At 42.4% G+C, this 144,179-nt stretch overlaps 2 protein-coding genes and 1 long non-coding RNA gene across 4 annotated transcripts; all 3 read left to right on the plus strand.

Moving 5' to 3' along the window:
• Nucleotides 1-1,858: 1,858 nt before the first annotated feature.
• Nucleotides 1,859-56,046, plus strand: LOC124860663 (pancreatic secretory trypsin inhibitor-like). Its single transcript, XM_047354154.1, has 4 exons — nucleotides 1,859-1,994; nucleotides 2,649-2,746; nucleotides 4,059-4,168; nucleotides 55,903-56,046. Exons 1-4 carry the CDS (start codon nucleotides 1,940-1,942, stop codon nucleotides 55,952-55,954), a joined length of 315 nt encoding a protein of 104 aa, XP_047210110.1. The 5' UTR covers nucleotides 1,859-1,939; the 3' UTR covers nucleotides 55,955-56,046.
• Nucleotides 56,047-60,294: 4,248 nt separating this feature from the next.
• LOC124860533 (storkhead-box protein 2-like) lies at nucleotides 60,295-87,736 on the plus strand. Of its 2 annotated transcripts, XM_047353918.1 has the most exons (5): nucleotides 61,042-61,179; nucleotides 78,312-78,366; nucleotides 81,251-81,403; nucleotides 81,680-84,056; nucleotides 86,252-87,736. In XM_047353918.1, the coding sequence occupies exons 3-5, from the start codon at nucleotides 81,271-81,273 to the stop codon at nucleotides 86,454-86,456; spliced, it is 2,715 nt and encodes a 904-aa protein (XP_047209874.1). In that variant the 5' UTR covers nucleotides 61,042-61,179; nucleotides 78,312-78,366; nucleotides 81,251-81,270; the 3' UTR covers nucleotides 86,457-87,736. The 2 variants fall into 2 exon arrangements, with proteins under 2 accessions (XP_047209873.1, XP_047209874.1); XM_047353917.1 differs by lacking the exon at nucleotides 78,312-78,366 and having other exon boundaries at nucleotides 60,295-61,179.
• On the plus strand, nucleotides 78,373-79,848 carry LOC124860534. The gene is made up of 2 exons (XR_007036381.1): nucleotides 78,373-79,313; nucleotides 79,494-79,848. It is a non-coding gene; the product is annotated as an uncharacterized LOC124860534 (long non-coding RNA).
• Nucleotides 87,737-144,179: the final 56,443 nt, after the last annotated feature.

Below are 144,179 nucleotides of genomic sequence, written 5' to 3' on the forward strand. Positions count from 1 at the left end.
AATTTGCAAAGAATTCTAGAAAAATAACCGATGTACACAGGTATGCCATGAAAAATAGTACAGTCTTTAAAATACTAAAAACATTTTACCTGGTTAAATTAGGATTAAATAAAATAATATAAGGGCTGCACGGTGGCGCAGTTGGTAGCACTGTTGCCTTGCAGCAAGAAGGTCCTGGGTTCAATTCCCGGCCGGGGGTCTTTCTGCATGGAGTTTGCATGTTCTCCCTGTGCATGCGTGGGTTCTCACCGGGTACTCTGGCTTCCTCCCACAGTCCAAAGACATGCCTGTTAGGTTAATTGGTAACTCTAAATTGCCCTTAGGTGTATGAATGAGTGTGTGCATGGTTGTTTGTGTGTTGCCCTGCGATGGACTGGCAACCTGTCCAGGGTGTACCCTGCCTCTCGCCCATAGACTGCTGGAGATAGGCACCAGCTCCCCTGTGACCCACTATGGAATAAGCAGTAGAAAATGACTGACTGACTAAAATAATATAATACAAGGATTTCAATATTCATATACAGTAACTAATTAGTGGAGTTTATGAAGAGTACAATCTGAATTCATGGCAATTTTAGAATTAAACAAATATTTTTTCCAGATTCTGTTTGTTCACCATATTCTAAAACTTGCAATTTCCTTCGTAAAAACGTAACATTTGTTTTTTTACATTGTTTCTGCTCCCTTAGGTTGCTCAAAGTGGAACTAACCTCCTCATTAAGCTACTTCTGCTGGATGGGCTATGCTAGCGTTTTCACTTTTCACCACTAGTGTTTATGTCTAACCAGCTCCCTTATGAACAAATATTAATTTACAGCATTTAGCTGCATCAGGGGCCAGTGCTTTCTTATTTTGTATCCTCTCCTGCTGTACTCTACTCTTTTCTCTGGCTGTCTCTGTGTGTCTCTGCACAGCTGTGACAGAAAGTCTCAGAAAAAGAAAGGAGGGGGTGAGGGGGTGTCTGTCTTCAGTCTGGAAGCTTCAGTAAGGCAGATACCCAAGTGAACTACACAAACAGCATGGATGGTTTATTTTTTTTTAAATCAAGCATGATCAGAACTTAGCCTTTGGACCTGCTCCAGGAATTGCAGAGCGATCCAGGCCAGTGGTCAGACTACCACTCCTGACCCTAGGTGACAGGAGTCACATGAACCCTCTTTTAATACATCAGTTCATAAATTCCAGAATCAAGGCCAGAAACCAACAAACTGTGACGCAATAATAACATCTATGCTGCTTGAGGTGTTAAAAACAAATGGACAGCATGGCGATCTTTATGGCACAGTAGGCATACCTGTCATCACTAAAATGCACAGTTCCAACATGGCTTACAGATTTCTGTTTAAGGTGCGTATGTATTGCTATGTGTCATAACATTGGCAATTTTCTCAGCTTTAATTTGAGCCATATTCTACAAAAATCAGGCAAGAAATAGGGCGCTACAATGGTTTTGTGACAGATGCATGCTCATCCAACATTGGAACAGTATGGATTTGTTGACATGACTCAATGCATAGCAATGGTGCCTGCGTGCGCATGTTAGTTAACTATAGTGGTCAATAGGCGATGTCCAATACAGTAATATATATCAATGCCAAACACCAAAGACCATTGTTCATTTTCTCCTGTCATCGTTGTTGTCAGTTTTGTAGAAATGTTTTAGTGTGGATTTTTCCTGCTGTTTATGTTGACTGCATGTATGTAATGACTTTAACTTTAAACAGTTATATTTTGTCTATAGCGTTCCTGAATATTTGTTTTTTCTTCTTGTCATTGGTTGTTCTATTGGCTCCAATGATCTGGTGAGTGAGTTTGCCTTATCTTTACTGAGAAGCCAATCGACAGATGGCTAGAGAGTTTCAACAGCTACGTGTATAAAAGGAGAGTATGAGGAGTGTGTGAAACACACACCTGTTGCGTGTGAAAATAGAAGTACAATATGGAAGTCATGAAGCATACTATGCTGTGTTTTTTTATGCTTCTTCTTGATTTTGGTGAGTTCATTATAAGATTTAAACTTTTAACTTAGAAAGGAAAATTGTTTCTGGCTCAGTCTTAAATATTTTTTCCTTTTAGATCCGACGGATTAAAGCTGCGAATTATTGGTGTGGTTTCTTTGTCATAATTTGTATAATATATAAGAATGAGAAGAAGTAAAAGAAGCAAGTGATCATCTTAAACTGAATCTGTCATTTGGCAGAACCAAATTACATTAAAACAGGCTTTTATGACTACATTTTTAAAATTGAAATGATTACCTTTTATGTAACAATGACACCTTTCAAACGGGGAAGCATGGTGGTGTTAATTTAATAGATTTAAAGTGAAAGGGTGTCTGTTTGAAGTTTCTTTAAGTATGTGTGTTGAGCCCCTAATGAAACTTGTGGATATAGTTCTGTTTTTTTTCATGATTTGTCACTGTGTCAAATATTTGTTTATTTACATAGCTTTTCACACAGAACAACTAGTTGCACCAAAGCAAAGTTGAATTTTATTTATACTTTTACAAGTTTTCTCTTCTTTTAGTTTTGTTGTATTACTGAAGGTGCTCTGCCCCATTGCTTGTAGTCATGTGTCTCTACAGCGTCTGTGTTTCTTTCTTGTATTGGAATACGTGTGTGTGTGTGTGTGTGTGTGTGTGTGCACAGTCCTTTCTCAGGAACATGGCATTTTGACTCAGGTTCCAGGCGATCATGAACAATTGTTGTCTCCAGAACTAGTACAAGCTCTTTCTGGAGATGCAGAGGTGGGTTTTCTTTTTGTAATTTTATTTTATTTCAAAAATTTGTTTCAGATTTAGGATAATGTTGTCCAAAAATGCTGTCATTGCTGATGGGATTCCCACTTTACTCTGTCATATTAAAATTTTATTGGATAATTTTAATCTGAAAACAGAACAAAAAAAAAAAAGGTAAATGGACTGAACTTATATAGCGCCTTTCCAGTCACACAGACCGCTCAAAGCGCTTTACACTAGAGCCACATTCACCCAATCGCACTCACTAACGCTCACACATTCATACACCGATACGCAGATCGGTAGGCAACTTGAGGTTAAGTGCCTTGCCCAGGGGCACATAGACATATGGCAGGAGGAAGCTGGAATTGAACCCACAACCTTCTGATTGCCAGACAACTACTCTTCCTACTGAGCCTCAGGTATAAGAGAGAGGTTGGAGTAGTTGATAAAGATGTCTGTCTGTTGTCAGAGCATCGTCCTCATTTACACAATGCAACTGGGCTCTCAAATTGTCTTATTTTTATGTCCTTGAATATTTATTGCTACACAAAATATAAACATTTAAACAGGACGTTTCTTACTGTATGAAAGACAAAAGAATCAAAGTGTAGATAAGAACAGAAAGAGAAAAATAGTTAAGGTAAAGAAAATATAAACATTCCTAGAAGTAATTTCTTTTCATTTTCCTTCCCAGCAGCCCAAAATTGTTGTGATCTTCAAAAGATGCCTCAATTAGATTTTTTTCATTGACTTTCTGGTTTTTTTTTAAGTGTGCTTTTGTTTTAATTAATCTAATCTAAAGAAGATGAACAATATCTATATTTCATAAATCACAAAGAAGATTTGTAATTAATAATATTACTTATATTATTATTATTTAAGTTGCAAATGGTTTACAGACCAAATATTAAATCCTCTCCTTCCACCATTGTTACTCTGCACTTTAAGTCCACTTAGACAAAAGAGAAGTCATCATTCAATTGAAAAGTTGTGGTTTTCAATTCCAGCTTCCTCCCCTGCCAAGTATTGATGTTCCCATTTTGCATAGGCAACTTAACAATCTATGTATAAGTGTAATAATTTGTGTGTGTTTGTGAGAGCGAGTAGGTAAATGTTGCTGTAGTCCAAAGAGTGCCTTGAGTGGTTTATAACATGGAAAAGCACCTATTTGGTGGGGTTCTGGGGTGCTGGTGTCACCCTAGGTTAATCCAGGCAAATTCTTGATCTATGTAAAACCTGAAACATTTTATTCTTCTTTTTATTATTATTCAAATTTTTATTTGTGATTATTAATTTTTATTTCACCATTTGTGTCCAGCCTGACTGTGGAAGTTATGAAGAAAAGGGTTGTACCAAGGAGTATGATCCAGTTTGTGGAAGTGATGGAAAAACATATGGAACAGAATGTGTTCTCTGCCAGGAGAACAAGTATGTAACACATACGTACACACAAGCAAACACTCACAGTGGCATGTATTGTATATGTAGGTACACAAACCAATATCAACGCTCACCCTCTTTGTAAAGAAATCTGTTTTGAAATCAGTTCTGCAAAAGGGTAAATTATCACATATCTGCTGTTTAAACCATGACAATTGCTCCCAAACCTTTACCTTGAGAAGCTTCTTTGCGATGCAATAGATTTGTGAATGCATTTCTTCAATCCAGTTGTTCAGTCTTCTGTCCAGCTGTCAGCAGTGTTGTGCCAGTTAATCCTTAACAAGAACTAGTTCTAAATTCAGTTCAGCCAGATTAAAATGAACTGAGTTATGTCCATAGGTCACCAGCTAAATATTTGTAATTAATTTCAAAGCTCCATCTAGAAGTAGTTCTTAATTAATTTATCATTCTTTGTCTGAAATGAAGCTTAAAAATATATATAGTTCACAAATTAGCATATGGGTTATTTCATTATGTAGTATACATTTTATTCACTCCTTTTGCTTTCACAAACTATTTAGTGATGTCTATATTTTCAAAACAGTTGCTCCCATTCACATATTTCAATGTTTTGTCCACAGAAAAAAGCTTGACTGAAAATAGGTCAATTTAGACTGTAACTAAGGTCAGCTTTAACCCACTTGTTACCGTCAAGTCAACACAGAAGGGATTTGCCTGGTCTGTCTGACCAGGGAAGTCAGACAGACAAGTTTAAAGCTCCAGCTTCACTGTGGAGTTTTGGTCCATCTTCTATCCAAAAACAAAAGAAAAAATGGTGGCAGTTAAAAGCCCCTCAGTGTAATCTGTTTTAAGGTTTGGAGCTAGAGGCTGCAGGTAATATCCTTCTGAAAGCTAAAGGAAAGGTGGAAAAGTACAGTTTAAGGAGAGGACATCAGCGTTATCCTAAATTACCAGTGTGGGCCCTCATAAGCTGCCAGAGGTGTGGACTCGAGTCATGTGACTTAAAATTGAGTCAGAGTCGATTTGCAAATTTTGACTGAGCTCTGCCAACGGTTTTACCGACATTTATTAAGGGATACCAGAGTTGCCAGAAATGCCGGAATGGGGGGGCAGGAGGGGCATTGGGAGCATTGGCCCCCCCATTTTATGGCCCTGCCTGGCTGTGATATGGTCCCAACATGGGCTGAACATGATTGTTCTGAGAGGCTGTGACGGATCTCTCTATCTCTCCCTCTCTGTCTGTCTCTAGACAGACAGAGGTTCTTGAAACCGGACAGCACCGCAAAACACGGGCAGCACGATATATTTACATGCGCAATAAGTTCACAAGCGCAAAATAACACCCCTGTCCAGTTAGCACGTTTGCCTCAAGCAATATGCTATTTCAGCACAAAGTTGACAAACTCTTGGAGGAGTGGAACCCAATATGCTTATATAACACCTGCAGTGTTATTAACTCACTAAAACGTTATTAGTACATTGTTAGTCTGATATTCATGCATGTCCCAAAGGCAGCTGCAATTTACAACAGCACCGCGCAACGTGCACCAATAGCAGGTCGCTATGTTGAGAAAATGCAGGCAGACTGAAAGAATAGCAATGACCTGAAAATGAAAATTGAAATGAAAAAATAATCAGGACCTTTGGCAGCCTGTCAGGGTCATTGTTCCTTTTTCTGATTGCAATCCCAGTCAGAAACGGTCAGACACCCAGGATGCACAAAAACATTTTACAATGAATGCTGAATTTCAAATTTAACTTTTTCTTTTATTAAAGACAATATTACTTCATATAAAAAATAAAGGAAAGAAATAACATTTTTGTCAGCAGAAGTTCTGCAAAAACTGTTCAACAACATAATGACAAAACCGAAGACAATTTTTAAAATTTTATTTCAAATTTTATTTAGTTTAATAGGGAAATATTTCATCTGAAAAATCAGATTTACAAAGGCAATGAAAACACCTACCTATCTACCAGTTTGTGTATTAATGTAGGCCTAATTATTGTTCTTGTAAAATTGTTTTTGGGATTATTTGTGATATAATAATAGCCTATAACATACACATACAATAACATTTGAAATTTCCCAGCCTATATTTGATCTTAGTTCAGTGATGTGCGGTATGGTCCATGATTGGTGAAGCCCTGAATTCTCTTGAGTCGGATGTACAATTAAATGAACGGAATATTCCGTTCATTTAATTGATATTTAATTGTTTTTACCTCAACTGAAACATGCTGTTTTAAAAGCTTTTAATTATGCTTTAATCAATTCCGTACTGTTCTATACTGCTATTTGAGGTCAAATATAATTTTGTAAAATTATTTTTTATTTTGGTGGAATGTACAGTTGCGTTGATCCTGTGGTTCCTGGATGGGGTGCAGGATGAACAGTGTATTTGTATTGGATTATTTGTCATATGCAGGTTAGCATACAGTCAACAATGCAATGAAATGCTTGGGATAAGAAGAACCGTTCAACTCACTATATAAATGAAAGTACTAATGGCATGCAATAAAAAAGTACACATTGTAGAGCAGCAATAAGCTAGAAAAGTGTCAAAAATGTGGTTTGGTGTAGAGTTCAGTAGTCTGACAGCTTGTGGATAGTAACTGTTTTAAGTCTTTTTGTGCGTGCGGACCGGCACCTGTACCGCCTGCCAGAAGGTAGCAGATGGAAAAGTCGTTTTGCTGGGTGAGTGTGGTCTTTGATGATGCTACATGCTTTATGCAGACACCGGCTGCGGTAGATGTCCTGGATGGGGGAGGGGTCGATACCAGTAATAGTCTCTGCCGCTCGCACCATCCTCTGTAGTGCTTTCCGTCTCTGACGGGTGCAGAATGTACCACACTGTGGTACAGCCCGTCAGCAGGGTCTCAATAATGCACCTCTAGAAGTTTGTGAGGATGCTGGCGTTCATACTGAACTTCCTCAGCCTTCTCAGGAAGTAGAGTCTCTATTGGGCTTTTGCTGAGGTAAAATAATGCTATCACTGATATTCTTGCGGCCTCAACCTCTCCCAGTCCGGATGTTGTGAGAAAGAACAGATGAAGAGCAGGAAATTAAGATTAACGCAAGTTTAATTTGGAAGATAATAAGTCCAATGATTCCTAATGCAAAATGAATATACAAAATAACACAATGAAGGAAAATTACATAAAGAAGAGAGAATTTACATAAGGGCCCTTACAGAGAGAGATGGATTTTCAGCAAAGCATGGCTGTCTTTACCCACATGTCTCTGTCATTACAAGTTTTCAGTACATCTTTATACTGTGGACTTCAAAGCTTACTGACTGTGCCTTCCCTTTTTCCATCAGGTGTTGTAAATCAGCCAAGCTTCCTTGTGGCATCTATACCACGGCCAAAAGTTGACATTTATTGCTTTATTGTCCCTACAGCCAGCTTTTACGGCTTGCAGCTGCTGAGACCCTTCTAACCCCAGTTTCACCCTGACCCCTGCGCTTACTGACTCTCTCCCCAAGGCTCACTCATGTTAAATCTCAGTTTAATGTTCTCACATGCAAACTAAACTAATAACATGAAATTACATGATTTTAATTCTCAACACTTTCTTGACCACAGTGTCTACATGTACCTTCCAGGACAAATCCTCAGCGATGTGAATGTAGAGGAACTTGAGGCTACTGACTTGCTCCACCTCAGCGTTATTGATATAGATTTGTGGAATGTTGGCCTCCACGCTGTCTCCTAAAGTCCACTATCATCTCCTTAGTTTTGAGAACGTTCAGAAAGAGGTTATTTTCCTGACACCAACTGGTAAGTGATTTCACCTTCTTCCTGTAGGCACTCTGTAATGAGGCCCAAGATGGTGGTGTCGTCAGCAAACCTGAGGATAACGTTTGAGCTGTGCCTGGCAGTACAGTCATACGTGAAGAGTGAGTAGAGGAATGGACTGAGAACACAGCCCTGAGGTGCACCTGTGCTGAGGACTAGTGTGGAGGAGAGGTGTCTGCCAATTCTTACCGCCTGTGGTCTGTTGTTAAGAAATGCCAATATATCCAGCAACAGATGGCCTTTTCCAGTCCCAGGGCAGTGAGCTTGGTGACCAGCTTGGAGGGGACCCAATCCAGAGGCTGCCAAATCAGCAGAACTGGAGGAAAACCACAAAGGAGCGTCTTCGTCCATGGACTGTCAGGTAAGTCGTCCACTCCTAATGATGGATCCTCCCGTGGGCTCAGTGAGAAGCTGAGCCTGGCACTGCGTGTTTTCCAGTGTAGTGAACAGATGTTCTCTGCTCTGGCCACTTGAAGCATGCATGGGTTGTTGCGCCGCATGTGTCATTTTCGATATAGCACTGATCCACATACAGAGAACACTCAGAGGAAACAAGCTGAAAGTGTAATGGTGTTTATTTACAGTACGTGAACACAGGGACATGAATGGGTAAATTTGCCAACTGAAAGAGAGGGGAAGAGAACTGGTGAAACAGGGAACGGTGTTAAGGAAAACGATACTTGTAAACAAGAAAGTGTCTTACTAAGTAAATGCTGTCAAGTCCCCAGGGGTAGAGGGAGTCAGAACCTGGGTGTGCGAAGCTAGGTTGTCCAGATGCTTCAGTACAAGCTGGGGAGTGAATACTGGTGAGTTCATGAGAGAGTTCAATGTTCAGGTACTTGTGTTGGAGGGTGGACAGAGTACACCTCTGCCTTGGTTCAGGAGTCTGGAATTTCCAGGAAGCTGCCAGCTTAACCCAAAACACAAAATCCAGAATGTAATCCACAAAACGTAGGTAAACTTGAGCGTCCAGGATATCACTGGAGCCAAAGACGAAGCTCAACGAAGATAAACAAGGTTCAGGTTTCAGCCTGCGAAAAGTCAAACACAATGTCAGCAAAGATTCATGGAACGAAGCATAGCTTGGGTAGTGGCTAGATTTGTTACCACTGAAGGCAAACACTCTAGCATCGAAATGCTGGCAGCCTCCTGCTTAAATACTCCTCCAATGCAATCAGCAGATCAGTCGCACCTGTCACCCCATGCACCTGAGAAACTCTGGAACCATCTGAAAGCTAAAAACAAAGTGAACACAAACACACACACACATACACACACACACACAAACCCAGAACCCTGACAGCATCATTATGCCTGATCCACCTGCTGATGTTGTCTTTTTGTTATGTTCTGCTTCTGCTTTGCTGGACTGTTGGTTTGTTAAGCTGTGTGGTCACTATTCACAGCAGTGGGTTTGTCATCTCAGCTTCCGCCCTGACGAGAGTATTCTTCCTCCTTGTTCAGGTGTGCCGGGCGCCTCTGAGTGCGTATTTAAGTTTTCTTTAAAGATTTTTAAGTTGTTTTGCGAACAGATTCTTTGTTTGTGGTCCGAACGGACCCAGTGAGGCAAAGACTACACTCTGCTTCACCTATAATCCACAAGCAATAGCCTTATAGTGTGAAGCTTTTTCAAAATAGAACAAGGTTCTATTTGGTTACATTTTGTAACCCCAGATTCTATGAGAATAGACACAGCTCTTTAAGGTCTGGGTTTCACAGGTTCCTAAAGGCTGAAGAAAAAAATGCTATTAGCAGTGGCAACAGAATTAGAACAGATCAGAGTCAGAATTGGTTTTATTGCCATGATTTTACAGACAAAAAAGGAATTTGACTCCAGTGCACTTTGTTTTGGTATATACAGGGGTTGGACAATAAAACTGAAACACCTGGTTTTAGACCACAATAATTTATCAGTATGGTGTAGGGCCTTCTTTTGCAGCCAATACAAGTCCTGCACAGTGGTCAGAGGGATTTTAAGCCATTCTTCTTGCAGGATAGTGGCCAGGTCACTACGTGATACTGGTGGAGGAAAAAGCTTCCTCTTGCGTCCACAGTTAATCCTGTTGGATGTGGTTCGTCCTTCTTGGTGGTATGCTGACATTACCCTGGCTACCGTGGCTCTTGATACATCACAAAGACTTGCTGTCTTGGTCACAGATGCGCCAGCAAGACGTGCACCAACAATTTGTCCGCTTTTGAACTCTGGTATGTCACCCATAATGTTGTGTGCATTTCAATATTTTGAGCAAAACTGTGCTCTTACCCTGCTAATTGAACCTTCACACTCTGCTCTTACTGGTGCAATGTTCAATCAATGAAGACTGGCTACCAGGCTGGTCCAATTTAGCCATGAAACCTCCCACACTAAAATGACAGGTGTTTCACTTTCATTGTCCAACCCCTGTAGTAGTGAGAAAAAATGAATACCTTTTAAATGTACATATATACACATTATATTCTTTACAAAAGAATATAATGTGAGATCAATCCAAGTATTCATGGTGTTGTAAACAAATGGTGTTCAAGTTAACAGTGAGAAAATTCAGAAGGCGAGTTTGGAAGCAGTTTATGTAGTATCTTTAAGAGCATGCATTCATAAGACTGGTGAGTTGTGTAAACTGTTCTGTAAGGAAAATTTGTTAATTAGGTTTGTTGTTCTGGACATTTTCAGAGAGCTTATTTTACTTTTCTTTAGAATGAATTATACACAGATGTTTTATTTGGTATTCTGTTTTGTTGAACCACACACACCTCATTAAAGAAACCGTAAAACATCATTTGGCCTGATCATTGACTTGGAGGTCCTACAGACATTTAACCAGTGCTCTACACTCTACAATCACCAGAATAAACTGGTCTTTATCTTATAAATCACCTTTACATTTACTGCATTCAGTTATGTTTAGAACCTTGTTAATCAAACAATGAATGAGCATCCATTTATGTTTATTTTATAGTTTCCACAGTACTGTAAAAGTGTTCAGGAGATGCAAGGAGAAAAGGAGAAATACATGTCTACACTTGTCAGAGACTCTCTTCCGGGACTTTTTGGTCAAGGGCTTCTACATGTAAGCTGCGAAGCTTTCAATACTGGAAAGTCTGGAGAACTTGAAATGATCTTTTCTAGTCAATCTGAAATATGAATTTGTAAAAACAAGAGATAAATGGTCTGCTATAGATTTTTGGTTGTTGTTCCTATTAATATCACAGCATTTTTTAAACTCAGTCATTGGTTTTGATTTTTTATGGCCCCATGTGGCCCCTCCTGTGAAAAATGTTGAGGGTGCCACTGGCTATTTGGGAACCATTTGTCTGGTCTCAACATCATTTATACTCAGTGAGACAGGGGTTAGCCCCACTCAGCAGGTAGCAGGAGGAAGAAACATAGTGGTCAAAATACAAACAGAAACTGTAAAGGGCAACTTTTAAACATGGAACAGGAGGAAGGAGGGTTCTGGGTTAAGGCCCTCACTGTTTCAAGATGCTAAAAACACCACTTAAGTTAAGTACGCACCAACACTACCATGTGACAAAACTGAGCATGTGTGCCAGAATTCATGTACTTCCTCCACGGCCACCTCACTTTTAAATCTAAACTGGCGCCGCTGGTCCCAGCGCAACACATCTTTATTTTAAGTCTCACTTAAGCATTTCTAGAATCTGTTAAACTTAGGTGTAAATAATTCAATTTTTAATTAGTATTTTGAGCCAGTTCATCATAATCCCAAATTTGAAAATTTGAATGTAAAACATGTGGGGTGTAAACTGCAGTAAAGGGGCAATAACATCTAGCTCTATTTAAACATTTACAAATACACAAAGAATGATTGGTGAAAGCTTATGAGAGATTAATATATGGTTAATGCTGTCTCAACCAAACTTATATTTTGTTGAATAATTTAATCAAGAAGACTGGAAAGTCTTTGAGTCAGACCTAAATCCAAAACCAATTACGATTTAGTTCTGCCAGAGGGGAGAGTCTCAAAGAGTCTGTGACCGGGGTGGGAGGGATCAGCCAGAATCTTCCCTGCCCGCTTCAGGGTCCTGGAGGTGTACAGTTCCTGGAGCGACAGTAGACTGCACCCAATCACCTTCTCAGCAGACCGAATGACACGCTGCAGCCTGCCCTTATTCTTGGCTGTAGCAGCGGCGTACCAGATGGTGATGGAGGAGGTGAGGATGGACTCAATGATGGCTGTGCAGCAGTGCACCATCATAGTCTTGGGCAGGTTGAATTTCTTCAGCTGCCGCAGGAAGAACATCCTCTGCTGGGCTTTCTTGGAGCTGATGTTTGGCTCCCACTTGAGATCCTGGGAGATGATGGTTCCCAGGAAGCGGAAAGATTCCACAGTGTCAATTGTGGAGTCACAGAGGGTGATGGGGGCAGGTGGTGCTGGGTTCTGCCTGAAGTCCACAACCATCTCCACTGTCTTTAGAGCGTTGAGCTCAAGGTTGTTCTGGCTGCACCAGTCCAACAGATGGTCCACCTCCCATCTGTACGCGGACTCGTCACCATCAGAGATGAGTCCGATCAGGGCGGTGTCGTCCGCAAACTTCAGAAGCTTGACAGACTGGTAACTGGAGCTGCAGCTGTTGGTGTACAGGGAGAAGAGCAGAGGAGAGAGAACACAGCCTTGCGGGGAACCGGTGCTGATGGTCAGGGAGTCAGAGACGTGCTTCCCCAGCCTCATGTGCTGCTTCCTGTCAGACAGGAAGTCAGTGATCCACCTGCAGGTGGAGTCGGGCACACTCAGCTGGGAGAGCTTCTCCTGGATCAGAGCTGGGACGATGGTGTTGAAGGAAGAGCTGAAATCCACAAACAGGATCCTGGCGTAGGTTCCTGTGGAGTCCAGGTGCCGGAGGATGAAGTGAAGGGATAGGTTGACTGCATCGTTTACAGACCTGTTGGCTCTGTAGGCAAACTGCAGGGGGTCCATGAGGGGGTCGGTGATGTCTTTTAGGTGTGAGAGCACAAGCCGCTCAAAGGACTTCATCACCACAGAGGTCAGGACGACGGGTCTGAAGTCATTAAGCCCTGTGGTCCTTGGCTTCTTAGGAACAGGGACGATGATGGAGGACTTGAAGCAGGCTGGCACATGACATGTCTCTGTTGGACTACATGTTGTGGTGAATATTGGATCATTTGCACGTTGCTGGATGCTACCAGGCCGTTTGGCGTCATCGGCCATTTTGTATCCCAGGATAGCCCGCTACTACGAATCCCAGCGGCCACCGCGGCTGACATGACGGGGCATCCCAAGTCTGACATCACGGAAAGCGTAAATGAAGGAGGCCCCTTTAAAGCTTTGCTTTTCACGCTGGAAACCGGACCAGTAACTGAAGCGCATCTCTGGAGAAGAAGAGGTCCCACGTGGATTCTTCATTTATTCTCCTTCGTTGGCCAACGACAAATTCATGAAAGAGGTTTCTGGAATGAGAAGGCCAGAAATTTCACTTTGCCGATTGAAGACGTGAGTTTAACACATAACCAAAACCACGGAGTTTCAAGGAGACGCAACTTTCCCACCTTGTTTTGTTCTAGTCAACTGCTGACGGTCAGATCATATTTTTTCTTTTCGCCAAGGAGGCCAAAAGAGATTGACCACTTTCTTGGAGTATCCGCGGACGCGTGGAACTCTTCAACCCCTTTTTTCTCTCACTCGCTGCCCCAGAAGGAAGACTTCAACAAGTAAAATCCACCTTTTATTTTTATTTCTTTATTAGGAATAGCTTGGGCAGGGTAGAGCAGGTTTTAGTGCAATGCAGAATTGGCACTTAGAGTCTAATGTGTTCTGAATTGTATGTTCATGCCATTGTTCTTTTGAAACGTGATTACTGTTGTTTTCTGAGGCCGCCGAGTCTAGCAAGGTTGTGGTTTTACTGTGCGAACACCTGAGAGCAGGTGTGCTGTGAAACTGGACCGCTATAATAACCTTATGGTGAAAATCAACCATTTTCTTTGTCTTCAACTTCATGTTTTATGAGTTGCTGCCAAATGTTTTATAACCCTTTGTGTGTTCTGTAACATCACCAGCGGTGGGGGAAGTTTTATGACTGCCTGTATCTCACTGAGCTACACTTTCTGGTGGGCTGCGCTCCCAATGAATGAAGCATTCAACACCATATTCCTTTGTCATATTATCACTTTTGCCATAACTGCTGGTTGATTCCATACACACCCACTGCTGTTTTGCTTTATTTTGTTTAGTTAGATATTTTACCCTTTTGTGTAGAACTTTGCATGTTGAGTAGGTGAAGATTATTAGATCGAAGAGTTGATTGCATCAGGCTGATTGGTTCAATAAATTTTCACGTAGATAAAGAGAAGGCGTTTTGTGTTTATTTTGTGCAAAAGTGATTTGTCAGTCAAAGTAAGGTTAAAGTTCCCCACGTTTCGGCAGAAACGGTTGATTAAACATTGACATCTCTGGTAATAGTTATCGATTATTACTGAGTATTTAACGGTTGTAATTATCAAAGGCGTTGAGCCACAATTACAACACCAGAAGACATCCCTGGTTTTGATTGATAAATGAGGATTTTTGGTTAAGAAATTAATTTTCTCAAATTATGATTTTTAATTATAATTATTGATAAATATTAATTAATCAATAATCATAATCCCAACATCTCCAGTGAGGTGTTAAAAATGTCTGTGAAGACTGAAGACAGATGATCAGTGCAGTGCTTCAGGCTGGCTGGTGAGACAGAAACCGGTCCAGCAGCTTCCCGGGGTTCTGTCTCCTGAAGAGTTGTTGACGTCCCTCTCCTGGATGGAAAGAGCCATCCCCGGCGTGGGTAGGGGGTTGGTGGGGGGGAACTTCAGGGTGGGGGTTGGAGGTGCCAAGTGGCTGCAACTGTTGGGGGGTGTCGTGGGGGATGGTGGCAGGACTGTCTCTTTGTCTTTCAAAGCGGCAGTAGAACTCGTTCAGGTCGTTGGCGAGGCATCGGTCGTTGATGGAGTGGGGGGCTTTCGGCTTGTTGTTGGTGATCTGCCAGAGCCCTTTCCACACAGATGCAGAGTCGTTGGCTGAGAACTGGTTTTGGAGCTTCTCAGGGTACAGTCGTTTGGCCTCTTTCACTGCCTTGCCAAACTTGTACTTCGCCTCTCTGTATATGTCTTTGTCCCCACTCCTGAAGGCCTCTTCCTTATCCAGTCTTAACCTTTTGAATTTGGCTGTGAACCAGGGTTTGTCGTTGTTGTAACTCACCCTGGTGCATGATGGTACGCAGCTGTCCTCACAGAAGCTGATGTGGGAAGTCACAGCCTCTGTGTACTCGTCCAGACTGTTGGTAGTAGTCCTGAACACATCCCAGTTTGTACAACTTAAACACGCCTGGAGATTCTCCACAGCCTCACTGCTCCACTTCCTTGTCGTCCTCACAACAGGTTTGCAGAGCTTTGGTTTATGCCTGTATGCAGGAATCAGGTGGACCATGATGTGGTCAGATTGGCCCAGTGCAGCACGTGGGACGGCGTGTCTCTGATGGTGGTGTAACAGTGATCCAGTTACACCATATTAATCCAGTATTAATCGTCATTGCACATCCGTGGTATAACCATCCTGAAACATAAGTTCAACATGTAAACACCATGTATCGAAATCCACCTCACCAGGAGTCTTAGGCACTCCTGAGAAGGAACGCAGTCTCTTGGAGCCTGGGCCTGCTGAGGCCTCATTCTTCATAAAATGCTCCACTATAATACATTGAACATCTGGTGGATCTCAGATGTGTCAGAGTCTAGGCTTGTGGCGGTGCTCTTCAATTGTTCTCTTGGTTTTATTGTCTTTCTTTCATTCTTTTCTTTAGGGTTTACTGTTTCATCCAGTGATCTTGAGTCAGGTTTTTGTGGTTTGGTGGGTGGAAGTTGTTGTTTCTGAGGGGTGAATATAACGGATGCTCCACCGCTGTCTGACTCACTCCCAGCACTGTCTGAACTACCCTGTTAAATCTGCACGGGTTTAAAAGAACTTGAGGCTCCAGGGTCTACATCGCTGGCTGAAAGGGGCAGTGTGGAGGCAGCTAAAGCCTTAATTCTATCCAAACACTATTTTAAGACAGGGTTCTCAGGGCGCAGAAGGAAAGCCAATAAGCTTTAGAGCTTCTTCTGAGTCAAACTCAACAATCACTTGAAAATCCTTGAGTCTTACTATTTTATGGACAATGCCATATGTTGATAAGACCTCAACAATATCTTCATCTGTGTCACCATCAAGTGTGCCCCGTAACAGCATTTACACCATTCTCGCTCACAATGTCAACAATAGATGCCATATTTTTCTTGGTTACAGTCAAAACTAAAATGACTACCTGGCAAACTCTTTAAATTAGGTTGTGTTTGGCTCGCCACAATTAGGCTATGTTGTAACCCACACTTACAAGTAGGATTGAGAATTTAGAATTCAGGCCAATGTTGCAGGTACAAAAGTACAAACTGTTTAATACAAGGTGAAATTATTCTTTTCTTTAACAACATAAAGTGTCCACACTTCTTAAACCAGGTGGTGCTTTCTCTTTTCCTTAAGATTTCTTATTGTTCAGTTTGCAATTTAAGTCAGTCAGTCAAGTCGGTTTGTTGCAACGTTTGTTTTATCTCAATGGCCATGTATTTCTTAAAATCCCAATCTTATCTTAATCCAATAAAAGGCTAGCGTAGTCCATTCAGTCCAGGCCTGAATGAGGTTCTAAAAAAACCAACCTGCATATGTATATAGGATTAACTATTACAGTCCAATAATACGCGGGACCATAAATCCCTTAGCAAAAAAATAAAGTAATAGCAAGCTTAGAGAAAATATACTCAACATACTGCATGTTAGTCATTATACGTTTGTAAATAACAAAGCATATTGTGAAATACAGTGAAAATCATTATATCATTATAATGTTACACTTCACCGATTGGTTTTATGTTTTTCTCTCCTTGTTGGAACATTCAGCACCATAATAACAGTGATGCAGGTTAGCATTAGCATTAGTTTGGGTTGGGTTGTTAGCTGGGAAGCTGTTAGTTATTTTCTATCTAGGTTTTCAGTTTCTGCCTGTATGGTGGTACGAGATGAAGAAGGCAGTGGTCAGAAAGTCCCAACCGTGCGCAAGGGACTGCACTGTATGCATGTTTTAGAGCTGTGTAACAATGGTCCAGTGTGTTCTTATCTCTGGTTGGGCAATTAACATGCTGTCTGCATCGAGGTAGTCTATCAGAGAGATTTGTGCAGTGAAGGTGCCTGTGACAATTAAAATTTATGATAAATCCAATTACATTTATGAAAAGGAAATATTAATAAAATATTTGAAAATGTAAATTCATGCCGCTGAAATGAACAGTTGTTGAGATATATGGTCATAAGTTTCAATAAAAGGGCACTTCTAGACTATTCTTCTGCGATTTTGTTGTACTCTTTTATGACGTAAAAGGGAAACCCTGGCATGTAAACTGACCGTGGCTACAATGACCAGCAACACAAAACAGTGGGGAAGAATCTGATGTTTCTTTATATTCTTTATTCTTTATATTTCAGTCACTATCAGAGAGAAACGAAGCAGAGTCAGAAGAAGGAATCACCTGTCATCAGATGGCAGTGCACAAATGCTGCGACGTGCAGTTGGCCATCCAATTCGACCAGAGTCTATTTTCACCGGATGCCGGAGCACGGCTGTAGTCAATCTGCATGAATTATGCTGAACCAACAGAAGACAGAATAAGCACAGCATCCAGATTTTAAAAATAATTTACTAAAGAATGCCGCACTGAGCTAGCTGGCCAGCCTCTCCACCAAAGGGAAATCATACCCTGAAACGGTCCCCCCAGCCGGTGGACTGGGCACCAAAACCAGGAACCAAAATTCCAAAAATGATCCAAATGGTCCAGAGAGAACTGAAACACCAGCCCCAGCACCAATCGCCCCCCAAAACCCGACGTGAAGGTGCTTCCATAGTTACTTTAAATTTCAAAAGTCCCAGTTCCTACCACAGTCATCTTTAGAACACGCTCTATTCCAGAAATCTGCTATTAACCATTTTAGATCTGATTTAAATATAGACAATACACTATGGTCAGTTAAAGGTGTTGTAATTTGTTCCTTCAAGACTGGACTATTGTAATTCTTTACTATAAAAAGCCTTCAGCTGATTCAAAATGCTGCAGCAAGAGTTCTGATGAAAATTAAAAAGAGAGATCCTATTTCTCCTATTTTAGCTTCCCTTCATTGGCTCCCTGTTAAATTTAGAATAGAATTTAAAATTCTCCTCCTCACATATAAAGCCCTTAATGATCTAGCTCCATCATACATCAGAGATCTGACTGTTCCATATGTTCCTAACAGAGCACTTCGTTCTCAGACTGCAGGTTTACTGGTGCTTCATAGTCTCTAGAAGTAGAATGGGAGGCAGATCCTTTAGTTATCAGCTCCTCTCCTGTGGAACAAGCTCCCAGTTTTAGTCCGTGAGGCAGACACCCTGTCTACTTTTAAGGCTAGGCTTAAAACTTTCCTTTTTGATAAAGCTTATAGTTAGAGTGGCTTAGGCTATCTTCCTTATCTTTACCTCCGCCTTTCTCCCTCCCTGTTGGATGGAGTAAGGGGGAGTCAGGTTTAGCCTAAACCGGTTCAGTTATGGTTGAGATGCACACACACCCTCCATTTCTGCTACCTGTATGACCCCTTCTCTTTTCCAATGGTTATAATCAGTCTGACAGAGAGAGGTATCCCAATCTTTGTGGTTTTTAGTATAACAATGACCATCAGTGGGCTCTAGATGGACAAACTTTATCAGTGTATTATTTTACTTAGTGCCCCTACACGTGGCCCATTCTGGGGTGGACGGACTCTGGCACTCGGTGGTTTGGTCTGGCCTCCCCGGCGGCCCCGCGCCGTTCCGGACCCTTTGTGGGGTGCCTTGAGACAACATTGTTGTAAATAAGCGCTATATAAATAAATAAACTGAAACTATCTGTGTAGTTATGCTGCTATAGGCTTAGGCTGCTGGAGGACATAATGACCACTTTCACCGTCTTCGCTACACTCTCACACTACTCTCCAATTTTGCATTGTTTGCTGTTATTTCAGTTTTTAAATTTATGTTCTCTCTCTTTTCTCTTCCTAGAAGCTACACCTGGCCTGACTCTGTGTCTACCTGTGACACCTTTCTGGAGAGGGGCATCGTCCAAGCTTCTGCTGGCAACAACATAATGCTCACCCTCTACCGATGATCCACATAGCCCTGTCTTTCAGTGTTTAACCCTTTCTCTCTCCTAGACATGGCGATTGACTGAGCTTTTAACTATGTGCTCTTTCCGACTCTAACCTTGAAAACTGGCTCAGAGTTTATCGGTTCTTTCCTTCTAGGTGAAACGACTAAAGGAGCTACATCCATTAACATTTACTTTTCCTTCCCATAGAAAGTACTCCTTGATCAGTGCTTCTTTGTTCTTTTGTGTCTCTGCTCTGTTCTCTCAAACCCCCAGTCGGTCGTGGCAGATGGCCACTAACACTGAGCCTGGTTCTGGTTCTGCTGGAGGTTTCTTCCTGTTAAAAGGGAGTTTTTCCTCTCCACTGTCGCTACATGCATGCTCAGTATGAGGGATTGCTGCAAAGTCAACGCCAGTGACTGTCCACTGTCTCTACATGCTCATCTGGGAGGAGGGAATGCTGCAAGTCACTGGATGCAATCTGCTGGGTTTCCTTAGACAGAAAAACCTTTTATCCAATTTGAATAAATAACTGAATCTGACTGCACTGTTCAATGGTTAGGATTAATTGGAATGTATGAACCTGACTGTTGTGAAGTGCCTTGAGACGACGTGTTGTGAATTGGCACTATATAAATAAACTGAATTGAATTAATAATATTACTAGAAAACCAACCAGAAGTATATGCGTAATTTCCTGGTGGTACTTCTATTACTCCATGTACAAGCATACTGTTATTATAGTGGTACCTCCACACAGCGATTAAGTTAAATTTTTGCATGAAGAGTTTCAGGTTCATATTAACAGCTATAGAGTTGCGCGGAGGCCAGCTGTCCAGGTTATGATCAAGTCAGTCGGTCATTTTCTATACCGCTTCTTCCATAGTGGGTCGCGGGGAAGCTGGTATCTCCAGCAGTCTATGGGCAGGAAGCGGGGTTCACCCTAGACTGGTTGCCAGTCCATCGCAGGGCAACACACAAACAACCATGCACACACTCATTCACACACCTAAGGACAATTTAGAGAGACCAATTAACCTAACAGGCATATCTTTGGACTGCGGGAGGAAGCCGGAGGACCCGGTGAGAATCCATGCATGCACGGGGAGAACATGCAAACTCCATGCAGAAAGACCCCCGGCCAGGAGTCGAAACCAGGACCTTCTTGCTGCAAGGAAACAGTGCTACCAACTGTGCCACCGTGCAGCTCCGTTATGACCAAGTATCATGTTAAAATCTTCCCTTACTTCAATACCGGATATAGGAAAGCTGTTTGAAGCATTTTTAATATGATACTCTAATTTATCTAGTAGTACATTATTATCCCCGTGTGAGTTATAAACATATAAATTACCAATTACCAATATGAAGTTTTGAAGGTTGAAGTGGCCTGACGAATCATACCTATTTAATAGCATGGACCTTAAAAGTTGTGCTTTCGAGTGGTGACACCTGCAGAACCATGGGCCTGCCAGAGTTCATAACTCCACAGAGATCTTAAAAATGTTTCATCATTTGGCATCTAATGCGACTTTTGAATGAAGCAAAAATCTGTTTTGTGGTTTCTGGCAAACAGGAATAATCTCTGCCCCCTAGTATTAAGAGTAATAATGGATAATGACATATTAACAACAAGAAGCAGAAAATGTGGACAAATGTAAAGTAAACATATTAAGTGCAATCTTCCTCATTAGCCGCTGACCATCATAAATTAAACATAGAGGGTCTGATCTTTAAAGATTCCAAATAGCAGGTGCTAATTTACATGTACTATAAATGAATTGCATAAGTGGGCATGTTACATGCGATTTTCAAAGATTGCTTGTGCAATGGATAACAGATGCAAAACAGATGTAGACCGCCCTGTTTAAATGAGGAAATTCCATGTGCTACTATGCTGGAACAAGAGGTAAAGCAAACAGATCCTCTGCTGTGTCGCTAGAAATATGCAGGGATTGTTAAGCTGCATCATTATAAATGATCCAGTTGCTAATAATTTCCTTCTGTTACAGTACGTTCAGCTCTTGCTTTTCTGGACTGTTGCAGTTAGTTAACGTTTGTTGTGCTACTCATAGCGGGTTTGTCATCTGCCAAGGCAAGATTATTTCTCTAAGCATGCTTGACAACTCGCAACAAATTGGCCAATCAATATTAACAGTATAAAAGACAAATATGTCTGTTAATTAATTTGTCTTCCATTCATCCATTCATTCATTCATTGTCTTCTGCTTATCTGGGGTCGGGTCGTGAGGGCAGTAGCCTAAGCAGACATCCCTTTCCCCAGCCACTTGGGCCAGCTCGTCCGGGAGAGCTGGCGTTTCCAGGCCAGCGTGTCCTGGGTCTTCCTCTGGGCCTCCTCCCAGTGGGACGTGCCCGGAACACCTCACCAGGGAGGCGTCCAGGAGGCATCCTAACCAGATGCCCGAGCCACCTCAACTGGCTCTTCTCAACGTGGAGAAGCAGCAGAGTCCCTCTGAGTCCCTACTCTGAGTCCCTCCCAGATGACCGAGCTTCTCACCCTATCTCTAAGGGAGAGCCCAGACACCCTGCAGAGGAAACTAATTTTGGCCGCTTGTATCCGAGATCTTGTTCTTTCGGTCACGACCCAAAGCTCATGACCATAGATGAGGGTGGGAATGTAGATCGACCAGTAAATTGACAGCTTCGCTTTTTGGCTCAGCTCTCTCTTCACCGACAGACCGGTACAGCACCCGCATCACTGTTGACGCAGCACCGATCCATCTATCAATCTCCTGCTCCATTTTCCCCTCATTCATGAACAAGATCCCAAGATACTTACACTCCTCCACTTCAGGCAGGACCTCCCCCTGACCCGGAGAAGGCACTCTACCCTTTTCCGGCTCAAGACCATGGCCTCGGAATTGGAAGCACTGATTCTCATCCCCGCTGCTTCACACTCGACTGTGAACTGCTCCAGTGAGAGGTGTAGATCACGAGCTGATGAAGCCAACAGGACCACATCATCCACAAAAAGCAGAGACACCAAAACGTATCCCCTAAACACCTTGGCTGCGCCTAGAAATTCTGTCCATAAAGGTTATGAACAGAATTGGTAACAAAGAGCAACCTTGGCGGAGTCCAACCCTCACTGGAAACGAGTCCAACTTACTGCCAGCAATGTGGACCAAGCTCTGACACCGGACATGCAAAGACCTAACAGCCCTTATATAAGGGCCTGGACATAGTTGAATGCCTTCTCCAAGTCCACAAAGCACATGTAGACTGGTTGGGCGAACTCCCATGCACCCTCTAGGACCCTGCTGAGGATGTAGAGCTGCTCCAGTGTTCCACGGCTAGGACAAAAACCACGGTGCTCTTCCTGAATCTGAGGTTCGCTTTTCCGACGGACCCTCCTTTCCAGAACCCCCGAATAGACCTTACCAGGGAGGCTTAAGAGTGTGACTCCCCTATAGTTGGAACACACTCTACAGTCCCCCCACCCCGGTCTGCCAATCCAGTGGAACTGCCGTCGACATCAACCCGATGCTGCAGAGTCACATTAGCCAACACGACCCTACAACATCCAGAGCCTTAAGGAACTCTGGGCGAATCTATCCACCCCCAGGGCCTTACCACCGAGGAGCTTTTTAATCACCTCGGTGACCTCAGCACCAGAGATTGGAGAGCCCGCCCCAAGGTCCCTGGGCTCTGCTTCTTCAGTGGAAGAGGCTGCTGGTGGGATTGAAGTACTCCGCCCACTGACCCACAACGTCCCGAGTTAAGGTCAACAGCATACCCTCCCCACTGTAAACAGTGTTGGTGGTGTACCTCTCCCCCCCTATGAGACGCCGGATGGTGGATGAGAATCGTCTCGAAGCTGTACGGAAGTAGTTCTCCATGCCCTCTCCGAACTCCTCCCATGCCTGAGGTTTTGCCTCAGCAACCACCCAAACCGCATGTCGTTTCGACTGCTGGTACCCATCAGCTGCTTCCAGAGTCCCACAGGCCAAAAAGACCCAATAGGACTTCTTCTTCAGCCTGACAGCATTCCTCACTGCCGGTGTCCACCAGCAAGTTGGAGGCACCAACAACCTTGAGACCACAGCTCCGGTAAGCCATCTCGGCAATGGAAGTGTGGAACATGGCCCACTCGGACTCAATGTCCCCCACATCCCCCGGAACGTGTTTAAAGCTCTCCCAGAGGTGGGAGTTAAAGCTCCACCTCACGGGAGACTCCGCCAAGCGTTCCCAGCAGACCCTCAAGATTCGTTTGGGTCTGCCAGGTCTGACAGGCATCCTCCCCCACCATCGGAGCCAGCTCACCACCAGGTAGTGGTCAGTGGAAAGCTCCGCTCCCCTCTTCACCCGAGTGTCCAAGACATGTTGGAGTCATCAATTTTGGTCGGCCAGTTCGATATGCACAGCTTAACAGATGTCGCAGCTCTGACGTCAACCGGAATTATAAAACTCGCGGAAAATAAACTCTTCGTTGCCATGTCCTGCGTGCCTCACGGGGCGACGCATCGGAGGTGCAAATCTGGAGAGACAAAAGCTTGCAGGTGAACTTTTGCTCCACAGGGCCATTCCCGCATGAACTTGAAGAACTAGGGATCCAAGGCGTTATCTGGAATACATGAAACGTAGGATGTATGCGAAGGCTTGCAGGTAGACGGAGACGAACCACTGAGGCACTGATCACTGTCTCAATCTCATAAGAACCGGTGAAACGAGGTGAAAGCTTTCGGGACATAGACTTCAGTGGTACATCACGTGCTGATAACCAAACCTTTTGGCTGGGCAGATATTCCGGGGCAGGTTGGCGTTGTCAATCAGCAAATCATTTGTTCTGTTCTGTGTTTCGTTGGAGGGTTTGGATGATGAAGTTCCATATGGATTTGCAGCGTTGGATGTGATGGTGGACCGAGGGAACCGTGATGTCTGTCTCATCGGCAGAAAGCAAAGGTGGCTGGTAACCTAGGGATGCCTCGAAGGGGAACGTCCTGTAGCAGAGGAAACGTGAGAGTTCAAAGCATATTCAACCTATGGTAGGTATGAGCACCAGTCTGTTGGGTTAGTAGAAGTGAGACAGCGTAAAGTGGATTCAAGTTGTTGATTGAGTCTTTCTGTTTGTCCGTTGGATTGAGGGTGATAGCCGGAGGTTAATGAAACTCTAGCTCCCAGAGTTAAACAAAACTGTTTCCAGACCTGAGAGATGAATTGCGGACTTCGGTCGGACAGAATGTCATGCAAACGAAAAACATGTTTGGTGAGATGTTTGGCTGTTTGCAGAGCTGACGGAAATTTCCTAAGTGGGATGAGATGGCATGTCTTAGAGAATCGGTCGACAATTGTGAGGATTGTAGTCATACCTGAAGATAAGGTAAGGTAAGGTAAGTTTATTTATATAGCACTTTTCAGCAATGAGACACTCATAGCGCTGTACATACAATTACAATACAATCACAAAGCAAATAAACACAGATACAGACACAGAAAAACAAATCAAATGATAAAATCAAACAACAGAGGTAATTTAAAAAAGTAAAATAAAATAAAGAGAATAGAATGATGGACAAGAAAATGAAAGGAAAATTGGACTGAAAACGCAACTAATCATGCCTAAATGGCACAGTCAAATGCCACTCTAAACAAATAAGTTTTTTATCTTGATTTAAAGCAACTTAGGGTTTCGGCGCTTTTACAGTTTTCTGGCAGTTTATTCCAAATTAGTGGAGCATAAGAACTGAAAGCTGTTTCTCCATGTTTAGTTCTGGTTCTGGTTCTGCAGAGTAGATTTGAGCCAGAAGACCTGAGAGGTCTGGCTGGTTGATACACTGACAACAAGTCTGTAATATATTTTGGTGCTAAGCCATTCAGTGATTTTTAGACTAACAGAGGTATTTTAAAGTCTATTCTCTGAGCTACAGGAAGCCAGTGTAGGGACTTTAGAACCGGGGTGATGTGCTCCACTTTCTTAGTTCTAGCGAGGACGCGGGCAGCAGTGTTCTGGATCAACTGCAGCTGTCTGATCCACCTTTTAGGCAGACCTGTGAAGACACCGTTGCAGTAATCAATTCTACTAAAGATGAACGCATGAATTAGTTTTTCAAGGTCCTGCTGAGACATTAGTCCTTTAATCCTGGAGATGTTCTTTAGGTGATAGAAGGCCGACCTTGTTACTGTCTTTATGTGCCTCTGAAGGTTCAGGTCTGAGTCCATCACTACACCCAGGTTTTGAGCCTGACTGGTGGTTTCTAGCTGTATTAACTGAAGTTGTGTGCTAACTTTTAAACGCTCTTCCTTTGGTCCAAAGATTATTACTTCAGTTTTGTTTTCATTCAGCTGAAGAAAATTTAGGCCCATCCATGCATTGATTTCTTCTAAACATTTACCCAGCGCTTGAATGGGTTCATAGTCACCTGGTGACATTGTAACGTATAGCTGTGTGTCGTCTGCATAGTTATGATAACTTACGTTGTTGTTGTTTGTTAAAATCTGAGTTAGGGGCATCTGGAATAAGATGTGCTTTCAATATAAATCGCTCTTCTGGCTCTGCAGCAACATGGATCGTTGTCCATCTCAGTGGGGCCAGACTTCTTCTGAGTTTTGTTCTGGTGGAAACTCACACTGTGATTTGCAGCAGGCAGGCAGACAGACCCTCTCTCTCTTTCAGGCCATGATGAAGAAGCGTCTCTGGTGGAGTAGCCATGAGAAGGGCAGATTTCTAAAATCTAGACTCAAAAATGCAGATGTTGCACTCAAATCCCATATATGTGTGTGTGTGTGTGTGTGTGTGTGTGTGTGTGTGTGTGTGTGTGTGTGTGTGTGTGTGTGTGTATGTGTGTGTGAGAGAGGCAGAAGAAAAAGTTTAGTATAGTTCAGATTTTGCACACAGAAATATTATCAGTCAGTCAGTCAGTTGTCCACCATAACATGTACTATACTCCTTTCTTTTCCAACTGATCGCAATATTTAAGACAAACCAAACTTCCTGCAGGAAAGTTTTAACTCTTTTTAACACCTTAATTGATGCACTCTGTGCTTTTTAATCTTTTTCTTATGTTTTTTATTTTTCTCATCTCGTCCATCAACTGTTTTACTTGAAACTATTTAAACTATTTAACTTATTTACACTCAAACCTCCACTCTGTGAAAAACCAAACTTATCTTCCCAAGTTAAAGCACATTTAACACAATCATCCCCACCTTTCCCTTTCATTTTTTAGGAGATTGTGGTTAATGTGTAATAAAAAAATAATAATAATAATAATATACATTATATCATACAGAGCAACTTCTCACCCAGATATATTTGTAGACAAACATTTCGGATCCATTCGGCCAGAAGCCGGCAAAAAGACTCCCCTCCTTAAAATGGAGGTGGACTGAGGACAACGTCTCCAGGCTGGCCAGGCGTCCGTGTCCCCTCCTGTGGTTTCCTCTGGCACGTTAGATCCTGTTTGTGATGCTAAATTGTAGTGGAATTTTCTTATCCAAGTAGGAGAGAAATTAACTCATTAAAAGAGCACTGGGCTTTGTCTTTATAAGTTTTATTTAAAGGCATTCAGCGTTTGAAGACCCTGTTACTGAGCTTAGTTAGTGAAGCAGAGCCCCGATCGACATTTAATTTCATTCCCTTCCGGCGGAATGCTACCAACCAAATTATCCAGTTCCCTTACGACGGAACTACCTAGTCGTTTCTGATCCCCTTACGGCGGGATCCTACCTAATTTATCGCTATTCCCTTTCGGCAGAATAATACCTATCCAATTGCTGTCTCCTTTCGGCGAGACACTACCAGCGACTTCCAACTTTCTTTAATATTAAACAAAACGTCTCACCTCTGAGCTGACTTCTAGGTGACTCTCCAGACCACAAGAGTCACCCGGTGTCGAGCGAAGCAGTTAACCTACCGGCCTGATGTGAATTTACACACCGGGGCTTTCAGCCACCAAGCCTAGGTGCGGCTGTAAGGTAGCGTTTCCTCGGCGTCGGCAGTCCACAGGGTCCTTCAGTCACTGCAAAAAAAAAAAAAAGACAACATTAAGTTAGTTTAAAAAATTCTCCGGCGTCGAAGGACCAAGTTAATGTTAGGTATTAATTAATCAAACTCAGAGGGAAGAAGTAATGACACAGGGTCTCTGTTTTTCTTGCGCAAGAGATAACTCACACTTTGCAGTGCAAATCTACAAAGTGTTGGCACCCTTCTCTCTTTATTTATACATTCTGGTTCACACACAGTTCAACAGACAGTTCAGGCATTTAGTGTGTGTGTGTGTGGGGGGGGTCAGAAGGGTTAGGGTGCATGTGTTTTGCTTTTAAACACATGCTCCTCTCCTCCATCTCCCTTTCTGTGGCATGTGGGAGGGAAAAGCACTGTGTACAGACATGAGTGATAAACAATACAAACGTTTTCAAGCCCTAGCACTCTCTGATGTAAAGTTACCTACTGAGACAAAAAAGTCCCTGTCCTTCAAGTAGAATTTAAACCAATTGAGTGCTGTACCAGAAAGGCCGACCCAGTTTTCCAGGCGCTCTAATAAAATGGAGTGATCAACAGTGTCGAATGCTGCACTAAGGTCCAATAATACCAGCACTGTGATTCTTCCACAGTCTGCATTTATACAGATGTCATTGAACACCTTGACAAGAGCAGTCTCTGTACTGTGGTGAGCAGGAAGCCTGACTGGAAGACATCGAAGCGGTTGTTCATTGTTAGGAAGTTGTTTAACTGTTGAAACACAGTTTTTTCAATAATCTTGCTGATGAAGGGGAGGTTTGAGATAGTTCTGTAGTAGCAGCTTGTCCAAGTTGCTCTTTTTCAATAGAGGTTTGATAATTACTGTTTTCAGGGCCTGGGGGAAAACACCTGACAAAAGGGACGTGTTTATTATTTGAGTTAAATCAGATGTTATTACGGGCAAAACTTTCTTAAGGAAAGCTGTGGGTAAAAGATCGAGACAGCAGGAAGAAGAGCTTAGTTGGTGTACGATTTCTTCAAAATGTTTGTAGTTTATTTGGTGAAACTGGGAAATTTTGTCAAAACCAGTTCTAGTTGGAGACAACTTTGGTACTGGAGTTGATGTGGATGTGCTGACTGCCTCTCTGATCTTTTGGGATTTTCAGTAAAGAATTTAGCAAATTCATTGTAGGCCCTGGTAGAGTGGAGTTCAGATGCTACAGTTACAGGAGGGTTTGTTAACCTGTCGACCGTGGCAAATAATGCACCAGCATTGTTAATGTTTTTGCTGATGATCTCAGAAAAGAAGGATTCCCTTGCATTTTTCAGTTGTAGGTTATATCTGTATAGTCTCTCTTTATAGATAATACAGGTACTTCTCAAAATATTAGCATATTGTGATAAAGTTCATTATTTTCCATAATGTCATGATGAAAATTTAACATTCATATATTTTAGATTAATTGCACACTAACTGAAATATTTCAGGTCTTTTATTGTCTTAATACGGATGATTGTGGCATACAGCTCATGAAAACCCAAAATTCCTATCTCACAAAATTAGCATATTTCATCCGACCTATAAAAGAAAAGTGTTTTTAATACAAAAAACGTCAACCTTCAAATAATCATGTACAGTTATGCACTCAATACGTGGTCCGGAATCCTTTGGCAGAAATGACTGCTTCAATGCGGCGTGGCATGGAGGCAATCAGCTTGTGGCACTGCTGAGGTATTATGGAGGCCCAGGATGCTTCGATAGCGGCCTTTAGCTCATCCAGAGTGTTGGGTCTTGAGTCTCTCAACGTTCTCTTCACAATATCCCACAGATTCTCTATGGGGTTCAGGTCAGGAGAGTTGGCAGGCCAATTGAGCACAGTGATACCATGGTCAGTAAACCATTTACCAGTGGTTTTGGCACTGTGAGCAGGTGCCAGGTCGTGCTGAAAAATGAAATCTTCATCTCCATAAAGCTTTTCAGCAGATGGAAGCATGAAGTGCTCCGAAATCTCCTGATAGCTAGCTGCATTGACCCTGCCCTTGATAAAACACAGTGGACAAACACCAGCAGCTGACACGGCACTCCAGACCATCACTGACTGTGGGTACTTGACACTGGACTTCTGGCATTTTGGCATTTCCTTCTCCCCAGTCTTCCTCCAGACTCTGGCACCTTGATTTCCGAATGACATGCAGAATTTGCTTTCATCCAAAAAAAGTACTTTGGACCACTGAGCAACAGTCCAGTGCTGCTTCTCTGTAGCCCAGGTCAGGCGCTTCTGCGTCCGGTCACCTCTTCTCGTTGTGCAGCGTTTTCTGCCACACCTTTTCCTTCCCACAGACTTCCCACTGAGGTACCTTGATACAACACTCTGGGAACAGCCTATTCGTTCAGAAATTTCTTTCTGTGTCTTACCCTCTTGCTTGAGGGTGTCAATAGTGGCCTTCTGGACAGCAGTCAGGTCGGCAGTCTTACCCATGATTGGGGTTTTGAGTGATGAACCAGGCTGGGAGTTTTAAAGGCCTCAGGAATCTTTTGCAGGTGTTTAGAGTTAACTCGTTGATTCAGATGATTAGGTTCATAGCTCGTTTAGAGACCCTTTTAATGATATGCTAATTTTGTGAGATAGGATTTTTGGGTTTTCATGAGCTGTATGCCAAAATCATTCGTATTAAGACAATAAAAGACCTGAAATATTTCAGTTAGTGTGCAATTAATCTAAAATATATGAATGTTAAATTTTCATCATGACATTATGGAAAATAATGAACTTTATCACAATATGCTAATATTTTGAGAAGGACCTGTATAGTGAACCTGGAGTCCAGTATTTCACCACCTGCGTTCAGCTTTTCAACACTCCTTTTTTCACTTCCGACTGATGGAACACTTCTCCATGGAGACATTTTCTGCCCAGAAACGACTTTCACTTTAATTGGAGCAATTGAATCAATGATGTCCGAGATTTTAGAATGAAACTTATCTACCAGCTCATCTACAGTGTTACAGGGCAAAGTAGAAGTAGAAGAGTAAATCTGGTTAAAGGTTTCAGCAGCACCGTCCTTAAACATGTGTTTTCTTATCATGTCTCTTTGGCAAACTGAGTCATTGCAGATGATGCTTTCAAAAATAACAGAAAAATGGTCAGATAGGGCAACATTAGTCACATACACCTTGGAAATGTTTAGACCCTTAGTGATGATCAAGTCCAAAATATGTCCCTGTTTTGCGTTTGCTGTTTAACATGTTGAGTCAAACCAACATTTCTAAGAGTGTCACATAGATCTATTGGACTTCTATCTTCAGAATTGTCCATGTGAATGTTGAAGTCTCCCACAATAATTAAACAGTCATAATCAACACATATCACAGATAAAAGCTCATTAAAATCACTGATAAAGTTTGTTTTGGACTTAGGAGGCCTGTAAATATTCAAGAACATGGTTCGGACCGGGCTCTTTACCCGGAGAGCCAAATATTCAAAAGAGTCAAATTTGCCCAGAAATACTTTTTTACACTTTAGTAAATCTTTAAACAAAGTGGCCACCCCTCCACCTTTTCTTTGCCGTCTGCTCTCACAAAGAAAATTGTAGTTTGGAGGCGTTGCCTCTATCAGAATGGGACCTTCATTAAATTCAGGTAACCATGTTTCTGTTAAAAACAGAACATCAAGATCGTGATCAGTAATGAAATCATTGATTAAAAATGATTTTCCCGACAGAGATCTAATGTTCAATAAAGCCAGTTTATATGACTTAGTTGCTGATATTAACTCTGTGTCTGGTTGTACCTGACAGTTTATGGCTTTTTTAGATTTTTTATTACTGTCTCTTATCCTTTTGACTTTGTTCTTTCTGTCACGTACAAGCACAGAGATTTTACAACTATCTCCTATTAGGGGCCCAAGTTTTTCCTGGACATGATCATTTCTGATAGAGTTACCACTGGGGCCCAGACTGTATCACAGAGAAGTGATTTGAAGGTCCTGATTAGGAGGACATAGATTAGGAGGTGGTGGGACTCCACGGCATTTGGAAGATATTGGTTCAGTAGCAGGGCCTCGGCCACAGGGGGTGTTGAATGGAGAAGATGTCAGAACCATTTGGGTCCCGATCTTTAGAGCTCCTTTCATGTTCTCAGAATCCAGTAAAGCAAAAAGCAGGCTCAGTGGGGAGATGGGAGAGTTCTGTGCAGTCTGGGTCGGGGTCTGGGGTGTGAGGGGGTTTACCGGGGGTGTCGGTCTGGGTCTGGGTTTGGGGGGATGGGGGAATAATGGGGGGGTCCACTTCTCCTGTGGATTTCGACAGGGAGACCTCTTGTGATGACCTCTCTTTCTCAGCCAACTGGCCGGTTGTCTCTGCTGGAGCTGTTGGTGGAAACATTATCATTGTTGTTGATACTCCATGTTCTCTGCTGAAGGTCGAAGCTGCTGGCAGATTATTTACTGAATAGAAGAGATTAGATGTGAGACGTCTGGCTCCTGGCTTGTTCAAACAGAAACCATCTTGCTTGAAGAGTTGTCTTTTTTCCCAAAAAATATTAAAGTTGTCGATGAAGTTCACAGATGTAGTAGGACATGTTTTTTTCAACCACTTATTAATCATCAGAAGTCTGGAAAAAACCTAATCTCCACAGAAAATCGGTGCAAAGGGTCCGCTGAAGAACACCTTGATATTGAGACCTCCAACAATATTCAGAAGACGAGAGAAATCCTCCTTCAGTCTTTCTGATTTTTTCTTAGCCACGTAATCCATGGCTCCACAGTGTATAATAAGGTTTTCTAGAGACGGGCGCTTTTCTGTGATTGCAAGAATATTCTCTGAGATATCAGACACCACGTTACTGGTATCAATCATAACTTCTGTGTTTTTCTTGTTGCAGAAGTTTTTAATTCAATTCAATTCAATTCAGTTTATTTAAATAGCGCCAATTCACAACACATGTTGTCTTAAGGCACTTCACAACAGTCAGGTTCATACATTCCAATTAATCCTAACCATTGAACAGTGCAGTCGGAGTTAGCTTTTTATTCAAATTGGATAAAAAGTTTTTCTATCTAAGGAAACCCAGCAGATTGCATCCAGTCAGTGACTTGCAGCATTCCCTCCTCCCGGATGAGCATGTAGTGACAGTGGACAGTCACTGGCGTTGACTTTGCAGCAATCCCTCATACTGAGCATGCATGTAGCGACAGTGGAGAGGAAAAACTCCCTTTTAACAGGAAGAAACCTCCAGCAGAACCAGGCCCAGTGTGAGCGGCCATCTGCCACGACCGACTGGGGGTTTGAGAGAACAGAGCAGAGACACAAAAAGAACACAGAAGCACTGATCCAGGAGTACTTTCTATGGGAAGGAAAAGTAAATGTTAATGGATGTAGCTCCTTTAGTCATTTCACCTAGAAAGAAAGAACAGATAAACTCTGAGCCAGTTTTCAAGGTTAGAGTCTGAAACAGAGCACATAGAGTTAGTCACAGTAGAAGCTCAGTCAGTAGACATGTCTACGAGAGAGAAAGGGTTAAACACTGAAAGACAGGGCTATGTGGATCATCTGTAGAGGGTGAGCATTAAGTTGTTGTCAGCAGAAGCTCGGACCCATTGATGGTCATTTTTATACTAACAACCACAAGGATTGGGGTACCTCTCTCTGTCAGACTGATCACAACCATCGGAAAAGAGAAGGGGTCACACAGGTAGCAGAAATGGAGGGTGTGTTTGCACCTCAACCATAACTGAGCCGGTTTAGGCTAAACCTGACTCCCCCTTACTCCAACCAACAGGGAGGGAGGAAGGCTCCCTCCCTGATAAACTAAGCCACTCTAACTATAAGCTTTATCAAAAAGGAAAGTTTTAAGCCTAGCCTTAAAAGTAGACAGGGTGTCTGCCTCACGGACTAAAACTGGGAACTGGTTCCACAGGAGAGGAGCCTGATAACTAAAGGATCTGCCTCCCATTCTACTTCTAGAGACTCTAGGAACCACCAGTAAACCTGCAGTCTGAGAACGAAGTGCTCTGTTAGGAACATATGGAACAATCAGATCTCTGATATATGATGGATCTAGATCATTAAGGGCTTTATATGTGAGGAAGAAAATTTTATATTCTATTCTGGATTTAACAGGGAGCCAATGAAGGGAAGCTAAAATAGGAGAAATATGATCTCTCTTTTTAATTTTCATCAGAACTCTTGCTGCAGCATTTTGAATCAGCTGAAGGCTTTTAACTGCATTTTGTGGACATCCTGATAGTACCGAATTACAATAGTCCAGCCTTGAAGTAACAAATGCATGGACTATTTTTTCAGCGTCACTCCTAGATAGGATATTTCTAATTTTGGCAATGTTCCGTAGGTGAAAGAAGGAAATCCTAGAAACCTGTTTAATATGGGATTTAAATGACATGTCCTGGTCAAAAATAACACCAAGGTTTTTTACTTTATTACTGGAGGTCAATTTAATGCCATCCAGGTTAAGTGATTGACTGAGCAGTTTCTTTTTTAAAGACTCCGGTCCAAAGACGACAACTTCTGTATTGTCTGAATTTAGAAGCAAAAAATTTAAAGTCATCTTCAAGACATGCTTGTAGTCTATCTAACTGGTTGGGCTCATCAGGATTTATGGATAAGTAAAGCTGAGTATTATCAGCGTAACAGTGAAAATTTATCCCAAAATGTATGCACGGGCTCTGTTGGAGGACTGCTACGGGGAGCTACCCTTGGTGGCTCCGCGCTGGCTAAGGGGCCTCGGCTATCTGCTGGTTTTTCAACAGCGCGGAGCCGGGCCTCCAATTCCGACACCCTTGCCTCCAAAGCTACAAAAATGCTACATTTATTACACGTACCATTATCACTAAAGGAGGCAGAGGAGTAACTGAACATCTGACACAGAGAGCAGGAGAGAGAAGAAGACTCAGAGAGAGAAACAGCAGAACTGGTAGCCATGGTGGAGCTAAAGCTAAGCTAGCGACCCCTTACCACTACTAGAAAAACCGTGTAAAACACGGAGAGTCCCCAAACATTAAAAGTAGCAATAGAAAGTAAGTGTTTTAACGTGCTTATGTATTAGAACAAGTAGGTCTGTGGCTATTGCATATTTTTATGGAGAAACCTTGTATACACAAGTTCGCTCACACTCAGACCCACAGATGTTTAGATTCAGGTGGTAACAGATACACAAATGTTCCATATTGAGCCGCATTTACCACTAAATACATCTTGGATTGATAAGTACCGTGTACTTCTTGGTAAAAAAGCTGGTAATATGAACGTTTCTCCAGGTGTAGAAGCAAGCAGGGTGTTATCTTGTATTCTCTTCATCCTTCTTTCTTTCCTCCATTCTTTTCTCCTCCTCTCCCCTTTTCCTTTTTGCTCACCCTCTCTCTCTTTCGTTCCTTTTATTTTTTTCCTTTTCATTTCTGTCTCCATGTCTGTAACAATTGAAATAATCCCAAAGCAGTTTCTAATAAAGTTTCCTTTTATACATATCAAGCAGAGCTTTAAAGCGTTAGCTGTAATGCTCCACTTGTGAAAGTAAATCTGTTGGGCTTTTGCTTGGCACTCAGAAAACAATTCTGAGCTTTACTCCGTCAGACAGGACACGGTTAAAAATGAATAAATAAATAAAATTCTGAATCAATTCTCGTATTAATTCCAAAAGATCGATTCATATAACTAAAAATCAAGTTTTAAAAAGCATTCTTTCCACTGTGAACTTAAATGTGTGAGACATTTCCGTGTGAGGCATTTCCGGCTGGTGGGAGCTGGTGATTTCTCACCAAAAGGCTGTTTGCCAACTGCCAACAACAACTCATGCAGGTGCGCATGGTGTGAATATGGCATCGGACACTTCAGGTAATGTTAGCCACGCCCTGGCATTAAAAACGTCCGACACAGTCAAAGCCCCTATCTGGCAATATTTTGGATTCAGAGACACTAAGGACAAAGGTGAGCTTGACAAAAGCAAAGCAATTTGCAAAAAATGACGAGTGAAAGTGAAATATTGTGGAAATAAAACCAACCTCAGGAATCACATCTTGGAGCATCACCAAGACCTCTTGTCGAAGCCATCCACAAATGGTAAACTGTACTGTATCTTTTTGTTTGTTATTTACATACAGTGCAACAACCTTTTACATTGAACCCAGCAACCAGCACTTTGTTTACCTTTACCCCGACCTGGTCCCGGATAAAGCTGAAGAATACGACGATTCTAAATCTTGAGAATCGGAATCGAATCGATTCTTGAAATTTGAAGCGATATCCAGCGATACTTAATACCTGCTTAAGGTCATAATGGGGTTTTCTTAGACTCTGAGATTACACAATCACGAGGACAAAGACAGTGTTTTAACAGTTTATTGAGATACACGGATAAAGGTCGGACTGGAACCAGGACTGGAGCAGGCGGACAAGCACAGGATATCTCTGAAGGAGGAGAACAGAGGCTAATAAACACTGGGTGGAATTGGAGATAATGTAAATGAATTCTTTAGATGTTGACTTACAGGAGTTGAGTTCTTGGAAAGACCAGGGGAGGAAATAATTCCTTTTTCAATAGTGGCTTGAGGCTGACAGGCTGTGCACAGTTTTCGGGAGATGAATTGTTTTGTTTCTTCGCTTGTGTTTCTTTTCTTCCAGGAAACTCCACTATGGTTAGAGGGTTAACGTTGGAGGGTGGACAGGCAGGTTGATGGGTAGTTTTTAGGTGACTTCCTCTCGGAAGCTGGGTTTGGAGTTGGAAGCAGATTGGAGGCTCAGGGCTGAAGCGTCAAGGCTGGAGTTTCCAAACTCCTCTGAACATGACACGAGTGAAAACGGAGACCAGAGAGATTCCACGACTTCCTTCAACAAAGGCTGATCTGCAAGGCAGGGGAGAAAAACAAGGAGATCAGAGAAATCTGCTTAGAAGCAGGACTGCAGAGAAGCAGAGATCTAGCTGTTACCACGCCAAGTGAGAAAACGAGCTGACGCCTCCCTCTGGGTTTCCACTCCATAAGAAGCCCAGCTGATTGCTCTCAGATGAGCAACACCTGTGCAGCAGCACCTGCCAGACACACCGTGCACAGAAAGAACACAGCACACAAACACAACCTGCATGCAGCCTGCACACAAACCACTGTGGATATGACACTTAAAGGTTATTTTCAGAATGTACTTTTAATCTGACAAGCGAGCCTCATTGGAATGGAAATTCTAATGTATTAAATATGACTGGAGAAACGAATTTTGTGATCAAGTTACGTTTGATGAAGTCTGATGAAGTCTGATGAAGAGGATGCTCAGGGTTCTCCATAATGTTCTTCATTTTATGAAGCATTCTTCTTTGCACAATGATCTCCAGAGGTTCCAGAGGAGTCCCCAGAACAGAACCAGCCTTCTTTATCAGCTTGTTGAGCTTTTTTAAGTCCCTGGCTCTGATGCTGCTACCCCAGCAGAAGAGATCACATTTCCACAACAGACTTATAGAAGATATGCAGCATCTTGCTGCAAACACCAAAGGACCTAAGCTTCCTCAAGAAGTACAGTCTGCTCTGTCCCTTCTTGTAGATGGCTTCTCAGTTGCATCTCCACTCTAGTCTGTTGTCCAGGTGAACACCGAGGTCTTTATACTCTTCCACCACCTCCACTTCTTCTCCAATGATAGAAATAGTTTTTGACTTATTCCTGTTTCTCTTAAAATCTACAATCATCTCCTTTGTTTTAGTCACGTTCAAGATGAGATGATTGTTTCCACACCATGCCACAAAGTGGTCCACCACCTTCCTGTACTCAGCTTCTTGTCCATCTCTGATCCACCCCACAACTGCAGAATCATCCGAGTATTTCTGCAGATGACAGGAGTCTGTCTTGTACTGGAAGTCTGATGTGTACAGAGTGAAAATGAATGGTCAGAGTACTGTCCCCTGTTGTGCTCCTGTGCTGCTGACTACCTGGTTAGACTCACAACCCTTCAGTCTCACAAGCTGTGGTCTGTTTGTCAGGTAGTCTTTGATCCAGGAGATTGTTGAGGCCTCCACCTGAGTCTTCTGGAGTTTCTGACAAAGTAAATCAGGTTGGATTGTATTAAATGCACTGGAGAAATCAAAGAACATGATCCTCACATTGCTGCTGGCTTTGTCCAGATGACAGTGGGTTTGTTGAAGCAGGTGTATGATGGCATCTTCAACTCCAACTCCACAGCGATAAGCAAACTGAAGGGGGTCCTGATGGTTAACTGTTTGCTTACTCAGGTGTGCCAACAGGAGTCTCTCTAGGACCTTCATGATGTGAGATGTCAGGGCAACAGGTCTATAGTCATTGAGGACTGATGGGTGAGTTTTCTTTGGTACCGGAACAAGACAGGAGGTCTTCCACAACACCGGAACCTTCTTCTGGGCCAGGCTAAGATTGAAGAGGTGCTGCAGAATCCCACAGAGCTGCTCTGCAAAGGCCTTCAGGACTCTAGGGCTGACATGATCTGGACCTGCAGCCTCATTCTGATTAGTCACAACAATTAAATTTCTTCCAATCCAGTCCAATCATATAGTTGAACTCAGAGCTAGTTATATACAGTCAAGTTCAATCCTCAATATAATTCTCAAATCTAATATTAAGCACTTGATCAAACCACAACCCAAAGCATGTTTTTGACCATTATGACTGAATCTCTCATTGTTCTGGTTGATTTATAGCTAGGATCAAATGTATTTACTTTAAATCTGACTGTATGATTTGATTGAGTTGACTATGTATTTCTGGATATTATTTTATTTAATGTTATTATTTTAAGGAACCTTCTACCACAGGTGGGACCAAGTCATTGTTTTACAAGTCACAAATAAGTCTCATGTCTTTCCACCCAAGTTTCAAGTCAACTCCTAAGTAAACACATGAAAGTCCCAAGTTGAGTCCAAAATCAAGACATGCAAGTCTCAAGTCAAGTCCAAGTCCTAAACTTTTAATTTCGGGTCTTTAACAAGTCATTTGAGTCAGTTAGTGGTCAGGTGTCCACCTGGATTGGCTTTAAAAGAAAGATCCACCACCTGTTCTCCGTACAGACATTGTTCCTTCATGTCACAACTTCTGATGCTTTCTGATCGTCAGCCTGCCATCTCTGTGGGTTCCATAAGTGCTGTCCTTTTCTCTCTGCCTCCAGGTTGTCTCCTGTCCTAGACTGTGGCATAGTAAAGAACTGGCAGTGGGTTAAAAAAAAAAGCACGCTGTTTTCTTTGGTGCCGAACACAGACTCGGAAAGGAGCCAGTGTTACAAAAGGATTGGAGATTTTCTCCTTAAAGCTAATAAAAACATAATACAATGCCTGGCCAAAAAAAGGTGGCCACCTGGATTTAAATAAGCAAATAGGTATGAGCCTCCCATTGGATAATTACTGCATGGGCAATTATGTTTCAGCTGGCAGCAAGTTATTTTACCCCAACTGGTGCAATGAGTTGCTTCTCATTGTCATTGTTTTCTTTACTGATTTGACCCACATGCAGAATGACACTCAGGAAGGAGGAGAAAAGTTTAACAAGTTTATTTTGACAGGTAGTGATATGGAACTGGAACCGGGACTGGAGGCACAGCACAGTACGGGAAAGGAGGACAGGTAAGTACTCAGAAGATAAATGGAGATGGAGGTTTTGGAGCTGTCAAGCCGGAGCTTAATCCAAAATGGGTTTCTTCTGAGGCTTGAGTACTTGGGCTGAGGAAGAATCCAAACTGAGGACTTTGAGCCTGAGCTGAAGGTTGCAGGGACTTGAAATCAGGACTTAAAGTTTCCTAGGAAGGAGCACATGAAAGGTAAGAGACTATGAACTTTAATTTTAGACTGAGATCTCATAGATTGGCTATTTGGAGTTACCACAGAGGTTAACACTCAGGCACTGGAATGCTGACAGCTCCACCTTCTTATACTCCTCCAGGTTGATGGGTATGAGGAACACCTGTTACCCTCCACACCGGAGGATCTTGGCGGCATCTATTGAGTAAGTGTTAGCAGCAGGCAATAAACAATACATGAATACTCCCAGCCTCCGACTCTCATTTTCTTAAACAATCAGGTCTAAAGACACATCCCGTGGTCATGGAAAAGATGTCAGTCTGTTTCAGAAGGGTCAAATCATTAGCATGCATCAAGCAGAGAAAACATCTAAGGAGATTGCAGAAACTACTAAAATTGGGATAACCACTGTTCAACACATTATTAAAAACTGGAAGGATAGTGGGGACCCATCGTCTTCGAGGAAGAAATGTGGCCGTAAAAAAATCCTGAATGATCGTGATCGGCAATCACTTAAACGTTTGGCGAAATCAAATCGAAGAAAAACAACAGTAGAACTCCGGGCTATGTTTAATAGTGAAAGTAAGAGCATTTCCACACGCACAATGTGAAGGAGAACTCTAGGGATTGGGACTCAACAGCTGTGTAGCCTTAAGAAAACCACTAATCAGTGAGGATAACTGGAAAAAAATGCTTCAATTTCCTAGGGAGCATATGTTGCAGCCTGAAGGAAGATAACATTAATGAAAGATACTCCGACACGATGCTTCCATTCAGGCAGCTGTAGCGGGAATAGAGCATTGTTTCCAAGAGCTCCCCCTTCAGGTGTAGCAGACATGACTAATCAATCCCAGCATTTGTCCGAATAGCCCAGCAAGTCGATCACAAGTAAACAACTCTTAACTGAGAAATCCTTAAAGGGTTCATTTTAACCAGAAATTAGTTTTTAAAGTATTCCAAACTCTTTTTAAAGAGACTCTACTTTGTCAATGTACTACTCTTACTGACATCATTTTTGACACTGATCTGACCCACATGCAGAAAGAACACAAGTAGAGAGCATCAAACGGTGAAAATAAGTTTATTATTCTAATCGGGGGATGACAGGGATCTGGTCTCTCCAACTGTGCGAGAAAAAAGAATTGATAAGAAAACAGGACGGCAATGTATATATGTATATGTATATATAAATATATAAATATAAATATCATGAATAATGATAAATGCTATTACTAGAGAGTGAACGGAATCCGCCAGGGGAGACGGGGTTTAGGAGAACTGAAGTAGAGCTCACAGCGAAACGTGCTTTCTGTGGAAAGCGAGCGGAAGGTGAAGCAGGAGTTACGTAGGAGGGTGGACAGGTCTGCAGGAGAAGTACGCTTGTCGTAATGTAGCACAGATCCAGTAAAAGGTGAAGATTGCTCAGTCCAGGAGTGTACGTAGAATTCCAGACAGGTAATCCAAAAGGCTCCAAGCGCTCGAGGAATAGTTAGAGGATCGATGCACATCAAGGTTACTGATACCTAAGGCGAAAACACAAATGTCAGAAAGGAACAGAGCAGATCAAAACCCAAAAACTGGCTCGAGATGGTTACCACATAGGCTCAACACCCAGGCGACGAGTAGCAGGCAGCCACGGTTTAAGTAGCGTACACGGCGATCAGAAGATGGGAAACACCTGTCCACATTCCTCCTGTAGCTCGACACCCTCTGCTGGACGAATAAGGTTAGCAGCAAGCAGAAAACAGACAGGCTCCCAGAACCCGACATTACCCCCCCTTCAATGACCGCCGCCTGGCGGTCCAGAGGAAGTTGAAGGCAAGGAAGCACGAAAATCCGAGAAAAGAGAAGAATCACAAATGAAGGATCGAGGTACCCAAGAGCGATCCTCAGGACCGTAACCCTCCCAATCGATGAGGTACTGCCAACCACGACCTCGTCGACGGGAGTCCAGGAAAGCACTGGTGAACACTGGCTTTACCTGAGAAACATAAAAAGTGGGGTGGATGCGAAGACTAGGAGGCAACCGAAGACAAACTGCAGTGGAACCGACTAAAGAGTCAATCACATAGGGTCCAATAAAACGAGGAGAAAGTTTCTTAGAAATAGATTTTAGAGGAATGTCACGGGTGGATAACCAGACTTGTTGCCCTGGGCGGTAAACAGGAGCTGGTCGACGTCTTCTGTCAGCAAAACGTTTGTTGAGTTCAGCAGTCCGCTGAAGGGCCCGGACAGTGGAGTTCCAAACAGCCCTGTAACGGCGAATATGGTGTTGAACAGAGGAGACGGAAACCTCACCCTGGTCGGCAGGAAAAATGGGAGGTTGATAGCCAACTGAAACCTCAAAAGGAGAAAAACCAGTAGCAGAGGACTTGTGAGCATTAATTGCATACTCAACCCAAGGTAGGTGTTTACACCAGTCAGCAGGATTAGAGAATGAAAGGCAACGGAGAGTGGATCCGAGTTGTTGGTTCATTCGTTCCACCTGGCCATTGGACTGGGGATGAAATCCAGAAGTCAAGGAGACTTTAGCTCCAATGGCTAAAGCAAACTGTTTCCAAACTCGGGAAGTGAACTGAGGACCACGATCGGACAGAATGTCCTGAGGAATACCATGGAGCCGGAAGACATGTTTGATCAACAGCTGGGCGGTCTGAAAAGCAGTAGGCAACTTCTTCAGTGGGATCAGATGGCAGGCCTTAGAGAAGCGGTCCACAATAGTTAGAATGGTAGTCATTCCTTGAGAGGTAGGAAGGCCAGTAACAAAGTCTAAAGCAATATGTGACCAAGGACGACCAGGAATGCGTAAAGGCTGTAAAAGGCCTGCAGGCGGTTGGTTACAATGTTTATTTCGAGCACAGATAATACAGGCGTGAACGTACTCCTTCACGTCCTTGTGGACAGTAGGCCACCAGAACCTTCTCAAAATAAGGGCCACGGTTCTACTAGTACCAGGATGAGCAGAAAACTTAGCAGAGTGGTGCCAATGGATGACACGAGAACGGGCAATGGTGGGAACAAAAATCTTGTCTTGTGGACCAATGCCTGGATCAGGTTCCTCCCGCTGAGCGCGGGTAACAAAGTCCTCAATCTCCCACCTAAGAGAACCCACCGTCCAGCTAGAAGGCAGAATGGAGACCGGTTTAAGTTCAACCTCATCAGCAGAAAACTGATGGGACAGAGCATCAGGTTTAGTATTCTTAGACCCTGGGCGATAGGAAATAGCCAGATTAAAGCGGGAGAAAAATAAGGACCAGCGAGACTGACGGGGATTGAGTCGCTTAGCAGCTTGTAAGTAGGCTAGGTTCTTATGATCAGTCCACACAATGACAGGTAAACAGGCTCCCTCAAGCCAATGACGCCACTCCTCCAGAGCCAATTTAATGGCTAACAGTTCCTTGTCACCGACATCATAATTGCGCTCTGCATCACTTAGTCTGCGGGAAAAAAAAGCACAAGGATGTAATTTACCATCAGAAGCAGCAGACTGGGACAGAACAGCTCCTACCCCTAAGTCAGAAGCATCAACCTCCATGGTAAACTGTCTGGTAGTGTCAGGGTGGATAAGGATTGGTGCACGGGAAAACTTCATTTTTAGAGCTTGAAAAGCAGTATCTGCCTCCGAAGTCCAGGTGTAATGCAACTTAGTGGAGGTCAGAGCCGTCAGAGGTGCTGCGGTCTGGCTGTAGTTCTGTATAAACCTCCTGTAAAAATTAGCAAATCCCAGGAAGCGTTGAAGTTGTTTTCTTGTCTCGGGAATTGGCCACTCCAGGACTGCCTTGATCTTATCAGGATCAGAACGAACCTGTCCACCCTCTAAGATGAGACCCAGGAATGTAACAGAGGACTAATGAAACTCACATTTCTCAGCCTTAATAAATAATCGGTTCTCCAGCAGCCGCTGAAGGACTAGTCGAACATGATGATGGTGTTCTTCAAGGTCTCTGGAGTAGATCAGAATATCGTCGAGGTACACAAAAACAAAGATGTTCAACAAATCTCTTAACACATCATTAATCAGCGACTGGAAGACTGCTGGGGCGTTGCAAAGTCCAAAAGGCATGACTAAATACTCAAAATGACCCAAAGGAGTCCAAAAAGCTGTCTTCCACTCGTCCCCCTGGCGGATTCTAACTAAATGATAAGCACTTCTAAGGTCAAGCTTAGTAAAAATAGTAGAACCCTGAACTGGTTCGAACGCAGAGGAAAGTAAAGGAAGTGGGTACCTATTCTTAACTGTAATCTGGTTCAAGCCCCGATAATCAATACAGGGACGAAGGGAACCATCCTTCTTTCCAACAAAAAAAAAACCCTGCACCCACTGGGTAGGAAGAGGTACGAATAATACCAGCAGCTAGGGAGTCATTAATGTAATCCTCCAAGACCTGTCGTTCAGGTCCAGAGATAGGATACAACCTACTGGTGGGTAGAGGAGCCCCAGGAAGAAGGTCAATGGCACAGTCATAGGGCCTATGGGGGGGTAGAGAGAGAGCGTTACTCTTGCTGAAGGCTAGTCCTAAATCATGGTATACTGTAGGAACCCCGGAAAGGTCGGGACAGTCATCACTAAGAGGACTAGGCACAATGGAGTTCCTAACAGGTAAGGCCGACTGAAGACAATTGGAATGACAATAATTAGACCAGGCCTCAATGCAGAGTTCGGACCAGTTTAAATGAGGGTTGTGTTTACGCAGCCAAGGAAAACCCAGAACTAAAGAAGACTGAGAAACAGGAAATACATAAAAAGAAATCATTTCCCTATGATTTCCGGAGAGAACCAGTTCAATCGGTATGGTCTTGTGAGTAACTCTATGCAGCCTCCGTCCATCTAAGGCAGAAACTAATCGTGGCGTATCCAGAAGTACAATCTCAATCTGGGCCAGTTCTACCAACTTGCTATCGATAAAATTCTGCTCACAGCCGGAATCAACGAGTGCTAAAAGATTCCTAGTCTGCTGACTACCAATCAAGGTGGCTGGTAGGGAAAGTCTAGGGGCTTCAAAATCATTAAACTGGTCCGTTAGCTCCCCCGAAAAAACTAGCGGACCCTGTCTTTTGGCCGGGTAGGACAGGTTGGACAAGCTGCGATAAGGTGATTGGATGAACCACAGTAAAAACACTGGTTCCCCTGTCTACGACGTCGTCTCTCCTCAGGGGTAAGGCGAGTGCGACCTATCAACATGGGTTCAGGTTCAGGCAGAACTACTTGAGGGAGAGACCTAGCGTTGGGTGGTGATCTTGCAGAAAAAGAAGAACGAGTCCGGAAATGCTCAGAACGGGCTCTCCTTCTCTCACGCATACGACTGTCAATCCGTGTAGCTAACAAAATTAGCTCATTAAGGGTCTTAGGTTCATCAATCAAGGTTAATTCATCCTTCAGTGGCTCATCTAGGGACTGGAAAAAAGCTGTTCTAAGAGCACTATCATTCCAGCCCAAAGCAGCTGCAAGAGTACGAAATTCTAGGGCTAAATCAGAGACTGGTCTATTTCTCTGATTTAAGGCCCACAACTGGCAAGAGACGCTAGTCTGGTCGGTCTCAGAGGAAAAAGCCAGCTTAAACTCAAGAATGAAGTCATCAAAAGAGCAATCAAACAAACAGACAGGCTCCCAGAACCCGACACTTACCTTACATGAATTTAACAATTGTTTTAGTTACCAATTTTTAACAATCATATAATAATTTGTCACTACAACTGTTTTTATTCACCACTTACGTAGTTTAACCCAACCCCTCTTTGTACCACACCCTCCCCTGCAAAATTAGAAGTTGTTCCAACATCAAACAATTTCTAAACACCAAAAGCTTATTATTGCTGTTCACTAAACTAGATTCAGTGACCTTTCAAAAGCCTTCAGTCTAATACCTTGGTATAAAGATAGGTTGGTTTACTGGGATAGGATACATCCACATCGCTGGTTGAAAGTCACTGTAAGGTGTGTGTTGACATTGGTGCAAAAGTTCATTTGGATGTACTACATTGTAGCATGATGGAGTCCCAAGTTGGTCATAAGTGAAGATCTTAGGAGCACGTCTCTCTCTCCTCGGCATGTCTTTCTTGGGTATCTGTCCCTGAATGCGGGAATTCTGGAATGTTGTCTAACATTTCCTCAACAGATTGTGGATCCTCATGAAGATGATCACCCTCTATCAGCACCTGTTGCGGCAGCATTTCAAGTTCATTTGAGTTAGTTACCTCCTCTTCTGCAGCCTGATCATCTGTGGTTGTCTCCTGTTGTGGTGTTTTCACAGTCCATGTCTAATGTGGGTTCATGATACTGCAGTACTGGGGTGTAATAGTATCCACATTCCTCCTCACCATCCTCTTCTTCCTGACATTGGTTGCCTATTATTTTTTCTGTCATTTTCTTTTCCTTTGGTGGTGTTTTCTGTTGAACATCAAAGGGCAAGAAATCACATGGCATTAACAAGTTCCTGTGGAGGATTATTGATCTTCCTCTTTCTTGTTCTGGCTTGGCTTCATGAACTGAAATATTCTATCCAACTTGATGCATGACAACATGAATAGTTTCCTCCCAATGATTGCAAAGCTTTCCAGGACCTCCCCTTGGTGTCAGATTCCTGATAAGGACACGATCACCAGGATACAACACGCAACGTTTCACTTTTGCATCATAATGTTTCTTACTTCTATCAGTTGACCTTTTTGCATTTGCTTGAACAAGTTCATAGGCTTCTTGCGTTTCTGTTCTCCATCTTTCCATGTATGCACACTGGTCTGTGCTTCCTGTCTCTGAGGTGAGCTCAAACAGTAGGTCAATTGGTAACATTGGAGATCATCCAAATAAGAGGTAAAACGGTAAAAATCCTGTTACCTCTGATCGTGTGCAGTTGTATGCAAAGATGAGCATATTTAGAGATTCTTTCCAGTTTGTATTCTGTTTGTCAGTCAGTGTCTTTAACATTTGTAATAATGTCCTGTTAAATCGTTCGACTTGACCATTTTCCTGTGGGTGATAAGGAGTTGTCCATGATCCCAAAACACCAGTTTTTTTTTAACTGAGCAAACAGGTGGTTTTTGAATTCGCCACCTTGATCATGATGTATTCTCACAGGCGGTCCAAATATTCAATCTGCAACTGCTTTAGCAGACTTGGAAGTGGTTGGATAAGCTTGGGCAAAACGGGTGAAATAATCAACAATAACCAGTATATATTCATATCCACCTGTACATTTATCTAAATGGAGAAAATCGATCGACACTAATTCAAATGGCTGTGTTGTGATGATACTGGTTAGAGTGGCCCGCATTTCCTTACATATTGTCTTCTGTTTAAGGCAGCTGCAAGCCTGTGCAACATAATGTTCAATGTCACGTTGCAAATAGGGCCAAAAGAATCTGTCCCTGATCAGTGATGTTGTTCGATCAATGCCTTGATGGCCCATCTCATCATACAACTCTTTCAATACAGTATCTTTGTACACTTCAGGTAATACAAGTTGCTATCTGTTTGCTGTCTTCCTGTGAAGGATTCCATCTTCATCGATATGGAGTCTCTCCCACTCACACAGTAAACACTTGCTCTGTGCACTGAAAGTGTGCATCTCTTGTACTGATGGTTTGTTGTTGTTTGCTTTGCACTGTAATATGGTAAATGGACTGGACAATGTATTTGTCATCCTTTTGTGCCTGACTGATCTCATCAACTGACAGGTGTTTATGTGTCTTTTCAGTCTCTGATGTGCATTTAGGAGAAAGGAGAGCTGAACATACCTGACATGTAGTGGGATACTGAACTTCAGTTTGTGTTGTTGCAGCCACACAGTCAGATGTCAGTTCCTTTTATGCACTGCTTCATCATCTCCTCCATGTTCACAGGCATTCTTGAAAGGCTGTCAGCATCCACATTCTCCTTACCTGGACAATAGCGAATGGTGAAATGAAAGTTCAGCTACCCATCTGCATCCAGTTGCATTTAGTGTGACACTTGACAGGACATAAGTCAGTGGGTTATTGTCTGTGAACACAGTAAATGTAGGAGCATAGTACAGATAATCTCCTGATTTCTCAGCGATGGCCCACTTCAAGGTGAGAAACTCCAATTTACCTGAATGAAGATGATAGTTTCTTTCAGAAGCAGTCAATGTCCTGGAGCCATAGGCTATCACACGTAGCTTACCATTTTGATGTTGGTAAGCACTGCACCTAGACCTTTGTCAGATGCATCTGTGTGAAGGATGAACGGCTGTGCAAAGACTGGGAAACCGAGGACTGGGGGTTCAACCAAACAGTCTATTAATCTCTCCAATATGCACTGGTCTTCATCACTCCACTCAATAGGCTTGTGTGATGGGAGCCCTTTCTTCATTACTTGTCTTGTGTTTCTCCTGTTTCCTGGCTCATTGTCATTTTCAGTTGACCCTTTTAGCAAGTTGTATAATGGCCCTGCTATGCGTGAGAAGTCCTGGATGTACTGCCGATAATAGCTTACTAATCCCATAATTGCTTGTAACTCACAAACAGTGTTGGGTTTCTTGTCTTTCAATGCTCTCACAGAGATAGTGTCTGCCGGATCAATTTTGCTGCCCTCAGCTGAAACAATTCTCCCCAAATAACGGACCTCCTGTTTAAAGAGTTCACATTTGGCCGGTTTCAATTTGATCCCATATCTCCTTAATAGCTGCAGCACTTTCTGTACGTGAGCAACGTGATCATCAAATGACTGACTGTAGACCAATGTGTCATCTAAATAGGGGACACATATGTTGTCTCTCACTCCCTCCAAACACTCCTCCATGCAGCGTTGGAAGGCGGCGGGGTGTTCATGAGCCCGAATGGAATCCTTATCCATTCATAAAGGCCCCATGAAGTCACAAATGCAGTCAACGACTGGCTGTTTCCATCCATGAATCCCTGATGGTAAGCCTTTCCTTGGTCTGATAGGGAAAACCAAGAGTGACCACCAAGACTGTCAAGGATATCCTGCAATTGGTTGTCTGTCCGGATGAGTCTTTTCATTCAGTTCCCTGTAATCTATGCACATAGTCTATGCACAGCCGTAGGCTTCCATCTTTTTCTCTCACACAGACAACTGGTGATGCATAAGATGACCCCGGGGGTAACCCTCTTCCATTTAAAGGAGTGCCTCTGTCATGTCCAAGCCTCATTCTGTAGCCTGCAACAAAGTGTTCTGTACTGCCACAGCAGTAGCAGTGATTGCAATGCTCACATCCATTTTGTTGAGAAACAAAACATTTTCTTGTGCGGGCACGATTCACAGGCAGGTATGAGTGCTGGGATGGAAATCCTTGCTGGGATGGAGACGTATGTCGTCTCCACTCTTGTCTTTGGGACGCACAGGGATTTTGAGGTAAGAGCTGAGATTGTGGAGGAATGCATTCTTGTGTCGTGGGGGGAGAGGATAGTGCATAGGTGAATTTGCTCTTTGCAGTGACTCCCTTATTTGTGCAACTTCAGCTTCCAAGTTCTTTAGTGCAGCCATCCCTGAGTGCATTTCACTCAGTTCATTAAGTACATCAGGCTGGTGTTTGCTGGGATGTTTGCTGGGATGTTCCTGCATTTGGTTGTTAATCTTTTTATCTGTAGATTTATTGTCCGATTGGACAATGTGAACAGTGGCTGGTCTTTGCTGGGTGAGTAATTTCTTTTTGTTTTGCCTCTCTGTCTCATTTGCACAAGCTACATTGAGTTTCTCAAATAGCAGTTCATTGCTGACATTTGTTTGCTGCAAGTATGGTTACAGGTCATTTCTTATGCTATCATTTTGCATGCCTGTCAAAACGGTGTGGAGGAACATGCTTTGTACAAGTGCAGGATCATACCTCAGCCCAGATTCATCTTCTTGGGAAGCAAAGAGTATTTTCTGTCTCAGATCAAGTGCGCGAATAAGGAAGTTTTGTGGAGTTTCTTTGCTGCTTTGGACTTCTGATTTGAGCTGTTTATAAAGCTCTGTTGCTCCTTTTTCTTGATAATGAGACCTGAGAATCCTTCTCAAAGTTGGCAAAGTGAAGTTTATTTTGCCTTCCAGGTAGCTACGTAGTTGTAATCCAGGTGAAATTGCTCTTATTACTGCATCAATTATCTCTACTTCAGGGACGCCTTTGCTAATGTCTTGCTCAATCTGATGTGCCAAGCTGGAGAAAGTAAGCTTGTCTCTTTGTCCTGGTTCCCCAATTTGGCCTGAGACTTTGCACTCTTTACCCCACTGCAGCAAAAGGCGATGCTGGGGGTTCTGTTGTGCATGGGCATTGCCATCAGAGTTAGATATCTGTGCTTCAACAGTTTTGTTGCGTTTCTCTTTTAATGATAGCTCCAATGCTATCTCTAATGCTGCAATTTCCTTTCTTAATTGCTCCTTTGTTGATTGTCTCCTCTTTAACAAAGTTTGTCTGTTTTGCTGCACTACTCTCAGGAAGCTGCTGCAGTTCTGTAATTTTGTCTTTCAAGGCCAGTAGTTCAGCCATTCCCTGATCCTCAAGTTCATACAGTTCTTCTCTCTGAAGATATTGTTGGATGAGTGAAATAAGAGAAAAATTACTTTTTCCAGACAAATTTGTTCAAATTTGGGTCCAGCAATGGTCAGGAAATCACAAACTTCAATCAGTCCATCTTTTGTCAGTGTGTACAACGCACTACCCACTTCTAGTTTCAAGCCCTCCAGCTCTGATGAATCCATTTCATTGTCTGCCCTGTGGATCATTTTATGACACTCAACCTTCTGTTGGTGGGGTAGATGATGCAGTTCTCCTGGCTACAGCGGATAGCCTCAGATGACATACAAATCCCTCTGTGCAGATGTCCGACCACCACACTTTAGTATCCACATTGGCAGAAATCTTGTTGAGTTGAATGATGATCAGGATGTCTATCGCTGACAGTCACGACCTATTCATCTCGGTGGTACCTCCAAAATGTTGCAGGCTGAAGGAAGATAAAATGAATGAATACTCCGACACGGTGCTTCCATTCAGGCAGCTGTAGCGGGAATTTTATTTACAGTTCAAAATATTTACAGAGTAACTAAGTTTACCATTTCCATTCAATTCCAATAAAATATAGCACATGAGCGAAAATACGTTCCAGCAAAATGTCTTCTGCACATTTTTGTACTCCTGTTTCCTTTATATTTATCTTCCAACTAAACACAAATGCTCCCCTGGACCAAGTGAACACGGTAATTTTAACCACTAATGTAATCAAATAGTGTCATTTTCAGTTCTTAAAAACATACATCACTTAGCTATATAAGCTACATAGACACACACAAAAAATAGTGTCCTAACACCTGCCTCGTGGTGACATATTAATGACAAACTGAACAGAGCTGACTAGCTTAAAACAATATTTCAAATAACAGTTGTAACAGATCGATTGCTTGATTAAGAGTACTTAAAAACTTAACAGAGAATATTTTACGACCGGTTAGACACATTCAGTTATTACCTGAAGGAAGATAACATTAATGAAAGATACTCCGACACGATGCTTCCATTCAGGCAGCTGTAGCGGGAATAGAGCATTGTTTCCAAGAGCTCCCCCTTCAGGCGTAGCAGACATGACTAATCAATCCCAGCATTTGTTATAATAGCCCAGCAAGTCAATCACAGGTAAACAACTCTTAACTGAGAAATCCTTAAAGGGTTAATTTTAACCAGAAATTAGTTTTTAAGTATTCCAAACTCTTTTTAAAGAGACTCTACTTTGTCAATGTACTACTCTTACCTTACATGAATTTAACAATTGTTTTAGTTACCAATTTTTAACAATCATATTATAATTTGTCACTACAACTGTTTTTATTCACCACTTACGTAGTTTAACCCAACTCCTCTTTGACATAAATTCCAATATACCACACATAAAGATTGGACTCGGCACTGTTCATCGCAGTATATTACTGGACTGACTGGAGAACTGGGTTGGTCTTTCTGGTACAGCACTTGGCTGGTTTGAGTCTTACTTGAAGAACAAGGACTTTTTTGTGTCAGTAGGTAACTTTACATCAGAGTTGACAAAAACCACATGTGGGGTCCCCACATGTGATCCCACAGCGTGGCCCTCATGGTCCCTGAGCAAGACCCATAGCCCCTGAATGCTCCCCGGTTGCTGCACAGTGGCAGCCCACTGCTCCCTAAGGGATGGGTTAAATGCAGAGGACAATTTCGTTAGAATGTACAATTGCAATGACAAATAATAAAGATTATTTATGGGAAGAAACTTGTGCCCTCAGAAACTGAATTTCTATTTATGTAAATTTGAAATGAAATACATTCGTTTGAAAATGAATTTCAATAAACTGAAACTGAATTTTATGGTTTGAAACTGAATTAATTTGCTTTTAAAATGTATTTTGATGTATTAAAAATCCAGTTTGACTGCTTTCACTTTCAGGTCTGTAAATTAATTTCAGTTCCAAAAACACATCTGGGTCCGTGAGGATAGCCACAGATTAATCAAACACAGATTCATTGATTTATGTTTCACATCAGGTTAAACTTCCTTTATGGCATGTTGAGCTGCAGCAGTGCAGCATACATGAGCTTAGCGGATGTCCATCACCAAGTCAAATGAGCATCTATAAGAAGCGTCATGTAAATAAATGATGGTCAAAAAGTAACACTTATGCTACCTGTAGCTATTAGCTAAACATGCCTGATTAGCATAGTGTGCCGCCGGTGTTACGTTGGTCTGCGTTTCTCTTGTACCTCAGCGTAACTTCTGTTGCCTAGCAACCGTATTAGCGTGAAGCGCAGAGCTGTGAAGCCGAACAAATGGAGCCTGAAGGTTAATAAGCTGTCTCTACAGTAAATAACTACACGGTTTTTATTTACCCTTTTACATATTGCTGATGGCTTATAATACTGTTTTGTTTTAAAATCTAATTGTTTTATGATCTTGTTAATTATTCAGCCATTTAAAATGTTGAAAATATTTGTTGTGTTCATAGATATAAAAATCTAACACTAGATAAAATACATTGATGACAAATACCATTTGTTTAATTTATTTGTAAAGCTTTTAACAACTTAAACACTAACATATTAACTTTAGGAATAAAGTCTAAATCAGTTTATTTGCAGAGTATAATAATAATAATTATTATTATTATTATAATAAATAAAGAAAACATTAATATTAGATTTCATCTGACTGAATTATATCTGTTTAACTTCCACCCATTGGGGAAACCCAGCGGGATTTTGAAAGCAATGAGCCGGACGTCAGCTGTTCTCTGGGGGTTCAGCGCACCTCAACCACCCGGTCAGCTGACAGCTGGCGAGGCGAGCGTCTGCTGGGGCAGCGGACGAACACATTGGCGCATTTGTGTAATTAAGCGATATCTTGATAAACTGATCAGATATTTTAGGTTTACACAACTACATTCTCGTCTTAAAACATTGTAAAAGTTCAGTTGTTACACAGAATGCCCAATATATCCAATTTTATTCACAACTTTTCTCTCTCCTCCGGCCTTTACTACTTCCGTTTGAACAATTTACTTTGACCCTCAATGAATCATGGGATAGGGTGGGCCACGGAGGATACACTGGACCCATCCTTCAAATCTGGGGATAAGAAGGACGCATTTGTCTTGGAGGTTTGACAGCATGTGTCGCCTCATCCAGGAATTTATCGGCCTACAAATGCGTCCTTCAAAGGATGCAGTCCTGAATCTGGACACAGCAACAGTGAAGGACATCCGTGAATCAGTAAATATGTGTTTGATTAATCTGTGGCTTCAAGGACCCGGATGTGTGACACAAAAAACTGAATTTTGGAATTGAAATTGGATTTCAGATCTGAAAATGAAAGTAGTCAAACTGAATTTTCATACAAAGCAACGCAATTTTCAAAGCAAACAAATTCAGTTTTAAACCATTATATTCAGTTTCAGTTTAGTGAAATTCATTTTCAAACCAATGCCTTTAATTTCAAATTACACACATACAGATTCAGTCTGAGCAATTCAAATTCAGTTTCTGATGGCAAAAGTTTCTTCCCATAATTATAATTATTATCGAGGTCATCAGTTCATAGTTTAGGTTTAGAGAGATTTCTGCTCTGCTCTTGGCGCCAAATCCTGACTCACCTCTGACTTCCATCCACAAACCAACCAATAAATCCTGATTCATATGCTCACAGATAAACCAGGATTTGGTTTGTTGTGCGTGTGGTCATCCAACCTGTCTTTCTCCTTTTGAAGCCTGTCTTGGATACTACCCTCCCCTTCCTTTATATTCATTTTCTAATTCCACCATTCTATCAGTCAGAACCCATCTCTGTTATTGTCAAAAAATCTGTAAATCAGCCTTATGGAGAAAATCACCCCAAAACAAGAATTTTGTTGACAAGAAACGCATTCCCCCTGGTCAAAAGCTTTGTCCATTAAAATCATGTTCCAAAAAACATTCAGATTTGTAGGCCCGTTGGTTGTAGACTCAATCATCACCCTGTCCACTGTTCACCTTAAACTTTCATCCCGCCTTTGTGTCCATCCCACTGTTAATGCCTCTCAAATCAAGCCAGTCCCTTCCAGCTCCTGGAATTCTCCTGTGAACCCAGAAGACCCATTCATTAATTTACTTGTACCAATAAACTGTTCAGACTTTGCTTTGGTGTCTGTAATCACGGCCTGCAAGAGACTTGTGTTGCCTTTTGTTCAAAGACAGTAATAGGTTCATGAATGCGGTTAAGTTAAATAAATAAGGCAATAGATATGTTCATAGTTTATAGTTAGTTTACATAAATCCATGTAAAAAAGAGAACTGGTCAAATGTTTTGGGTTAGAAATTTAATCAGAGTGAGACATCTCAACTTCGTCAGACTTGAATTACGTAAGCTAGTGAGCGCTCTGACCACAAAATTATCTTTGACGTGTTTCTTCCAGGAAAACAAGTGTTTCAGTGAGTTGAGAGTTCAGCTTCTAGGCACGCTAAATGTGTCCTACATGCTTCCGCCTTGGGAAATATTCGTCTTTGTGAGTACTTTGTTCAGAGAGTATGGATAGCCGTTTCATTCAAAATTAAATAAATAAATACTGCTATTGATAAATTATTAATAAATATTTCATGAAATAAATAAATATCCCCATGAAATAAAACAAAATAATTATGTTAAAAGACATTTTCATCTTATTTCATTTAATTCATTTTAAGATTTATTTGATTTGCTTAAAGATTTATTTAATTTACTTAAAGATTTATTGACTTATTTATTTCATAATGCAGATTTATTTTGACAGCACAAGGCTCTCAGACCAAACCAACATCACATGCTGCCTCTCCACTGTAGTTAGCTGTTACTGCCCATATACTGTAGCTTACAGTCCACATTTTTTACAGACTGAAATTCATTACTTTATGATTTAGCATTTTTCTCACTTGTGTTAGGTCTGCGGTTATGAAAAGTTACTTAAAAATGGCTAGAAATACTAAATGGCAATTGAATGAATACATCCAACTTCAACTGATTCCAGAAATGTATAAGTGACACATGAAGAATACAGAGGATCCTTAGTATTTGTGACATATTTATTAAACTTAAATAAAACAAAGAACTAATTTCCTGTAGGTGACCAACCAGCTAGACATGATGGAGAGGTGGGGATGTTAAATGATTTATTATAATTATTATTTTATTATTATTATTATTATTAAAGAAAATTAGCTTTCATTATTTCAGGGAAGATGTTAGGGGACACTTGGCCCAACACAATGCCATAACATTTGTGGCAGCTCTGGCATCTTTAATGTTGATGCGCTACTGTCTCCAAGCCTGCAATTAAGGATCCGATGTACATGTTTCTGTAAGTATTTAAAATCTTACTGAAAGTGCCTCAACATTTCTGTGCACCATTGTGCTGCATATTAGCCTAACCCTACGTTTTTTCAGGTTTTTTTTCAACTTCGAACACACCTCTTTCAATAGCACTCGATGACAGAACCTTTCTCTAACGTCTTAGGGTTCTGCATCCTGTCATCACAGGAAAAGCAGTTAAACAGCATGGTAGATGGAGCATGCATGTTGTGGCTACAAGAGAAAGAAATATTGGCAAATGGACAGTTGCATACACTGGGCTGGATTGCGCGCCTGGCATAGTTCCATCGTTGTGGGCCAGGCGCAGTTCTGTTGAAACACACTTTCTGTTTCTTTTATGATCTCAAGTCTTTTCAAGTCAAACAGTTCAAGCCCGAGTGAAATCATAAGCCATTGGTGTGAAAGTCCGAGTCAACTTTTAAGTCTTTTACGGTTCTATCAAGTTGAGTCTTCTCCAGATCCATTACATTTGTGACTTGAATTGACTTTAAATCACAGGAAGTCCACACCTCTGTCTTCTACCCAAAGTGTTTTAACAACAATCTTTAGGAATGATATTCATTGTAAGAATATGTAATGTACAAATTATATAAAATTTGATGAATCTATCACTGAAAAATACTAATAGAAAACATTTTTACAGGAACAACTGAGGGGTCTTGGCTTAAATCTGCTATCATCCTATCACATGTAACATACATGCATGTGCCAACCATATTAACTTTAATTAAAAGAAATGAATGTCAGATTGAGTTTTACTGATAAAAACAAAAGAAAAGAAGTCAGAATATTTACTGACTGGACTATCTACTGTTTCTTTGAATTTGACCAGTGACATTGGATAAATTTGAGGGGAAATGACAAATGTTGTGTATCGATGGCATGACAAAAATTTAAACGGGTCAGCTGTCCTACATCATAGTTCCATAACTTATTAAACTGATAGAAAAACATTATTATAGTGCATAGGATAGAAAGAATACTAGTTAGAATTTATTGTGGCCTTATATTTAGCATGGCAATGCATACAACATGTGATGAACATTCTGTCTCCATGTAAACTGTTGTGGGCAGAAATCTTCAGTTTCTGTAAAGTGATGTTTGACAGTAGAGGCAGCACAATGTAAAGCATCACGCTTAACATCATGAATTAATTACACATTAACATAATATTTTGAGTTGGTAGTTATATGTATTTATTTGCTGTGTTCCACTCCCCCATCCTTCATACATACACACACATTAAAATGCAATGGTCCTAACAGTCCATGTTTTTTTTCTCCCTCCTTTACAGTCAGAAGAAGTCAAATGTTAAAGTGGTTGGCAAAGGACCATGCCCTCAATAAGTCAGCAAAGACAGACGGAGAAAAATTACCTTTACCAGCAATGGACTGACTCTCTGTATTTGGCCTTCTCAATAAAATTACATCATGCAGCATGTCTGGTATTATCATTCAGCACTAGCAAACCTTTGTCTAAACACAACACCGTGTCTAACAAAGTGATGAAGAAATTATTTTGGATCGTTGAATAATAAACTAGATGAAAATATTGTATCAATTTAATAGGGGTCCTACGAAGGTATAGAGCAGTCTTGTTTCTTTTTTTCTTTTTTTTTACCGTGTCCTGTCCGGCAGAGTATCGCTCAGAATTGTTGTCTGAGTGCTAGGAAATTGCCCAACAGATTTACTTTCACAAGCAGAGCATCACAGCTATTGCTTTAAAGCTCTGCTTGATATTTATAAAATAAACTTTATTATAAACTTCTTTGGGAATATTTCAATTGTTACGGACACGGAGACTGAAATGAAAGGAGAAAAGAAGCTCAAAAAAGGTAGAGATGGGGGGAAAAGGGGAGAAAAGGAGGAAAGAGTGGAGGAGAGAAAGAAGGATGAAGAGAATACAAGATTACACCCTGTTTGCTTATACACCTGCAGCTGTTTTTTTTTTTTTAACAAAATAGTACACGGTAATTCTGAATGTAAAATGTACTTAGTGAGAGGTGCAACCCAAAATAGAACATCTGTGTATCTGTCAACACCTGAAGCTTAAGACCTGTGAGTATGAGTGTGGACACGCTTTTGTATACAAGGTTTCTCCACAAAAATATGCAATAGCGAGTGTGAAGACCCACAGACCTGCCCCATGGTCCCCGGACAGACAGTGAGGAGATCCGAGCCACATACATCTAAAGGCACCCCCAAAGCACAGGAACCCTAGGAGAACCACCGCCGAAACTACCCCAACCCCCCCAAAGAAGAGCAGTGGAGAGTCCCAGCAGAACCACCCAGCAGCGACAGTGCAAAAGTCCCAGGGAGCCGCAGCGACGAGCCCACAGGCCCCGCCAGCAGCCGTCCACGCCCGAGCAGATCCAGCCATGGACCTAGAGGCCCAAGACCCCGGGACACACCACCCCCCAAGCAGAGGCCCGACAGAGCCCAGGGTCCCAGCCACCGGGAATGAGCCAGCACACACCAAAGCACCCGGCCCCGGACACCAAGAACCACAAGTACACCAGCGGGCAGAGACTCCATCCACCAGCAGGCGGTGTGGCGGGGAGGAAGCTGATCCAGGAGAGGGAGCAGTCTACGACCCAACCTGTTGCAAAAAACCCCCCCAAAAATACAAAAACAAAACAGGCACACAGTCACAATAACCCACTCCCACCCTCATGCATACACATAAAATCACTCCACCCAACGTAATACACTCACTCTCACTCCCCATACATACTCTATACTCCCAGGTCCAGGCGCCGGTACCCCCTAGGGGCAACCAGCCCCCGGACCCAGGAGGTGGTCCCCTTCCCTCCTGGGGCAGAGGCAGGCAGACAGCGACGGTACTGTCCAGACCCGGGTGACCCCGGCCTGGCTCCCGCCCCCCCGCCCCGAACCCAGTCCCCAACAACCCCCATCCACCTCCGGAGAGGGGTCTATGTACAAAAGAGGAGTCCACATGGCCCAAAGCAACCTGCCAACTGGAGCCGCCCCAGGACGGAGCAGTCCCGACCCCCCAACGAGCTCCGATCCCAACCCCATGAGTCTCCCACCCCCAGTGAACCCCAACAAGAACCTCCCCACAGGGCCACCCCAGACAAGGACACCGATATCAAACACATCCCCCCGAACCCAAACGCCACGAATCCCCACCAACACAGCGCAAGCTCCACACACAGCCCCGCTCTAAGAACCCCAGCCGCACCCCGCTCCCCCATCACACAGCGCGCCACAACGGCAAGGCAAGGGCCCCGCGCAACGCCACCCCCGCCCACTGGCGCAATAGGGCAGACCCCACCCAGCACCGCACCCACAACCGGACCCCCGACCCCGCACCATGACGGGACAAACTCAGGCAGTCTTGTTTCTATTTACAGATGTTCTGTGCAGATGCAATAAAACAAAAATCTTTATACAAAGGCAGAACTGTCTCACGCCATGGGTCCCTACATTAATTTAATGCAGAAATCCTCTAACCTGCAATTAAAAGACTAGCAAATATGATAGCATTTTATATTTATTAAAACAAGAGATCAGGAATTTAGTTTTTAAGTGTGTGTGTGTGTGTGTGTGTGTGTGTGTTTTACTGGATTTCAGTTTCTAACCTCAGATAACACTGATTACCCATATAGTCAGTAGAACTGTTGCAGCAAGAAGGGCCTGGGTTCGACTCCTGGCCTAGGGCCGTTCTCTCAGGGTACTGCGGCTTCTTCCCACAGTCTAAAAACATGACTGTTACATTAATTGGTCTCTCTTAACTGCCCTTAGGTGTGCATGGTTGTTTGTGTTACCCTGCAATGGAATGGCAACCTGTCCAGGGTGTACCCTGTCTCTCACCCGCAGACCACTAGAGATAGGCACCAGCTCCCCCACGGACCTGCACAGAAGAAGCGAATATAGAAACTGGATGGATAGATGGGTTTTGACTAGATAAGGGCAGGCCAATACATACATAAATTATATACAGGTGCTGGTCATAAAATTAGAATATCATGAAAAAATGTATTTCAGTAATTCCATTCAAAAGGTGAAACTTGTATATTATATTGATTACTTACAGGCAGACTGATGTATTTCAAATGTTTATTTCTTGTAATTTTGATGATTATAACTGACAACTAATGAAAATCCCAAATTGAGTGTCTCAGAAAATTAAAATATTGTGAAAACGTTCAATATTGAAGACACCTGGTGCAACACTCTAATCAGCTAATTAACTCTAAACACCTGCAAAGGCCTTTAAATGGTCTTTCAGTCTAGTTCTGTAGGGGACACAATCATGGAGAAGACTGGTGACTTGACAGTTGTCCAAAAGACGACCATTGCCACTTTGCACAAGAAGGGCAAGACTCAAAAGGAAATTGCCAAAGAGGCTGGCTGTTCACATATCTCTGTGTCCAAGCACATTAATAGAGAGGCGAAGGGAAGGAAAAGATGTGGTAGAAAAAGGTGTAAAACCAATAGGGATAGTTGCACCCTGGAGAGGATTGTGAAACAAAACCCATTCAAAAATGTGGGGGAGATTCACAAAGAGTGGAGTCAGTGCTTCAAGAACCACCACCCATAGACGTATGCAATACATGGGTTTCAGCTGTTGCATTCCTTGAGTCATGCCACTCTTGAACAAGAGACAGCGGCAGAAGCTTCTTGCCTGGGCTAAAGACAAAAAGGACTGGGCTGCTGCTGAGTGGTCCAAAGTTATGTTCTCTGAAGTACATTTTGCATTTACTTTGAATATCAAGGTCCCAGAGTCTGGAGGAAGAGAGGAGAAGCACAGAATCTATGTTGCTTGAGTGTAAAGTTTTCACAGTCAGTGATGGTTTGGGGTGCCATGTCATCTGCTGGTGTTGGTCCCCTGTGTTTTCTGAGGTCCAAGGTCAGCGCAGCCGTCTACCAGGACGTTTTAGAGCACTTTATGCTTCCTGCTGCTGACTGACTTTATGGAGATGCAGATTTCATTTTCCAACAGGGCTGGGCACACAGTGCCAAAGCTACCAGTACCTTGTTTAAGGACCCTGTTCTTAATTAGCCAGCAAACTCACCTGACCTTAAACCCATAGAAAATCTATGGAGTATTGTGAAGAGGAAGATGCAATATGCCAGACCCAACAATTCAGAAGAACTGAAGGCCACTACCTGAGCAACCTGAGCAGTGCCACAGACTGATCGACTCCATGCCACACCAAATTGCTGCAGTAATCCTGGCAAAAGAAGCCCCAACTAAGTATTGAGTGTTGTACATGCTCATACTTTTTATGTTCATACTTTTCAGTTGGCCAACAGTTATAAAAATCCTTTTTCTGTATTGGTTTCAAGTAATATTTTAATTTTCGGAGATACTGAATTTGGGGTTTTCATTAGTTGTCAGTTATAATCATTAAAATTAAAAGAAATAAAAATTTGAAATATATCAGTCTGTGTGTAATGAATCAATATAATATACGATAAGGTTTACTTTTTAAATGGAATTACTGAAATAAATCAATTATGTCATGACATTATAATTTCATGACCAGTAGTTGTATCTACAATATAACAAGTAGAATGGAAAATAGCAATAAACGGCATTTTAGTCTAATATTTTAAAATATGTGTAGTGAAATTATACTTATTCATTTTTAAACCTTAGTAAGGCTTCGTATTTTGGCTCATATTCTGTGATGACGCTGTGGTGACGCAGGCCCGTAATGACGTTTGCTTTTGCACTGTGCCTAGATAAGACTTGTGCATCCAGCTATGGTGGCAGGCTTGAAGCTCCCCAGCCGCCAGAGGAGGACAGTGCTGGTTAACGGCTGCCTTACGCCTCGCCAGGGTTAGAACAGAGAGGCGTCCCGCATGACTGCCAGCTGTGGAGGGTCTGTTGCTTGGATCAACTAACATCACGTTAGCATTCGGCTAGCGAGTTTGTGACCTAACAATGAAGCTGGCTGGTAAATGTTCTAATGTCATGTTGGTGTTCGAAAGCTGTTCTTCACTGAACACTGGTTCCGTTTGCGGCCCGACGCGCTGCGATTAGAGGGGGACTAGAATGACTTTACTGCAACCTTGAAGAGCTAAGGCGGAACGTCGGCTTGCATTGTTTTTTTCTAATTGTGGGCTATGCGGTTAATGCAGAGCTTAGCTGCTTTGCCGGCTAACTTCGAGTTTTTTGCTTCTCAGTTTATCTAACGTGTTTGAAATGGACAAAAATGATGGCTATAACGAGTTAATGAGCTGCTAGAAGGCCATAGCGACAATGGAATCTTTCTTGCAGATTGCTCCCCATTCTCTGGCTATAGTGCTGGCCAGAGATGGAGACGCCGAGGCATTAGCTGCAGCTGGTGTGTCAGAGAGCGACGAGCTTCCGAGACACCACACTGGTTATGAGATTTTTGCCGATTTCAAAGCAGAAAACTCTCAGCAGCATATATGGAACCAGCGGATTACCGAGGCTGTGTCGGAGACCTTCTTCCTGGGATGGATAGATGAACACGTGCTACTGATTCAAGGAAAAGAGGACCATCTCGAGGTGCTAAGAGAAGGATGGATGCGGAGATCTCTTAACCCTCCTCGGGGTTTCACCATCAGATGCTTAGGTAAGAACTATACACACATCTGTGTGGTTTATTCAGTTCAATTCAAAATATTGTATTCATTCCAAAGGGAAGGGAATGTTGGGACACTACGTGATCTTATACGCAATATTAAGCACAACCTGTGCTTAGACATGCACGTAAAATGACATTTGTTCTTATATATGAAAATCAATAAATGTGTCTAAAGTATTGAAGCTGAAAGCTTATATAGTAGCAGTGGCATTTCACTGGAAATTTTGAAATGACAGCAGTCACAGGCTACCCTGCAGGATCTCAGAATAGTTAATAATAATAATAATAATAATAGTGATGGACTCAGACCTGAACCTTCAGAGGAACATAAAGACAGTAACAAGGTCTGCCTTCTATCACCTAAAGAACATCTCCAGGATTAAAGGACTAATGTCTCAGCAGGACCTTGAAAAACTAATTCATGCATTCATCTTTAGTAGAATTGATTACTGCAACTGTGTCTTCTCAGGTCTGCCTAAAAAGTGGATCAGACAGCTGCAGTTGATCCAGAACGCTGCTGCCCGCGTCCTCGCTAGAACTAAGAAAGTGGAGCACATCAGCCCGGTTCTAAAGTCCCTACACTGGCTCCCTGTAGCTCAGAGAATAGACTTTAAAATACTTCCGGTACTCTATAAATCACTGAATGGCTTAGCACCAAAACACATTACAGAGTTGTTGTCAGTGTATCAACCACCCAGACCTCTCAGGTCTTCTGGCTCAAATCTACGCTGCAGAACCAGAGCCAGAAATAAACATGGAGAAGCAGCTTTTAGTTCTTATGCTCCACTAATCTGGAAAAAACTCCCAGAAAACTGTAAAAGCGCCGAAACCCTAAGTTGCTTTAAATCAAAATTAAAAACTTATTTGTTTAGAGTGGCCTTTGACTGGGCCATCTAAACATTAGCTAAGTTTTCAGTCCAACTTTCCTTTCATTTTCTTATCCATCATTCTGCTATTTGTTAATAACCTCTGTTTGATTTTTCTGTATCATTGTAATGATTTTCGTCATGTATAGCACCTTGAGTGCCTTGTTGCTGAACAGCGCCATATACAGGTCCTTCTCAAAATATTAGCATATTGTGATAAAGTTCATTATTTTCTATAATGTAATGATGAAAATTTAACATTCATATATTTTAGATTCATTGCACACTAACTGAAATATTTCAGGTCTTTTATTGTCTTAATACGGATGATTGTGGCATACAGCTCATGAAAACCCAAAATTCCTATCTCACAAAATTAGGATATTTCATCCGACCAATAAAAGAAAAGTGTTTTTAATACAAAAAACGTCAACCTTCAAATAATCATGTACAGTTATGCACTCAATACTTGGTCGGGAATCCTTTGGCAGAAATGACTGCTTCAATGCGGCGTGGCATGGAAGCAATCAGCCTGTGGCACTGCTGAGGTCTTATGGAGGCCCAGGATGCTTCGATAGCGGCCTTTAGCTCATCCAGAGTGTTGGGTCTTGAGTCTCTCAACGTTCTCTTCACAATATCCCACAGATTCTCTATGGGGTTCAGGTCAGGAGAGTTGGCAGGCCAATTGATCACAGTGATACCATGGTCAGTAAACCATTTACCAGTGGTTTTGGCATTGTGAGCAGGTGCCAGGTCGTGCTAAAAAATGAAATCTTCATCTCCATAAAGCTTTTCAGCAGATGGAAGCATGAAGTGCTCCAAAATCTCCTGATAGCTAGCTGCATTGACCCTGCCCTTGATAAAACACAGTGGACCAACACCAGCAGCTGACACGGCACCCCAGACCATCACTGACTGTGGGTACTTGACACTGGACTTCTGGCATTTTGGCATTTCCTTCTCCCCAGTCTTCCTCCAGACTCTGGCACCTTGATTTCTGAATGACATGCAGAATTTGCTTTCATCCGAAAAAAGTACTTTGGACCACTGAGCAACAGTCCAGTGCTGCTTCTCTGTAGCCCAGGTCAGGCGCTTCTGCCGCTGTTTCTGGTTCAAAAGTGGCTTGACCTGGGGAATGCGGCACCTGTAGCCCATTTCCTGCACACGCCTGTGCACGGTGGCTCTGGATGTTTCTACTCCAGACTCATTCCACTGCTTCCGCAGGTCCCCCAAGGTCTGGAATCGGCCCTTCTCCACAATCTTCCTCAGGGTCCGGTCACCTCTTCTCGTTGTGCAGTGTTTTCTGCCACACTTTTTCCTTCCCACAGACTTCCCACTGAGGTGCCTTGATACAGCACTCTGGGAACAGCCTATTCGTTCAGAAATGTCTTTCTGTGTCTTACCCTCTTGCTTGAGGGTGTCAATAGTGGCCTTCTGGACAGCAGTCAGGTCGGCAGTCTTACCCATGATTGGGGTTTTGAGTGATGAACCAGGCTGGGAGTTTTAAAGGCCTCAGGAATCTTTTGCAGGTGTTTAGAGTTAACTCGTTGATTCAGATGATTAGGTTCATAGCTCGTTTAGAGACCCTTTTAATGATATGCTAATTTTGTGAGATAGGAATTTTGGGTTTTCATGAGCTGTATGCCACAATCATCCATATTAAAGACAATAAAAGACCTGAAATATTTCAGTTAGTGTGCAATGAATCTAAAATATATGAATGTTAAATTTTCATCATTACATTATGGAAAATAATGAACTTTATCACAATATGCTAATATTTTGAGAAGGACCTGTAAATAAACTTGACTTGACTTAATAATATTTCTGATTTTAAGCAAGTTAGTAAGAGGGGTCAGCTATTCATTTTAGACCACAAAATGCTGACTTGTGGTTTTAACATTTTTTTTACACATTACAAAACCATGTTATTTTTTAAAAGTAGTTATTACCTAAGTTGAAAGCTGCTTTGTTTTCCTGTCATTGTTGTGTGCCTGTTTTCAGTACACTTTTTTTCTGTACTAGGTGTTAATTCTCAATTCTAAAAACTGTTTAATGGATATTTGGGAATAAACAAAACAATGGTAAAACTTTTTACGATGCTAGAACTACTGCTATTATTGACTCTATTAGATCCTGATTTAAAGCATTAAAACAAACATTATGTAGACGTGTCTTCCAGCGGAATTTGCATGAATACCAAAGATACTTATTATAATGACGGAGGAATAGATACACATAAGACATCAGCTTTTCTGGAACGTCCACCAACATTACTCTCCTCACGCTTATTATTGAACTCATGAACTCTCACGTTATCTTAGAAACATAACAGGAAATGTCCTTTCAAAATAAAATTTTACAAAAATGACAAATGAGAGCATACATATTAAATAACTCAACATCCCCACTTGTGCTAACATTGTCAGCTTCAAATACATCCCCCCCAAAAATAGTTCTTACTATGTATTTACACTCCAAACATTTATTTCTCATACTTCAATAATTTTTTTTTTGTTGCTGGCTTTGTCATAACATCTGCCACCATTAAACCCGTGGGACAATACTCCAGAATGAAATTCCTTGCATTGACTGTTGATCTCACCAAATTATATTTGATATCGATATGTTCACACATCTGTCTATAAACGGCATTCTTTGCTAACGCTATAGTTCCTTGATTGTCCTCAAAATTCTTTAGCGCTTCCTTTTTAGATGTTCATACATGCTTTTCAACAGTCATGTTAAGTACAAACATTGTTGCTGCTGCCAAAGCAATGTACTCTGCTTCACAGAGTAGCCTTATCAATGGCAACAGTTGGCTGCATAGACACTTCCACAGTAACCTGTTGTATTCCTCCTATCTGCCGTATCTGCGGCCCAATCCGAATCACTGAGTTTGTATTCACAGATCCTTGTCACATTTCTTGTACCATATTGCTTTTGTCTCCTGTTTGCTTCAAATATCTTGGAACATGTTTCACAATAATCCAATGTTTCATGGCTGGTTCTATAAAGTGCTGCGATAGCTTACTCACAAAAAAACGTAAGTCTGGTCGCATGCAAGAGGTCAGATAAATGAGGCTAACTACTGCCTCTCATTACATCTTCACCTCATTCATTTTCTCAGCATCATCATTGTAGTTTAACTTTTGTTCACAAGGTGCTGATCTTGGTTTACAGTCTTGCATTTGAAATCTTTCCAGTATCTTTCTATGTAACTCTCTTGACATTTTTACATAATCTTTGGTTTGCTCAAAATAAATACAAAGAAAATGTTTACCCACATGTTTGATTTTGAATCTTGCTGTTGGCATTCCCTTCACAGTTTTCAAAACACATTACTGGCTCATCACTGGCTGCAATAATAATGTCATCAAACCAAATAATTAAAATTTCTTTATCTTTTCTTGTTTTCTTTGTGTATACATAATGATCTGCAGGACTTTGCATGAAACCGTTCTTTGACAAATAGTCATGTAATGTCCTGTTCCAGTGCCTGCCTGATGATTCAAGCCCATAAAGTGACTTTTCCAGCTTATGAACCATTTTTTTCCCTGTTTTCTTTTATCTCATATCCTTCTGGTTCAGTGTAAACGTCAAACTCTATTGGTGCATGCAAGTATGCAGTTTTTACATCCATCTGATGTAAAATTAAGTTGTGTTGTATTACACATTGCATCAGTATCCTTATACTTGTTAGATTAGCGGTTGGAGAAAAAGTTTCCTCATAATCTACCCCAAAACTTTATAACCTTTTGCTATGTAGCGTGCTTTATATTTTTCTGATCCATCAACATTGTTTTTCTTCACATACACCCATCTACTCCCCACTGCTTTCTTATTGTCAGGTAAGCTAGTTGGGGTACAAGGGTTCTCCTTTTAAGGAGCAACCTTCCATTCTTTAGAATCAGGTGACTAACAGAGTCCCAAATAGATATGTCATTCACCAAGAAAACTTTGTAACAGTAGTCTTTGTTGGTCAACACTTGATCATCAATGTCTTTTCCTGATTCATATTCATTCAGATATTCTAGTTTCTTGCTCTGGAAGGGTACCTTCAGGAGTTTTCAAACTCATTGATAAGTGGCATCTGACTGTCCACTTCTGGTTGATTGTATCTGGTTCCTGCGATTTGGCATCTTAAATTTCCTTGTTTACCTTTTGGTCTCTCCCTTCCTACATGTTCTCATCCTCAAGTGTCGTATCAGATTGTGTTTTCCTTTCCTCCCTGTTTTTGATTTCGCACTTAACCAGTCTATTTTTTTTCATTTTAGCACCTTCTGGAAAGTAAATCCAGTATGCTGGACTGTTCTTATCATAGCCTACAAAAATTCATTTTGTACATCTAGAATCTAGCTTCCATTTGTTTTGTTTGTAAGCATAACATTCACACCCAAACTTTTGCATCCTTGATATATTAGATTTCCGCCCTGTCAGCAAAAAATAAGGTTTCTGTTCTGCCCGGTTGTTACAGCACTTATTTCTTATAGGTGCCTTCCATTCCTTTCTAAGGTGCTGGAAAAAGTAGCTGCAGTACAGCTTCAGGATAATCTAAAACAAAATAATTAAATTAAATGTGGCAACCCTAAATCACAATAATCTATAACTCACCCTAGCCAGACTAGAGACCAAAAATGGGAAACATAATGTGTTTACTTGGTGGCTAATCCTCTGGGAAAAGGGGTGCATGTGAGTGGGCTTCCTTCTAGGAAGGGATGAAGTTATGAGTGGCAACTGTCGCGCGTCTTCAAACACTCTAAACGTTCACCTTGTCCAAAACGGGGAAAATATGATGATCGTTACAGTTGACTGGAACAAACAAGGAGGAAATCTGTCTCCTTGGAACCCTCTTTGGGGTTTTCACGTTGGAAGTGCCGGAACGGTCTTTGATCGTGATGTGAAACTTCTGATTTCCTTGGATCAGCAAGATTTCCAGCTTTGTCAATCTCTTCCGGGGATGGCCAGTGTGGAGGAAAAGTAAACAAGCTTCTATTTCTCCAGAGATCCCCTCCGAGTGCAGTATTGGCAAGATACTATGGCTCGAAATGGCAGTTAGCATTTATTGCTTCTAGCGATGACATCAGAGCTGCAATGCATACTGGGAGGTGTAGTAGCAGTTTGTTGCCTGTCAAAATGGATGGTGGCCCAACACCCGTCTTTGTGGTGGACAGCGTTTCTTCCTTTTCTTAAAGGTGATTGTGGCTCCATTTGTGGTGGCTCCTCCTACAGAAAAGATATTCTGTGGAAATCATGGAATACGTGGCATGTTTTTTAGTTAGGGTGATCAGACGTCAAAAACCGAATGCGGGACTACATGGATGCTTATGAGGGACATTGTGGGACACATTACCAACACTATCATGACTTCATAAATGTTAATTTAACAGAAATCTTACAATACAATCATCAATCTCTGCTTTGCCTGTTAGTGCACAACGATGAATTGGCACAAGTTTTAAAAAATACTTTACAAGCTTTTAAAGTTTAACACTGTTAATCTTGGCTGCTGTTACCTTGTCTGGGTCTGAGTAAAAATGAGTCCATAGATCAGCAGGTGGCTTTTTCAGCTGTGCATATCTTGTGCGACTCACTTTTACAGTGTCGCTTCACATTGTGCTGCCCTCCATGTGAAACAGAAAAATATCTTTGTGGCAAACTTGACAAAAATACTTCAGAGATCACCTTTCACTGGCCTCACCCAGTTATCAGACTTTGACTCAGTCATTGTTTCTGTTTGAGAGACATTGGGACAGGAGTGAAAATACGACAGAGCTGCACAAATCGGGACATCTGGACTCCTTACTTCCTGTGTTGTTTTACAGTCTCCCTCTCCTGTCAGTCAAGCACACCTCCACATCTCCTCTGCCTTTAGCCACTTCTTTACACCTGGTGCCATCAGCCAACTGTACACTGTGTGACAGGAAATCATCAAACGTTTTTATTGTTATTATTGGGTTAATACAGTTACAGCTCAACATACAGAGATAAGTTTCTCCCATGTTTTTAATAACAAACTATTAACACCACCCCCCCACCCCCAGGTTGCAGAGTGAAAGAAGGATTGTCTCTGGAAGAACAACGCTCAACTTTAGTGACTTTAGTGAAATGAACCCTATGCAGAACTGGATGATTATCAGACTAGCACAAGGGGATGTACTGTTAGCCTCTTCTAGGGCTTTTTGCCACCACTTGTCTGAAAAATTTGTGTTTATTTCCTTTTTCCCAAATGTCTCTAATACCCCTTTTCCACCAACGTGGTACGGAGCCTGTTTCGGTTCCTAAATGGGATTTTGAACCAGTGATGAGTGTTTCCACCAACTAAAAGAGGTTCCAAAGCACGAACTCTGGTTCATGTGGGAGACCACAGAATACCGGGCATGTTTGTCGGCTGGCCTTTGAACGCCTTGGGATTCACCCTGGGATTCCCCCGGACGAGCTGGGCCAAATGGCTGGGGAGAGGGAAGTCTGGGTCTCTCTGCTTAGGCTGCTGCCCCCGAGACCCGACCCAGGATAAGCGGAAGATAATGGATGGATGTTTTTATTTTCTATTTTATTAATTTTTATCATTTCACGCAGATTACTTTAATGTGACAATGTCACAGAGTAACGTTAATAGAAGCACAGCGCATTACGCTTGACAGTTGAAGGCGGAGCGTCAGCTGCCATAACTCCACGGCTGGAGTTACGGCAGCTGGAAACACAACTGGTACCATACAGAGTAGAGCGAAACCGAGTGGAGCGCAGCCACACCGCCTAAAACGAGCCAGTGGGAAAGGGGCATATAATAACGCCCATTTGGGTCTATTATTGTCTGTTCCAAGAGGAATTGTACCCGTTTGTGCACTAAGACAGCCGTTTCTCTTGATTGGCTATTAAAACTCAAATGAAAAATTTGTTGTAGGGCTGCACGGTGGCGCAGTTGGTAGCACTGTTGCCTTGCAGCAAGAAGGTCCTGGGTTCGATTCCCGACCACGGGTCTTTCTGCATGGAGTTCGCATGTTCTCCCCGTGCATACGTGGGTTCTCACCGGGTACTCCGGCTTCCTCCCACAGTCCAAAGACATGCCTGTTAGGTTAATTGGTCACTCTAAATTGTCCTTAGGTGTATGAATGGGTGTGTGCATGGTTGTTTGTGTGTTGCCCTGTGATGGACTGGTGACTTGTCCAGGGTGTACCCTGCCTCTCGCCCATAGACTGCTGAAGATAGGCACCAGCTCCCCCGCGACCCACTATGGAATAAGCGGTAGAAAATGACTGACTGACTGACTGACTGACTGAAAAATTTGTCCTACCCAGGGTTTTCGTATTCTAGTATGATCACATAGGCGAATATGGGTTTCCTGAAGAGCAGCTTTTTCTGTTATTTTAATTTTTAAGGTGTCAGGGCCATTGAGTCCCTTCACATTCCAAATTACAAACAGAGTAGACCCTAACCCTCCCCTCAAACCAGGAACAGCCATTGAAATAAGACTTTGAAATGGAGTGATGTATGATAAAGCATGTCAGATCGGTAAGTAACTTAAAACCGATTTGTTGCTGTTTACGCACTGCACTTTTGAGAAACAAAAACATGTCCACTAAAAAGCAATCAAAAATTAAACCAAATACTACCCCACCCCTCAGAAACACTTAAACATCTGCCCCGGGGGCATGAACATTAACATCCGCTTAAACATTGCCCTAAACTCACCTAGTAGAAAAAACCCCAAAAAACAACCAGATGAGTAAACAGGAAAACAGATAACAAAGATCACTTGTAATGCAACTGTTTACATTTAAACATAGGGTTGCCAACAGTTTTGACAAAATGAAACTACAATGTTCAAAGGTTTTTATGATTATATTGTTTATCTTTCAAATAAATATCCAGTTGTCACTAAATGAAAGTTCAAAGAACAATTAAGTCCTCCAGTGAAATAACTTGCTTTTGTTATCACTGTAAAAGCTTTCTGCCTCATCAGCTGAGTCAAACACACTCATCTGTCCATTGATATTGACCCATAGGCGGGCTAGATACAGGACAACAAAGCGTATGCCATCTATGGAAAGAAGGGCTTTCACTTTGTTGAAGCTGGCCCCTTTCTTGCCGATTGTACAGCGGAAGTCTTCGAAGATCCTGATGGGATGTCCTAGTGTTTCCATGCCCACAATAGTATGCACTCCTTATTGATGTATTTGTGGAAGCAGACAATGATTGGATGGGAACCTTGGGATGGTTTTGGCCCCAAACTGCTTTGTGAGCGTTCCGGTTACAGATTGAGGGTACAGGCATCACCAGCCACTTCGCTGTTAAAGGCCCGCAGTGTCATCATTTATCAGGAATACATAGGTGTTGCCACTCTCTTGTTGCCTTCCTCTGAGGCTGTGTGTGTTTCATCATTCAGTTGCCTCCTTCTGCAGGTTGAGTTCTGGTGCTTGTTGGTCCTACAGTGATTGGACCACTGTTTACGGTGACATGCTCTGGCATTGTGTCCCTTCTGGCCACACTTAAAACTATAAAAATTAAAATTATATCTGCTGTTTCTCTCCTCTGGTCACTTGCAAATGCTGTGAGTCTGGCGTTGGGTTGCACTTTTGACTTCATGATGTTATCTTCTTGTTTTGTCAACGTAATTTTCTCTGTGTCCTTGTAACTCTGAAGTTTTGTTTTTAATTCCATAAACTTTATTTCTGGTTCACTTTGGGTCATGTGACCAGAAAAAGGTTTAAATACCTCTGGTAAGCCTTTAACACCATTGCTACAAGCAGGCAATCACCAAGTGTCTCCCCTCGCATTTCTTAGGGCTGTCATAAGTGTCTCTTCTCATAGGACATACTCCATCACACTCTTACCACTTGTTTTCTTCAGAGAGGTCAGTTCAGTATAAAGGGTTGATAATTCTTGGTTTACCTATAACCGCATAATAGTCTCTTAATATGTTCAGTGCTTCGTGTCCATCATGGGCAGTCCTAAAAATGTGGTCTCCCACAGTTTGTAATTCTTCACATCTCTGTCAAAAATTAGCCTCAGCTACTGGCTTCTGCTGCACGCTTATTCATGGTGCTAACTTAGCATGCTAGTCCTCATCAAACATGCTGCACTTTGCGACTTTTCTGGTGGCAAACTCTTCCCTGGATTAACTTCAGGATCTTCCTGGGCTCATTACCTGTTAGCATTGACGTGTCTTCCAGCAGAATTAGCATGAATACCAAAGATACTTATTATGATGGAGGAATAAATACACATAAGGCATCGGCATCAATATTACTCGCTGCTTACGTTTACTATTGAAGTCACGCGTTATCTCAGCAACATAACAGGAAATGTCCCCACAAAATAAAATTTTACATAAATGACAAATGGGAGTATACATATTAAATAACTCAAAACATTTCTATCAAAAATATAATAACATTGTCAAATTTCTTTATTAAAAACAAACATTGAATAACTGCTATTGTTGCTATTATAATAACAAATGCTAATGGGGGCGCTGTGACGGTCCATTGTGGTGAAGAGAGAGCTGAGCCGAAAAGCAAAGCTCTCAATTTACTGGTCGGTCTACGTTCCTACCCTCACCTATGGCCATGAACTTTGGGTCATGACCGAAAGAACGAGATCACGGATACAAGCGGCTGAAATGAGCTTCCTCCGTAGGGTGGCCGGGCACTCCCTTAGAGATAGGGTGAGGAGCTCGGCCATCCGGGAGGGGCTCGGAGTAGAGCCGCTGCTCCTCCACATCAAGAGGAGCCAGTTGAGGTGGCTCAGGCATCTATACCGGATGCCTCCTGGACGCCTTCCTCGGGAGGTGTTCCAGGCACGTCCCACTGGGAGGAGGCCCAGGGGACGGCCCAGGGGACGGCCCAGGACACGCTGGAGGGACTATGTCTCTCAGCTGGCCTGGGAACGCCTTGGGCTCCCCCTGGAGGAACTGGAGGAGGTGTCTGGAGAGAGGGACGTCTGGGCGTCTCTGCTGAGTCTGCTGCCCCCGCGACCTGGTCCTGGATAAGCGGAAGACGACGGACGAACGAACGAACATTTCTCAGCAAGCAAAAACAATATTAAAATAACTTAAATAGCAGGAGGTCCACTACCTTCAGCATCCAAACACTTTGGGGTCAAAACATTTTAAATCAACTGACAAAAATATTTTATTTCATTTTTGTTTAACATTTAATTAACACAGGAGTTTTTGTTTTTTTAACTACTGATCAATTAATCATATGCTCATGAAATCATTTGCTGAACAAAAAGGTGCAATCTAAGTTCAATTTAAGTACCAATATTAAACGCAGTTTGAATGGCACAGTTAGGTCAAGCTGGGTCTGTACATCTTGGTATAACCGTTCAGCTTGTGGCAGGCATGGCAATTTGCTTAACCTTTTCCTTAAGGTGTCCTTCATTTCTATCTTAAAGTGTTTCTGCCCCAGCTTCCATGCACTCTTTGATTATTTCCCAGTCAGTGAGAGGCTTTTTGTGTTTTCCTAAAATCCACTGTACTCACAGTGAAGACTCATATGCTCACTGTTGTGCTGTAAGAGACATGTTACCAGCCGTGTAGCCTGCTCATGCTGTCCCCTCAGTTTGTTTATTCTCCTTGTCCTTTTGTCAGACACAGGCTGTGGTTGAAGTTCCTATGTTTGGTGTCTTTAGATTTCTGATCTTTTTAAGTCCAACTGATTCAGAACATATAAGGCAGAGGGCCTTATAACCCCACAAAAGCTGAAGGGAAAGGGTATGCTTCTGTCCAGTCATATTTTGAATATGTGATTTTCATAGTCCACTTTATGTACTTTTCACAAAGCCATCTTTTACTCACTCATCTGTGCACCAAGTCATTGTACTGGTAATGTGATGGTAGCAACATCATTGCTAACATGGGCTAACTTTCACAGTGGTAACTTACTTTCAGAAAGGTTAAAAATAGATATATACTAGAAAAATGTAAATTTCCTGCGGAAATGCAGTATAAATGCTGTTAGCTGAATTTTTTAGCTGAAACTATCTGCAGTCAATTTCAGCTTGATTCTGTCAATCTGCTGAAATTTAATGAATTAGAAGAAAACAAATGCTAAACTCCTGGTGAAAGCTGGCAGAAAGTGGCAAAGGTTGACAGCAGAATATCAGCTGAAATCGGATAAATTAGTAGAAATAGCAGAAACAGCAAAGAAAAACTGTCATCTGATCTGTTTAAGCAGGAAGACTATCAGGTATAAAACACCGTAACAAGGTGAAGTTACCTCAAAATTACTTGAAATAGTTGTTGAAATACAAGAACTGACAAAAATATTAAAAAAGCAGGAAAGAACTGCCCATAGATGAGCTGAAAAAGCATAGACTGAAGCAAAAATATAGCCTAAGAAGTTGAAGTCAGTGCAAAAATATATATACAAATGGCAGAAAATTGGCTATCACTAGCATGAAGGCTGATATTAATTTACCCCATCTATTATGCAAAAAGCAATGCGTAAGCTAAAATTAGCTAAAATGGTAATGTTTACTACAGCCTGTATTCAAAAGTCTATGAAATTGCCCTTTAAAATGATTCACTCTTGTTCAGGTGTTGGAACAGCAGTAGAAGCTGTTTAAGTAGCTGACATCAAATGGTCGCTGTTTTGATTCTCCACTGGGACCTATGAAGATGGTCTTATCATCATAAGTCACAGAGTAGTGGTTTCCTAGTTCTAGTTCTGATACTGGTTTGTACCTGGTTCTGATAGGTTTGACCTGGTTCTGATAGACTTTGGAACTTGTTCAGATGGAGGTTTGTACATGGTACTGATAAAGATTTGTACCTGGTTCTGATGGAGATTTATTTCTGGTTCTAATGGACGTTTTTTTCCTGGTTCTGATAGTTTCCATCTGATTCTGATGGATTGTGGACGTGGTTCTTATGGAGTTTGGGTCTGGTTCTGATGATTTGTTCCAAGTTCTGATGGATATTGGACAAGGTTCTGATGGAGGATCTTCCTGGTTCTGGAAGATTTTGGACCTGGATCTGATGGAAGGTTCCTAACTGGTTCTAATGGAGATTTCCTCTTGGTTCTGATGGAGTTTGTGTCTGGTTCTGATAGACTTGTTCCAGGTTCTGATGCGCTAACAGCCTATATGCAAAACTCTATGAAATTGCCTTTTAAATTTAATCACTGTTGTCTAGCTGTTGGAACAGCAGTACATGCTGTTTAAGTACTCGACACAAAATGGCCGCCATGTAGTTGCTTCCTATGAAGATGGTCAAAGGGTTAGGGGTCGGGTCAGGTTTAGGTCATAGAAATGAATGGAAGTCAATGCAAACTCTTCACAAAGACAGTAAAACAAGGGTATGTGTGTGTGTCAGAGTAGGAGACAGGGAGAGAAGAAAGTCAGAGTCACATACACACATATACAGTGCAAGATACACAGAGCTATAAATAGAACAGTGAGGAATGAATCAGCCAATCAGCAAAGAGCGTCAGTGTAACTTGACACCTGCAGCATTTCTAATGCAGCACCTCACTATCGTCTCCCCCTGGCCTGGGCTTTTAACATGGAGGCGCATGCCCCCGAACTACCGCCCATAACTCGGAAACCGTAAGGGCTATCGACGTCATTCTTGGACCGTTTTTCTCAGAACGGACAGGGGAACGAGAATGTTAAGACTTTTTTCTTGAAAATATAATATTGAAGGCAAAACACTAGGTGAAAAGAAAGGGAAAAATGGAGAAAAACACAAAAATGCCTGAACATGCTCTCGAACAACGTCTAATAACTCGGAAACTATAAGGGCTATCGATTTATTTCATGCACCGTATGAATCAGCAGGCCTTGCTGAACAATCATGGAGCTTTTCAAGTTTCTACAAAAATCTGTCTGGGAGGTGTGACCCTGTGAAAAAGGGGATCGCTTCTCAAGTTTCTACAAAAATCTGTCTGGGAGGTGTGACCCTGTGAAAAAGTGGATTATTTTGACCGTTTTTAACCCGAGTGAAGGTGAATTTTTCACTCTCAAACAAACCTACTTCACGACAAAACGATAAAAGGTATCCAAAAAATATTTTGACCGTAGGTATCAGCAGGGATCGGTGAACAATCCTGGTGATTTTTGTGTGTCTACATAAATCCGTGTAGGAGCTATGACAGTGTAGAAAAGTGGATAATTTTGAAATTTTAAGCGATTTTGGGAAGGACTGATTTGGTACTCCTAAACAAAAATTTTTATGACAAAAAGATAAAAGTTATTAAAAAAAATCCTTTCACTGTGAGTGCCAGCAAGGTCTGAAGATAAATCTCCACAAGGCTCATGTCTCTACCTCGAACGGTTTACGAGAGGCGGCGATTTGAAAACATGAGTTTAAGGATTTTTTGCTCAGATTTTTTCTGAAATTCCTATAGATTTCCTATACAGGGTGTGTTGACTTTGTGTTGCTTTGGGGCGTGTTGCCGGAAAACTGTTTGTCTCACATCAAAGAGGGTGACATTATCTTAATCGCAAAAGAGCATCCTACGTTTTGATGTATAATTTGTATAGGTAGAGTGAAAATTGAGCGAGTGAAGAGAGGTTAGTTCTTTTTCAGGTTATTCAAAAACCTAAAGTGTACACTCTAGCAACAGAAGAATTCCGTCATTGTATTACATTATAAAACTAAAACTGAAAGAATTGTAATAAAGTTTGAATCCAAATTGTAGAAAAACTGTAAAAGATATCAAAAAGTTGAATAAAACAGTAAAGCAGAAGGTTGTGAAAGCATTTTAAAAGTTGAATGGGGTTTCTAGCTGAAAGTACACGGAAGTAGTTAAATGGCAAAAACAGTGAAGTTTTAGCAGAATTTGTGAGGTTTCCTGTTCATTTCAATGGGAGCAAAAACAAACATAAAAAGCTAAATATTTAAAAAAGTATAAATACCAAAAGTCATTGCCGGAATGTCCTGAAAGGGCTGAATATTGTGAAAGTTGAACAGTTGAAATAGCACAAAGTATGCAGAAGGAGTAGCAAATCAAAAAGTGTATGGAAGCAACCAGAATATGAAGACGGAATAATAAAGAATAAAGAGAAAAAGGAACACTATAAGTGTGAATGCTGTAGGCATTCACACAATAAAGAGAAATAGGATCTCAATTGCGTGAATGCTTCACAGCATTCGCACAATTATCTTAAGTAAAGCATATGATCGAAGGTATAAACATAAAACGTTATGATCAATGCTCGCAGTTCCAACTTCTGGCTCGCTATGGGGTCATGTGTCTGAGCAAGATGGCTTTATACCCGAACACGGGGATTGTGACATTGACATGTACCAAGTTGTACCGTTTAAATCAATAGGAAAATTCAACTGCAGTAGTCACCGTTCAACTCAAAGATGGCAGCACAGTTTTAGGACAAATATTGCAGAATTAAACAAATTTACATGAAAATGTCAAATGTAGCACCCTTGAGGCCCAATTTATATTTACTTCCTAAATGGCTTGGATAGTTATTTCCAAATCATATTGCTGTTGTACAGGTCCTTCTCAAAATATTAGCATATTGTGATAAAGTTCATTATTTTCCATAATGTCATGATGAAAATTTAACATTCATATATTTTAGATTCATTGCACACTAACTGAAATATTTCAGGTCTTTTATTGTCTTAATATGGATGATTTTGGCATACAGCTCATGAAAACCCAAAATTCCTATCTCACAAAATTAGCATATTTCATCCGACCAATAAAAGAAAAGTGATTTTAATACAAAAAACGTCAACCTTCAAATAATCATGTACAGTTATGCACTCAATACTTGGTCGGGAATCCTTTGGCAGAAATGACTGCTTCAATGCGGCGTGGCATGGAGGCAATCAGCCTGTGGCACTGCTGAGGTCTTATGGAGGCCCAGGATGCTTCGATAGCGGCCTTTAGCTCATCCAGAGTGTTGGGTCTTGAGTCTCTCAACGTTCTCTTCACAATATCCCACAGATTCTCTATGGGGTTCAGGTCAGGAGAGTTGGCAGGCCAATTGAGCACAGTGATACCATGGTCAGTAAACCATTTACCAGTGGTTTTGGCACTGTGAGCAGGTGCCAGGTCGTGCTGAAAAATGAAATCTTCATCTCCATAAAGCTTTTCAGCAGATGGAAGCATGAAGTGCTCCAAAATCTCCTGATAGCTAGCTGCATTGACCCTGCCCTTGATAAAACACAGTGGACCAACACCAGCAGCTGACACGGCACCCCAGACCATCACTGACTGTGGGTACTTGACACTGGACTTCTGGCATTTTGGCATTTCCTTCTCCCCAGTCTTCCTCCAGACTCTGGCACCTTGATTTCTGAATGACATGCAGAATTTGCTTTCATCCGAAAAAAGTACTTTGGACCACTGAGCAACAGTCCAGTGCTGCTTCTCTGTAGCCCAGGTCTGGGGAATGCGGCACCTGTAGCCCATTTCCTGCACACACCTGTGCACGGTGGCTCTGGATGTTTCTACTCCAGACTCAGTCCACTGCTTCCGCTGGTCCCCCAAGGTTTGGAATCGGCCCTTCTCCACAATCTTCCTCAGGGTCCGGTCACCTCTTCTCGTTGTGCAGCGTTTTCTGCTACACCTTTTCCTTCCCACAGACTTCCCACTGAGGTGCCTTGATACAGCACTCTGGGAACAGCCTATTCGTACAGAAATTTCTTTCTGTGTCTTACCCTCTTGCTTGAGGGTGTCAATAGTGGCCTTCTGGACAGCAGTCAGGTCGGCAGTCTTACCCATGATTGGGGTTTTGAGTGATGAACCAGGCTGGGAGTTTTAAAGGCCCCAGGAATCTTTTGCAGGTGTTTAGAGTTAACTCGTTGATTCAGATGATTAGGTTCATAGCTCGTTTAGAGACCCTTTTAATGATATGCTAATTTTGTGAGATTGGAATTTTGGGTTTTCATGAGCTGTATGCCAAAATCATCCGTATTAAGACAATAAAAGACCTGAAATATTTCAGTTAGTGTGCAATGAATCTAAAATATATGAATGTTAAATTTTCATTATGACATTATGGAAAATAATAAACTTTATCACAATATGCTAATATTTTGAGAAGGACCAGTACATTCATTTTGTAATATGATAAAACCTGACCAAATCTCCTCTCAATTCTACATGGGCCACTTTTAAAATGCTGGGATGTAATCGAACTGTTATCAGAAAATGTCAATACAGCTTTAATCTAAGCCTCTATAGTAGTAAAGTATAAAACCCAGGATGTTTCTTTGCACAGTATAGGTAACTATGACTGTCATTAACATTGTTTTTTATTTTATTTTGTTTCTTACAGGGTTCCCGCTGATCCTTAGAAAGTCTTAATAGGCATTGAATTCATCAATGTAAAAGTAAGGCCTTAATTGGTATTAAAATGTTTTAAATAATTCTTTCAGAGATCTTAAAAATGTTAACACATCGTAAATAGGATTTTATGATTGTAATTATTTTCAAATCTTAAAATAATTGGTAACCTTTATTATTTTTTTATTATTTATCGAATGGCTCTCGCTATAACATCACACGATCCTGATAGTGGAACCAATAAAAGCGATTGTTGCCGCCGGGACCATCAGAGGAGATGCAAGTCGTTCATGTAGCGCTAGCAGTCACTTTATCTTGAACAACATGGGAAAGTGTAAATTCAACAAAAATTGGCTGTACAACCAAGATTTTTCTGCATTGCTGAAACCAGTATCAAGGAATGTGTATGAGGTACGGTGTATTTTGTGCAAGAAATGTTTCAAACTTTGCACGAAGGTAATCAAGGGAGCGGGGTCATACATGCAAAGTGTAGAACACAAAGCATCAAAATCAAGTTCACAACAAGCAGCAGGTATTTCCCAGTTCGGTTCCACTCTCGTCTCTACATTGCCTCCACAGCCTTCTCTGATATCAACAGCAGCACCACATCTCCGTGCAATGTTTGGCGGTACGCCTACAAACAGAGGAATTTTGGACTTTGAACACTGTGACAAAACACCAATCATACAAGTGAAAGTCAAATGAAGGAGTTGGAGACATGTACCGTGCAGTGTTCCCAGACTCTGAAATTGCCCACTCATTTGCATACGGTTCCAACAAGATGGCCTACAAAAGCAAGTTTGGACTAGCCTTGTACATTTTAGAGCAACTTGTTGCAGAAGCTAACAACAACGTTTTAATGTTTGATGAGAGCCTCAACCAGACCACAAAAACAAAACTACTAGATCTGCATTGGTGCAAAGACTATGTCCAAGATATTTGGGATTGCAGTTTGAGACATGGAACAGCCCAGGATCTACTACACCATTTCAACGTAAGTAAATGGCACAAATAAATTGTTATGGAAGCAAATATTAGATGCATCATTCTCCTCACCATATGCATGTAAATGAGGTGACCAGAACTTTCAGTGTAATGCAGTGTAATGCTTAGAATGACAAAGACTCATTATTCTTTAATGCATGGATGATGACTGTCTGTTCTGTGTTTTCAGCTGCTTGAGGCAAGGCAGAGTGTGCTAGAAGTAGAGGAGCTTGCATTTTGGAAATGGGTCACCATTGATCTCATGTCAGATGAGGAAAATGGCAGCTTCGAGTGGGTTTCTGGTTGGATTGTGCGGCCTCCACGTTTCCGCAGCCAGGAGCTCAGTGACCTCTGTTTGAAATTACAGAAAAGACTGGAGGCAGATCCAAAGTACTGTGTGTCTCATCACAGGTGTCTGCACATTGAGGAATTTCCTGCAAGAACACCACCTTTACATGATCCAGAACTGGACAGGTTTTTTTACCTCTTCTGTTTAATTTCATGTTTTATTTTGTTTTGTTTTTTAATAAAGTGAGTGAAGCATGTGTCTCATGTCCTTTATTCACGTATAGATCAGTGGATCTATATTCAGGGCTTCAAGTGCATGAGCACGATTGAGAACCATTTGGTTAGATCATTAGCCCAGCATGAAAGAAACAACATACGAAAATAGTTTGAATGAGAGCTATATTTTTGATACAGGGTTATTATAATTCATAAGGGAGGGGTTAACTGACTCCTGTAAAAAGGCTCAGGGTGTCCAATAGGGACAGAGCTACCTATGGTATGACAGCCAATCACATGTGATTAGTAATTGATGTCACCCGATTCATCCAATGACTGAGTAGCCACGTGGGGATTCTGCTGCTGGCCGGTTTTCAATAGAGTCGTTAACACCTAGACGCTCCACTCCCCGTGTACGTTTTCGGCCGTCTTTGGCTTAGACGATGTGAGCTTCGCCTGCCGAAGACGGCTGTAAAAAGCCGCGAAGTAGCGAGATTCATGGCAGTTTAGGGGGCCGAAAATCCCGCTTTTCATGCGGTGTTTTGTCATCACATTATCAATGTGTGTAATATTATCATTATAATTGAGTGTTTGCTATTCAGTAATTATTGGGTAATTGTTTAAAGTGGTAGATATTCCTGCTTTGCATAGCAGTAATATATTTCACCTGTTGGTTAGTCCCACTACAGTAGATGTCCCCATATTACACAGATAACCCAGTGCCGAGATGCCCAACGTCACAAAGAGTGTTGGAAGATTCATAACAGTTAAGAAAGACTGGATGGAGAAAAATGATTGTATTAAAAAAAAAACAATCACAATATTTCTAGTTCAATATTTCCAGAAAATTCCTTCTTTAGCACAAGGACTTTTCAGTATAACAATGTTACGAAGGGGGCAAAGATAACAACAGACATCACCTGTCTGTACATCATCAAAATGTGATTACATTTTGTAATTTGTTTTGAAAATACAGTTATAGTAAGTTTGGTGTACAACATATTTCAAATACTGACATATTAAAAGGTCATCAGCACCACACAATGCAACATATTTTAATATTTACATTTTGGTTACAGTGTACAGGTCCTTCTAAAAAAATTAGCATATTGTGATAAAGTTTAAAACACTTTTCTTTTATTGGTCGGATGAAATATGCTAATTTTGTGAGATAGGAATTTTGGGTTTTCATGAGCTGTATGCCAAAATCATCCATATTAAGACAATAAAAGATCTGAAATATTTCAGTTAGTGTGCAATGAATCTAAAATATATGAATGTTAAATTTTCATCATTACATTATAGAAAATGATTAACTTTATCACAATATGCTAATTGTTTGAGAAGGACCTGTAAACTAAGGCTGGGTTTTGGATAGATTTTTTTTGTACAGTGGATCTTCATCTCAGTCACTCAAAAGTAATGATGTGGTTCTCTTTCCAGGTGATGTCTCTCCCATCAGTATGTCCCCTATCAGCCAGTCACAGTTCATCCCCCTGGGAGAAGTTTTACTATTGGCTGTATCTGCTATGAACTCCGCCCACAAGTCTGTCACTCATGAGGCTCTAACAGAACACCTGCAGACATGTTTCCCAGGTAACACGAGTAACAATCAACACAATCCACTGGCCTCTTTTTATTTAAACAGTTAAATTTAAGCTTGGTTAAGACTTAAAGGGCAAACCAATATGGAACTAAGTATTCTAGGATGTTCGGTCAGTGCTTTGTAGTAAAAGATAAAGCAGCACAGATAAAAAAAACACAGATTTGAGAATGTTTTTATGTGGTCTAATGTTGATTGGTCTATGTGTCTATATATGTATATGTATATTTCACTTCTGTTTTTGCTTCTTTTTTCTGATTTTTGCTTAGGTGTTCCGACGCCAACAGAAGAAGCCCTGCACCACACACTTAGCTTACTGGTCCGGGAGCGTAAAATCTACCCAACCCCGGATGGATATTTCATCGCAACTCCTCAAACCTACTACATCACTCCAAGTCTTATTCGAACTAGCTCAAAGTGGTACCACTTAGATGAGCGATCGTCTGACAGATACCAACATCAGAAACAACAGCAGCATCAGCAAACTCAATGCATCCCTCCTCTCTCTGGCACCATAACACTTTCTAATTCAGGGGGATTTCTAGATTGCACAAACGCAAAGTCCAGCCAAAGCCACTGTGCAAGAGTCGATGATTTTTTTTACAACAGTAGTTATCGTGCTGATGATCCACCCAGCCACAACACTACACTGCAGCGTCGGTCTCCAAAAGAACACAGAGACGCAACGTCATCACAATATTCCCCACAAACAATTTCTCAGCAAGCAGCTGGCAACTCAGAAAAGAACCGTAGCTCCCTGGGATTCCCGTTCAAAACGGACACCCTCATCAAGCACAGAGGAGGGTCTGTTGGAGGAGGAGGAAATGGCGACCTAGACAAACAAACGTTAGGCAGTGCTACAAGTGGAAAAAAGTTTGGTTTAAGGTTGTTCCGTCTGAGTTTTAAGAAAGATAAGGCCAAGCACTTGGCTACCTTCTCTGCACAGTTTCCCCCTGAGGAGTGGCCACTTCATGATGAAGAGGAGCCCAACCACTTGCCCCGTCACGTTGAAATGGAGATTATACGTAGAATCAACCCCGACCTTACTGTGGAAAATCTGGCCCAACATACAGCAGTCATGAAGAGACTTGAAGAAGAACGCACTCAGAGGAGCAAAACTTCATCAGTTAATCAAAGCTCCAGAAGTAGAAGAAGTGGGGGTAGGCGCAGGAAGCAATGTCAATCCAAACCTAGCCGCTCACACAGCAAGACTAGGGCATTCCACTTTGAAACAACTGATGGTACCCATTTAGAGCTGGCTGACAAAGATTATAGAGGTTATTCATCCTCACTGGCTCGGTCACCAAGAGAACAAGCCCTGGCCAGGGAGCGTCAAAGAGCTCGACATCACCTTGCGCACAGCATTCCCAATATTCTTGACTCATCTCATTTGCCTGTCACTCCAGAGTGGGATGTATCTGGGGAGCTTGCCAAGCGCCGCATGGAAATGCCCTTCCCCGAGCCAAGCCATGGTCTATCAACTCATCATTCCAAAGTCCACCGCTCACACTCCCACACCCAGGAAAGGAAGTCAAGGAATGAACGCAGTGGCAAGGTTAAGGAACGTTCTAGATCTATGGACAATTCTAAAGGGCCGGTTGATGCTGGATTGATTGGACCTCCACCTGATTATTATGATGACCGCAGTCGTTATTTTACTGATGATGGCAGTCTACGAGCTAATCAGAGCTCATGTCACTACACTCGTGCCACACCACCTTCATCTAAGGTTCCAGAAGATTCCCTTGGTTTGGATGGTGCCAGAAACTTTGAGAAGAGTAAGAGCAGGGACAGTTTGCCAGTGTACTCACTCAAACCTCTACCTGCCTCCAACCCCCCTGATGATTATTTCCAGTGCACTGGTAAATCTGAAGTTGCTTATACAGCAAAAATTATACTAGGAACTCAAGACAAACACAGCCACTGTGGATTAAAAGCAAGCACTGCTGACAAGCAAACAAAAGGACAGACAAACAGCCCCTCAAATGAGGACCTGTCAAATGTAGGACCTAAAGGTGGAAGCCTACCTCCAATACCTCTGTCTATCCCAGACCCTGCAATTTCAAATGGGCGACTTCCCCACAGTGCCTCCTCTGGGCAGGAAAAACACAAGGAAGTTTTTAGTAAAGATACACTCTTCAAGCCTCCTCCCAGCCTCTCTTTGCCTGGCTATAGCTCCTTGAGAAAACCCACAGTTCCTGCCTCAATTACTCTTTCTTCATCCTGTGATGCCCTTGATTCCCACAACAGAATCGATGCTTCCAAACAACTTCTAGCAACATCAATTGTTCCCACACAGGGGATGGAACCCACATCCAATGCTGCAGAGAGCTCTCTTGACTACTATAATGTCTCAGATGACGATGATGAACTTGAAGATGGAGGAACTAAAGGTCAAAAAGGAAGAGAAAAACCTAAAGGAAGTGTTTCTGAGGTGGAAGGATGTGGAATAGGGACCTTGCAGTGGCTGTTGGAGAGAGAGAAGGCAAGAGATTTACAAATGAGGTTTGAAAGTACTCTTGCTTTTTCTGGTGCTAAGGAAAACCATTCAGAACCCCATCAGACCCAGCATTCAGTCCACTCCGCAAGACTTGACAGTATGGACTCTAGCTCCGTCACAGTTGACAGTGGATTCAATTCACCACGGTGAGAGCATTGGTTTTAATGCTTTATTGCAGGTTTTTTATGTACACTGCTCAAAAAAAATAAAGGGAACACTCAAATATCACGTCCTAGATCTGAATGAATGAAATATTCTCATTGAATACTTTGTTCTGTACAAAGTTGAATGTGCCGACAACAAAATCACACAAAAATCATCAATGGAAATCAAATTTATTACCCAATGGAGGGCGAGATTTGGAGTCACACACAAAATTAAAGTGGAAAAACACTTTGATGTAATGTCCTTAAAACAAGTCACAATGAGGCTCAGTATTGTGTGTGACCTCCACGTACCTGTATGACCTCCCTACAACGCCAGGGCATGCTCCTGATGAAACGGCGGATGGTCTCCTGAGGGATCTCCTCCAAGACCTGGACTAAAGCATCCACCAACTCCAGGACAGTCTGTGGTGCAATGTGACGTTGGTGGATGGAGCGAGACATGATGTCCCAGATGTGCTCAATCGGATTCAGGTCTGGGGAACGGGCCAGTCCATAGCTTCAATGTCTTCATCTTGCAGGACCTGCTGACACACTCCAGCCACATGAGGTCTAGCATTGTCCTGCATTAGGAGGAACCCAGGGCCAACCGCACCAGCATATGGTCTCACAAGGGGTCTGAGGATCTCATCTCGGTACCTAATGGCAGTCAGGTTACCTCTGGCGAGCACATGGAGGGCCATGCGGCCCTCCAAAGAAATGCCACCCGACACCATTACTGACCCACTGCCAGACCGGTCATGCTGATTGATGTTGCAGGCAGCAGATCGCTCTCCACGGTGTCTCCAGACTCTGTCACGTCTGTCACATGTGCTCAGTGTGAACCTGCTTTCATCTGTGAAGAGCACAGGGCGCCATTGGCGAATTTGCCAATCCTGGTGTTCTCTGCCAATGCCAAGCGTCCTGCATGGTGTTGGGCTGTGAGCACAACCCCCATTTGTGGACGTCGGGCCCTCATACCATCCTCATGGAGTCATGGTTTCTAACCGTTTGTGCAGACACATGCACATTTGTGGCCTGCTGGAGGTCATTTTGCAGGGCTCTGGCAGTGCTCCTCTTGTTCCTCCTTGCACAAAGGCAGAGGAATCGGTCCTGCTGTTGGGTTGTTGCCCTCCTACGGCCTCCTCCACGTCTCCTGGTGTACTGGCCTGTCTCCTGGTAGCGCCTCCAGGCTCTGGACACTACACTGACAGACACAGCAAACCTTCTTGCCACAGCTCGCATTGATGTGCCATCCTGGATGAGCTGCACTACCTGAGCCAATTGTGTGGGTTGTAGAGTCCGTCTCATGCTACCACGAGTGTGAAAGCACCACCAACATTCAAAAGTGACCAAAACATCAGCCAGAAAGCATCGGTACTGAGAAGTGGTCTGTGGTCCCCACCTGCAGAACCACTCCTTTATTGAGTGTCTTGCTAATCGCCAGAGATTTCCCCCTGTTGTCTATTCCATTTGTACAACAACATGTGAAATTGATTGTCAGTCAGTATTGCTTCCTAAGTGGACAGTTTGATTTCACAGAAGTTTGATTTACTTGGAGTTATATTGTGTTGTTTAAGTGTTCCCTTTATTTTTTGGAGCAGTGTATATCTTGGAGTTATGTCGGGCTGTATAGAAGCGCTTTTCAGTGCATCAAGACATAACGATGTCATCCCATAAAGGGATTGTGCACTGAAATTATAATGCTGCAGCCCCAAAGTGGCATTGCTAGAAAGATATCTCTGATGTTTTTATTTCTGACAGTCAAAATATATTAAATGCGCACAGAAGGTTCTCTCTCTCTGTTGTCTGTCACTGTATCTTTGCCTCCTTCTCGCCACGACTGCAGACATTTTTTGCATGCCAGTTTGCTCCTGTCTTTCAAATGTCTTAAATACACATGCAGAAACAGCACCTACAATGCATTTCAGGTTTGATAAATCCTTTAGCGGGTGGTATGGAATTACATTTGCATATCCTCCTTTCATAAATGTGCACATTTGGGTCATTATCATATGTTTTGCAAATTAATTAAGGTAAACAAGCTAAAATGTTTGCACCTGTTGTTTCGCTGACTTTACACACGCAGTTTGATTTGCACCTGGTTTATAGATCATGAGCAAATCTGACCCATCTACAAAGTAGCCTCCACAATCTTCTTAGGTACATCTTTTCATGTTTTGTGTTTGTCTTTTCAGAACAAGGGAGAGCTTAGCATCAAACACCTCTTCAATAGTGGAAAGTAACAGACGTCAAAACTTAGCCCTGAGTCCTGGACACCTCAGCACCACAAATGGCAGTGGTCCCCCTTTTTCTTTCCGTGCCATTTCAGAATCTGCCACCACTCAACAGGAGAAACTACCGAAGCCCACTACCTGCCTTGCGTCAATCACCAGTGTGTAGTATCAGAACTAAGGACTGAGTGAAGCACAAAGTCAGTGAAAATGGACAGAAAATCCAAGTCCCGCTGCACAGACTGTTACACCCTTAAACTGACATTCTGAATTATTGGAGCTTTGACAGATCAATTGTAAAAAAATAATTCCATAGGTTCTGTCTCTTTCTTACAGTTATAAAAACATGCAGGCATCAACAAACATATGCACACACTAACCCTAACTGGATCCAGTCTCCAGCCTGCATTTTACACACTATTGCTCTAGCATTTTTTTAATCATATATATTTTTCTTGAGGTGTGTATGTGTGTCAATAGTATTATCTGTAATCTCAGGTTTTGTTATTTCCAGTCTCATTCCTGTTTCCCCAGATCCGTGTATCTCATTTTAATGGTGCTACACAAATGAGAGCTGCAGCTCTACTGATAACTGTTACTGATGCATCCTATCCATTACTCAGCTTTTTTAGCTCTAGTGTCACATTTGCAGAGACCCTTTAAGGCAAGACATAGCAGAAAAAAAACATTTTTCACATATTGTTGTATTTTGTGGTATTTTGTTAACATGCACAGGTCCTATTTCAGAATTTTGTATAAATCCAACACCTGACCTGTCTTTGACTAAAGAAAATAACCAGTCATTTCTAAAATGGTCTGGGTTTGAAAGTCATGGGAAATAATTTCTACAGCTTTCCATGACATGACATATCTGTGGTCATTTTGCTTTCAAAAGCCTAACTTTTTGGATAGAGAATGTTACGATAAAGAAAAAATGTTTACAGCTTCCAATTTGGTGCTTCTTAAAAAACAAACAAGCCGCATATTAGAAATTTGATGCTAGAGTCCAATGTGCTAGAAAATGTGTAGAATAGGTGCATTATCATCATACACAAATGATCAGTAATCAGTAAAGAACATTTTTTTCAGCACTTTATGATATATTAACTATACAAACGTACAATTAGGTAACACAATAATCAGGACAGTTATACAAATGTTTAGGCAGAGGTGGAGTCAGATGATTAAAAGGAAACAGTCTTTTATTTTACTTTAAAGTAGCACTGAGTTAAAAAATAGATATTAGAGAATTAAATGTACAGTGATGACTGTATGGTATTTTATCCTGTTTTGCTGCTACAACAATGCTGAATCTTGTGTGCTGTCAGAAGTGCCCTACTTTAGAAAAATGTAAGACTTTCATTTATCTATATGATCAACATAACCCCATTACATATTTGTCACCGTAAGGATTTTTGTAATGATAAATAAACCAACCTAGTTGATGGATAATGTTCATAATATTTTTTAGAATAAGTATAGTAATTTCATTTCACTCCAGTTAAGTTATATAGTGCTGATTTACAACAAATGTCATCTGAAGAAAAACACAAAGAAAAACAAACATGCAGAAACAAACAGTCAGTTCCATCCCTGCTACTGAGCAATGCATTTAGGTCCAGATTATCATTTAAATTGGCAAAAAAGCTTGCTGTGTAAGGAAACTCATGTGGTTGAATTGCTCCTCCTGAGCGAACAGGTAGTATCAGTAGACAGTCTCATTTCAGAGCAGCTGCGAAGCCATCCCTGAGAGTGGGAGCCTGGTGCAAGTGTGCACAAGGAACAAGTGGAGGCAGAGCGGCATAACTCAGACCGAAGTTCTCACAATTCACTCGGAATGGGCTATTTGTAAGTTACAGTTAATCACTTATTCACCAGGTTGTCCACGCGTCCTTAAAAAGTCTGAAATTCATGTATCTAAAATTAAGGCCTTAAAATGTCTTAAATTCAGGAAAAAAATCTTGTTGGCCTTAAATTATGGAGGGCCAAAATTAAATAAATAAATAAATAATGAAATAAATAAATGTGAATGTCCCATGAATTAAATTAATGTAAACAAATATTTAATATATCATTAAATAATTGAATATCCCATTAAATTATGAAATTTACAATTAAATGCATGGGTTCTCCCTGGGTTCTCCGGCTTCCTCCCACAGTCCATGACCGTTAGTCTATTTGGTCTCTAAATTGCCTTTAGGCGTGAATGAGTGTGTGAATGGTTGTTTGTCCTGTGTGTTTCTGTGTTGCCCTGCGATGTACCGGCGACCCTTCCAGGCCTCCCACTGCTGGACATAGGCACCAGCTTCCCTGTGACCCACTGTGGACGAAGTGGTAGAAAATGATTGACCGACTGAAAATTAAATATCCCGATAAAGAACTGAATATACCTTTTAAACGATTAAATAATCAAATGCCCCTTTTTTATTCATTTTTTTATTAATTTCAAAATAAATAAAATTCATATATAATATATATATATATTAATTTAACTCCAAATGTATTTATTTCATGACTCCCATGCAACAATGTCATCATGAAGTAATTTAAACTGTCAACATGACCCATCAAACTCAGTGAGCGGGACTAGGGTGCCTCCTCAACAGACTGATGTCTAATTGGCTGCTTCATACAGCGAGTCAAGACCCCCTCTTCCAAGTTTGCTATGACTGAGGTTAATGTCTTTACTAGAAAGTGCAAAACAACCCCAATAACTTCAAGAATTGTTCCAATTTATTTACCACAAACTTGTGAACAACTACAGCTTCTATATCCCCAGCTAGTATAAAATATCTCTAACTAGTTCATGAGAGAACTTTTGGAGGGCATGCGAAGAGAGAACAGCCGCCACAGAATCACATTATCAATGTTGGCCCCGCCCACTTAGTTTGACAGGTCAAGTTGACAGTTTAAATTATTTAATGAAGACACAGCTGCACAGGATTAATGAAATAAATAAATATAGAGTGATATGATTTTTTTTTTTAATTATAAAGAAAATTACATTAGATTATTTAATTTAATCATTTAAAAGGTATATAAAATTATTTAATGGGACTGTGAGGGACCGAACAGTAAAGGCATAGCGGACACAGGAAATTATATTCCAAGTGGGTCTTTATTTTACCCAACAATCTTCAAAAATAGCAAAGTTCCAAAATATAGCTTATGGGCCTGTAAAAGAGGTCAACTAAATATAACTCTTCTCAAAATGGGAACTCACAAACTATTTGCTAAGGAAACAAAATATACACAACGCATATATATATATATATATATATATATATATATATATATATATATATAACGTAAGGTTAACCTATATAGTAAATTAGCCAGACCATTCGTACACAAAAGGGGGGAAACAGAACTAAACATCACTACTACCTAAGAACCAAATGATGTAAATTAACCTAAACACCCCCCTAGCTGACAGGCAAATCGTTGGTCCTGCTGAGCTGGCAATATGCTTTCTAAGTCCTCAGCTCTTGGCCACCCCTCTTTCCAAGACAGGAAGCAGCCGACTCCCCGAACCAGAACTCAAAAAAGAAAAGCATAAATCAAGTTTGGTTTGAAGAAGTTAACATTTTGGGCTTTATGAGGACGTTTTTGTCTTAGCCATGGCAATAACAAGGACAAGGACTTTGAAGCGCAAAACCGCAGACTTCTGACCGCGGTGAAGTCAGTTTTACGTTGGATATTGGACATTCGTGCTCGTCCTCCTGTTTGGTCTGATGCAGGCAGTCTGATTACAGGCAGCTGCTCTCTGCCTGCTCCATCCTCCTGCAGACGCTGGTTCACTACAGGACCGTCGATAAATTTCCGTACCAAACACGCCGTTTCATGGTACATGGTTCATGGTTTTGTGTGTTTTGGGGAAAATGTTTGAGCCTCTGAACAGCGGATTTTATGTGTGATCAGCTGATTTAGGATGTTATTAAATACAGCTCTCTGCCTGCGTGTAATTCAGAAAGCTTTTGTGTCCTTTATCTTTTCTTTCAGCCTTCAGGCATGGGTTACAATTTGTAAAAAGTAAAATTATATTTTGATTTGACCTGTTTTGGCAAATGTGGTCCTTAATATTATTGTAGTTGCTTTGGAGTTTTATTAACTTTTCCCTGTACTACCTCAATGAAAACCTTCTCATTTCTCCTGGTCCGATGACCAATCAGTAAACAGCAGTCTGTTCTCGTCACATGTGGTCCCGACTCAGCCCAGATTTCACCTGCTCAGAAGCAGGGACCAAAACAGTAGGTACCGGTATGGGGAAAAACAGTAGTTGAAACGGTCACAAAGCGAGTCAAGTAGAGCCCAATTGAGCCAGTGGAAAAGGGGCAAAAGAGACCCCAGAAATTTCACTGTTTCACTGTAAAGCTCCTCAGAAAACGGCCACCGCTGCTACTACTAGCACTGATCTAAGAGCAGCGTTTGGTGCGACACAGACTCTGAAGTCAGAGGTTTTGTGGATTTTATACACAGTGGGCAAGCAACAGTCTTACAACTCCAATGAGGGAATAAGGAGATGTGTTTTTGATGTTAACTGACTCACAAATGGCGAGCACATTTTATTTGCACTTGTTCATACAATAGTTGAACCAGTGAGCTCTTTTATCACTTTATGTTCAACTGACAGACAAAAACTAAACTTGAATGTGTCTTATTGTGACACACATACTATGCTTGATTGTAATACAGCAGGATCCCCCAACCATCCCCTATATTTACAGTTAGTTTTCAGGTCTTAAATTTCATTCAAGCTGGCATTAAAATGGTCTTAAAAAGTCTGAAATTTGACTTGCTGAAACCTGCAGATACCCTGATTTACCCAGCAAGACATGAGGTGGAGGTTCACTAATGAGCATCAGTGGGGTCATGAGGTACAGAGAGTAGAGGGACTTTCACTTTACTAACAAGAAAAGTTAAATGGCTTTGCAGTGATAGAAAACAGTAGCAGCCCTCTCTGTGAGATTGTAGATGGATTTGGACCATGTGAAAAAAGCAGGTCCATTGCATTAGTCAAGATAAAAGCATTTAATCCCCTAATTGTTAAACACATTAAAAGGTCCTTCAGATCACCAAATTGCATGTCATTGCTGCAGCCAGTCTTGTAGTCCAGTTCTACATGTAGACAGAAAACAGTTTTGCTCTGTAAACCAGAAAATATCTCCTAGTGCCTGAAAGACATAGTGGAAATTGCAAAAGTAAGCCTCCCTCTTCTCTCTCATACCTTCTGTGCTGATTCTTGTTGAAGCAATTCATTCACATGAATTGACGGTGGTAAATAAGGCTTTTTAGACCTAAATTTTGATGTAAATCTGACGGTGGCTGTCAGCTTTTCTAGATTTTATAATTCATAGTTTTTTCTGTTTTGTAGCACTTTGACATACTTGCAATTAAATAAGCTATTTATTGTTAATTTTTATTTGATATAATTATCTCCAACTCCATATCTTCAAACTTCATCTTTCTTTTACGGCCGTTCTGCTCTCCGACATTCTCTATGGGGTCTACCAACACACAATTTCAAAATCCAAGGAATTAAAGGAATGTAACAAAGCTACTCCAACAAGGTGTCACCTCGATCAATTCTAGAATTAATGGTGCTGTCAATGCTTGTACATAAAGTTATGTGCATCACAATACAGAAACTAATATTTTTTTTCCACACAGGAATTATATGTGACAATGGTATAATTCCTGTGTGGAAAAAAATTATTTTTAAAAGAATCATTAACAATCCCAACACCAAATAAATCGTTTGGTAAAAAATGCTTTGATCTGTCGGACATTAAGGTTTGGTTAAAAAAGTATCCTTTATTTAACAAAAAAACTATGTTAATTGTAAGGATTATGATTATGGACAAATTAATATTAATCAAAAATTATAATTTAAAATCATAATTTGAATTTTTTTTATTTCTATTCGTAAGTAAGGATTTTTGGTTAAGAAATTAGAGATTTCCTCTGGTGTTGTGATTATGGGCTCAAAGCTCTTTAATAATTACAATTAGCTATTTATCATTAATAATTGATAAATTATTAACCAAAACCACAAAATGTCACCGCTTCACCAAAGGTGGGGGAACTTCGACCTTGTTTTGACAGATAAATCACTCTTGCATGAAATAAACACACACTTAATTATATATATGAAGATTTATTGAAGCCAAATAATCCTGATATACCATTATTCTGGTCCAAAAACCTCCACCTAACTAACAAGCACTATTCTACACAAAGGGAATAAAAATGACTACCTAACAATAATAATAAAAGAAAAATATATGAGCATTGAGTGTCTATGAAGATCAAACCAGCAGTTTTATGGACAAAATGTGCATTTTGGGTTAAATGGAAAGAGAAATCATGACTCTTTGTTCAAGATTGGGGCAATCAGGCTAAAGGGGCGTGGCCCCATCGTTTTACCAGCTGATCGCTGCAATCCAGACATCAGCACACCAGGTAAAACGATGGGCCTCGCCCCTTTAGCCTGATTGCCCCAATCTTGAACAAAGAGTCATAAAACTCTGAGGTGGGAACTCGGTGGAAAAACTCCAGTAATAAAACTGGTACAAAGAGTGGTCAGGCGAGGCTTTGAATGAAAAACTTTTAAAAGTCCAACTTCTAACTCCTGGCTGATTTGGGATCAGCCGGACAAAACATGAACACGCACGATTCAGCAGCGTTTGTGCAGCAAATCAAAACACAGCTCAGCATAACATAATTCAATCAGAATTGCATTCAAGAAGTTGATACCTTGGATTAACAACTGGTGATTCTAAATCATCTTAACTCTGCCTCATCCTGCCCAGACTTCTAAATGTGCCTATCCAATTTAATATAAAAAGAACAAAATTACGCTGTCGTTTCTGCTCTTCACCGGTTGAGGATGGGTCAGGTCTGAAGAAAAACGAGGGAGGGGGATCACGCGTCCGTGAACAACTCAAGAAAAAAAAAACGACAAACTTCTCATCCGTTCAGGAGGGGAAAATATGAAGAACCATTTAGTCGACTGAATCAACAAAGAGAAAACTCATCTCATTGGAAATAAAACCTCTGTGGGTGTTTCACCTGCGCCAGGCTTCGGCGTGGTCTTCGATTGGCGGATAAATCTGCTTATCAGACAGATTTCCAGCTTTCAAGCTCTTCCGGGAAGGGCCTTGTGGAGCAAAGGTTCGCCTGCAAGCTTTTGTCTCTCCAGATATGCGCCTCCGTTGCGTCGTCCCGTGAGACACGCTGGAAATGGCAACGAAACTTTATTTTCTGCAGGTTTTACAATCCCGGGTGACGTCAGAGCTGCGATGTCTGTTAAGCTGCGCATGTTCAACTGTGCGACCAAAATGGATGACTGCAACATAATCAAGGACACAAATGTAATATTCATATAACAAGTTTGTTTTATTTGAACCATTTTTTTTCCAAGATGGGATTATTGTACAGCATAAATCATGAATGAATTTTAAAAACCAAAACAAATGGTACAGTTCACATTGGTTGGTTTGCTGATACAGTCCCCACTTTTTAAACATTTTCTTTTTGTGGCACTTTATTTTTCAACAATAGCTAAACAGGAAAGAGGGGAAAGACATTCGGCAAAGGTCGCCAGGTCCGGGACTCGAACCCAGGACAGCCGCATCGAGGACTATAGCCTTTTCACATGGTTCCGTACTTAACCCCTACAGCACCAGTACCACACCCAGTCCCCACTTTTAATAATCGGTGATACATTTATAATAGATGGAAGTCAGGTTCTGGGGAGGCTATTCAGAACCTTCAAAAACTAGTTTTAATCATTTTAGGATCAATGTCCCATTTTCAACCATATGACCCAGGCTGTCACTTGAAGATGAAAGAAAATCTATTATATTGCTCAGGAACAACCAATAAGCACCATAGCCAAGCTGATCACTCTGGAAGATACTGGGACATCAATGTCACTATCCATAGTGAAGCAATCTTAACATCAGCAAGGACTATGATGATGCTGACCAAGAAGAAATAAATAATTGGTGTTCCAAGAGCACGGGAGCAAGTGAAGGCTATGCAAGGCATGGTTGTCACCTGCTCCCAGTGGAGCAGGGAACCCTATTTTTGCTTCGTTTTTTCATTGGTATTATAATTAGGCCCGAGCAGGAAGCCTGCGAGGGCCAGTGATGGCATAGTTACTTTCAAATAGTAACTTTAATCTGATTACTGATTACTCCTTGAAAAAGTAACTTAGTTACTTCACTGATTACTTGATTTTGAAAGTAATTAAGTTAGATTACAAGTTACTTTATTAGTTACTTTCAGCAGCTGCTGACAACTGTCCCCCACCATCTCAACATAAAAATTATGAGCTTTGCCAATACTTACTTTTTTTAAAGTGCATTTTATTGGTAACATCAACAATGTATCTTCCGACATATAAAGCTGAACTTAAAAACCATTTCAGGAAAAAATACATGTTTAAAAAGAAAAAAAAGTCTTTCTTGACTTCATTAAACATAAATACTTTTTTATAAAAAATTAAATAGTATTTCTTGACTTTAGTATCATAAAAAACTTGCTTTACATAAACAAAATACAGTGACTTTCTTGACTTCACTAAACAAATACTTTTTTAAAAATAAAATAGTTTTTCTTCACTTCATTGAACATAAATACTTTTTAAATAAAAAAATATAATGAAGACAGTCTTTCTTGACCAGACATGTTTAAATATTAACACTGTAATGACAAAACTAAACATGGAACCTGTTCACAGCATTGGAGCAGCAAGGAGTGGCTTTAACAGTTTACAGTAGTGTATAACCACATATAGGCTGACATGTCTGCTTTTGTTACTTTGGCTTAATCTTATGTTATAATCCCATTTTATGAGTGAAACAATGGAGTGGGACGAGTAAACCAGTGGTTGTATCTCATTAACAGAAGCTTTTCAAACCTCCTGTCAGAAAGTCTATTTCTTCTAGGTGTCAGCACCAAACCTCCCAGACTAAAAAGCTGCTCCACAGGAGCACTTGATGGGGTTGGAGTGTTATACTTCAAGAAAATTTTCTTTATGTTTGTAAATCGATGCAGAATTTGAAGGTCATAGGCTGACCTAAAAGTAGTCCATAACTTCCTGTTCTGCAGAGTAGGTGTCGTCTGGCTCTGCCTCAAAAGTGAAAAAGTCCATCTCACCTTGGCTAGCAGTTGTAGTGCGGGCCTGTGGTGCAGGAGCAGTTGTGCGGCACTCTGTTATCAGAAGCTCTTTCACTCGTTCCCTCCTACCTGCATCTCTTAGCCATCGAAGTTTGAATTTAGGACAACTGACAGCTGCGAGAAGGGCATCTTTGTCGTCCAGCACATCAGCAAAACGAGTCTGGATAGCCTGAAAAATATAATTTATATGTTTTGATATGTCTACAAGGCCTACTGTTTATTATGTAATTGAATTACTTGCAAACCATGCCTAATGTGGGATCAATGTTATGGATTTTTTGTTTTGTTTTAGGATTCTTATTGACATTTCCATTTGTTTTAATCTTTTTGCCACAATATTGAAAATGTACAAAAATCCTGTGTAAGAAATTTTAAGTAGCTTACAGGTGGAACATACCTGCACTATAGCATCTGGAAGGCCTGCAGTCATCCTGGAGAGCGAATTTTTCACAGCCAAGGTCTTCTGCATCAGAACTTCAAGTGTGGGTAGTAAAGTCCCATAAGGACAGTCACCTTGTAAAATGACCAGAGCTGCAGTGAGGTGCTTCATGAAGGTGCAGTACTCATGAAGGAACTGGTACTCTCGGTCTATGAAGCACTTAACTCCCAGCTTGGTGCATAGAGTATTCAGCTCACTCATGGGAATTTCTGCAATTCTCTTTACAGCATCAAAAAATTAATTCCACCTTGTGGATGTTGGTACCAGGAACTTTCTTTTGCTGACTTCCTCCACTGCTTCTGATGCAAGGGTAGATCAGCTGGATTTGGTCCATAGCACTGTGCATTTTGCTGTGCTGCTCCTATAAACGGCCTTGCTCTCTGCATGGGACGTTAAATATTTCTCCACATCACTTGTGGAAATGATGTTGAAGGTGTGTGAGGCACACCTGTGGTGCGGTGGTAGACACAGTTGGCCATCAACTTCATTCTCAGCTGCTAGGATTTCTGACATATCCAAAAAATGACATCATCATCTGTGCGGGTGGACTCTTCCTCCTCCGTCTCACCATCGGACTCTGTGACAGGCTGGAAACTTTAAACGTCTTCACAAAGTTGGATCCATTATCAGTACTTTGTTGAGTAGTCCATACGAAGAGTGAATGTTTTCGATTTCTGCACCAATAACATCATATGTGTGTCTACCGCGAATTCTCCTACATGCCAATGCAGCCGTGTTGCTCTCTAATGTGGATCTATGGATTCAGTGGAGTGTTACTCCCATATACAGGGGTTGGACAATGAAACTGAAACACCTGGTTTTAGACCACAATAATTTATTAGTATGGTGTATGGCCTCCTTTTGCGGCCAATACAGTGTCAATTCGTCTTGGGAATGACATATACAAGTCCTGCACAGTGGTCAGAGGGATTTTAAGCCATTCTTCTTGCAGGATAGTGGCCAGGTCACTACGTGATACTGGTGGAGGAAAACGTTTCCTGACTCGCTCCTCCAAAACATCCCAAAGTGGCTCAATAATATTTAGATCTGGTGACTGTGCAGGCCATGGGAGATGTTCAACTTCACTTTCATGTTCATCAAACCAATCAGTCTTGCTGTGTGTATTGGTGCATTGTCATCCTGATACACGGCACCGTCTTCAGGATACAATGTTTGAACCATTGGATGCACATGGTCCTCAAGAATGGTTCGGTAGTCCTTGGCCCAATACTTGTGCCCATCTAGCACAAGTATTGGGCCAAGGGAATGCCATGATATGGCAGCCCAAACCATCACTGATACACCCCCATGCTTCACTCTGGGCATGCAACAGTCTGGGTGGTACGCTTCTTTAGGGCTTCTCCACACCGTAACTCTCCCGGATGTGGGGAAAACAGTAAAGGTGGACTCATCAGAGAACAATACCTGTTTCACCTTGTCCACAGCCCAAGATTTGCGCTCCTTGCACCATTGAAACCGACGTTTGGCATTGGCACGAGTGACCAAAGGTTTGGCTATAGCAGCCCAGCCGTGTATATTGACCCTGTGGAGCTCCCGACGGACAGTTCTGGTGGAAACAGGAGAGTTGAGGTGCGCATTTAATTCTGCTGTGATTTGGGCAGCCGTGGTTTTATGTTTTTTGGATGCAATCCGGGTTAGCACCCGAACATCCCTTTCAGACAGCTTCTTCTTGCGTCCACAGTTAATCCTGTTGGATGTGGTTCGTCCTTCTTGGTGGTATGCTGACATTACCCTGGATACCGTGGCTCTTGATACATCACAAAGACTTGCAGTCTTGGTCACAGATGCGCCAGCAAGACCTGCACCAACAATTTGTCCTCTTTTGAACTCTGGTATGTCACCCATAATGTTGTGAAACCTCCCACACTAAAATGACAGGTGTTTCAGTTTCATTGTCCAACCCCTGTAGCTTCTATTGTTCCCATTAGCAGTCCATATATCTGCGATAGTTGACACAAAGTCGACCTCATTCAGTGCGGCCTTCAGATTTCTCTCCATCTCTGCATACTCCTTCTCAAGATATGCAGAAAAAGCTCCTCTGTGAGGCAGCGTGGCTTTTACAGTAGTAGGGATTCTGTTTATTGTGGCGCGAAACGAGGGCGAGTCAATCGTGTTTAAGGGCAGCATTTCTTCTACTACATACCGTCCGAACAACTTCTTTAACTCTTCCCCACTTGCTGGTTTTGCACCGAAATCCAGCTTTTGTTGTTTGGTTAGTGGAGGGCCCGTCGCATCCCTCGCTCCGTCAGTCTGACTGTCCCATGCTGCGATTCCAAATGTTTCTTCAGATTTGATGTGGTGTTTTTGAAGCTAGACAGCACTTTCTCGCCAGCACAGAGGGTACAATGAACCTTGATATTGTCATCCTTCGCTGACAGAAACTCAAAATAGTTCCTGTATTTCCAGCTACAAAATGCGTATCTCTCTCCTCCCTCCATTATTTACGTTTCTGTCATGGCGTGGTATCACAGGTGATGATAACGTGACTGAATTGTCGCATAGGCCAGACGTCACTCCCCGAGACGCATAGAGGAATAAAAATTAAATTACAAGAGAAAATTACAAAAATAGTAACGCATAATGATTTGGATAAGTAACTTTAATCTGATTACTGGATTTGAAATAGAAACGCGTTAGATTACTCGTTACTGAAAAAGTGATCATATTAGCTGGCAAGGGCCTATTGTAATTGTAGTGTTTCTTATTATTATTATTCCGGTGCCTCTTTGCGGGGCAATTTCGGGGCTTTGCCAAGCCCCTAGATGCACATGTTTTACCCAAAATTGTCCCTCGCATGAAATTTTTGTTCTTCAATGTCGACGTCAGTGGGCGTGGGCAGACCTCTTAGCCTCCTCAAACCAAGAAAAAAGGTCTCTTGGTGGTATGCCCTAAAACGCACAGGACATCGGCCATTTTGGATCAAAGGCTAATTTTTGGCCGTTTTTCACTCTTACTCACCTCGAACTTTAACGACCTCCTCCTAGGGATTTTGAGCCATCGGCTTCATATTTGGTCAATATGCAGTTAAGGCATGGGGGATTAAAAGTTTTCAAAATCGTGAGTTTTCGGCCATGTTCACGGGGCGTGGCCGGGCCACAAACTTGGCGTTTGTGCTCAAAGTGAAAAAATGCAATAACTTTCCCAAAGAAACGCCAAATTACACCAAAGTTGACATGAAGGAGGACCTTTGGGTTCCCGACGATCCTATGGGGTCATATGATGACATAATCTAAGCCCCGCCCCCTTAGACCAGAGAGAGACTAAATGTACATCCTTCAATCAAACGAGGTTTGAAAATTTTGACAGGTGGACGGGACTTCCGGTGGCTGGGACATCCTAGGGTGGGACTTCCGGTGGTGGGCCTTCCTGTGACGTAACCAGATATCATCATTAATCGGATGTTGTCATTAACCGGATATTGTCATTAGCCGGATGTTGTCATTACAAGGAAGTTAATCTTTCTAATTGTATGTTTTTAGATGTTTTTTACATCTAAAAACAAAACATGTAGTTTATCCACTTTTAAAGGTCACTCAGATTAATGCAGGCACATCACACAAAAGTCTGATAAAAAGAGAGAACCTGACAGAATTGTAAATTCATTTTGTTTTAACACGGGTTATTTAGATGGATGTTTTTACATCTAAAAAACAAGGAAGACAAAAAGTAGATACAGAACCTTTCTTCCTCTGCTCAAATGTTTGAGTAATCTAATCTGCTCCAGCAACTTGTAGAGATGATCTAAAACAGAGAAACCAATTAACTGAAAAAATAGTTATGAGTGCTTAGTATGCTGTTTCCAAATTAGAAATGGATTCTACAGCTAAAAGACTTTGTTTGGAATCATGAGAGACTCCATTTGGTAAAATGGATGATAATTTTAGTTACCTTAAGCTTTTCTTTTTTTCATCTTAGAGCAATAGTTATTGATGATTTAGAGAAAACATTTTTCTCCTCATTCCACGTGGGAGCCAGAGGTTGTAACCAGTATGTCTATGTTAAACGTCACAAGAAACTAAAAAAATAAAAAATAAAGGTTATAAAATCCTCAGACATGTCACTGTTTGTTGAATTAAGCCAGACATCCACAGCTGTTTCTTGCATATTGTCTCAGACACAGTTTTCGCACTGACAGTGCTCTTTTCCTGGGCCAAAGTGTCGACCATTGTCTCAGTCAATACACATCCACTGTTTAATGGGCCTTTCTTCCTCTGCTCAAATGTTTGAGCAATCTAATCTGCACCAGTAACTTATAGAGATGATCTAAAAACAGAGAAATAAATGAATTGAAAAAATAGTTGAGTGCTCAATATGCTGTTTCCAAATTAGAAATGGATTCTACAGCTAAAAGACTTTGTTTGGAATCATGAAAGACTCCATTTGGTAAATTGGATGATAATTTTAGTTACCTTAAGCTTTTCTTTTTTTCATCTTAGAGCAATAGTTATTGATGATTTAGAGAAAACAGTTTTCTCCTCATTCCACGTGGGAGCCAGAGGTTGTAACCAGTATGTCTATGTTAAACGTCACAAGAAACTAAAAAAATAAAAAATAAAGGTTATAAAATCCTCAGACATGTCACTGTTTGTTGAATTAAGCCAGACATCCACAGCTGTTTCTTGCGTATTGTCTCAGACACAGTTTTCACACTGACAGTGCTCTTTTCCTGGGCCAAAGTGTCGACCATTGTCTCAGTCAATACACATCCACTGTTTAATGGGCCTTTCTTCCTCTGCTCAAATGTTTGAGCAATCTAATCTGCACCAGTAACTTATAGAGATGATCTAAAAACAGAGAAATAAATGAATTGAAAAAATAGTTGAGTGCTCAATATGCTGTTTCCAAATTAGAAATGGATTCTACAGCTAAAAGACTTTGTTTGGAATCATGAGAGACTCCATTTGGTAAATTGGATGATAATTTTAGTTACCTTAAGCTTTTCTTTTTTTCATCTTAGAGCAATAGTTATTGATGATTTAGAGAAAACATTTTTCTCCTCATTCCACGTGGGAGCCAGAGGTTGTAACCAGTATGTCTATGTTAAACGTCACAAGAAACTAAAAAAAAAAATAAATAAAGGTTATAAAATCCTCAGACATGTCACTGTTTGTTGAATTAAGCCAGACATCCACAGCTGTTTCTTGCGTATTGTCTCAGACACAGTTTTCACACTGACAGTGCTCTTTTCCTGGGCCAAAGTGTCGACCATTGTCTCAGACAATCCACATCCACTGTTTATTGAATTAACACGTCTGCACTGTTGCTGAGGTGTCTCGGGGGGGTGTGGCCAAGGGGCGTAACTATGCGTGCTGACAGAATTTCGTCATTAGGAGGGGAATCTAGAATCAATGAATTAAAAAAACAGGGGCATTCTTCAGTGTTTGTTTTAAATACTAGCGGAAAACGCAACAATTTACCTGCAGCATTCGCTGGAAAAGAACGCTTGTTGAACAATGGTTAGTTAAGAGAGTTTTTCATCAAACCGGGGAGAAAAGCAAGGTGTGCCAAGATGATGAACAACAATCTACATCATCTATGTCCTCGTCTGAGATACCTATCGGAATTCCTATCGTAACATACTCTGCAGATGATGATCCAACTTCACTAACAACAATGGAAGAAACCCAGGCCTCAGGTCAGGTAAGACGTACGTCTCTTCTGTGTGAGACCCCAGTAACCGTCTACAGGCATACGCGCCAATTGGATGCCCCGAAGAAATCAACATATTACCTATGCAAGGTACAAAGGCCTCCGTTCGACACTCTGCAGGAAGAGTGGTCTTGGGAACCATACCTGAGTGGTAGCTGGGGGTATATTTTCATGTACGAAATAGGAGAGCTCTGCCTGTATCAATTGGATCAAGACAAGGTATTTAATGGATCATTGGCTCTGTGTACTCTCACACACAACGACTGGGCTGTGTTACGGCTGGCAATCCCACACCTTAACGATAACCCTGAATCAGTCTCAGTGTACGAAAGGGAGGATGAAGATGAAAGCTCTCCTCGACCAGCAAAAAGGATGAGAATGTGTCCTTCCGATGTTGAAATAGCTGCGAGAGAACCTCTCTTTAGTGCAGTGTGGGGGTCAAAAACCACAGCAAATGGCCGCTGGTCTTTTCAGGCAAGCAAACGCAAGAATAACCAGACGACCCCCTCAGATCTGTTTGTGTTGGAGGCATTCAATCAGAACTGCGGTGTATTCAAGACTGTGCTGGCTCTACCGTATGATGCTTGGATTGAGAAGATGAATGAAATTGGACAGCGTCTTTCCAACCTTTTCGAAAACTCACGCTGCTGGATTGATGTTATGTCAGTGAAAAGAATCTTGACGTTCCCTGTTGTGGATCTAAAGCCCACCCTCTTTTGAGGACCCACTCCCCTTCTTGAGGACTCTCCCACCTTCCTGCGCTATATATCAGGGTCTAACTGCGAGCTCACAGACTCTTCTTCTTCATAACGGCGGGCGGCAGACCTTGAGAATGTATGGAGTGTATGGGAAAACACCATACTGGGACCTCTACAACCAGCAAGAAGAGACCGTCTTCTCTCCCGATCATGATGATGAAAGCTTCAACACCGGGCCGTACCATCCACCTTCTCCAGACCTCTACTCACCAGCCACCTCATCGTCGCAGCTCTTTGAGTCCCTATTCAGTCCATGGACACCAACAGGATACAACCTCAGATCGTATCATCCGCCTTCTTCCGACCTCTATTCACCACTATGCGTGGCTGAGTCTGTACACACAGATATCCAACCTGAAGACAAGAGGGTGATCGTGGAGGACGAGGCAACCATCAGCTACTCACCCTCCCCACAAACTCCAGACCCGATACCTGCCCCTCAGCCTTCACCAGAGGAGGAGAGTAATCAGGGTGATGAAATTGACGGCTGGATCTCAAGCGCTCTCATCAATACGGTGAAAACAGCAATACTTCATTTATTCAACATAACCTGTTTGAACTATGTCAAAGAAACCTGTTATGGGTGCATTACGAACCACCCGAGCCAACGACAGCATCAGTGCCTGGAGATATTGGAGGAGGAGTATTACCAAATCAACTTTCAACGCATCGTGCGACGACTCGTAAACCCCAAGCTCCTTCCTGCTATTCAGAAACATCTGACACTTCGACGCATACAAGCAGATGACTTCAGAGTGAAAACGATTGCAGAGACGGTTTTATATGAACTGAAATCAGTACAAGGCTTCCATAGTGCAATCACTGATATGTACAATAAGATGAGCGGTAATGATTGTCTCAAGCAGCTTAACTCTGTTTCAGAGTGCTACGATCCGATCTCAGATGATTGATGACTTGTTTTGTCTTTTCTGTATTCTCTCTCGGCTTTCTACTGGTATACATATATATAACAGTTTTGTTTTTTAAAGAATGCAGTGTTTGAATTGATCTTTATTATCTGAATGTGTTTTTTTCTGTTTCTCTATTAAATACAGGTACAAAATAAAAAAAGAAGTATAAATATACCCTCAGGTGTTTTTCATTATTTAACAAGTAGTCGTCAAAGTGAGCATAAGACTGGGATGTCTGAAAGAAGGATCATGAAAAATGTATATTACAACCTATCAAATCCGGGAAGTTTAGGGGGTTTAGAAAGGTTGAGGAGGGTTATACAAGATGAAACGGGGAAGAAGGTAGCGGTTGAAAAAGTTAAAGAGTTTTTTATCGGGAGAAAATACCTATACTCTACATAAACCTGCAAGAATAAAGTTCCCGAGAAACAGAGTTTTTGTCACCAGACCATTGAGACGGTTCCAAGCTGATTTCTGTGACATGCAAGCTCTGGCCAAGGAAAATGACGGTTACAATTATTTATTAACAGTCATTGACATCTTTTCAAAGAGGGCGTATGTACGTGTTTTGAAGAGGAAAACTGCTGCAGAGGTGCTAAAGGCTTTTGAATCAGTTTTTAAAGAAAGTCAGGTCCCAAAAAAACTTCAGACTGATGCAGGGAAATAATTTTTTAACAAGAAATTTAAGCTTCTAATGGTGAAACACAGTATTGAACATTTTGCCACAGCAAGTGAAGCAAAAGCCTCTGTGGTTGAGAGGTTTAACCGTACGTTAAAAACAAGGATGTGGAGATATTTTACTGCTAACAACACCCGGCGGTACATTGACGTCCTGCAAAATTTAACTAGAAGCTACAACCATACCTACCACACCAGCATTAAGATGAGCCCAATGGAAGTGACCTCAGAAAATGCCTTTCAAGTGTTTCAGAATCTGTACGATGTTACCTCCAACAGATATTGCAGGGACTCAGTGACAATGTTTAAACAGGGGGATCTTGTCAGAATATCCAAAGTACATGGAGTGTTTGACAAAAAATACAGAGTTTTACAGATGAAGTGTTTACAGTGTATGAGCGAATACCCCGATCTCCTCCTGTATACAAACTCAAAGATTTGGATGGAGAACCTATTGAGGGTTCTTTTTACGCTGAGGAACTTCAAAAAGTAAAAATATTTAAGGACAAGATGTATCAAGTGGAGAAAATATTAAATCAACGCACCGTCAAGGGTGTCAAACAGGGTTTTGTACGCTGAAACAATTGGCCTGAGAAATTCAACAGTTGGATCAAGTTTGATGAACTACAAAACGTATAAAATAGGTGTGTGCTAAAATCTAACGATTCATACAGCATCATGGACAGCAAGGCAGAGGATGATGGTTTTTACATTACCCTTCCCTCTAACGCTAGCAAGGAAGTGTTTAAAAATAATACCAGTTCGAGTTTCCGTGTAAATTTAGCTTAACATATTGATTTAGAAGGCCAATGGATGGTTGCATTAGCAGAGATTTCATACCCTCATACATGGCATAATTTACCGGATCATGATGCCTACTTTGAATGGAGGAAGGTTGGCGATGTGGAGATCAATACGCAAAGGATCAGAAGTGGCTACTATAACAGCGTTATTCAACTCGAGACAGAGATGGAACTGTTTTTCAAAAAAATGAACTTGGGTATCCGCAGTAAATTCAGCAAAGTTCAAAAGAGATTTGCATTTCAAGCAAGCGGTCCGTATGAAATACGCTTCTTCAACACTCTAGCTTATATGATGGGCGTGAAACCAGGGGAATGGATTCATGTAGCTGAACCAACACTGGCTCCTTTTCCGGCAGATATAAAGGCTGGTTTCTATCACCTATACTGTTACAGCGACGTGGTCAGCCCGCAAATAGTAGGCGACACTTTTGCACCTTTACTGCGGACCGTCAAAGTACAAGGCGACTTCAGTGATATGGTTACTCTGACGTTTAACCCCACCCACTACCTTCCAGTTTCCAGAAGACATATTGAAAATATCCATATAGAAATTAAATTGGACCAAAATGTTCCTGTAAATTTCGTCTATGGAAAGACCATCGTAAGACTACACTTCAGACCGGTGATATCACAACGTAGCCTGAGATAAATGTTATTTGTATAAACTGTTGTGGAATTTCCTTATCAAAGTGGGTAGAGGTTGACTCATAACAAGAGAAAATCCGGACTTTGTCTTTATAAGTTTTATTCAAAGGCATTCAGCGTTTGAATGACTCTGTCACCGAGCAAGTCAGTTAAGCAGAGCCCCGATCAACAGTTACACACAGTATTTATACCAAACATGACAGTGTTATCTCAACTTCAAAGAGTCTGTGTTTTATGGCCCAAACCCTTCTTGAGTTCAAAGGTGACAAGGTTATCTAGGAACAGACCTAACTGCCCTTCCTGACATCGTCCTAAAAGATGGGTCTTAACCATTAAACTTCTGATAATGGCTTTTACAGCTTCTTCCTCTAACACAGATGTTCTGAGGAGTGAGATAAAAAAGGTCATACACTTTGAAACACTTACTGCAAGAATTTCCATCACACTCCCCCCTTGTGATTACAAGACAATCACATAAAAAAAGTATAGCAAACCAACACCCAGAAAAATGAACAAGAATAACAACACCGCAAAAAAAAAAAAAAAAATACCAAACCTCCATGTATACCACAAAAATGCTGAACATCAGTAGTAACCCCCAAACAATTTAGAGTTAGCACATCATTAAAGCATCTTAAGCAACATAAAATCCATCGTTATCCATACCATCTGTCACCTCAAATGCAGAATCATCACAATCACGACATACACAAATGAAGCCTACATCCTTATCAACATGGAAAGATTTATCAGTCTCATTACCATTCCCCTAACCATTGGAATAATACAACATGAAAGAAACATCAAAATCAAAAAGAAACATAAAAGAATCACTCCAAACTTTACTAACCAAGATGTCCATCCACCAGTAAAGAACCAAGACCAAGGATTCCAAGAGGAACTCATATTTTCCTTCCGTTGGGTCGTCAGCAAGTCCTCAAACCTATCATGGATACTTGTCATGTTATTAGACACATCTGGAATAAAAGTGCAACATTGTTCCCCAATTAAATGACAAACACCACCCTTCTCAGCTAACAGATAATCCAAAGCCATTCTATTTTGCAAACTCATCGTTCTAATTGCCTGCTGCTCCGTAGTCAGAACAGTGAAACCTTCCTCAGATAAAGCAGTAAGGTTTTCTAACTCAACTGACAACTCATTAATCCTATGGGCAGCTTTAGCAGCACCATAACTACGAATAATTGTACCCAAAATCCCTGTCCAATGTGGAATCCTAGCTCTCTTTTGCAGTTTGAGCATTGTCTTCCTCTCTAATAATGGGCTGATTGAATTATAAGTTGCGACCGTAGGTTGTAAGTGAGCTAGATAACATACTCCAGACCAATTAGCAGGCAGATATAGATATGATCTGTTTCCACACATCCAAACCATGTTCTTAGGACATGAGTACCCATCTCTACTAGGAAAAGTAACAAGAACCCTGGTTAATTTACCTGCCATGCCATACAATTGACTTCCATTCGGTAAAGCTGTAAGATTAAGAGTTAACACAAAAAGATCTGGAGCCAAAGTTTCTGAAATAGTATAAGGATCAGTTCTGACAGGACAAGGTCTAGATGTATTACTGTGGGTCAAGGCACATGAAACTGGTATAATAGTTTTGCAACCCTCCGTCTTTCCAAGGAAATAAGGTGTGCTTTCCTCCTGAGCAATACAAATATCTGGATCTTTAATCGGATTTCTATTACCCCGAATTCTATAAAGAGTTCCTGTAGACGCACACGTCAAATTACTCTCACTAGAAAATCTACTAACATTTCTGCTTTCCCTTACAGTATAATTTCTCACCCAAGGAAAAATGACCTCCACCAACCGGTTATCTGGAAAGAAAGTAGCTAGTGTATAAGCAGTATCAATAGGAACTGGTACCAAAAATGGTTGATCATTGATAGCATGTGGAATCAAACAACAAACATAGCAACTATCATTCCTTATCTTCCTCACGGTTTGATGCATCAGTTGCCACCAGACATTATCAGCATGATCATAGTAGTCAGGAAAGTGATGAATCTCTCTTCGAATCCGCTGATGAGTATTATTGGTGTAATTACTCAGATTAGCCATACCTTGTCTTTGCTGTACCTTTTCCCAAATGAACACAGGAGTAATAAAAATACTTGCAATACCAATCATTAGCATCAGAACAGAACATCTTCCATTCAACTGCATCGTGACCTTGAAGTGGAATGTCCTTTCTTCTGGTACAGAAAGCAAACAGTTTTTTCTCAAAGAAAACAAATTATAAACAACTTAAAAAAAAACAAAAATCCTGCTGCCTCTCCTGAGTGGCTTCTGCGCTTCAAGCTGCCCTGTTACCAGTCTGGTACAGGTGGGCGGTCGTTGGAAGCTCCTCTAGGTAGGAGGTTCAGAACCAGGATGCAGCTCGGGTGGTGTTCCAGTGAACACCTTGCAGTGCGTAAAATGGACCCAGGTGTCATGTTCCTGGACCTTTATGGCAGTGTGAGTCACCAGCAGAATTTGAAATGGACCTCTCCACCGCTTGTCTCTCCAGTGACGTCTCCTGGTATCTCTAATCAGCACCCACTGTCCTGGCTGGAACTGGTGCAGGGGTCTGTCAGCTACTGGGGGTAAGGCAGCTTTCACCGTCTGATGGGAGAGAGAGAGAGAACGTGACAGAACCTTACAATATTCCAACATGGAATGTTCAAAATGAGCAATTGTTAGTGTGCTTAGATTAGTACTCGGTCTTCCCCCTGTATTTGCAGGTCTCCCAAAAAGGATTTCAAAAGGACTCAAATTAGCTCTGGATCTATTTCTCATCCGCATATACATAAGAACCAGAGTGAGAGCTATTGGCCAGGACAAGCCTGTTTCTTCACAGCATTTAGCCAACTTACTCTTTATTGTTCCATTTTCTCGTTCTACTGCTCCACCTGATTGTGGGTGGTAAGCACAATGTCTCTTCAACTGGAAACCTAGAAGCTTGCTAATTTCTTGCAAAGCTTTGTTAACAAAATGTGTCCCGTTATCACTGGAAATCACCTCTGGGATCCCCCAACAGGGAAGAATCTCTGTCAACAAAACTTCTCTACAGCACTGCTGTCTGCGTGTTTCGTTGAAAACGCTTCAACATATTTAGAAAACATGTCCACGACCACCAAACAATATTTCTTCCCTTCAGCAGGTGTCAACTCAATGAAATCCATCATCAAATGCTGAAATGGGAACCGTGGAGGTGGATGTGCCGCCTGTGATTGTGCAGGAACCCTCGAGGGGTTGTGAGAAGCACAGATCAAAAACTTTTTACAATAATTTTCAGCTACCACTGAAAATCCATTTGTATACCAATATTTTTTAACCATATCCAGCATTCCCCCTTTGGACACATGATCCAATCCGTGCGTCCATTTAGCAAATGTTGAAGTTTCCCTTTAACGGGTAACTCCTGCATGTTCGTTTATTCACCGTAAGCTGAAAGAATCACACACCTTAGAATAAATCACACGGAGACAGCTGTATTCAAAAATACCTGGGCCCAGGGGAAGAGCTCACGCAGAGATGTCTTCTGAGCTTTTTTACTGGGCTCATGTCTTTTATTGAAACACACATGAAGAATGGGCAGCCCCTGTTTACCGTTTTTTTCACACATACGTACACACTTTTCCGGCTGACCATATTTAGAAAGTTATTATTCTGCATATTTTGCACCTGCACTCTGCTTTTCTGCTGATATGAGAAGGGAGTACTTGGCCCGTTAATCTGTTCACATCCTTTTCCCACCCCTACAGTTCTTCAGTATTTTTCTGCTTCACCACACTCAAGGCCAAGTTTGTGCAATACTATTCTGCAGGCCACTAACACAGGTTATACATTTTATTTTCCCACACATAATATATCTCCACACAAACCAGGAAAAAAATGTTTAGGCAGGCATGGTCTACCATCAGAAACATGCCAGCCAGAACTGCTGTTAAAGATACACTCAGCTCTTTGCCATTTTTCTTTTTCCTGTGAAGTAGCAAAAGATTGCATTTCAGGAACAGTGACACCTTGCGGATCAGTCAGAGAAAGAAAAGTTTCATCTGAGGAGAAAGGCCTCAAAGCCGCGGTTTTTGCTGCCGAGTCCGCGGCTGCATTACTCCTAGAAACAGAATCAGACTGTCCTGTGTGCGCAGCACACTTAACCACAGCCAAACGTGCGGGTAACAAAATAGCATCCAAAAGATCAGACACTTGTTTAGCATTCAAGATAGGTTTTCCATCTGATTTCAAAAAGGAACGATGTTTCCACAAGGCCCCGAAAACATGCACCACTCCAAAACAATATCTTGAGTCTGTGTAAATAGTCACAGTCTTTCCTTCTGTCAACTTGCAAGCTTCAGTCAAAGCAATTAATTCAGCTGTTTGAGCTGAGTAATGTGCTGGCAAAGGACCTGAGCGCAAAACAGCTGAGTCAGAGCACACTGCAAACCCTACTTGGTTCAGACCCACTGCAGAACGGGAGGAAGACCCATCTACATACAAGATAAGATCAGGGTTAGTCAAAGGGGTGTCTTGCAAGTCAGGACGAGGGGTACAAACAACATTTAAGACAGCTGCACAGTCATGACTTACACCATCCTCCTCAGTAGGCAGTAGTGTGGCTGGATTTAAAGTGTTACAACGTTTAATTGTAATGTTGGGCATGTCCAATAATATTGAAGAATACCTCAACCACCTTGCTGCTGATAGATGAGACGTCTTTTGTTCCAGGAGGATCATGGAAACAGAATGTGGAACAAAAACTGTCAATGGATTATATCCAACAATGTCACGTGATGCTAACACTGCTTTCTCAGCTGCAGCAATAGCTCGCAAACAACCAGGCAGCCCAGCTGCAACTGGATCAAGCTTACTGGAATAATAAGCCACAGGTCGCAATTTATCACCATGGGATTGCAACAACACAGATGACATGAAACCAGAATTTTCATCCACCATTTGAATAAATAGCTTGTCAGAGTTTGGTAAAGCCAATGTAGGCGCAGAAGACAGGGCTGTTTTTAAATAATTGAAAGCCAGTTCTGCCTCATCTGTCCATTTAATTTTGTCTGCAGCTGCCAAGCTCCTCCCATATATTGAACTGGCCAAAGGCGCTTCCAGCTCAGAGTAATTCAGAATATGAGCTCTGCAATAGCCTGTCATACCTAAAATGACATCATATGTTTCTTGGTGACAGGTTTTGGGATTTTTAGAACTGCTTCAATGTGCTGAGGGGACAGTTTTCTGCTTTTATGTGAGAGAACATGACCAAGAAATGTCACTTCTTCCTGCACAAACTGCATTTTAGATTTTGAAACTTTGTGACCCTTTTTATGAAGATGTTGAAGCAGTTTTAAGGTGTCTTTCCTACACTGATCCGCTGATCCTGCTGATAATAATAAATCATCAACATACTGTGTAAGGACAGTTCCAGGAGTCAAATCAGCCAAAGAGTCCTTCAGAGCTGTGTTAAAAATAGTTGGACTCTGTGTAGCCCTGACAAAGACGAGTAAAACAATATGGCTTCCCATCAAACTCAAAAGCAAACCAATACTGACTGTCCTTGTGTACAGGGACAGAAAAAAACGCATTTGCCAGGTCTATCACTGAAAAATATTTAGCTTCTGGAGGAATTTGTGACAGAATCGTAGAAGGGTTCGGAACTGATGGTGCACGGGCCACAACAGACTGGTTGACAGCCTGAAGGTCCATGACAAATCTCCATTCGTCAGGCTCTCCAGGGGGCCTAATTTGTTTTACAGGGAACAACGGTGTTCTCACAGGTGAATTTGGACAGGGTACAATTACCCCAGCTTTAAGGAGGGAATCAAAAACAGGACGAATTCCCTCCAAAGCTTCCTTCTTCAATAAGTATTGTTTCTGACATGGCCTGTAGTTTGATTTAGGAGTAACAACAACTGGCTCACAATCTGTAATAAGACCAACATCATATTTGTGAGCAGCCCACAATAAATCAGGCAGCTCTTCCAGATCTGCATCCGCAGAAGAAGCAGTAGCTAAAAACAGATGTGAATGTGAAATCAGTTGCACTGTACGATTACAGGAAACAACAGTGGGACAATGTCTTTTAAAAGCATTTTGAGAAGGAAACACACATGGGACATCTGTCTCCCTCCAATCTGTGGCAAGGAGACAACTTCTAACAAAATACCCCACATCCTACCATTCCATATTTTCAGACTTGGCCAATAATACATGCGGCACCGAACCAGACACTTGAAAAAAATGCAGCTGTTCAGAGGTCAAAGTCACAGATAAAGCTGCCGTGTATCATTCCAGTACATGTCAGAGAGGTGCACTCTCTCATTTGTCATTTTGTACCAACTGTCCTCATAATCAAAATCAGGTCCTTCCGATACATGTGAAGTATAATGCAAATCCTCTGCATCCATTGTATCATTGTCAGGTGTCACAGCATTTACTGCCAATGTGACAAAATGTTGAGGTACAGGACCAACTGGAAGCTTCCACTGATTAGCATATAAGGGTTGATCTGGGGCCCAATGTACTGCAGTGTAGTCATAGTCAAAGTCCTTCTGAGTGTGAACTGTCAGTCCATCAGGGTTTGAAATAATAGCAATATTTAATCTGCACATCAAATCTCTACCCATCAAATTTAAAGGACACAAAGGAGACACCAAAAAAGAGTGTTGTAACTGCACTCCCTGTGGAGTGGAACACTTTAGAGGAACAGAAAAACTTTCCCTAACTGTTTCACCTGAAGCAGAGACAGAATGAACATAACGACCACTCAGTTTTGGCTGCTCTTTGATACATTTAGCTGATAAAACAGAGTGTGTTGCTCCTGAATTTACAACAAGAGAAATTTCTTCATCCATCACCATCATAGAAAACATAGGCATTCTTTTAAAAGCAGGGTTCTGAGTTTGGAGATACGTGCCTGGTAAAACTACGGAGGCACTTTCTAAGTGTAATATGGCCTCTGTAAGCAACCTATGTGAATCAGTATCATCATACAACTGTGTGTGTGTTTGTGAAACCTCACACTCCTTAAGAGACCCCTCCTCAATGCGCGTGACAGCCTGATCCAGGGTCCCGTCCTCCCCCCGTCAGTTACCGGTGTCCGGCCGCTGCAGTTTCTCTGGACATTCATTCCTCCAGTGTCCCAACTTTCCACAGTAATGGCAAGCATCGGAGCGGGACCACTGTCCCCTTCCCCGACCTCTGCCCCGGCGTCCCCGGCCTCGTCCTCGAGGAAAAGAACCACGTTGATTTGTACTGCAGTACAGGGTCAAGGCAGCGTTATGCAAATCAGTTTCTCTTTTGTCCACTTTTTTCTTCTTCCTGTCGTTGATGACATCATCGATGTGTAAAGCATGTCTTTTCAGCTCCTCAAAACGCACCCCATGTCTCCAACCAACATAAAGAGTCTTAGTTTGTGCTGCGATCTCAGGGAGAAGTCCTTCCATAATATAGCCACACAGCATCTTTTCCCAGGGGCCCAAAACAGTAAAGTCAGTGGGGCGCTCCATACCTAAATGTTTATTGAACGATTCTTCCATCCGGTAAAGAAAATCAGCGACAGTCTCATCAGGACGTTGTTTGACTTGCTGTAGCACGGCACAATCACTCTGTGGAAATTTTGCGATCAAGTCAGTGCACAAATGTTCTATGGCATTATACCATGGCCCATTACGATGATTTAAATCACCATTTTCACCTCCAGTTGTCACGCCAAGGCGCACTGCAGGATCTGGCAATCTCAGACCAACTAACTCTCCAGGTTTGATTTTTGTTGCAAGGAGCCGGCGAATTTCTGTGCCGGTAGGTCTCATTTCATGGCATAAAGCTTTAAATAAAGCTTGGATGTCTGCTGCAGTCCACGGTCGAAACACCAACTGAGGCTCATTTGTTCCGGCTACTTCCAACATAGGGCATTGATACTCTCCTTCCTCTTTTTTATCTTCTCCTCGTTGTCTTCCACTTCGTAACCATGTAAACTCATGAAAGCTAACAGGAGAGGAAAGGAAAGGTATTTTCTGGTCCTTTGATGATCCCGGTCGCTGCTCATCTGTAGGCTGGTGCATAATCACACTTTCCGCTCCGCTGGGGCCGCTGTGCTCGGTGAGGTCAGCCTGCACTGCAGGTGGATGTGTGAGTTGGCTCACGGGCTGATGCTGAAGCGGACTGACGAGTTGTCTTGGCTGACTTGCGGGCAGATTTGCTGGTTGGCCCGCTGCTGGTTGGCCCGCTGCTGGAGGAGGACGGGACTCTAGATCGAGGTCTGCCATCTGGAGGGCCCGCAACTCCGTCTGTAAAGATGGATATAGACAGGAGGGTGAAGCATCACTAGGTCTATATGGAGGTGGAAACGTGGGGTCTTCAACGGCATGACCAGCGTTGTCATACCTGTTTCCCACGTCCCCGGACAAATCTTTTCCCCCCGCCATCTGTTTCAATTCGGACTTTCTTTCCCTACGCAAGGCCTCCGTAATCCATTCATTCCAACATTTTACCCATTTTTCTCTCTGATCTAAATCTTGTTTTTTAATTCTTTTTTTATTTTTTATTTTCTCCCAATCACCATCCATCAACTTTTTATTTTATTCAACTGATTTACACTCAAACTTCCACCCTGTGGAAAACCAAACTTGTCCTCCCAAATTAAAGCACATTTAACACAGTCATCCCCACCTTTTTCTTTCATTATTTTATAAATCGCGGAGTCTGAAGAAGGAGGCACCCCTGATGCCTTTGAGGTTCCGGAACCCATTTTTTTCCCCTTTTTTTTCCCCGTTCAGCCGTCTGCCGTCTGGCTTTTCTCCTTTATGAGGTGTAGAAAATTGATAAAAACCACCCGCAAAACCCTGTGTTCTGCTTTATGTTATTGTTACCAATAACAACCTCCCTGTATACCTTTACAGGGTGACCTGGCCCTCAGCTGATGTCCTCCCACTCGCAACTCCGGAACCTAATTAATTAGTTAGGAGATGATGGTTAATGTGTAATAAAAAAAAATAATATACATTATGTCATACAGAGCAACTTCTCACCCAGATATATTGTAGACAATTAGTTCGGATCCAATCGGCCAGAAGCCGCAGACGGGCACCCGGACTCCACTACCGTAGTATGGAGGTGGACTGAGGACAACGTCTCCAGGCTGGCCAGGCGTCCGTGTCCCCCTCCTGCGGTTCCTCTGGCATGTTAGATCCTGTTCGTGACGCTAAAATTGTTGTGGAATTTCCTCATCAAAGTGGATAGAAGTTGACTCATAACAAGAGAAAATCCGGACTTTGTCTTTATAAGTTTTATTCAAAGGCATTCAGCATTTCAATGACTCTGTCACCGAGCAAGTCAGTTAAGCAGAGCCCCGATCAAGTTCATATTACCCTGGTCCTTCAACACTGCATCAAGCAGGCAAGAGAGAACATGGCACAGCTAAGTCTGAGACGTGATCCAAATTGCTTTGTAAATTACTATGTAAGTCAATCAGGCGGTAATCTGCCAGGGTTTTATGGGGCCCCAGTCATGTACGGATGCGGAATTGGATCATTATTTTCAAAATTATTCCGCTTCGTATCCCCTTTGGTTAAAAAAGGATTTGCTATTGCAAAACCCCATCTTAAAACGGCTGCATCAAATATCGCTTCGGATGTCATTGATAGAGCCGTGAGTAAAATGAGTGGTTCTACATGCACCGAAGGTCAAGAAGGTTCAGGAATTATGGTTTTATCCAAAAGACCCAGAACAAGACCCCCTGGTGATCGTTTAAGGACGGTTAAAAAACAACGACAAACGCGAAAAAGGAGATCAGTCGCAGCTGACAAACGAAGAGGAAGGAAGTCATCCGCAAGTTTTGATATATTTAAATAATGGCTCTTTTACATAACAAATTATCAGAGTGCACGTTGAACTTATTTTCTGCCCCGATGACGCAGATATCGATTGAAGATAAAATTTACACCGAGATCCAGCCTTTATCAGCAATCACCGATGGAGGCCCAATCGAGTTTTTCATTCCGGGAGATGGAGAAAAGTATCTAGATCTCAACGATACGCTGTTGCATCTCAGAGTGAAAATTACTAACGAGGATGGAACAAACCTGCCGGATGATGCACCTGTAGGGCTCATCAACTATCTGTTAAACACCATCTTCAGTCAGTGTGACGTCACTCTCGTAGATCCATTGATTTCACAATCCAGCGCTACACATCCATATAGAGCCATGATTGAGACATTGTTAAACTTTTCTGAGGATTATTTAAAAAGCCAGTTTAGCTCTGTATGTGGTGATTGCTTTACTGGATCATGACGCTTTTACAGGAACACGCGATCTCAATCCGTTTGACTTTAATCATTTTGATATGGAATATTTAGCTTTGTGTAAAGATGGCAGACAAATTCCAGCTAAGGCCTTCCAGCCCAATTTTAACCAAGGTAATTCAGTGAGAGAGTATTACAACTTGTTTTCGGCTACAGGACGACATCTAAAAGATCTTCCGCTGAGTATAACATGTCAGGAATTTAATCAAGGATACTCTCTATTTGCTTTTAATCTAAACCCGGGTGAGGACACAGATGCTCTATCTCCAGTTTCTAGTGGGAATTTAAGACTGGAAATGCGTTTCAGAAACCCGTTGCCTCATACCACCACGCTGATCATCTACGCTTGTTATGATTCTATTTTAGAGATTGATTCAAAGAGGCGTGTGCTGGTGGATTATTATTAATCTAATCAGACATGAATAATCATGAAATTGAGAACCTGCTGCATCATCTGCTGGGAGATTTGTTTTGTGGTGTGTGGCCGTGCGACCAGCTGCTGCTACTCGCTGACACGTTCCCAGGGCCGGCCTACTTTATTGTGAACACACATCCTTCACACATGCCTGGAGAACACTGGTTAGCTCTGACTTTGGATGAGAATGGTCAATCCAGCTTTTTTGACTCTTATAGATTCTCTCCGGATTTCGAGTTCTACCCGTCAAGCATCGTAACATTTTTAGAAGACAGATCCTCAAAAATATTGTATCACAATAATCAGCTTCAAAACACTCTGTCCACTGTGTGCGGTCACCATTGCATTTTTTATCTATGTCATAGAGCGTGCGGATTATCACTGCAGCAACTGTTGTCGAAATACACCGGAGATGTGATTAAGAATGATTTAATGGTATCTAACTTTGTGAAAAAATATCAGAAATGTGTCATTAATCAAAGTTGTACATTTTATACTCACGGAACATGCTCTTTGGAGATGTTTCTGGATTGTTATGGAATTTAAATTGTCTTTTGTTTTGTTTTTTTTTCATTGTTTGTTTTTTCTTATGATTTAATATTTGTGTAATGACATCATATGTTAGTGTATGAAGTAGAGAACGAAGCTAGACTTGAAAATATAATCAATAAATATTTTATTGAATAAAAGAAATAGGCTACATGTTTCATTTTCTTATAATGGTTTATGGTGAAAATGTAATCCATCACTATAATGTCGTCTTACGAAGAGCCTTTTTTGACTTCCCATCAGCATTTTTTGGATCTTCCAGCTCGGATCTCGACCAATGGGGAGAATGAGTTATCTGCCTTCTTCTTCTTGTTCTTCTCTGCTTAACGCTGGGTGGTGTACCCCCTGTTTTGAACTGTCTATATTCTTCACAAGCATAAGGGTTAATGACTGAAGATATGGGGATGTTTACCTCTGACAAGGTATGTAGAAAGTCTGACCACCCTTGGGGTAGCCATGCTCCAGATTTTTTAAACGGAAGGATGAGATTTTTCAACAAGTCAATCATGTGGGACCCCTTTACAACATTCCCTTTATATACAAATTCACCTCGCGAAGTCCAACTCTCACTTCTTTCGGATAATTTCATCAAAATGTACTCAGCATTTTTGAGGTTATGCTTCGGTAGGCTTTTCAGTACATCCGTAACAACCTGATCCTTAGGGGCCTTGTACTGCCCCGGGCCTTGTTTTTCTTGGGACTGCTCATGCTCAGGAACCTCTGTGTCATGCTGCTGCGTCAAACTCACCCGCTGTTCTTCTTTCACACCTTGCTTGAGTAGTCAGATACCTCTGCAAAAGCGCATCGTATTTCTTGATTTTTTCATAAGAAGTCAAACTGGGCTCGTTTATTATCGCTCTCATTTCAGCATCCAAATTCTCCTCCGCCGTCTGTCTGATGGACGTGTCTGACTGGGTCAGACGCTTGAATTGATGAGGGGAAATGAGAAGCATCTTCTGCGATGTTTTGAGAGACATTATCTCCTGATGATTCCACCCACTAGATCACCGATCAAGGGAGCAAGAGCCGTTAAGATGGGGAGAATAAAACCACCTCGTTGCCTTTTGAGAGCCAGCTGTTTAGTTTTTATTGTTCTTTTATCACCCAACAATCTGATGATTTTTCTTTGCTTCTTCAATTGTCGGTGTTGAGAGGGCGATAGTTTAATGTTACCTTTTAAAATATTCAGAGCAATCTCACACAGAGCCTGAAGAAAGTCGGGAGAGCATGGATGGAAACATTTGACGGGCCAGTATGTTCAGCTCTCGGGTTCTTAAACAACACCATATAATTACTGTTCAAACTAATAGTGCGACTGAACTTTCCCTGGTGAAAAACATTCTGAGTCAGCATCATGACGCTCATATTATGATGGTGACGAAACTGGGTAAAGACCTTCATCATGTTTTCATCATCTGAGGCTTGAGCGATAACATCGTCTAGAATAATCAGATGATTCTGATCAGGAGGAAACCGGTTTTCATCTTCAAAAGAATGAGGCAATCCTTCCACAAATTTAATATTTTTATTCATCTTCTGCAATTCAGCATACATGGGTTGAAAAGATGTGTAAATCCACACAATATTTTCTGGAACAACATCCATGACATGTTTACAGTTCTGCAAAACACTTTTTACAAAAAAGATTTTTCCACAACCACTGGGTCCTATTATCATACATGAGAAAGGTGCTCTAAATCTAGGATCAAAATCAACCTCCTGTAAATCCATGGAACTTTTTATTTTTATTTTATCTTTCTTCTTCTTCTTCTTATGCTCTAATGACCGAAAGGCAGAGTTGTCCCGTCAGAAAAAAGGCATCTCTTGTCATACACCAACCGAAACCTTTTAACAAATGCAGCATTTCTTAAGAGGAATCTCTTTTTATCCCTCCTGATCGTGTGCTGAGGGATTTCAATGACACCCTCAGTTGACCCCCGTAAGTAGCCCTCGACCAGCCCATTGATGCTGTCCAAATTGACCCTCTCTCTGCATTCATGCGTCTGAGTGATGCCTTTAGCACGTATCACTAGCTTTTTCTGGTTTTTGGTTTGATATGCATAACTCTTGGGTCCTGTTGATGCAAACTCCAAAATGCTGTCTCCACCTAGCTCGTCTGTTAGATCCCCCAGATAATTTCCAAGCTCCAAAGGAGTTTCACCACTTTTTGTCACATAAATCAAACTGTCCATGTCAATATAAATTAATCTATCCTGCAATTGCTCCATGCTGCTGAGTTTTAAACGCGCATAAGCGGTTGTGAATGCTGCAATAAATACATTGTTTACCTTGCTTGGAGGAGAGATGACACGTTTGCTGTAGTTCCACTGCACTACACACATTTCAGGGTTGAAGAAATGGAAGTAGTTAACCCTGTATTTACTCGAGAACATGAAGCTGAAAAACTCATCAGGGTTAGTGATGACTGTGGTCTGAGACAGATCACTTCGCTGCGCAAACTTTCCCCAAAAGCTGTTTAAGCACAGTTTCGCTACCTGTCTTTTGGCAGGGTTCACCTCGATTTTGCCTGCGTCTAATTGGATACCCTGGGGGAGTTTGTAGTCTGCTACATACTTTGACCTGCTCTCCTCATCCACCGCTTCAGAAGGCTAGCCTGAAGCCTCCTGCTTACCCTTTAAAAAGCAACGAATGTAACCTTTAAAGATTGTGTCACTGGTCTTCTCAAAATGCCAAACTTCAGTGATTTTAGCAAGGCGATAACCACACTGCAGCGCTTTACAAAACTCTACACTCACACCTGTCAGAGCTCTGTCCTCATCATTATGCATTCAGGGACCTGACTGGTTATTTATTTCAGCACATGTGCGGCAGAGGGTAAACACCAGTTTACCTTGGGATGTTCTGTAAGGCAAAACGGGGAAAAAGAGAGCTCTTGGGGGGTAGACCACAGCTCTGACGAGGCCAAAGTAGCTGCTGGGGTCATCAACATTTTTGTAAATGATGGTGGGGTGCCCGAGGGGAAAGACGCAGCTAGCATTTACATAAGGGTACAGAGATGTGTAATCCACATAGTGTACAGTTTCACCTGGCCCCGCTGTGTACCTCAACCTCATAGGACAGGTGTGTCCACCATACAGAGCATCTCGGGGTGATAGCGGTTCGGGTGCATTAACTTTCTCAAGAAAGCTGATCACCCTGGGTCTGATTTTTTTCATTTCAGTCCACTCATGCTACCAGATGACCTCGAGACGAAGGCCGTACACAGTTTGTAACACCTTGCTTCTCTCAACAGTGGCTGCATAAAACTGTTCAAATGCGACCCCTCTCAACGGACATTTGTCATGAGGCATGTAACACTTTTTACAGCCATGGAAAAAACAGCCGTAAAATTCAAACGCAACTTTGACACCGTTAATCTCTGCATACCCATCCACAGAATATGGACCAATTTTCTTTTCCCCCATGTTTAATGCATGTTCGATGTCAATTTTTCTGCTGTCTGAAATCCAGCCAAGCCATTGAATGGACGTGCTGGAAAATGTCTTACTACTATGCCTGTAGTCCAGAGGTGAGGGGATGGCCAAGGTTTTAGGAGGAAGGAAATTGGTTACAAAAACCTTCATGCAGGCTGAGGCTATCGTGACGCATTTAAGCGGATCCACACTTGTCTCCTTAAAGAACTCATCCCTGAATTTAACACAACCTTGATAAAGAATGTCCACATCATTTCTATAATAACAAAGAGCTTCCTTCTCAAAGTCAAAGACCCCTTTGCTCGCTTCTCTGTACCAGCTGCTAAACACCTGTTGTTCTTGAAGGCTCATGCGTTCTACAGCGTAGGAGGATGGAAGAGGAAAAGACCCCACATACTGGAGATGTTGCTCAGAGGAGAATAGGTGGGGGAAAAAACCTTTGGTCTTATCACTAAAACCTAATGCTTTCGGCATCGCACTAAGCTTCATACACATGAAGGACAGGCTATCAATGTATTTTAACCTGTAATCAGGGTCGGTTAAACAGAGAACTTTACTTCCCTGCATGATGAGATGAGGTTTAATGCCTAACTGCAGCATTGCTGTGATAATCAGGTAGCTATCATACCCACGTGCGTTATGAGCTATTAAGGTAAAGCCTCTGTACATCGGTCTCCTGAAATGGAGAAGTAAGTTTTGGGTGCAATTCAATCCATAAGCATGCCATTCCTCACCTTTCAGCGTTTTAACACAGACCAGATAGGGGATGTGCACACCGTTCTCGTCAAGGAAGCATTCAAAATCATAAAAAACCAGTTTATCATCTAACTGATTACAGGCTTGGGCGGTTTGAATGTAACACAGATGACCATCGCACGTCACATCTAAATCAGGAGGTATATTCTCACCACAAATAAGGCATTTTACATTACACACGTGTGGTTTATCCTGCTTGCTGATTGGAATAACGTATATCCTTTTGCACACCTTGCACAGTTTTACCAACTCACAGTCACTCATAGGCCTGTCAGCATTGGTCTTTTGCGAGGTTCCCTGTGTCTACTGAAACAAGAAGAGTTACGACAGATTCTGTGACAACCTGCACAGGCGACAGGTTTGTTAATTTCACGCATACACTAGTATGAGTGACACACCGGACAATAGCCTTCACAATGGTGTGTGTCTGGCTTTTCATAGCTCCCGTAACAATATGCACAGATGTATCTCGATCCTATAAAACCCTTGAGATTTTTTATCCCATAGTAGTGACCTTGAAATAACAGCAGAAAGAGAGGGTTTGATCGATCAGGGAAACTGGTCTCAAATTTACACAGAGCTGCAGAGTCTGTAACGGTTCTGTGAAACACTACAATTTTTCTCTTTAGAATGTTTTCAAATTTACCAATGTCGCTGAAAGTTACTGCTGTCTGATCATCTAAACCAGCCCTGTGTTGCCACTCCCTCCCCAGCTCTAAAGCCTGATTATCAGTAAGGTTAGAGTCAGAGACGTGTGCAAGACTTATGGCAAAGCATAACTGATTACCGGTATTATCTACAATATACAGGTGACGCTTTTTCTTATTAATCAGTTCACAGTCTAACGTTTCTTTAACCTTACGTTTTGCCCTCCTGCAGGGTCATTAACTACCTGTAGAACAAATTCCAGGTTATTATCTGCAGGCATTTCAGCGTTGGACTGTACTAACTCATCCAGAAAATTCTCAAAAGCAGGCAGAATCATATTCCCATCATCGTTAATGGTAAACGTGACGTTACGGTTCAGATTTTCCCCGACTAATTCTAGCTGCACAACATCGTTACGTCTGGCTAAAGATCTTGTAGTATCGGCTAATTCAGTGAGAATACGCATGATGTTTATATAGACTGCAGCGAGATCAGGGACATTCCCAGGGCAGGGAGGTGGGATGGTAAAAGGTCTCCTTATTTCAATGTTATTAAAACGTTCACGTTCAACAGTTGCAGGAGGATCTCCCTCAATCTGATCAGGGTTGACTGCAACCTCTGGATTGAAATTACCGCCATGCTGCCCAGTATGATCAGCGGCGTGTGACGTTGAAGGAATTTGTAAGTCAGCTGATTCATTTTGATGAAGGCTGGATGGAGATGGTGTTCTATTTAAATCTTCAACAGCCTGTTCTAGCGAGCTTAAAAAGTCACCGTACAGATTTTGATTTATTACATTTTCACTGTTAGCAGGAGATGCATTTAACCCGATGTTATCTGCTACATCAGCATTAACAGGAATTTCATTAAGATGAGCAACAACATTCCTTATCTCATTCAGTGCATGTGTGATCTTTCCATATTAACATGAGTATCAGAAGAAGAAGAAGAAGACCCAGGGATCAGTTTAAATTACCTTGATATCAGTGCAATGTTTCAGTAACAATGTCTGACATGTAGCCAGAAGCGTTAAACATGATTCTTTATAACAACGGTCACGTAAGGATAGGGGAACTCTCTGTCTGCGCTGTTGCTGTCCAGGTCTCGATGAAATCTGCTCCACCATCAACGTTGCCTCTGGAAAGATAAAGAAAAAACTAAATTAATGAAATATGCGAATTAATTCAGTAGGCAAATGAGTATAAGAAGAATTAAACTTACCATTCAATAAACCTCTAACAAGCCTTGCCCTGGTATAAAGAGCACAGAGTCGACGTCCTTTCCTCAATTTAAGATATTCTGTGAAACAAATAAAGTTACCTTACAATGCAGGTCTTTTGAAAAGAAATCTGGTTTCTGTGAAGATTTGGATAGAACAGAATTTGAATATAACTATAACTTACAGAACCGTACACGGGGGTATTTGAACGGTTCCGGGCGGTTCCAACTCTTCCTGCACTGAACTGGTACAGTTCTGCTGAATGTTATCCAGGCTTGGGTTCTGGATTAAATCATTCGATATATCTGTAAAATATTTTATCAGGGGTTAAAACAAGTCTGCAATATCGCATAGACCTGTGAAAACATATGCATAGAAATATATATATATATATATATATATATATATATATATATTTTTTTTTTTACTTACTCTTTTTTAAAGACAAGTTTTCGTCTCAACTTAGATTTTTTTCGGAGGCAGACGGTTACAAACGCTGACCTCTCCAACGTTCAGGAATACGTCTCTTGTTAAATCTGTAAGTAGAATTTATTTCATTTATTTTTTAAATCACAAAATAGCATTCACCAGTTGACTAAACCAGATGTTGTTATTGCAGTTAATAATTACCATAGTCAGACTGTGTAAAAATGATACCATCCAGCTCATCACTCGTGGGTTCTAAAGAATATAAGTTAAACATTATTATTATCCAACGAGCATTCACAAGCACTTAAAGAATTCTTAAAGATGATTACTTACTACTGAAGATTGCGTTGTATCTGTCAATAGAACCAGAATATTACCCACCTTCTTCGTTCCCTGAAATATTTTCCGCCATTTTTTTTTCTGCTTCTCCTTACAAGTGTTCTAAAATATTTCAGTGTAATTGGTTAAAAATAAACTTTTAGCTGTCGATAGAACCAGGATGACTGACTACGCTACCTTCAGCGCGCATAGTTACGCCCCTTGGCCACACCCCCCCGAGACACCTCAGCAACAGCGCAGACGTGTTAATTCAATAAACAGTGGATGTGGATTGTCTGAGACAATGGTCGACACTTTGGCCCAGGAAAAGAGCACTGTCAGTGTGAAAACTGTGTCTGAGTCAATACGCAAGAAACAGCTGTGGATGTCTGGCTTAATTCAACAAAACAGTGACATGTCTGACGATTTTATAACCTTTATTTTTTATTTTTTCAGTTTCTTGTGACGTTTAACATAGACATACTGGTTACAACCTCTGGCTCCCACGTGGAATGAGGAGAAAACTGTTTTCTCTAAATCATCAATAACTATTGCTCTAAAATGAAAAAAAGAAAAGCTTAATTATTATCCATTTTACCAAATGGAGTCTCTCATGATTCCAAACAAAGTCTTTTAGCTGTAGAATCCATTTCTAATTTGGAAACAGCATATTGAGCACTCATAACTATTTTTTCAGTTCATTGGTTTCTCTGTTTTAGATCATCTCTACAAGTTGCTGGAGCAGATTAGATTACTCAAACATTTGAGCAGAGGAAGAAAGGTTCTGTATCTACTTTTTGTCTTCCTTGTTTTTGAGATGTAAAAACATCCATCTAAATAACCTGTGTTAAAACAAAATGAATTTACAATTCTGTCAGGTACTCTCTTTTTATCAGAATTTCGTGTGATGTGCCTGCATTAACCTGAGTGACCTTTTAAAGTGGATAAACTACATGTTTTGTTTTTAGATTTAAAAAACATCTAAAAACATACAACTAGAAAGATTCGCTTCCTTGTAATGACAACATCCGGCTAATGACAACATCCGATTAATGACAACATCCGATTAATGATGATATCCGGTTACGTCACAGGAAGGCCCGCCACCGGAAGTCCCGCCCTAGGATGTCCCAGCCACCGGAAGTCCCGCCCACCTGTCAAAATTTTCACACCTCGTTTGATTGAAGGATGCACATTTAGTCTCTGTCCAGGAAGTTTTTTACTTGGAAAGGGTGCTATCTGCCCCTCCTTGAACCGCCACCTTAACGTGGTGGAGGGGTTTGAGTGCTCAAATGATCCTAGAGGTCATGTCTTCTGGGGCCTAAATGCCCCTGGTAGGGTCTCCCATGGCAAACAGGCTCTAGGTGATGGGTCAGACAAAGAGTGGTTCAAGAATCCCTCACGAGGACCAAAATATCGAGGCATGTGACGTCGCCCGGTACGGCGGAGCGGGGTCCCACCCTGGAGCCAGGCTTGGGGTCGGGACTCGTCGGAGAGCGCCCGGGTCGCTCCTCGCGGGACCCGGCCGGGCCAAGCCCGAACGAGAGACGCAAGGCCATCCCCCAGTGGGCCCACCACCTGCAGGGGGAACCGTGAGGGACCGGTGCAAAGAGGATTGGGTGGCGGACGAAGGTGGAGACCTCAGCGGCCCGATCCCCGGATACTTAGACTGGCTCTAGGGATGTGGAATGTCACCTCGCTTGGGGGGAAGGAGTCTGAGCTTGTGCGGGAGGTCGAGAGATATCGACTAGAAATAGTCGGGCTTGCCTCCACGCACAGCATGGGCTCTGGAACCCATCTCCTTGATAGGGGTTCGACTCTCTTGTACTCTGGAGTGGCCCACGGGGAGAGGCGGCGGGCTGGTGTGGGTTTGCTTGTTGCCCCCCAGCTCTGCCATCTCGTGTTGGGGTTTACCCCAGTGGATGAGAGGGTCGTATCCCTGCGCCTTCGGGTTGGGGAGAGGTCTCTGACTATCATTTCAGCCTACGGGCCGAGTGGTAGTGCAGAGTACCCGGCCTTCTTGGCGTCCCTGTCGGGGGTGCTGGATAGTGACCCTCCTGGGGACTCCATTATTCTGCTGGGGGACTTCAACGCCCACGTGGGGAATGACAGTGACACCTGGAGAGGCGTGATCGGGAGGAATGGCCTCCCCGATCTGAATCCAAGTGGTGTTTTGTTATTGGACTTCTGTGCTAGTCACGAATAGTCCATAACGAACACCATGTTCAAACATAAGGGTGTCCATCAGTGCACTTGGCACCAGGACCCCCTAGGCAGGAGGTCGATGATCGACTTTGTTGTCGTATCATCAGACCTTTGGCCGCATGTTTTGGACACTCGGGTGAAGAGAGGGGCTGAGCTGTCCACTGATCACCACCTGGTGGTGAGTTGGATCTGCTGGAGGAGGAGAAAGCCGGACAGACTTGGCAGGCCCAAGCGCATAGTGAGGGTCTGCTGGGAACGCCTGGCGGAGCCCTCGGCCAGGGATGTATTCAACTCCCACCTCCGGGAAAGCTTCAACCAGATCCCGGGGGATGTTGGAGACATAGAATCCGAGTGGACCATGTTCTCCGTCTCTATTGTCGATGCTGCGGCCGTAAGGTATGCGGTGCCTGTCGCGGCGGCAATCCCAGAACCCGGTGGTGGACACCGGCAGTAAGGGATGCTGTCAAGTTGAAGAAGGAGTCCTATCGGCTGTGGTTGGCTTGTGGGACTCCTGAGGCGGATGACGGGTATCGTGAGGCCAAGCGTGCTGCGGCCCGGGCTGTGGCAGAGGCAAAAACCTGGGCCTGGGAAGAGTTCGGTGAGGCCATGGAGAAGGACTGCCGGTTGGCCTCGAAGCGATTCTGGCAAACCGTCCGGCGCCTCAGGAGGGGGAAGCAGTGCTTCGCCAACACTGTTTATAGTGGGGGTGGGAGACTGCTGACCTCGACTGAGGACATTATCGGGCGGTGGAAGGAGTACTTTGAGGATATCCTCAATCCTGCCATCACGCATTCCGTGGTGGAAACAGAGGCTGGGGACTTGGGGTTGGACTCTTTCATCACCCAGGCTGAAGTCACCGAGGTGGTTAAAAAGCTCCGCGGTGGCAAGGCTTCGGGGGTGGATCAGATCCCTCCTGAGTACCTCAAGTCTCTGGATGTTGTAGGGCTGTCATGGTTGACACGCCTCTTCAACATTGCGTGGCGGTCGGGGACAGTGCCTCTGGACTGGCAGACTGGGGTGGTGGTCCCCCTTCATAAGAAGGGGGACCGGAGGGTGTGTTCCAACTACAGGGGGATCAAACTCCTCAGCCTCCCTGGTAAGGCCTACGCCAGGGTATTGGAGAAGAGAGTCCGACCGATAGTTGAACCTCGGCTTCAGGAGGAGCAGTGTGGTTTTCGTCCCGTCCGTGGAACACTGGACCAGCTCTATACCCTCTACAGGGTGCTCGAGGGTTCATGGGAGTTTGCCCAACCGGTTCACATGTGTTTTGTGGACCTGGAGAAGGCATTCGACTGTGTCCCTCGTGATGCCCTGTGGGGGGTGCTCCAGGAGTATGGAATCGGGGGCCCTTTATTAGGGGCCATCCGGTCCCTGTACGAGTGGAGCAGGAGTTTGGTTTGCATTGCCGGCACTAAGTCAGACCTGTTCCCGGTGCATGTTGAACTCCAGCAGGGCTGCCCTTTGTCACCGGTCCTGTTCATAACTTTTATGGACAGGATTTCTAGACGCAGCCAAGGGCCGGAGGGGGTCTGGTTCGGGGACCAGTGGATTTCGTCTCTTCTTTTTGCGGATGACGTGGTCCTGCTGGCCCCCTCTAGCCAAGACCTACAGCATGCGCTGTGGCGATTCATAGCCGAGTGTGAAATGGCTGGGATGAGGATCAGCTCCTCCAAGTCCGAGGCCATGGTACTCGACCGGAAAAGGGTGGCTTGTCCTCTTCAGGTTGGAGGGGAGTTCCTGCCTCAAGTGGAGGAGTTTAAGTATCTCGGAGTCTTGTTCACGAGTGAGGGAAGAATGGAGCGGGAGATCAACAGACGGCTGGCCTGGGAACGCCTTGGGCTCCCCATGGAGGAGCTGGAGGAGGTGTCTGGAGAAAGGGACGTCTGGACGTCTCTGCTGAGTCTGCTGCCCCCGCGACCCGGTCCCGGATAACCGGAAGACGACGATAACGATAACGAGGTCGCTATCTGGCTGTCTGCACTTAATCTGCTTCAAATTGTGTCAGGTGACTGATAACTAGTGGGTCTAACTTCGTTTGAAGCACAGTGACTTTTCATAGAAGGGTGTGGTCGTGGTGGCGCGGCAAATTTGGACGTCACGCCATGGCCATACGTTTGGCTTTAATTTCCACATACATCATCTGATCTGCACCAAATTCAATATGATTGATCCTAGTCCAGTCCCCAACAGAGATCTGATGACATATTTGGTGGGCGTGGCCTAATTCATCCACAGCACCCCCTAGAACATTTTTAAAAATCAGCCCTAAACCATGCTTTAACCGAGGAATCTGAAATTTGACACACATATGTATCTTCTGAGGACCTACAAAAAGTATCTTGGAGCATTGGTCCAAACCCCACAGGAAGTCGGCCATTTTGGATTGACGTTGCCATTTTGACCCCGGTTTTCCCTTTCTAGCCCACATATCTGAGCAAACTCCTCCTACAGCTTTTGACTTAGAGACTTGAAAATCACTCAGTTTGCTCTTAAGGCATTGGGGATCAAAAGTTATCCAAAGCTTTTTGATACATAAAAGCGTGTGGGCGTGGCCACGCCTCAAAATATGACTTGTCGCTATAAAAGACGAAATTGATATAGCTCCTACAAGGAAAGTCACAGAGATCTGAAACCTTCTAAGAATGATCTGCCTCTGGCCCTGAACAATATTCACTGATCAGATGCTGATCAGTGAATCCCCGCCCCCTGAGAACAGGAAGTGTCATGTTTTCCTTTAGAGAGTCAATTTTTGATGTTCTTTACCTAATCAATGTGAAACTGTCCCAAGTAACGGATAACATGATGGTCTAAGACAGTCGCCAGTACTTACTGCTTCTGCTGGAGGGTGTGGCTATGCATATACATATACATATACATTTGGCTCTAAATTACACATGCACGGTCCGATTTTCTCCAAACTGAATATGGTTGATCTTTGTCTGCCCCTAAACAGCTCCATTAGAGTACATATGAATTTGGCTCAACGGCGCCCCCTAGGATACTTCAAGGGCTCTAGCTCCCTCATGCCCCATCTCCACATCTCCACATTGACTGTTCTTTATATTTTGTGTTATAAAATATATCGCCCCCAGCCCCTCGAGTTAGCATGTTGGCTAACACTAGCATGTTGGCTATAAATAACTTATTCCATTCAATATGTAGGAGGAGGTCTCTGACTGGCCTTCAGAGACTGGCTACAGGGGTTAACTGACTTAACTTATTTCAGCCCCAGGGGTAACAATAGCCTTTAGCAAAGAGGGTGTCCTAGTTTTTTTTTTCTAAATTAGAATACACATTTTTGTTGATATCCTTTTGTCTAATTGCTAAAGCAGCTTTTTGTGATTTTTCCGAGACATCAATATATGAATATTTTTTTTAAAAGAACAGAATATTTAATGAGATTTTCTTATTTTTTCACGACTGTACATACTGCAGCATACTGTGTATGTAATTTTGTGATTTTGAATATGAATATATTATTTAATATTAATACTTTAACATTTCATTAAATAATATTTCAGTCTGTTAAGGGTTGTCCTGTGAATACCAGGCCGATAAGGCGTGGTATCATGACAAAATTGAATGGGGTGAGCCAAGCTCTGACATTATTGAACAGCAAAACTGCACACACACGGGATGAATTCACACAATTTCTTAAAATACAAGAAATTATTAACAAAAATAAGTCAACTCAAAGTCAAACATATTTAAATCAACAAACTCTTTACTATGCTAAAACAACCCAACTAAACTACCATGGAGAATGAAAGAATAAGGAAGACTAATGGGCTATGTACAATATAAACACGTTGATTAAAGATGATTGGAAACCATGAGCAAAAGAGTGATGCAACATTACTATGCAATGTTTATGTTTGAGAACCAAGGATTATCTTGAAGAATCTGGAAGTTAAGTTAAGTTAGTCTTGGAACTAACTTAGGCAGTAATCAGCATACCTTTAGACAACCATTCACAATGCAAGATCAGATAAAATATTATATTAATAAAATAATATTTTGAAGAATGATCTGCTGAATAAAACCAACCTTCTGGATGACTAATTCTCAACGGTGTCTCATTAGCTGCCTTTACTTATTAAAATATTATTTAAAGAAATATTATTAAGGAAATAGTAAAATAATATTTAGGAAATATTATTTTGAATAAGAGCCAAATCTTTCTGGAGAAATGGGGCTTAATGGTGTTTAATTAGTTATCAAGTTTAATACAATAATATTTAGGGAAATATTATTTCCTAGATTGAAATTTAACAACCTTTTTGGGTAAGTGGTTTTTAGTAGGCAAGCACGTGTTCTTAGCTGTTAGCGGTTGGAGCTAACAAAAGAAAAGAAAGCCTCTTGTTCTTGGTAATACAGTTATTGTCAGCCGCAAGTAGAATACCTGGGCAGAGTGATTTCACAAGGAACCATTAGCATTTCGCCTTCGCAACTCAAAGGTGTTAGCAAAGTACCATGCCCACAAATGGTTGGTGAGATGATGACGTTCCTGGGGATGACAGGCTTTAATGCAGACTGGATAGAAGACTATGGAAAAAAAACAGCATCGTTAAGAGAACTTATGAAAGAATCAGGAAATCAGTCATTGAAAACCATGTTAAAATGTACGGCTGAGGCTAAAATACAGGTCCTTCTCAAAATATTAGCATATTGTGATAAAGTTAATTATTTTCCATAATGTAATGATGAAAATTTAACATTCATATATTTTAGATTCATTGCACACTAACTGAAATATTTCAGGTCTTTTATTGTCTTAATACGGATGATTTTGGCATACAGCTCATGAAAACCCAAAATTCCTATCTCACAAAATTAGGATATTTCATCCGACCAATAAAAGAAAAGTGTTTTTAATACAAAAAACGTCAACCTTCAAATAATCATGTACAGTTATGCACTCAATACTTGGTCGGGAATCCTTTTGCAGAAATGACTCCTTCAGTGCGGCGTGGCATGGAAGCAATCAGCCTGTGGCACTGCTGAGGTCTTATGGAGGCCCAGGATGCTTCGATAGCGGCCTTTAGCTCATCCAGAGGGTTGGGTCTTGAGTCTCAACGTTCTCTTCACAATATCCCACAGATTCTCTATGGGGTTCAGGTCAGGATAGTTGGCAGGCCAATTGAGCACAGTGATACCATGGTCAGTAAACCATTTAGAATCAGAATCAGTATCAGCTTTATTGCCAAGTTCGTGCATACAAACAAGGAATTTGACTCCGGTACACTTTGCTCTTTTGTTCTGTTTTTGCATTACAGAATATACAGATTTACAATTTACAATGTACAATATACAATGTACAATGCAATATTCTGCATTACAGAATATACAAATTTACAATTTACAATGTACAATATACACATATCTAATAGAAAAGGTGCATTTGCAACATCTGTATGCTGTTGTTCTGTATTCTATTGAATGTTCATCAGAGAAACAGCCTGGGGGAAGAAACTGTCTCCGTGGCGGCTGGTTTTAGTAAACAGTGCTCTGTAGCGGCGGCCTGAAGGTAAAACTCTAAAAAGTTTATGTGCAGGGTGTGTGGGGTCTGCAGAGATTTTGGCAGCTCTTTTCCTGACCCTAGACCTGTATAAGTCCTGGATGGAGGGAAGGTCAGCTCTGATTATTCTCTCTGCAGTCCTGATTATTCGTTGCAGTCTGGACCTGTCCTGTTTTGTGGATGAGCCAAACCACACTGAGATGGATGAAGACAGGACAGACTGAATGATGGCAGTGTAGAAGATGACCAGCAGCTCCTGTGGAAGGTTGAACTTCTTGAGTTGCCTCAGGAAGTACAGTCTCTGCTGGGCCTTCTTTCGAACAGTGTCTATGTGCGAAGACCATCTCAGGTCCTCAGAGATGGTGGTTCCTAAGAACCTGAAGTGGTCCACGGCCGATACAGTGTTGTTGAGGATGGTGAGGAGGTTGTATGGGGGTGGTGTTCTCCGAAGGTCCACCACCATTTCCACAGTCTTGAGTGGGTTCAGTTCAAGGTAGTTCTGACCACACCAGTGTACCAGCCGATCCACCTGATGTCTGTATGCAGACTCATCATCGTCCTGGATCAGTCCAATGACAGTGGTGTCGTCTGCAAACTTAAGGAGTTTCACGGACGAGTCCGATGAGGTGCAGTCATTTGTGTACAGAGAGAAGAGGAGTGGGGATAGAACACACCCCTGGGGGGCACCATACTTATTGATCTGGATCGGGAGAAGATGCTCCCCAGTCTCACCTGCTGCTGTCGGTCTGTCAGGAAGCTGTTGATCCACTGACAGGAGGAGGCTGGGACGTTGAGCTGTGTGAGCTTCTGGTGGAGGATGTCTGGTATGATAGTGTTGAAGGCCGAGCTGAAGTCTACAAACAGGATCCTGGCGTACGTCCCTGGGTGGTCGAGGTGTTGCAGGATGAAGTGTAGACCTAAGTTAACAGCATCATCTGCCGACCTGTTTGCTTGGTAAGCAAATTGCATGGGGTCCAGCAGGGGGCCTGTGATGTCTTTCAAGTGCTTCAACACCAGCTGCTCAAAGGACTTCATGATCACAGACGTCAGGGCTACAGGCCTGTAGTCATTTAATCCTACGATGGTGGGTTTCTTGGGAACCGGATGATGGTGGATCGTTTGAGGCAGGAGGGGACCTCACATTTCTCCAGTGACTTGTTGAAGATCCTTGTAAAGATCGGAGTGAGTTGATGTGCGCAGGCTTTCAGACATGATGGGGAAACGTTATCAGGTCCTCCAGCTTTCTTTGTTTTCATGCGCTGAAAGAGCCTGTTTACCTCTTCCTCGGAGATCTTTAGTGCAGGCAGAGGATCTGATGGTGGGGGGTTGGTTGCTTTATGGGAGGAATTTGTTCCTGAATGGGATGTAGAGGGGATGATTTGAGGTGTGAATGGCTTCTTGTCATGTCTGCAGTAGAAGCCATTCAGACGGTTGGCCAGGAGACGACTCTGTTCAGGATGGGTGGAGGGGCTCTTGTAGGCAGTCAGGTTTCTCAGACCAGTCCATACAGCTGAAGTGTCACCAGTAGAAAGGCTGTTCTTAAGCTTCTCTCTATAGCTTCTCTTAGCTGCTTTGATCTCTTTTGTTAGTTTGTTCCTGGTCTGCCTGTACCACGCCCAATCTCCACTGCTGTGAGCTTCTTCCTTTTCCCTGCGCAAATTCCTGAGGTGTGGAGTAAACCATGGCTTATTGTTCCCAAAGGTGCAGAAGGTCTTCGTCTGCACACACATGTCCTCACAGAAACTGATGTATGATGTCACCACATCAGTTAGTTGGTTTAAGTCAGTGGCTGGGGTTTCAAAAACAGTCCAGTCTGTGCATTCAAAGCAGGCCTGTAGCATCTGCTTTGATTCCTCAGTCCACTTCTTAACAGTGTGAACCTTGGGTTTAGAAGCTCTTAGTTTCTGTCTGTAGGTTGGGATGAGGTGGATAAGACAATGATCCGAAAAACCCAGAGCAGCCCTGGTAACAGCATGATATGAGTCCTTTAAAGCTGTGTAACAATGGTCCAGTGTGTTTTTGTCTCTGGTGGGACACTTAATATGCTGTCTGTATTTGAGGAGTTCATTTGAGAGGTTTGCGCTGTTAAAATCTCCCAGTATTATGATGAAAGAGTCCATGTATTTTTTCTCCAGGTCTGTAATCAGCTCAGCAAGATGTTTTTCCGCAGCAGAAGTGCAGCCATGAAGTGGAAAATATGAGTCGATTGTTATAAACGAGGAAAACTCTCTCGGTGAATAAAACGGCTTACAGATTATGGAAAATGATTCCAGATCCAGGCTACATGTTTTTCCCAGCACTTTTACGTCTCTGCACCGACCTTCATTTATATAAAAGCAGATTCCGCCACCTCGCTTCTTCCCCGATAGCTCCGCGCTGCGATCCGCTCTGAGCAGCTGTAAGTCTGGCAACAGCAGTGCGCGGTCCGGGATGTTTTCACTCAGCCATGTCTCGGTGAAGCAGAGAACCGCTGATCCGCGGAGGTCCGTGTTTTTACCGGTGAGAAGAAGCAGCTCGTCCATCTTGTTGTTGAGAGAGCGGACATTTGCCAGGTGGATTGAAGGCAGTGGTGTGCGAAGTCCTCTTTTGCGGAGCTTTACCAGTGCGCCAGCACGTTTTCCCCTCTGCCGTTTTCGGCACAGAATCCCATATAGAGCCGCAGCTCCACTCGTCAGAAGCTCAGTGAACCTCGGATCAATGAAAGATGGTGAAAAAAACCCAAGAGAGGACTCTCTGATGTTGAGAAGTTCCTCTCTACTGAATGAGACCACAGGATTGTGGCCCGACACCACAGAACTGTGGCTCGAAAAACATAAAAACACACAAAATACAAAAACAAAGAGAGAGCGAAGCTCCGGGGCTGCCATCGTCGGCGCCATCTTGAATCAGTGGTTTTGGCACTGTGAGCAAGTGCCAGATCTTGCTGAAAAATGAAATCTTCATCTCCATAAAGCTTTTCAGCAGATGGAAGCATGAAGTGCTCCAAAGTCTCCTGATAGCTAGCTGCATTGACCCTGCCCTTGATAAAACACAGTGGACCAACACCAGCAGCTGACACGGCACCCCAGACCATCACTGACTGTGGGTACTTGACAATGGACTTCTGGCATTTTGGCATTTCCTTCTCCCCAGTCTTCCTCCAGACTCTGGCACCTCGATTTCCGAATGACATGCAGAATTTGCTTTCATCCGAAAATAGTACTTTGGACCACTGAGCAACAGTCCAGTGCTACTTCTCTGTAGCCCAGGTCAGGCGCTTCTGCCGCTGTTTCTGGTTCAAAAGTGGCTTGACTTGGGGAATGCGGTACCTGTAGCCCATTTCCTGCACACGCCTGTGCACGGTGGCTCTGGATGTTTCTACTCCAGACTCAGTCCACTGCTTCTGCAGGTCCCCCAAGGTCTGGAATCGGCCCTTCTCCATAATCTTCCTCAGGGTCCGGTCACCTCTTCTCGTTGTGCAGCGTTTTCTGCCACACCTTTTCCTTCCCACAGACTTCCCACTGAGGTGCCTTGATACAGCGCTCTGGGAACAGCCTATTCGTTCAGAAATTTCTTTCTGTGTCTTACCCTCTTGCTTGAGGGTGTCAACAGTAGCCTTCTGGACAGCAGTCAGGTCGGCAGTCTTACCCATGATTGGGGTTTTGAGTGATGAACCAGGCTGGGAGTTTTAAAGGCCTCAGGAATCTTTTGCAGGTGTTTAGAGTTAACTCGTTGATTCAGATGATTAGGTTCATAGCTCGTTTAGAGACCCTTTTAATGATATGCTAATTTTGTGAGATAGGAATTTTGGGTTTTCATGAGCTGTATGCCAAAATCATCCGTATTAAGACAATAAAAGACCTGAAATATTTCAGTTAGTGTGCAATGAATCTAAAATATATGAATGTTAAATTTTCATCATGACATTATGGAAAATAATGAACTTTATCACAATATGCTAATATTTTGAGAAGGACCTGTAGCTTTTGAAACACTAAAACAGGAAATGCAAGTGGCTTCACTTTGGCCAGCCTGCTTGGTGTGGTGGCCTTTCTCCGATACTTCCTTCTGTGGCTCTGGCCCCCGGCTTGGCACTGGGCTGCGGTCGCTGTCGGGTGGGTGGAGTGGTGGAGCACGTCTTGTACCTGCACTGGGATGGCTGGTGGGGTGTGCTTGGCCTGGGGCGGTTGGTCGGCCCAGCCCGGTTACCCAGCTGCCGCATATTTCTCTCTCATGGACAGACGGGCTGGGGCTGCGGGCGTTGGCTGGATGGTTGGGCAGGTTTGGAGGTGTCCTGCTCTGCTGGCTAGGGTGGCGTGAAGGGCTTGCAGTGTCTGGGGTGGGGGGTTTTGTCCTCTTTTTGGATGTGTGGTCACCGGCATTTGAATTGGCTGGGCAGTGAGGGTGGAGCTGAGCTGGTTGTTGTTTCTCCCTGGTTGCAGTGGCGATGATGTGGTGTTATTCTGTTGCGGAAGCATGATGGGGCCGCCGACCCCATCTGCTGCCGGCCAGTGACCTCTTACCGGGTGAGTTTGTCCTGTCTTGGTGTGGGATCAGGGAGTCCATTGCGAGAACGGTGCTCGGTGGTGTCTGCTCTGTTGCTTGTGGGCGGAGGCTGGGGTGGCATTGCATGGTCGTTGTGGCACGTTGTGTGGTGGAGGGCAGGATGCAGTTGGGGTGTGGGGGCTGTGTGTGAAGCTTGCGCTGTGTGGATGTGTCTTCATTGGCGTTTCGGGGGTGGAGCTCATATGCAGGAGTGTGCTCTTGTGGGGAGGGATTTATGGCGTTTGGGTTCGGGGGCATGTGTTCGATATCTGTGGGGGGTTGGGGGTCGCCCTGTAGAAAGATACATGTTCGGGTTCATGGGGGGTGAGCTGAGAGAGATCTTATATTCATATTGTAAATATCCTGTGAGTATAAGTGATGTTTATCAGAATCAGAATCAGAAAAGCTTTATTGCCAAGTACGTTTTTGGACATACAAGGAATTTGTTTTGGCATAGTCGGTGCAATACAATACAAATTAAACAGTATAGACATATCTACAATATAATATAAATATATGTGCACAGTTTTAAGTGAATGAGAGTAAATATAGAGCAGTATTGGGTGCGAGAGCGGTACGACAGTGCAGATGATCAGTGTGATCAGTGTGCAAGTATGGCAGTGCAAGTAAAGCAGGAGTCCAAGCAGAGCGTTAATGTAACGCATAGAGTTGCGAGTTACAAGTGTCCTGTCAGCAAAAAAGGGGGGTGTGGGGGAACGGGAGAGTGTCAGTGTGGTTTCTGGGCTTTGTTAACAAGGCTGGTAGCAGATGGGAAAAAACTCTTCTTGTGGCGTGAGGTTTTGGTCCGGGTGGACCGAGGAGAGTCTCAAAGAGTCTGTGACCGGGGTGGGAGGGATCAGCCAGAATCTTCCCTGCCCGCTTCAGGGTCCTGGAGATGTACAGTTCCTGGAGCGACAGTAGACTGCAGCCAATCACCTTCTCAGCAGACCGAATGACACGCTGCAGCCTGCCCTTATCCTTGGCTATAGCAGCGGCGTACCAGATGATGATGGAGGAGGTGAGGATGGACTCAATGATGGCTGTGTAGAAGTGCACCATCATAGTCTTTGGCAGGTTGAATTTCTTCAGCTGCCGCAGGAAGAACATCCTCTGCTGGGCTTTCTTGATGAGGGAGCAGATGTTTGGCTCCCACTTGAGATCCTGGGAGATGATGGTTCCCAGGAAGCGGAAAGATTCCACAGTGTCAATTGTGGAGTCACAGAAGGTGATGGGGGCAGGTGGGGCTGGGTTCTGCCTGAAGTCCATAACCATCTCCACTGTCTTTAGAGCGTTGAGCTCAAGGTTGTTCTGGCTGCACCAGTCCAACAGATGGTCCACCTCCCATCTGTACGCGGACTCGTCACCATCAGAGATGAGTCCGATCAGGGTGGTGTCGTCCGCAAACTTCAGAAGCTTGACAGACTGGTGACTGGAGGTGCAGCTGTTGGTGTACAGGGAGAAGAGCAGAGGAGAGAGAACACAGCCTTGGGGGGAACCAGTGCTGATGGTCAGGGTGTCAGAAACGTGCTTTCCCAGCTTCACACGCTGCTTCCTGTCAGACAGGAAGTCAGTTATCCACCTGCAGGTGGAGTTGGGCACACTCAGCTGGGAGAGCTTCTCCTGGAGCAGAGCTGGGACGATGGTGTTGAAGGAAGAGCTGAAATCCACAAACAGGATCCTGGCGTAGGTTCCTGTGGAGTCCAAGTGCCGGAGGATGAAGTGAAGGGCTAAGTTGACTGCATCATCAACAGACCTGTTGGGTCTGTAGGCAAATTGCAGAGGGTCCAGGAGAGGGTCGGTGATGTCTTTTAGGTGTGAGAGCACAAGGCGCTCAAAGGACTCATCACCACACAGGTCAGGGCGACGGGTCTGAAGTCATTAAGCCCTGTGGTCCTTAGTTTCTTGGGAACAGGGATGATGGTGGAGGACTTGAAGCAGGCTGGCACATGTCTCCAGTGAGGTGTTAAAAATGTCTGTGAAGACTGGAGACAGCTGATCAGCGCAGTGCTTCTGGCTGGCTGGTGAGACAGAATCCAGACCAGCAGCTTTCCGGGGGTTCTGTCTCCTGAAGAGTTTGTTGACGTCCCTCTCCTGGATGGAAAGAGCCGTCCCCGGCGTGGGTAGGGGGTTGGTGGCGGGGAACGTCAGGGTGGGGGTTGGAGGTGCCAACGCCCCTCTTGAGGTTGGGGAGGTGGATTGTGGCTACAGCTGTTGGGGGGTGTCGTGGGGGATGGTGGCAGGACTGTCCCTTTGTCTTTCAAAGCGGCAGTAGAACTCGTTCAGGTCGTTGGCGAGGCGTCGGTCGTTGATGGAGTGGGGGGCTTTCGGCTTGTTGTTGGTGATCTGCCTGAGCCCTTTCCACACAGATGCAGAGTAGTTGGCTGAGAACTGGTTTTGGAGCTTCTCAGAGTACAGTCGTTTGGCCTCTTTCACTGCCTTGCCAAACTTGTACTTCGCCTCTCTGTATATGTCTCTGTCCCCACTCCTGAAGGCCTCTTCCTTATCCAGTCTTAACCTTCTGAGTTTGGCTGTGAACCAGGGTTTGTCGTTGTTGTAACTCACCCTGGTGCATGATGGTACACAGCTGTCCTCACAGAAGCTGATGTAGGAAGTCACAGCCTCTGTGTACTCGTCCAGACTGTTGGTAGTAGTCCTGAACACATCCCAGTCTGTACAGCCTAAACACGCCTGGAGATTCTCCACAGCCTCACTGCTCCACTTCCTTGTCGTCCTCACAACAGGTTTGCTGAGCTTTAGTTTCTGCCTGTATGCAGGAATCAGGTGGACCATGATGTGGTCGGATTGGCCCAGTGCAGCACGTGGGACGGCGTGATAAGCGTCTCTGATGGTGGTGAAACAGTGATCCAGAATGTTGTCCTCTCTGGTCGGACATTTTATAAACTGTCTATATTTGGGGAGTACGTGGGTGAGATTACCTTTGTTAAAGTCGCCAACGACGATAACTATGGAGTCCGGGTTGGTCCGTTCCACACTCAGTATCTGGTCGGCGAGCATGTGCTGTACAACCTGCACGTTAGCTTGCAGCGGGATGTAAACACCGACCAGGATGAACGAAGCGAACACACGGGGGGAATAGAAAGGCTTACAGTTTATGATGAAGGATTCCAGGTCTGGATAACAGTGCTGCTGAATCACTGTCACGTCGTTGCACCAACCACAGTTGAGGTAGAAACAGATTCCTCCACCTTTCGCTTTGCCGGAGAGTTCCGTGTCTCTGTCCGCTCTGCAGAGCTGGAATCCTGCCAGCTGCAGCGCAGAGTCCGGTATTAATCCACACAGCCACGTCTCCGTGAAGCATTATGAGTGAGTAAAAGGAAAAAATTTGAACAATTATGAAAGGTAGTGAAATTACATTATGTACAAAATCAAGCAACCCTAAATGATGGCTCTTATTTAGGTATAGAATTTCAGGTTCAACTAATTAAGTAAGATCCTCTTTAGAGTTCCTATGCGCACATTATTTTAACTGTGTTAGACTATGCTAGACTAAACCTATTCACTATTTAGACCAAATCCGGTGACTCTGTAGTTCTTCCCAAAAATCTCCTTCAGGAAGACATCTCATCAACTCACCCATGGAAAAACATCCATGTCTGTCAAATTCACAAGCTACGTGTCGATGAAAGGGACCTTCAGGTCGGCTTAGGGCACACCAGTCGAAAAACCCACCCGTCCTAAAAGGCGGGGAAAAACGTCCGGAGGCCATAGAGAAATTTCATTCTCGGCCAATCTGAATGAGAGATCTCTGTTTTGAATCTAATATGTGTCGTTACAACCTACTTAAAAGGACCATTAATGCCAATCAGGTCCTGCTTTATCATTCCTATTACCAAACCTTTGTAACGGAGAACATTGGTCATGTCAACTCTCTGGAGCTTAATATCACAACTTGCAAGTATAAATGGATTAACATGATTCAAAACATTCCTACAGCAAATCCAACTACATAGAACATTGATATTATAACATAGGATGACATAGAATAACATGGCAACACATCCATTAAGCTCTTTGCCTCACGCCTCCAAGCAATTCCACATCTCTTAGGTCAGTCTTTTGCAACTTTATTGTTCTGCCATCACATTAGTCCTGATTCAGGGTCCCCAAGCGCTGTCCATATATCTCTGAGTCCACGCACAATGTAAGAGGGGTCCCCGAACCACCAGAGTCTCTTTGGAGGGCAGCTTCCTGATGTTTTCCTGGACATACAGAAAACACTGATCAGTATCTTGCCAAACCATGTCGTTATAATCCTTTTCCCACATTAACATCATCTTCCACATATACCCCCTCACAATACTAATGACTCTTGTCAAACAGTTATTACATGTTCACATAAGTTTAAAAGGTTTATCATAGGTTCAGGGTGAACTCAGGCCAAAATAACAAACAACCAAGGGCTATTCTTCATGAATACACCTTACCTTACCAAAAAGAACCTCAAAAAGAAATACAAAGTGCTTACCTACCTAATATAACCAAGAGAAAACTGTTAAACAGAAATGGCAGTTCGACCCCTACTTAAACATGAAAACCCATACTATTGACCTCCACAAATAATATGCTTTTAACAGAAATTGCCTATAGGACTTTGTCATGGATAAATGACATCACCTTTTTGTTATGCCCGAACTTCCTCAATGTCCATCTTATCAGTGTCGTTTGACACGGGCAGTCCCACTGGATTTTTCTGCCATCATGGCTCCAAGTTCCCAAGCACATATGGAAAATTGAAAACAAAATACATCAGTGGACATAACTTCCAATACAAAACATGATGGTAATATCTTCCATTCTGCAAAATTAGCATAAAACAGTAAATATATATTTTTTTATGTTGGACGTATGTTATATGTAAATAATGTAACCAGAAGAAAAAATAGGACAATAAAAAAAAACATAAGTCCATCAAGTCCAGGCCACTATACGTATTAGACCCTCTGATGTTTCCCATCATCAGATCTCCATCGATACACAGTTCCCAAGATCCACTTTCTTAAGATAGGCAACACGCAACACACGAGCAGGAATATCACAACTAATACAATTAGCAAGGTTAATCCTGCTTTCAGTCGCCAAACATTTCCTCATGACTTCCACGACCAGCTGTCCTTGCCTGCATTCTCCTTCATTTCTTCGAGTCTAACCATTGAAGGTACCTCTTGGGGCTGTGTTCATGGGGATTTACAGGGGTTGGACAATGAAACTGAAACACTTGTCATTTTAGTGTGGGAGGTTTCATGGCTAAATTGGACCAGCCTGGTAGCCAGTCTTCATTGATTGCACATTGCACCAGTAAGAGCAGAGTGTGAAGGTTCAATTAGCAGGCTAAGAGCACAGTTTTGCTCAAAATATTGAAATGCACACAACATTATGGGTGACATACCAGAATTCAAAAGAGGACAAATTGTTGGTGCACGTCTTGCCGGCGCATCTGTGACCAAGACAGCAAGTCTTTGTGATGCATCAAGAGCCACGGTATCCAGGGTAATGTCAGCATACCACCAAGAAGGACAAACCACATCCAACAGGATTAACTGTGGACGCAAGAGAAAGCTGTCTGAAAGGGATGTTTGGGTGCTAACCCAGATTGTATCCAAAAACATAAAACCACGGCTGCCCAAATCACGGCAGAATTAAATGTGCACCTCAACTCTCCTGTTTCCATCAGAACTGTCCGGGGGGGAGCTCCACAGAGTCAGTATACACGGCCGGGCTGCTATAGCCAAACCTTTGGTCAGTCATGCCAATTCCAAACGTCAGTTTCAATGGTGCAAGGAGTGCAAATCTTGGGCTGTGGACAATGTGAAACATGTATTGTTCTCTGATGAGTCCACCTTTACCGTTTTCCCCACATCCGGGAGAGTTACGGTGTGGAGAAGCCCCAAAGAAGCATACCACCCAGACTGTTGCATGCCCAGAGTGAAGCATGGGGGTGGATCAGTGATGGTTTGGGCTTCCATATCATGGCATTCCCTTGGCCCAATACTTGTGCTAGATGGGCACAAGTATTGGGCCAAGGACTACCGAACCATTCTTGAGGACCATGTGCATCCAATGGTTCAAACATTGTATCCTGAAGACGGTGCCGTGTATCAGGATGACAATGCACCAATACACACAGCGAGACTGATTGGTTTGATGAACATGAAAGTGAAGTTGAACATCTCCCATGGCCTGCACAGTCACCAGATCTAAATATTATTGAGCCACTTTGGGATGTTTTGGAGGAGCGAGTCAGGAAACGTTTTCCTCCACCAGTATCACGTAGTGACCTGGCCACTATCCTGCAAGAAGAATGGCTTAAAATCCCTCTGACCACTGTGCAGGACTTGTATATGTCATTCCCAAGACGAATTGATGCTGTATTGGCCGCAAAAGGAAGCCCTACACCATACTAATAAATTATTGTGGTCTAAAACCAGGTGTTTCAGTTTCATTGTCCAACCCCTGTATGTGCAACACTGATTGCCAAACATGTGACAAACACCCCCCTTGTCTGCTAAAATCCAATCTAAAGCTCGCCTGTTTTGCAATGACATTCTACTTGTCTCATGTAATTGGTCACCTAAAGCCATAAACCATTCAACCGTAAAATGAATCATTCTTCGTTGATTATAATAAACATAGTTTATCCACTCAACATTTTTGTTAATTGTGATCCAAGGTAAAATAGATTCAAATCCTGCGGTGACTTCATGTTGTGCTTTGAATTCATCAGGAATTCTTCTTGGTTGGCCTATAAGATTCAAATATACACCTTCATTCAGTCCATAATCACCTAAACCTCTGCAAACCCTCATTTTATTGTCATCTATTCCAATCATACTTTTTACTCCTTCGTACACCAAGGTTATAGGTAGTTACATTCTAACGAGTGCACAAAGACCCACACACCGAAGGGGTAAGGTATTCACTAACATGTCTTCCCCACACATCCAATAGCTATCTGCCAACGGGTGTGTTTGGTCTCCTAGAAAGAGTAATCTTGGAATGGACATGGTAGTGTTTTCACAATCCTGTTCTACGAAGTCTGGGTTCTGATACCATATTGGAGTTTTAACAAATATTGGTGTCCTTTTTACATGTTTAAACCAAGATAACACCCAAGTCACATTACATTTCACTGTCGTGTTTCCCACATCAACCCCTTTGCCATCTTCGAAACCTCCATTTGCAAAACACTCGTATTCTGCATCATAGTCTACCTCGTGATTTAGTGGAGGACTTCTTTGTGTAGTACTAAGGTTAAATTCAGCACACAGTGGTTCAAACTAGTAACCTTTCCACTTATCTAAATATTGGTGTGAATCACGTGAGCCATACAGCAGTCTGCAACTTATACCACACATTGGTGATTTGAAGAACGACACAACATCTACGCTGGGAGTAAACTCCCCATTTCTGCACCTCTGTTGTTGTACTAGTGCACATTCTTTGCATGTATACTTTTCTGGAATGACAATTGGAGCTGCTCCAGGGGTAACAGTACAAATTAAACAATCGTTTTCAGTCAATTCTCTAGCTGTGTACCATGACCAGCTGTACCATGTGTTCTGGATGGCCCTTTGCCAAAGTGCATCCCCTCTTGGCCTCAATCCATGCCACTTAATTTCTTGTAATATATTTATTGCCCTTGGGGTTGCTTTGTTGTCCTGACGCTCCATATAGAATTTATCCAGGCTGCCTTGATAGTTATGACAGCCCTCCTTTTCAGAGCATCCGTACTTAGTTTGGTTAGGCTCTGGCAAATATATTGAATCATTCTTCATGAGTGTGGTTTTACCCGTGATCAGGACATAATCATTTAGACCCGATGCAAGTGTTTCGTTTGTAGTACCAGTCGTTCTTGGTAATACAGTTACGTTTTCTGATTCTGCTAGCGTGAATAATTCTGTGTTATTTACAAGTATGGTGTTTTTAGAATGTTTTACTGTTTTACCAAACTTAGTGGCTTCCCCAATTCCACCGGAGTTAATTAAGGCGACTCTCCAGTTAACAATCAGTGCACTTAATGTGGTTTTAGTGGGTGCCACTGAGAGTATAACATTTGTATTATTTATAGGGTTTGCTATTGTGCTTACTGTTATAGTGGGTGCAATTCATTCTTGCTTGGTTTGCACAATAGGCAGAATTATGTCATCTTGTTCGTCTTTATCTGTCTCAATCGTGGGAGTTTTACTAGTAACTGTAAACAGCGAATAACACTTGTTTTCAGTTAATACGCTTTCTTTGTCTGGAACTTTCCAAAACATAATTTACTCTACTATTCCACCATTCGTAGCTTCTTCTAGCCTCAACTCATATGTGTTCTCTATTCTAAGAGCTATCACGTCAATTTCCACAGTCCATCCACAGGTTGTTTTTACAACTTGTAAACCACATTTTACATTTTCCTGATTTTTTTACTGTAATCTGATAATTTGAATCCATGTACCAACTGCACATTCG

This window comes from Girardinichthys multiradiatus, chromosome 23 (genome assembly GCF_021462225.1).
Source record: "Girardinichthys multiradiatus isolate DD_20200921_A chromosome 23, DD_fGirMul_XY1, whole genome shotgun sequence".
Classification (NCBI taxonomy): Eukaryota; Metazoa; Chordata; class Actinopteri; order Cyprinodontiformes; family Goodeidae; genus Girardinichthys; species Girardinichthys multiradiatus.

What these genes read in the sequence shown, in the direction of transcription:
- LOC124860533 (XM_047353917.1), top strand. Translation starts at nt 60,840, where the DNA reads ATGGAATCTTTCTTGCAGATTGCTCCCCATTCTCTGGCTATAGTGCTG. An exon ending in CCTGCAGACATGTTTCCCAG is followed by an intron (nt 81,404 to 81,679) that starts GTAACACGAGTA and finishes ATTTTTGCTTAG; the next exon opens with GTGTTCCGACGCCAACAGAA. An exon ending in AGTGGATTCAATTCACCACG is followed by an intron (nt 84,057 to 86,251) that starts GTGAGAGCATTG and finishes TTGTCTTTTCAG; the next exon opens with AACAAGGGAGAGCTTAGCAT.
- LOC124860663 (XM_047354154.1), top strand. Translation starts at nt 1,940, where the DNA reads ATGGAAGTCATGAAGCATACTATGCTGTGTTTTTTTATGCTTCTTCTT. An exon ending in CTCTTTCTGGAGATGCAGAG is followed by an intron (nt 2,747 to 4,058) that starts GTGGGTTTTCTT and finishes ATTTGTGTCCAG; the next exon opens with CCTGACTGTGGAAGTTATGA. An exon ending in GTTCTCTGCCAGGAGAACAA is followed by an intron (nt 4,169 to 55,902) that starts GTATGTAACACA and finishes CCTCCTTTACAG; the next exon opens with TCAGAAGAAGTCAAATGTTA.